Source organism: Neoarius graeffei, chromosome 24, assembly GCF_027579695.1.
Source record: "Neoarius graeffei isolate fNeoGra1 chromosome 24, fNeoGra1.pri, whole genome shotgun sequence".
Classification (NCBI taxonomy): Eukaryota; Metazoa; Chordata; class Actinopteri; order Siluriformes; family Ariidae; genus Neoarius; species Neoarius graeffei.
In genome coordinates this window covers 4,221,006-4,356,005 of record NC_083592.1, presented here as the reverse complement: position 1 = coordinate 4,356,005, position 135,000 = coordinate 4,221,006, and the positions used below count along the sequence as shown (strand labels likewise).

The 135,000-nt window shown below is 43.8% G+C and overlaps 5 protein-coding genes across 10 annotated transcripts in view; 2 read left to right on the top strand and 3 right to left on the bottom strand.

Moving 5' to 3' along the window:
- Positions 1-4,295: 4,295 nt before the first annotated feature.
- Positions 4,296-8,639, top strand: LOC132872874 (BOLA class I histocompatibility antigen, alpha chain BL3-7-like; the record flags this gene model as incomplete). Its single annotated transcript, XM_060907986.1, has 6 exons — positions 4,296-4,674; positions 6,949-7,233; positions 7,317-7,415; positions 7,625-7,651; positions 7,751-7,820; positions 7,956-8,639. Coding segments are annotated over 5 exons (825 nt in total), but the record flags the coding sequence as incomplete, so codon positions are not given.
- A 20,690-nt stretch (positions 8,640-29,329) lies between these two features.
- On the bottom strand, positions 29,330-69,080 carry trpv4 (transient receptor potential cation channel, subfamily V, member 4). Of its 4 annotated transcripts, none has more exons than XM_060907856.1 (17): positions 69,033-69,080; positions 57,663-57,761; positions 56,081-56,463; positions 55,301-55,479; positions 52,037-52,189; positions 48,679-48,819; positions 46,953-47,251; positions 41,729-41,908; positions 40,864-41,022; positions 40,688-40,780; positions 39,640-39,713; positions 37,135-37,300; positions 36,701-36,767; positions 36,284-36,591; positions 36,009-36,136; positions 32,721-32,836; positions 29,330-30,774 (listed from the first exon to the last, which is right to left on the bottom strand). In XM_060907856.1, exons 2-17 carry the CDS (start codon positions 57,669-57,671, stop codon positions 30,656-30,658), a joined length of 2,574 nt encoding a protein of 857 aa, XP_060763839.1. In that variant the 5' UTR covers positions 57,672-57,761; positions 69,033-69,080; the 3' UTR covers positions 29,330-30,655. The 4 variants fall into 4 exon arrangements, with proteins under 4 accessions (XP_060763839.1, XP_060763837.1, XP_060763838.1 ...); XM_060907854.1 differs by lacking the exon at positions 69,033-69,080 and adding an exon at positions 67,819-68,315; XM_060907855.1 differs by lacking the exon at positions 69,033-69,080 and adding an exon at positions 68,099-68,315.
- A 6,694-nt stretch (positions 69,081-75,774) lies between these two features.
- gltpa (glycolipid transfer protein a) lies at positions 75,775-103,094 on the bottom strand. The gene is made up of 5 exons (XM_060907859.1): positions 102,800-103,094; positions 81,878-81,936; positions 81,636-81,769; positions 78,379-78,529; positions 75,775-77,937 (listed from the first exon to the last, which is right to left on the bottom strand). The coding sequence occupies exons 1-5, from the start codon at positions 102,900-102,902 to the stop codon at positions 77,755-77,757; spliced, it is 630 nt and encodes a 209-aa protein (XP_060763842.1). The 5' UTR covers positions 102,903-103,094; the 3' UTR covers positions 75,775-77,754.
- A 7,547-nt stretch (positions 103,095-110,641) lies between these two features.
- On the top strand, positions 110,642-115,321 carry tchp (trichoplein, keratin filament binding). Of its 2 annotated transcripts, none has more exons than XM_060907394.1 (13): positions 110,642-110,781; positions 111,755-111,978; positions 112,165-112,372; positions 112,453-112,509; positions 112,615-112,683; positions 112,775-112,948; positions 113,070-113,182; positions 113,268-113,334; positions 113,452-113,624; positions 113,741-113,822; positions 113,972-114,157; positions 114,387-114,530; positions 114,678-115,321. In XM_060907394.1, exons 1-13 carry the CDS (start codon positions 110,710-110,712, stop codon positions 114,708-114,710), a joined length of 1,602 nt encoding a protein of 533 aa, XP_060763377.1. In that variant the 5' UTR covers positions 110,642-110,709; the 3' UTR covers positions 114,711-115,321. The 2 variants fall into 2 exon arrangements, with proteins under 2 accessions (XP_060763377.1, XP_060763378.1); XM_060907395.1 differs by having other exon boundaries at positions 110,693-110,781; positions 111,755-111,950.
- Positions 115,322-128,949: 13,628 nt separating this feature from the next.
- Positions 128,950-135,000, bottom strand: part of fam222aa (family with sequence similarity 222 member Aa) — a 20,385-nt gene continuing 14,334 nt past the window's right edge. For both annotated transcript variants that reach the window (XM_060907393.1, XM_060907392.1), the window contains one exon: positions 128,950-132,484. In XM_060907393.1, coding sequence (XP_060763376.1) covers positions 131,067-132,484 — 1,418 coding nt within the window. In that variant the 3' untranslated portion in view covers positions 128,950-131,066. The remainder of the gene's footprint in view (positions 132,485-135,000) is intronic.

Here is a 135,000-nt window from a genome sequence, read left to right as displayed (position 1 = left end):
GCGCGCGAGAGAGAGAGAGAGCGCGCGCGAGAGAGAGAGAGAGCGCGCGCGCGAGAGAGAGAGAGCGCGCGAGAGAGAGAGAGCGCGCGCGCGAGAGAGAGAGAGCGCGCGCGAGAGAGAGAGAGCGCGCGAGAGAGAGAGAGAGCGCGCGAGAGAGAGAGAGAGCGCGCGCGAGAGAGAGAGCGCGCGCGAGAGAGAGCGCGAGCGTGCGAGAGAGAGCGTGTGAGAGAGAGAGAGCGTGTGAGAGCGAGAGAGAGCGTGTGTGAGAGAGCGCGAGCGTGTGAGAGAGAGCGCGAGCGTGTGAGAGAGAGAGCGTGTGAGAGAGAGAGAGAGCGTGTGAGAGCGAGAGAGAGCGTGTGTGAGAGAGCGCGAGCGTGTGTGTGAGAGAGAGCGAGCGTGTGTGTGAGAGAGAGCGAGCGTGTGTGAGAGAGAGAGAGCGTGTGCGAGAGAGAGCGCGAGCGTGCGAGAGAGAGCGCGCGCGAGAGAGAGAGCGCGCGAGAGAGAGAGAGAGCGCGCGCGAGAGAGAGAGCGCGCGAGAGAGAGAGCGCGAGCGTGCGAGAGAGAGCGCGAGCGTGCGAGAGAGAGCGTGTGAGAGAGAGAGAGAGCATGTGAGAGTGAGAGAGAGCGTGTGTGAGAGAGCGCGAGCGTGTGAGAGAGAGCGTGTGAGAGAGAGAGAGAGCGTGTGAGAGCGAGAGAGAGCGTGTGTGAGAGAGCGCGAGTGTGTGAGAGCGAGTGTGTGTGTGAGAGAGAGCGAGCGTGTGTGAGAGAGAGCGAGCGTGTGTGAGAGAGAGAGAGCGTGTGTGAGAGAGAGCGCGAGCGTGCGAGAGAGAGCGCGAGCGTGCGAGAGAGAGCGCGAGCGTGCGAGAGAGAGCGCGTGAGAGAGAGAGAGCGAGAGAGAGCGTGTGTGAGAGAGCGCGAGCGTGTGAGAGAGAGAGCGTGTGAGAGAGAGAGAGCGTGTGAGAGAGAGAGCGCGCGTGAGAGAGAGAGCGTGTGAGAGAGAGAGAGCGCGAGCGTGCGAGAGAGCGCGTGTGAGAGAGCGCGTGCGAGAGAGAGAGCGCGTGCGAGAGAGAGAGCGCGTGCGAGAGAGAGAGCGCGTGCGAGAGAGAGCGCGAGCGTGCGAGAGAGAGCGCGAGCGTGCGAGAGAGAGCGCGAGCGTGCGAGAGAGAGCGTGTGAGAGAGAGAGAGCATGTGAGAGCGAGAGAGAGCGTGTGTGAGAGAGCGCGAGCGTGTGAGAGAGAGAGCGTGTGAGAGAGAGAGAGAGCGTGTGAGAGCGAGAGAGAGCGTGTGAGAGCGAGAGAGAGCGTGTGTGAGAGAGCGCGAGTGTGTGAGAGCGAGTGTGTGTGTGAGAGAGAGCGAGCGTGTGTGAGAGAGAGCGAGCGTGTGTGAGAGAGAGCGAGCGTGTGTGAGAGAGAGCGCGAGCATGTGAGAGAGAGCGCGAGCGTGCGAGAGAGAGCGCGAGCGTGCGAGAGAGAGCGTGTGAGAGAGAGAGCGTGTGAGAGAGAGCGCGAGTGTGTGAGAGCGAGCGTGTGTGAGAGAGAGAGCGCGCGTGTGTGAGAGAGAGAGCGCGCGTGTGAGAGAGAGAGAGCGCGCGTGTGAGAGAGAGAGAGCGCGCGTGTGAGAGAGAGAGCGCGCGTGTGAGAGAGAGCGCGCGTGAGAGAGAGAGCGCGCGTGAGAGAGAGAGCGAGCGTGTGTGAGAGAGAGAGCGTGTGTGAGAGAGAGCGCGTGTGTGAGAGAGAGAGCGTGTGAGAGAGCGAGCGAGCGTGAGAGAGCGAGCGAGCGTGAGAGAGCGAGCGAGCGTGAGAGAGCGAGCGTGAGAGAGAGAGCGCGCGTGAGAGAGAGAGCGTGTGTATGTGTGAGAGAGAGCGCGTGTGAGAGAGAGAGAGAGCGCGTGTGAGAGAGAGAGCGCGTGTGAGAGAGAGAGCGCGTGTGAGAGAGCGCGCGAGAGAGAGAGAGAGAGAGCGCGTGAGAGAGAGCGCGCGTGAGAGAGAGAGAGCGCGTGTGAGAGAGAGAGCGCGTGAGAGAGAGAGCGCGCGTGAGAGAGAGAGCGCGCGTGTGTGAGAGAGAGCGCGCGTGTGTGAGAGAGAGCGCGCGTGTGTGAGAGAGAGCGCGTGTGTGAGAGAACGAGCGAGCGTGAGAGAGCGAGCGAGCGTGAGAGAGCGAGCGTGAGAGAGCGAGCGTGTGAGAGAGAGCGCGTGTGAGAGAGAGCGCGTGTGAGAGAGAGCGCGTGTGAGAGAGCGTGTGTGTGTGAGAGAGCGAGAGAGCGTGTGTGTGAGAGAGAGAGAGAGCGAGCGTGCGTGCGAGAGCGAGCGTGCGTGAGAGAGTGAGCGTGCGTGCGTGAGAGAGAGAGCGTGCCTGAGAGAGAGAGCGTGCGTGCGTGTGTGAGAGCGCGCGAGAGAGAGAACGCACGCGAGAGAGAACGCGCGAGAGAGAGAGCAGAGCGCGAGAGAGAGCGCGCGCGAGAGAGCGCGCGCGAGAGAGAGAGCGCGCGAGAGAGCGAGCGAGCGAGAGAGAGCGCGCGCGAGAGAGAGAGCGAGAGAGTGTGTGTGAGAGAGCGAGAGAGCGTGTGTGAGAGAGAGAGAGAGCGTGTGTGAGAGAGAGAGAGAGCGAGCGTGAGAGAGAGAGAGAGCGAGCGCGCGTGAGAGAGAGCGCGCGTGAGAGAGAGAGCGCGCGTGAGAGAGAGAGCGCGCGTGAGAGAGAGAGCGCGCGTGAGAGAGAGAGCGCGCGAGAGAGAGAGAGCGCGTGCGAGAGAGAGAGCGCGAGCGTGCGAGAGAGAGCGCGAGCGTGTGAGAGAGCACGTGTGAGAGAGAGAGCGCGTGTGAGAGAGAGAGCGCGTGCGAGAGAGAGAGCGCGTGCGAGAGAGAGAGCGCGTGCGAGAGAGAGAGCGCGTGCGAGTGAGGGAGAGAGCGTGTGAGAGAGAGAGCGTGTGAGAGAGAGAGCGTGTGAGAGAGAGAGCGTGTGAGAGCGAGAGAGAGCGTGTGTGAGAGAGCGCGAGCGTGTGAGAGAGAGCGTGTGAGAGAGAGAGAGCGTGTGAGAGCGAGAGAGAGCGTGTGAGAGAGCGCGAGTGTGTGAGAGCGAGTGTGTGTGTGAGAGAGAGCGAGCGTGTGTGTGAGAGAGAGCGAGCGTGTGTGAGAGAGAGAGAGAGCGTGTGTGAGAGAGAGCGCGAGCGTGAGAGAGAGCGCGCGTGTGAGAGAGAGCGCGCGTGTGAGAGAGCACGCGTGAGAGAGAGAGCGAGTGTGTGTGTGAGAGAGAGCGCGTGTGTGAGAGAGAGAGCGTGTGTGAGAGAGAGAACAAGCGAGTGTGAGAGAGCGAGCGAGCGTGAGAGAGAGAGCGCGCGAGAGAGAGAGCGCGCGTGTGTGAGAGCGCGCGTGTGAGAGAGAGCGCGCGTGTGTGAGAGAGCACGCGTGAGAGAGAGAGCGAGCGCGTGTGAGAGAGCGAGCGCGTGTGAGAGAGCGAGCGAGCGTGAGAGAGCGAGCGAGCGTGAGAGAGAGAGCGCGCGTGAGAGAGAGAGCGCGCGTGAGAGAGAGAGCGCGCGTGAGAGAGAGAGAGCGCGCGTGAGAGAGAGAGAGCGCGCGTGAGAGAGAGAGCGCGCGTGAGAGAGAGAGCGCGCGTGAGAGAGAGAGCGCGCGTGAGAGAGAGAGCGCGCGTGAGAGAGAGAGCGCGTGTGTGTGAGAGAGAGAGAGCGTGAGAGAGAGCGCGTGTGTGAGAGAGAGAGCGTGTGTGAGAGAGAGAACAAGCGAGTGTGAGAGAGCGAGCGAGCGTGAGAGAGAGAGCGCGCGAGAGAGAGAGCGCGCGTGTGTGAGAGCGCGCGTGTGAGAGAGAGCGCGCGTGTGTGAGAGAGCACGCGTGAGAGAGAGAGCGAGTGTGTGTGAGAGAGCGAGCGCGTGTGAGAGAGCGAGCGCGTGTGAGAGAGCGAGCGCGTGTGAGAGAGCGAGCGAGCGTGAGAGAGCGAGCGAGCGTGAGAGAGAGAGCGCGCGTGAGAGAGAGAGCGCGCGTGAGAGAGAGAGCGCGCGTGAGAGAGAGAGCGCGCGTGAGAGAGAGAGCGCGCGTGAGAGAGAGAGAGCGCGCGTGAGAGAGAGAGAGCGCGCGTGAGAGAGAGCGCGCGTGAGAGAGAGAGCGCGCGTGAGAGAGAGAGCGCGCGTGAGAGAGAGAGCGCGTGTGTGTGAGAGAGAGAGAGCGTGAGAGAGAGCGCGCGCGCGTGCGTGTGAGAGCGCACGTGTGTGTGTGTGAGAGAGAGAGAGAGCGCGTGTGTGAGGGATGAAGAACTAAATGAAGAGTAAAGTGGAGTGTGATGTTGGAATGGAGAGTGTAGAAGGAGGTGGAGCTCAGATCAACCTCATCACTCACCTGTGTGTGTGTGTGTGTGTGTGTGTGTGTGTGTGTGTGTGTGTGTGTGTGCAGGAGTTCACACAGTACAGTGGATGTACGGCTGTGAGCTGGATGATGACGGCACCACTAGAGGATACGATCAGCACGGTTATGATGGAGAAGATTTCATCAGTTTTGATCTGAAAGCTCTCACCTGGACTGCAGCTAAACCTCAAGCTGTGATCACCAAACACAAGTGGGAGTCGACAGGAGCTAAGGCTAATAATGACAAAAACTACCTGGAGAACGAGTGTATCGAGTGGATAAAGAAGTACGTGTCTTACGGCAGAGAGACTCTGGAGAGGAAAGGTAAAGTGTGTGATCTGTTACTGTAACACACACACACACACACCTGTGTTTTTCTTGTTTAAATCTCCATGAAAAATGACTTTATTCTTTATAAACTCCACATTTACAGATTGTGTGTTTAAATATAAATATATTTTTCTGTCCAACACTAAACCGTCTTTCACATCTTTGTCGACAATAACGTTGATCACATGCAGGGCTTTGAACCGGTTCAAGGAACGAAAACCGGGAACTTTTTCTATTTCACATGGAACAGAAACGAAACCAGAAACTTTATTATTTTTTATGTTCCGGAACAGAAACGCTTATTAAAAATAATGGTAACCGGTTAATACCGGTTTTTATTTAGTTCCTCAAAGTTTCTGTAGCCTACAAATAGTCATTCTTCTCCTGCGCAAGTTTCTATGACCCGCTGGGGTTCACTTCCTGTGTGACGTTCGCTGATTGAATGGAGAGAGCGGGAAGGTGGACTACTAGTGAGTAATTGCATTACTGAGTGTCTGAGCAAAGGAGAGCCTGAACGTTGCAGCCTCCCTATTGGCTGTTTATTGGCTGTTTGTAAAAATGTATCAGTTGTTGCCCTTCCCACGGGAATCATCACGGGCTCGAGAGACGAGACCTGACGAGTTAGTTCGTTGGTAGCAGAACAAAATGTCTGGACACAAATCGGGTTTTCAGAAAAGGAAAGAAAATAAACGGAGGGTCGAAAATACAAAAAAGGAGGCAGAAAATGCAAAACGAGTTTTAAGGTAGGACAAATGGTTACTTTTTAAGGCAGCCCGCCGTGGCTGCAGGCTTTCAGTTGTGTCATTGAATGGTTACTTTTCTGAGGCAGCCCGCCGTGGCTGCCTGCAGGCTTATTTATTATAGCCCATTTAGTTAAAATAGTTGATCTAAAATGTTTATAGTTATAGTTATGTGATGGTTGTCCTGATTTTAGACTGGTGGGTTTTTTTTGGGGGAGGGGGGTGTTGCGCGATGTTGCACCCGGGTCCAGATTAGGGCAGAACCGGCCCTGGCTACATTTCAGGTGTAGTTTGTTTTATGTATGTATGTACTTGCATAGATGTGTATTTGGTCTTCCAATATGGCGCCTAACAATCTCACGGCGCGGTGACGTCATGCGGTAGCCCTCTATAGGGCCTGACTAGCCTTTGGTAACACACTAAACGAATTCTCTTTTATTTTTGGCACTTTTTCTGTTTGTGTAGATGGGAAGACATACTGAGAATCCAAATCACCAACATTTGAAATAATAATTGTTTTGATTTATTTCTTGTCTTATTTAATGAAGGTTGTAATAGAATTAGCCTACATTTGGCTTAAGCTGGATGAGACAGAGACATAATTTTATAGCCATTTGTTAAACAGCTGACAGGGAACGTAATTAACCGTTCCGGGAACAAAATTTTTTTGTTCTAACCGGTTCGGGAACGTCTATTTAATGGTGGAACCCAAAACCGGAAACGTTAAAATTCCGTTTCTGTTTGGAACGAACCAATAGGAAAAAAATTCTGGTTCAAAGCCCTGATCACATGACGAGTAACGTTTAATTTGACTGTGAGGGAAAATCCTGTTCCACTTCTGTCTCAATAGTTTTGTGTAAAACGAGTTTTTCTCGTGTTCTTTACAGACTTTTACACATTTTCTGTCCTCGCTCCCCACTGTAAGATCAGAGTACGCTGCTGTGAGTTTTCTCTCTCTCACACACAAAACCCCTTTTCCCCTTCAACACAAATGAAACCTGAGAGAATCCAGATACGAATCGGGAATGATTGACAGGTGTGAGGCTCTGGAAGCTCCGCCCCCTTCCCTCCATGTCCCATGAGTGTGTGTGTTGATTTTTCTGACTGAACGATGCGGCACTTCGACGTCTCTCTCAGTAAATGAGGAACGTTTTGAGTTCATTAAAGTGAAATAAACTCTATCGGTGTGTGTTTGACTCACAGAGACGCCACACAACTTTACTAACGATTAGAGCTCGTTATATTTATTAAGGAAGATGCGAAAAACATTAAAGCAAAAAAAAGGGGACGTTTTTCCTCAAATATGAAGAAAGAAAGTAAACATTTGTGCTGAAAACTTTCCTCCTTTCCTGCAGAAACCGTTCTATTGTTTCCATCTTCACTAAAACACACAGACTGGTGTTAAGGACGACACTGAAAACGTCCTCACCGGGGATACAAACTTTTCCTCATCAGGGTCGCATGAGGCGTTTATAAATGAAGGGAAAAAGAAGAATGCTGTAATATTTGTGTCTGTGTGTCTCTGCAGTTCGTCCCAAGGTGTCAGTGTTCCACAAACGCTCTCCTCCTCCAGAGGTGGTGTGTCACGCTACAGGTTTCTTCCCCAAAGCAGTGATGATCACCTGGCAGAAGGACGGAGCGGACCTGATTGAGGACGTGGAGCTCACAGAGACGTTACCCAACCAGGATGGAAGCTTCCAGAAGAGGAGCATTCTGAAAGTCCCAGCTGAGGAGCTGCAGAAACACAAATACACCTGCGTGGTTCAGCACAGCAGCTTGGGGGAGGAGAAGATAGTCCTAGAAGTACCGAAAGGTCCGAATAAAACTCCAGATTTACAGAGTGAAAGCTGATTTACTGCTGCAGCAGAGAATAAAGACTCTGTGTTCATTTAACAGGTGGAGGATGGACTGCTATCGTCATTGGTGTCCTTGTGGCTCTCGTCGCTCTCGTCGCTGTTGTCGCTGCTGTTGTCTTCTGGAAGAAGAGGAACTCTGGTGAGAGGAGGAAGGAGGCAGATGTGAAGTTTTCAGAGAACAGATTTACACTTTCTCATTCTGAGAGGATTTGATGAATATTTTGCATATTTTTAATCTTCATTAATAAATTAGACGAGACAATAAACTGATATGAACTCATTATCTCATGAAGCCAAACACAGCACTGAGATTTTATAATAACTGTCTGTCCATCATCTGTGTTTCAGGATTCAAACCTGTTCCCCCCAAACCCTGTAAGTGAACCTTTATGATCCATAAATGATGTTTAAAACCACTACATTATTTATTAGCAGTGTTTAGTTCACTTTGTGACGGATTTGAATGTTTTACAGCCTCTGAAGGAGATTCTTCCTCCAACAACTCTTAAACTGTGGCTGTGTGTCTTCCTGCTGGAGTGAGAGAGTAAGACATGATGATGTTTACAGTGTAATATGGAATAAAAATGTGTGTGTGGAGTGAAAATCCAGCAGAAAAGCCTGAGCTCACATTAAATCTCAGATCAGAGCTGATCCTGTTTCTGTCTGTGTTTTTTTCTAGGAGAGAGGAGGAGATGGAGATGAGGAACACACACACACACACACACACACACACGTGACTCCAGTGGGTAATCTGCTCTCAGTGTGGGATTTTTATTTTATGGCTTTTTATTGTGAATCTGTTATTGCTGTAAAATGGGATTATTAGATTGTTCGGGTTTTTTCGGTGTAAATTCTCATAATTTGTGTTTGGGTTAGATGTGAGTGTGTACGAGCTTCTTTCCTCTGTTCATTTATCCCCTGATTTACTGCAGAATTTAATCCCGTCATAACGTCAGGACACGACAGGTTTGATTTCCGTCTTTGACCTTTTAATCCAGAGCGATTTTCCTCAGCAGCTGTTTGTGGAGCTGATTTGTGCGTCTCAGACAGGAAGTGTGTGAAGCTCCAGATGTGATGCGTGTTGAACAGATTTGACTAAAGTGTAAAAGATGAGGAGTGACGCAGCAGAAGCAGGAGTTCATGCTGGATGATCAGCGCTCAAAGCTTTTATTTTCTCCACAAGTGGAAAACACAAAGCAGCTAAATGACATGGCACTGATTCCATTATTGATTATTTAACTCCATTTAAAGCAAAAAACAATCCGTTCAACACGCTGACGCATCTGTACGACCTGAATCTCTCCCACAATCCCTCTGTTCTGTCTGTGGAACTCTGAGTGAATAATAAAGTGTATTTTCTTCACTCTGAGCGCTGAGTTTTATTTATAACTCTCTTCTTTTAAAGCCCGTGATCTCAGTGTCCGTTCTGTATTTACTCTCGTCATCTCCACACATCAGACTGCAGAGTTCTGTGTCAATAATTCAGCTTGAAAATGTTCTGAAGTGAAGCTGGTGAATTCTGTTTAGAAGTTGCAGCTGAAGCGTAATAAAGAAGAGAGAAATGAGAATATTGTGTGTGTTTGTTAAAATCTACACCGAGCCGTTACAGTCACACTGCTGGATATTAAAAGGTTGATGAATTATTGTGCTGTGTTTCCTGCACATGTCCTTTTTCACTCAACTCTGGTGTTGATCTGTAAATTCAGTGTGTGTTCAGGATCTTCATGACCAGCTGCATCGACACTCTGCCACAAAACCCCTCTGAAACAGAAAAGTCGCCTGCTGTCTGTTCCCAAGCCGGAGGATTTCCCCTGAACACTCCAGAAATCTCACTCTTCCATGACGTCATCCAGATGTGTTTATTTTACTTTCGTTTCACTCTCAGAGGCTCAGTGACAGAGTCACGTGATTAACAGTCAGCCCCAGAGCACGCTGTGACTAATCACTAAACAGCCTTCTGGTCACGTGACTTCACTCCTGACTCTGTGTGAAAGGCATTTCTCAGCCCCTGACTCTGTAAACCTGGTGGTTATTAGATGTTTCTGCTGCTCCACATCCACAAAGTTTCACTCAACACTCATCTGTCTGTGGAAAGCTGGGTTTCAGATACATTTGTTAAAGCGCCACCTGGTGTTAGTGTTAATTCATTACACTTTATCACCTGATTTCTATTTCTGATTTTATGGAAGTTCTGAGCTAGAATTATAGTTGAGCTATAATCATCTCAGTTTACTGTAAATAACATCTAATAGGCTTTAGATCATGAATCAGTGTGTGAACTTCTCCGTTTCACCTGGTGAGATATATCCAGGCCTCACGCTGCAGACAGGAAGTGACCTATAAATCAGTAATGACATCATCATGCTTTTCCTCAGCACCATGAGAACTAAGTGGAAAGCTGTGTGTAAGATTTCTGTGCCCTGTAAAGTTATTAAAGCTCTTCAGTCATGGTGTAAATCCTGGGACTCGGCTGATCTGATCTCAGCCGGTGAGAGAGAATCACAGGTTCAGGAAAAACTCACAGTTGTCCCTCAGGGACTCAGATTCCTGTTTTCACTCCTCTCAAGAAACTTCTCTGGAGAAATGTTCCACTGAAATCCTGAGATATTCCTCTTACACTCTTGTGCAGTGGTTCTTTTCAGCAGTGAACTTGACGTGAAAGAACAAAACCTCATCAGTGGCATTATCTAACATCTGGCTGTTTATCCACATCTCATCAGCAGAATCTGCTCTGGACTTTTTCCAGCCTCCTCAGAGCCATGGGAGCAAATAGTTATGAGCGCAGGGAAAAGAATTGTAAAAAGAATTTTAAAAAGAAAGGAAGAAAGCAGCTGAACCCTGAAACTGTGGAACAGTTCCTAAACAGAAACTTTCACTAAAGAGCCACAAAACCTCCTCCATTACACACTAAATAAAACACAATTATTAGTTCATATCACACATTTGCCAATGAATTAAAAAGTGGATTAGAGTTAAACTGATGGTGAATAAATAAGTTATTTTATGCAAAGTATTCTAAATATCAAGTGACTATTCACTGGGTTATACATAAACATAAAGGTTTTATTATTATTTTAATAAATACAGCATTAATTAGTGTCACAAGGTGCATTTCTTTTTATTCTGAGGGAATAAATGACTGCAATGAAGATTTTATACAGCAGGATCCTGTCTGGCAGGGCGGCACGGTGGTGTAGTGGTTATTGTCTGGGGTTTTTTTCGTGGTATATCAGATATATTCCATTCAGCTGTTCGTCTTCGACTCATTCAGTGTCATGTTAGCTGAATGGAATATATCTGATAGACCACGATAAAAACCCAGACAATATTATTTCATTAATTAACCCTTTGGTGACTGACCCCTTGAACATGGTTCCTCCAGGAACGATGACGTTTCAGTCGTCAAGACAACGGAAAAACTAAAATACAAGAGCATTTTGTTTTGTGCACAAGAGCATTGTGACGTATCTTTCTGTTTTTGTATTTTAGTTCTTCTGTTGTCTTGACAACTGAAAAGTCATAGTTCCTGGAGGAACCATTTTCAAGGGGTCAGTCACCAAAGTTAATGATATACTGTATAACGGTGAGAGTTTCTCAGTGGAAGCTTTTCATCCCAATGCACAGCTCTCTCTGGTGGTCAAACTCAGGAAGTGCAACTAATAATGTACTGCCTCAGACAGGATCCCATCTCATCTCATTATCTCTAGCCGCTTTATCCTGTTCTACAGGGTCGCAGGCAAGCTGGAGCCTATCCCAGCTGACTACGGGCGAAAGGCGGGGTACACCCTGGACAAGTCGCCAGGTCATCACAGGGCTGACACATAGACACAGACAACTATTCACACTCACATTCACACCTACGGTCAATTTAGAGTCACCAGTTAACCTAACCTGCATGTCTTTGGACTGTGGGGGAAACCGGAGCACCCGGAGGAAACCCACGCCGACACGGGGAGAACATGCAAACTCCGCACAGAAAGGCCCTCGCCGGCCATGGGGCTCGAACCCGGACCTTCTTGCTGTGAGGCGACAGTGCTAACCACTACACCACCGTGCCGCCCAAGCTGATTATTATTATTATTTTCACAAAACGGAGCGACCTGGCAGCCATGTTTGTTTACAAACTGTTACAGTCGCTCACTAATGTGGAAGTTTTATGTCTCTGACACGTGATGTCGTGTTGTCTAGACAATGTTCAATATTGTAACTATATTGCACGCTCATTCCCCATTGGGTAGAGTGACATAATACACAGAGGATAAGCGATATGATAACAATATTGCATGCTATCAATAAACACACTAGAAGGGAATAGAACACGTTTTTATTCCATGGAAAAAGTGGCCGTATGTATAATAATGTCATATTGAATCTTTTTTTTTCATGGAAAACAGTTTATCCAGAAAGGCAAATGGTAAAAAAAAAAAAAAATTAATAGATAATAATAATAATAAAACTCATTAAGAAGAAAGAAAGAAAGAAATGGCTTTTTAAAACACAGAGAAACAAGAAATCTACAAACAGGATATATTTATACCATGACTTGAAAATATCTCTTTAAATGATATTATTTCATTTTTCTTGTATTATTTTATTTTACTTCTATTATATGTCCTTATTTGTCCTCTTATCTGTAATGCTGTAACATTTTTAAATCATATTTAACAATATATTAACACTGTAGTGAATAGAACAGTGTCAGAAACAGTAGGTTTTTTCCCCCCAACACATTTAATAAACATCGCTGTTTGTGACATTTTTGGTTGCTTTAACTTCCCGTAGCTGAGTGGGCGGGGCCTCTAGTGGACCACAAAGATAAGTGAGACACGGTAACAGCGCCGCCATGTTGGAGAGGTCAACTTTATAAAGAAACTCCTATTGTTTCGAGCTGAATTTAGATTTACGGCAAAAGCATCGAGCCCTGAGTCTCTAAAGCACAGTTTACACATTAAACTCTGACTATATCTGTGTTTACAGTTTTACAGGGAATTTATGTGGAGTTGAGGAGAATAAGTGAAGCTGGTTAGGTTTGGAGTTTATTAGTGTTTATTAATGTTTATTACAGTTTCAGGGTGACTACAATGTGCTCTGTGTGAAATTCAGTAAAATTAGTTTGTGTATTTGTAACTGATTGTCTTTGACTTAAATTATCTGGATGTAAGTTTATGATCGCTAAAGTTAGCTTGAGGCTAATGTCTGTCATATTAGCTTTAGCTATTGTTATTTGTTTGTTTGTTTGTTTGTAGTAGATGTAAATGAAGAGCAGTAAAAGACTTGCTGAAGGTTTTATCTTGGCAAATGAATATTTCTGTCCAAATGAACCGTCCACATGCTAATTTAGCTGCAGTTTATAGTCAGTGAGTGCACATGTTCACATCCCCCTCAGCAGTGAAATGTTTCCTGCACAGAGAGAACACAGTCCCACACAGCAGGGGAAAGAGTCCACACTTCCTTCAGGCATTATAAAATGAGAAATGATGATAAATCGAGGTTTGTTTCCTGTTAACGAACATGTTGTTGCCCCTAGGGGAAGTCATGGCCTAATGGTTAGAGAAACAGCTTTGGGACCAAAAGGTTGCTGGTTTGATTCCCCAGACTAGCAGGATTGACTTAAGTGCCCTTGAGCAAGGCACCTAACCCCCAACTGCTCTGGCAAGAGTGGTGGCGTACCTTGTGTCTGATTAGCCAAAGAAAAACTGATGATGTGATCATCAGTTTGGGCATTGAACCTGACCAACTGAACTGTTGTCCCTAAACAGGATGCTGTGGATGCATCACTTCATAACATGTGGCTGTAAAATAACACCAGAGCATTTTCCTTTTGACAGATTTGTAATGGTGTTAGTTTTCCTCTCATCTATCAAAACCAGGTCTGTTCACATTGAGGGTTTGGTTTTTGTTTTCACCAAAAATCTCTGCAAATCTTTAAATGTAGGGTTAGGTTAGGGTGACCAGACGTCCCGGGACAGTCCCAATTTGGGGTTGTGTGTCCCGAGTCCCGACAAAAGTCTGTCGGGACACGGATATGTCCCGGTTTTCGCCACTCGCGACGTTTGCGACTGAGCAGCGTGGGAATCATTAGCGGAGAAATGTCTGCATTTACTATTTTGATGAATTGACAGGAATCGCAAACTTCCCTGGTTACTGCCCCCTGGCCCTGTGGCATGGGTGTTTATTTAGCCACATTATTCCAGACAACAGAACGTGTTGCCATGCAACAATAAAATAAACATTAACTGGCGCGAATGTTCTTTGTCTAGCAGCTAGCAGCAGTAATGCCGCAGCAATTATGCCGAAAAGAAAATGTACCTTTTCCAAAGATTTACAGGGCACCTACCCCTTCCTCCGAGAGGTGCAGAACAATGCGCACGAAGCCGACTGCACACACTGTAAGTGCTTTGTTCCTGTACTGAGTTGGGCAGCCTGTGCTGCAAATGCTGTGCGCTCCTGTGAGGGCTTTCCTCGGGCTGTCACCCCTCTCCTCCTTTACTGCTGTTTTGTTTGAGTGTGTATTTACGGAAGCCGCAAGAGGCCCTTCATATAATCTTTTTTTATTCACCTTGTTATCCCAAGATAACGACATAATTAATTCAGGATCTCGAGAAAACAACACAACTAATTTGAGATCTTGAGAAAACAAAACCGTTATTCCATGATCTCGAGAAAACAAAATTATTTCATGATCTCAGCTGGATCACTGTATCTCCGTCGGTAGAGACGAAGCCGGGCCAGTCTTCTGCGGAGGTGCCGCGGACTAATTTTGAAATTATCCCTTATTAAAAGACTTAATGCAATCTCTCCCTGTGTCAACCCCTGATCAAAATATTGCCTTATTAGGTGATCGATTATTCCAGACATTCTAATGACCAAAGTTGCGTCTATACAGAATGAGAAATAGCCCCAAAGTCAGCATATCACAAGTCTCTTGGCGCACCTGAATGAACCATTTCTCAGCTGTTTACTCGAGATCATGAAATAACAGTTTTGTTTTCTCGAGATCTCGAAATAACGGTTTTGTTTTCTCGAGATCTCGAATTAGTTGTGTTGTTTTCTCGAGATCCTGAATTAATTATGTCGTTATCTCGGGATAATAAGGTGAATAAAAAAAAGGATTATATGAAGGGCCTCTCTCGGCTTCCGTAGTGTATATTCTCAAATCACTTGTCTCTTTTTTGTTTCTGTTTAACACACCATTCTGACAGTTTGGCCATATTGCTGTGTTGAACAGCTTGTTGCACCTTCCATTAAAGTGTTCACTTTTGTCCACATCTTCTTGCTTTATTCATTCAGTTGTAGGGAATGGTTAGTAAGGGTGATTCTGACCTAGGCTATGTTGAGGTCACATATCTACTTTTTAAGTTCATGCTATAGTGCATACAATTTTAGAGATATAGCCTACATGTGCATATGCATTCTACTTGGTGTTCTCACAAACAGGTGGAATAAATCAGTGTAAATGTGGCCTATGGACATAGCCTGGCCTATTCTCAGCCATTACAAAATCTGCTGTCTGACCATAATTTAACTGATCTGTATCCCACTATGCTACTAGATAACAAAATGCATGTTTGTTTTATTTCATGTGAGGTGTTGATAAATGTGAGCTTCAACAAAATGATAAGAGCACCTCTCTGAGTGTCACGTTTACGTAAAAAAAACTGTGCATGCACGAGCATGGTCGCGCGCAAAAGTGTCCCGGTTTCAGACTCGGGAAATCTGGTCACCCTAGGTTAGGTGTATTGATATGCACTGTTGTATTCAGTTAATACCAATAGGGGGCAGTCTAATGTAAGATGCTGGACCTGGTAACGGTATGTGTGTATCTTGATGCAACTGGTTAGTAACAGCATTCTGACTGGAGTACTCAGTGTGTAAGCGTCGTCAAAACATGGTACCAGGAGAAAACACGATTAAATGAAAGGACAATGAACTCCGTCCATCAACCAGACGAGCTAAAGTTGACGGGTAACGTCGATGAAAACTGGAGGGTTTTCAAACAGTGTTCTGAACTTCATGCACTCGCCATGAACAACGAAAGATAGCATTGCTGCTAACAGTAGCTGGTTGTAGCGCCCTGGACGTGTACAACACGTTTGTCTTCACAAAAGATGAAAAGGACAAGTACGACGCAGTAATTGCAAAGTTTGAACAATACTGCACACCGAAGAAAAATGAGATATACGAGAGGTACGTCTTCAGAAACCGAATGCAGAAAGAGTCAGAATCGATTGAACAGTATGTCACAGACTTAAGATTGAAAAGTCAGTCATGCAACTTCGGGATGCTCGGTGACTCCATGATAAGGGACCAAATTGTGATTGGAGTACAAGATAAAAGAGTGAGAATGCATTTATTGAAGGAGACTGACCTTACTCTGGAAAAGGCAATTAAAATTTGCCAAGCGTCGGAAAGCACAAAGGCGCAAATAAAGACTTTTTGTAACGAGAATGAGACCGCGGAGGTGGACACCATGCAGCGAGCCAACAAGAGGCTGACATCGAAAAGGAAGGAGCAAAAGCTGAAAAAGGAGAGCAGCGGCTGTGAGAGGTGTGGCAACAAGCACGCACCAAAACAATGCCCAGCTTTTGGGAAAGACTGCAGAAAATGCGGGGGAAAGAATCACTTCGCAAAATGCTGCTTCTCCAAGAAGAAAGTACAGTTCATGGAAAAGCAGACTGACAGCGAGGACGAGGAGACACCGGTCTATGTGGGTACAGTGGCCTCGGTGCATGCATCACGTCCTTGTTTGGTGTAAGGATGGTACGATATTTCCACTCGGTATGTAGAAGTGCCGGTGTTATGGCTGAGTCCATGAAGTTCACAAGGTGCCTCTTGGAGTTACCGAAGTTTACTGTTAACGATGTGCGTCGTATCGTCAGAGCATCAAGTACAACACCGCAGAGTAAACTTGAAAAGGGTTTCAAGTTCTATGTTTCGTCCAACCTCTGCAATTTTGAAGGCAAGTCGCTGACCCTAACGTTAATTCTAGCTAGCCTGAGATGGCAGCCTAGAGATGTGACTGTTGTCTTTTAGTCACTAACCAAACCGTCCTGGTTCAGTTTAACCATGTTACTAGAAATGCCTATTTTTTAACATGTTTGTATTTCTGATGGACATATCAGGCAAAAATAAGGCTAACGAGATAACAGTGAGGGCCTGCATCTCTGTTGGGTCAGTGTTGGGTGGATGCTCTGTTCTTTCCCATACTCCAGGTCATGGGGTTGGGATATTATAGTTATTCCAATGAAAAAGCACAGGAACAGCTCTAGGTCGCAGTCGTCGTCGTCCAGCAGGAGTGGGAGGCTCGATCAGATCATCAGTGGCAAAGTGTCGCGAAGACACCCGGGAAGTACTTGTGACGATAAAATGATCTCTCCTGATCTTAACAACCCACTGTTTCTGCAATTCTGAGTCCTTTGGAAAGGTGTGGAAGCTCAGGTGAGAATTGGACCTAGTTGATGCTGTGCAGAACGGCACACAGCAGTGGTGGTTAGACCTGCTGTCCGCACGTTGTTGAAAGGATAATTTTGTCCGTTTACATGTCATGTTTAGTACATGTAGAGATGGGTCTGAAATACGGGAGAAACCCGAAAAAACGGGAGTGTTGGCAGTTTTGGACAGCACAGTGTCCGCTTTCAATGGCTATCGGATGTTTACAACTGTCCTGACATTTTAGCGGAAATTTTGTCACGTTCCGGCGTGCACATAGGGTATTGAGGACGCACACAGTGCTTCAGAGGATGAATGGATAGCACACCTGGATGTGAATGGCACGGATGTTCCACTAAAACTGGACACAGGGGCACAGGTAAACATCCTGCCCATGAAAGACTTTTACAGACTGAGAAAAAAGCCCAAGGTACGTGACACAAGGATAAATCTAAGGACATATGATAACAAGCCTATACCCCATAAGGGAGTGTGTAGAGTTAACCTATTAGGCAATGGGAAAAAAGTGAATGCTCTGTTTGTACTTGTGGAGGGAAACAGACAAGCCATATTAGGGTTAAAAGCCTGTTTACGGCTAGGTCTAATCAAAAGAGTCCATGGCATAGACAAGGAGAAAGTGACATGTAATGGACAAAAAGAGGCCACTCCAAAGAAGGTTACAGACAGTGACTGGGTTAAAGAATACTCATACCCCTTTTCCACCAAATCAGTTCCAGGGCTGGTTCGGGGCCAGTGCTGGTTCACAACTCGTTCAACTTGCAAGCCAGCTGAGAACCAGTTTGCTTTTCCATAGCTCGGGGTGCTAAGGGGAGCAACGTCATTACGTCGCTGTATATGTCAGTTACGTCGCTGTATACGTCAGTTACATCACTGCGTTTGCATAAACCTTGGCGCGAACATCGTAGCAGCAACAACACGGAGAAGAAGCAGCAGCAACAACAACAACAATAATGGATGACTTCGCGTTTGTACAGCTGCTGCTTCTCGTTGCTTAAAAATGGCGACCTTTCACAGTCTTGCTATTGTTGTTGATCTTAACAACTCCCCCCCCCCGCTGACGTAAGCGGTTCTTTCCTCTGGCCCAGCAGAGAGTTGGTGCTAGCCTGGAACCGGTTTTTGTGGCCCCAGAGCCAGTTCTTTGTCAGTGGAAACAGAAAACCCGGTTCCAAACTAAGCACTGGCCCCGAACCAGCCCTGGAACTGCTTTGGTGGAAAAGGGGCATGTGTTCAAAGGAATAGGCCACTTACCAGGTGAACGTAAAATCAAGCTGAAAGAAAATGCAATACCAGTCGTACACCCAGCCAGAAAAGTGCCAGTTGCTCTGAAAAAGAAACAGAGAGAAATTGGATTCTCTGATTGAGGAAGGAGTTATCAGGAAAATTGAGGAACCCACAGAATGGATGAACTCCTTAGTTATACTGGAGAAACCAAACAAACATTTGAGACTCTGTATAGATCCAAAGGACCTAAATAGAGGGATCCAGCAGGAGCACTACAGACTACCAACTAAATCTACTATAACCAGCGCAATGAGTGGAGCATATTATTTCTCCAAATTAGATGCCTCATCGGGTTTCTACCAAATTGTGCTGGACAAAGAAAGCGCTAAGCTATGCACATTTTTTTTTTTTTAAGATTTTTTTTGGACTTTTTTCACCTTTATTGGATAGGACAGTGTAGAGACAGGACAGGAAATGAGTGGGAGAGAGATCGGGGAGGGATCGGGAAATGACCTCGGGTCGGAACCGAACCCGGGTCCCCGGATTCACGGCATGGCACCCCAGCCACCCAAGCCACGACGCCCCCAGCTATGCACATTTAACACGCCATTTGGGAGGCACTGTTTCCTACGGTTGCCATTTGGTATCAGTTCAGCACCCGAAGTCTTCCACAGAATAGTGCAGCAGCTGTTTGATGGAATAGAGGGAGTGGGTGTTTTCATTGATGATGTGGTGGTCTGGGGCAGCACAAAAGAGGAACACGATGAAAGATTGCGCAGGGTTCTCAATCGAGCACAAAATCAGGTCTGAAACTGAATAAAAACAAGTGCCAATTCGGGGTGAGAGACATTACCTACCTGGGAGAGAGACTATCTGAGGAAGGACTGCAGCCAGATCCAGAGAAAATCCGGGCAATTGAAGAAATGCCGGTGCCAGAGGATAAAAAAGACCTACAAAGAGCCTTAGGGTTAGTTAACTACCTAGGGAAATTTGTTCCAAATCTTTCAGCAAACACAAGAGCATTAAGGAGCCTCTTAGAAACAGACACAATGTGACAGTGGCAGTCAGAGCATGCAAGAGAATGGCAGTGGCTAAAGAACAGCTTAATTAAAGAGCCAGTTCTAAAGTTCTATGACCAAGACAAACCACTGAAAGTTTCTACTGATGCATCTAAAACTGGCCTAGGAGCAGTGCTGCTTCAAAAGCATGACACAGAGTGGTATCCAGTAGCGTATGCATCACGCACTATGACAACTGCAGAAAGAAACTACAACCCTGATTCCAAAAAAGTTGGGACAAAGAACAAATTGTAAATAAAAACGGAATGCAATGATGTGGAAGTTTCAAAATTCCATATTTTATTCAAAATAGAACATAGATGACATATCAAATGTTTAAACTGAGAAAATGTATCATTTAAAGAGAAAAATTAGGTGATTTTAAATTTCATGACAACAACACATCTCAAAAAAGTTGGGACAAGGCCATGTTTACCACTGTGAGACATCCCCTTTTCTCTTTACAACAGTCTGTAAACGTCTGGGGACTGAGGAGACAAGTTGCTCAAGTTTAGGGATAGGAATGTTAACCCATTCTTGTCTAATGTAGGATTCTAGTTGCTCAACTGTCTTAGGTCTTTTTTGTCGTATCTTCCGTTTTATGATGCACCAAATATTTTCTATGGGTGAAAGATCTGGACTGCAGGCTGGCCAGTTCAGTACCCGGACCCTTCTTCTACGCAGCCATGATGCTGTAATTGATGCAGTATGTGGTTTGGCATTGTCATGTTGGAAAATGCAAGGTCTTCCCTGAAAGAGACGTCGTCTGGATGGGAGCATATGTTGCTCTAGAACCTGGATATACCTTTCAGCATTGATGGTGTCTTTCCAGATGTGTAAGCTGCCCATGCCACATGCACTAATGTAACCCCATACCATCAGAGATGCAGGCTTCTGAACTGAGCGCAGATAACAACTTGGGTCGTCCTTCTCCTCTTTAGTCCGAATGACACGGCGTCCCTGATTTCCATAAAGAACTTCAAATTTTGATTCGTCTGACCACAGAACAGTTTTCCACTTTTGCCACAGTCCATTTTAAATGAGCCTTGGCCCAGAGAAGACGTCTGCACTTCTGGATCGTGTTTAGATACGGCTTCTTCTTTGAACTATAGAGTTTTAGCTGGCAACGGTGGATGGCACGGTGAATTGTGTTCACAGATAACGTTCTCTGGAAATATTCCTGAGCCCATTTTGTGATTTCCAATACAGAAGCATGCCTGTATGTGATGCAGTGCCGTCTAAGGGCCCGAAAATCACGGGCACCCGGTATGGTTTTCCGGCCTTGACCCTTACGCACAGAGATTCTTCCAGATTCTCTGAATCTTTTGATGATATTATGCACTGTAGATGATGATATGTTCAAACTCTTTGCAATTTTACACTGTCGAACTCCTTTCTGATATTGCTCTACTATTTGTCGGCGCAGAATTAGGGGGATTTACTTCTGAGAGCCACTGCCACTCCAAGATGCTCTTTTTATACCCAGTCATGTTAATGACCTATTGCCAATTGACCTAATGAGTTGCAATTTGGTCCTCCAGCTGTTCCTTTTTTGTACCTTTAACTTTTCCAGCCTCTTATTGCCTCTGTCCCAACTTTTTTGAGATGTGTTGCTGTCATGAAATTTCAAATGAGCCAATATTTGGCATGAAATTTCAAAATGTCTCACTTTCGACATTTGATATGTTGTCCATGTTCTATTGTGAATACAATATCAGTTTTTGAGATTTGTAAATTATTGCATTCCGTCTTTATTTACAATTTGTATTTTGTCCCAACTTTTTTGGAATCGGGGTTGTACGCACAAATAGAAAAGGGGACACTAGGAGCAGTGTTTGGCTGTGAAAAGTTTCACGAGTATGTCTACGGAAGGTCAGTAATACTGGAGACGGATCACAAGCCACTGATAGCAATCTCACAGACACCACTGGGGGATGCACCACCATGCATACAACGGTTAATGCTGCAACTCCAAAAGTATGATCTGACATTTGAATTCGAGCCAGGCAAACACCTAGTAGTAGCTGACACACTGAGTAGGGCTAGCCTGTGTAACACAAAGAGCACCACAGAGGAAGAGGTGCAGATCCATGTGGACTCTATCAGAGCACAGATGCCAGTGTCCAACACAAAATGGGCTGAAATAGCCAGAGAAACACAGCAAGACGAAAGACTGAGGAGAGTGATGGAACAGATAAACTTACCTGGAGAGGTGAAGCTGGATAAGCCATACCAGCACTTCAAGGGTGAACTGTCAGTGTTAGACGGAGTCCTGTTAAAAGGCACAAAAATAGTCATCCCTAACTCCATGAGAACACAGATGTTGAGACTAGTGCATGAAGGACATTTAGGTATAGAAAAATGTAAAAGAAGAGCACGGGAGGTTCTATAGTGGCCGTGCATGCACAGAGACATAGAAACAATGGTGCAGTGCTGTGAGACTTGCCAGCGCCACCGATATCAGCAACCCAAGGAGCCAATGAAGCCACACGATGAACCGCAGGGACCGTGGAGAAAGGTGGGAATGGACCTGTTTCAACTGAAAGGCAAGGACTACTTGCTACTCATAGACTATCATTCCAATTACCCAGAATTCAGGCACAACAGCAGAACAGGTAGTTGCACACACGAAAGCCATATTTGCACACCATGGGATTCCAATGACTGTGATAAGCAACAATGGACCGCAATTCAGCAGCCAAAGCTTTAAAGATTTTGCAGAGAAATATGGTTTTGAACATATCACATTAAGCCCTCTCTACCCACAATCTAATGGACTAGAAAGGACTACAAATTGTGAAACGCATCCTGACCAAAGCCACAGAAGCTGGAGAAGACCCTTACCTGGCTATTCTCAACTACAGAGCATCACCACTAGAAAATGGACTTTCACCGGCGGAAATGCTCATGAAAAGAAAGCTAAGGACAAGGCTCCCATCAGCGAAACATCAGATGGAATAGAGGGTGCCAAGCTCTCCAAAAGTGAAACAGACAGAAGTCTACAACAGAACAGCTAAGCCACTGAGCCCACTCACACAGGAAGAAATAGTGCGGGTAAGATGTGATGGACAGTGGGGACCACTGGCTAAAGTGGTTAAGGAGACAACACCCAGGTCATATGAAGTGATCACAGAACACGGAAACACACTGAGGCGAAACAGAAGACACCTGCTGAAAGTGCCTCCAAACAAAACCTTCACGGTCATGGACAGCAACACAAATGACATGATGATATCAAGCCAAGCTGAACAACCAGAGAAGACTGATACACATATCTTACCAGAGACAGACAAAAACAAGGATGGTAATGTAAAGAGACAAATAGTGAGACCAAAGAGGCTGATTGAAGAAATGTAATGTAAAGGGGTTGAGTATGTATGGAAAAAAAAAGATGTTGAAATGTATCATTGAAATACAGACAAAAGATGTAAAATGGTTTTGTTAAAACAAGTCAGATGGGGGGGGCGGCACGGTGGTGTAGTGGTTAGCGCTATCGCTTCACAGCAAGAAGGTCCGGGTTCGAGCCCCATGGCCGGCGAGGGCCTTTCTGTGTGGAGTTTGCATGTTGTCCGCGTGGGTTTCCTACAGGTGCTCCGGTTTCCCCCACAGTCCAAAGACATCCAGGTTAGGTTAACTGGTGACTCTAAATTGACCGTAGGTGTGAATGTGAGTGTGAATGGTTGTCTGTGTCTATGTGTCAGCCCTGTGATGACCTGGCGACTTGTCCAGGGTGTACCCCGCCTTTCGCCCGTAGTCAGCTGGGATAGGATCCAGCTTGCCTGCGACCCTGTAGAACAGGATAAAGCGGCTACAGATAATGAGATGAGATGAGAAGTCAGATGGAAAAGATGTTTGTTAAAGAGGAAATTTTTCAAATGATACACAGACTTTATGTTGTATTACCTGGTAGAAAAGTGCAGTATTTTAAGTTGTGGTAACAACAGCTTTAAGTTCAGAGTTGACACAAATTCTACTTTATTTAAAAAAAAAAAAAGTGGATGAATTGATATGCACTGTTGTATTCAGTTAATACCAATAGGGGGCAGTCTAATGTAAGATGCTGGACCTGGTAACGGTATGTGTGTACGGTATCTTGATGCAACTGGTTAGTAACAGCATTCTGACTGGAGTACTCAGTGTGTAAGCGTCAATACATCAGGGTTAGGGCTAGTCATTTCTAACCCTTAGATTTACAGTTTAATATCTGGAGACAATAAACAAAGCAGGGACAGAACTGCATGTGTGTGTTTTTCAGAACGTTGTTAGATGATGTTTATTACAGTATTTACTGACAGTGAATGAACCGCTAACCGTGTACACTGTCCTCCATTCAGTGTTGGGCCTGAACGCGTTCATGTTTTGGGCGAACGTGAACTGAACGCACTGTATTTCCGTTTGGTGAACGTTATTGTGAACGCGTTCATGATTCTGGCGTTTGTGAACGGCGCTCTGTCACAGTTTAACTTGCTTCAAGAGAGTGCCAGGTTTCTATATCAAAATGCGCAGCATGGGGGCAAAAACAACTGATGGCAGCAGCAGCCGTGCTACCTCAGACTCTGCCTCCGCCATTAAGGGGTTTCCAGGCTGGACAGAAAGCAACACTGTCCCTGCACACTTTTGGACTTTTTTTTAAATTTAATTTTCATTAATTATTATTATTATTATTATTTTAGTTATTTATGTGGACTGTAACCAGTGACAGGTTTTCATTTAGTTAAGGTATTTTCACTCACACTGGACAGGAAGTAGTAGCACTGTGCATGGCCTTGGACTCTGACTGACTCTTTTTAACTTATTGATTTTTTTTACTTATTCATTGCACTTTTATGACCCAAGTTCTAGAACTTGGGTGGCACGGTGGTGTAGTGGTTAGCGCTGTCGCCTCACAGCAAGAAGGTCCGGGTTTGAGCCCCGTGGCCGGCGAGGGCCTTTCTGTGCGGAGTTTGCATGTTCTCCCCGTGTCCGCGTGGGTTTCCTCCGGGTGCTCCGGTTTCCCCCACAGTCCAAAGACATGCAGGTTAGGTTAACTGGTGACTCTAAATTGAGCGTAGGTGTGAATGTGAGTGTGAATGGTTGTCTGTGTCTATGTGTCAGCCCTGTGATGACCTGGCGACTTGTCCAGGGTGAACCCCGCCTTTCGCCCGTAGTCAGCTGGGATAGGATCCAGCTTGCCTGCGACCCTGTAGAACAGGATAAAGCGGCTACAGATAATGAGATGAGATGAAGTTCTAGAACTTTTCTTTGAGGAAACAAGTCAGGAAAAAATACAGTCACAAAAATTGAAAAGTGACTTAATGAAAAGATAATGTTTAAATGTTTTGCACTTTAAGGTACAACCTTTGTTTCCTACCTCAGATTGTGTTTGTGTTAGTACAGAATTATGTCGACACATCTTCTGGACGTTGTTGTTAACAGTATACTGCAGTTAGAATGGTCTCCTTGAGGGTTTTACTATTTTAAGTTGTAATTTGTTTGTAGAACTTGCCTGGTATATTTCTCCAGTATTGCTTTCTTTAGGTTCCTTTTTAGTCTGGACTGAAATGGAATTTGATGTGAATTGTTTCCAGGTTTGGAAAATTATTAAAATGGAAAAACATTTGCACCTTAAGGACTGCTGTCCTGTTTTTGTTTTAATAATTCCTCATTAAAAAAGGCCATTCGAGCAGCAAGTTTCCCCTCATGTTTTTGAGAATATGCTGTCGGGGTGAAAGCTGCAGCTGGCTACTAGTGTGGACTGAATGGGCGCCAACCAAGTGTTAAAGCACCGATGGGGAAATGGCAGTATTCTGAGGGCTGTCCCCTCAATGCTAATGTAAATCCTGGTTGGATAAGGATTTCAAAATTGGATACGAAGATGAAATCTGACGCGTAGTTTCAGTATTAAAACTGATAAAAATAATTGCTGTCTGTGGTTCTATATGGGCTGTGGCAATAATTTTGAAAAATAATAGCTCGCAGCAACGTATTAAAAAAAAGAACTATGAACTAGTTCATTTTTGGAACTGTGAACTTGGTTCAAGATTTTGAATTATAAACTGAACTAGTTCATTTTAAAATTTGTGAACTGCACTTTCTACATGAACTAGTGCAAAGTTAACTTTCCCAACACTGCCTCCGTTTGTAATAATGCTGTTTAATTTTATTAGGATAATCTGAATGTTGAAATGGCTGCATGTTTCTTCAGTTCAGAAACGGTACAAATAAATCTGTTGGGTTGTGGAGACACGTTTCAGTCTGATGGATGATGATGGAGGTTAGAGGCTGTTATCAACATAGCTATGATGGAGATGTCTGGATCTATAACATCTCCTCGACTACAGCTAACGCTAAAGCTCTCTTTTTACCAAACTCCAGAGGGAGATGATGCTTCTTCTCTTTTCAGAATAAATTTTGGAAGAACTCTTTGGAGAACAAGTGTATCAGGGGGATAAAGAAGTGTGTGTGTGTGTGTGTGTGTGTGTGTTATGGAGTGAAAAGGTAAGACATTCCACCTTGTCTTTCCTCTTGGAAATATATGTAAAATGTCTTCGATAGAGAGAAAATATTTCTCCTCCATAAAGTTATGATGAACATTTGCACAATCATTTCTCCTTCATGTTTCTTTTTACTCTCCTGTTCGGGTTTTGTGGCCCGGGCTTTTACCCATGTTTTACACCTACCCGCCGGAGGATTTAAAAAGCCTTAGTACGTGGCACTGCTTGGATTCCACAGTATTTAATCTGTGCCGCTCTATTGGAATCGCGCGCCACCCTCTGTACATTCCCCGCTCTCCGACTGCTCATTATGCTTCGGAGTCTTCCATACCCATCATATGGACTCTCAATCAGATTGCCAAGGTCAACAAGAACGCTCATGGAGTTAATCACAGTGTTCTTCGCTCACTTGGGAAACTGCAGTGTTCTGCTGTCTCTGGATTGTCACCTGTGTTTCCTGCGAAGTTTGGCCTTTTAAACTCCCGCTCCATCACCAACAAAGCATCACTCATTAATGACCTAATTATCCAAAAGACCCTGGACATACTTCTGCTGGTAGAAACATGGCAACAGGCTGAGGACTATCTACATTTAAATATGTCTTCACCGACTGGATACACATATATATTTCAAAGCCCCGTCTCACAGGGAAAGGTGAAGGTCTAGCTACAGTTTTCCGATGTGGTTTGAAACTTGGAGATTGTTTTGTTTGTTTTTCATGATGTTGCATCCTGTGAATATCTGGCTTTGAAAACCTCCAGGGGCGGCACGGTGGTGTAGTGGTTAGCGCTGTCGCCTCACAGCAAGAAGGTCCTGGGTTCGAGCCCCGGGGCGGGCGAGGGCCTTTCTGTGTGGAGTTTGCATGTTCTCCCCGTGTCCGCGTGGGTTTCCTCCGGGTGCTCCGGTTTCCCCCACAGTCCAAAGACATGCAGGTTAGGTTAACTGGTGACTCTAAATTGAGCGTAGGTGTGAGTGTGAATGGTTGTCTGTGTCTATGTGTCAGCCCTGTGATGACCTGGCGACTTGTCCAGGGTGTACCCCGCCTTTCGCCCGTAGTCAGCTGGGATAGGCTCCAGCTCGCCTGCGACCCTGTAGAAGGATAAAGAGGCTAGAGATAATGAGATGAGATGAAAACCTCCACTCCCTCACCAATGTTGCTGCTCTTAATCTATCGACCTCCCAAATCATCACCATCTCTTTTTCTGTCTGAACTGAATGAACTGCTAACTGTAGCCTCATCTGTCTGTCCTGCCGTCATTCTTCTGGGTGACTTTAACATTCATGCTGACACTAGTTGCTCTTGACGGTCTTTGAATGTTTTGGTTGAACTCAGCATGCTGACTTTCCCACACATAATCCTGGTCATATACTTGACTCGCTTTGCTCTACTGGTATAAAAATTGTATCTGTATCAGGTTCTGATGGAGGTTTTACTGACCACAAGTTGATTGAGTGTTGTCTCCGTGTGCCTTCTTCTAAACTTCCTCTGCGTTCTACTGTCTCTTTCCGTACTCTTTCTTCTATTGATGTGCATTCTTTCTCTGCCTCTCTCCTCTCTTCTTTTTGTAAATTTGCTGAGGTTTCCTCTCCTGATGATACAGTTTCTATTTCCAATAATACTATATCTAACACAGAACACTTTTGCTCCCCTTAAAATTAGACAGGTCTCCGCAATTTGCGCCTCTCCTTGGTTCACCTCTGAGCTTAGGGCCATGAAGGCCAAGGGAAGGCGGCTAGAGCGCCTTTATAAGAAAACTGGCCTTACTATTCATCTTCCACTCTTCTCTGAACACATCACAAAGTATAAGGATGCTCTTAATGCTGCCCGATCCTCCTACTACGCTAACATCGTTAAGAGTGGCAACTATAGACCCAAAACTCTGTTTAATACAATAAATAAACTTCTTCAGCCTCCTTCCTCAACCACTCCCAGCTCCTCTGCTCAGTGTCAGGCTTTTTTGGATTTTTTCACGGATAAAATTGACAGTATTTACCAACACTTTCATTCTGAAATTCATTCTTCTGTCTCGCAAGTAGCTCTTTCTCATAACACTGACTGCTGTCTCTCTGCTTTCTCTCCTGTTGATTCTTCTAAAGTATCGGAAATCATGACTAAGTCCTCCTCCTCCTCATGTCTGTTGGACCCTGCACCCACTGCACTTCTTAAATCCTGTGTATCTGCTATCTCCCCTTATATTGCTCATATGATTAATCAGTGTTTTGCTTTAGGCACTGTTCCCACCTCCCTCAAAATTGCTTCTGTTACACCAATACTAAAGAAACCTGGTCTAGATTCTCTTTCACTGTCCAATTACAGACCCATCTCAAATCATATTTCCAAAATCCTTCCTGGGTCACCGCTTTTCAACCAACAGGGAATGGGTTCTGTTCTGACTCGTGCACCAAATTCTAAACCCTTCTGAGCATTTAGACCAAAAATAAATTGGTTCAGAACCTGAAAAGTTGTTTCCCAGCCAGAAGCAAAATATAGCTGGTTTTTCCAGTGAGAGCCGTCGAAACAGTTTGGAGATGAAGCAGAATGCAGTGATGGAGAACGTGATGGAGGAAACATCTTCAGAAAAAAAAATGGACCGAGAACAAACATTTGTAATAACAGAACAAAAGTTCAGAGGTAATCAATGCGCACCGCCGTCTTACTCCTACTGTTTAATCCCATTGTGCCACGCCCTCTGTTCACCATGCATTCTTGAGTATAAGAGTTCCACTCAAAACTGGTGAAAATGTGGGCTGGCTCACTGGCTGGCACCAGGGTTCGAATAATCCTGAATGGACCTGGTTCTAGAACCCATCTGCTGTTGGTTGAACAGAGGTAGGTGTGGACTCAGGTATTCAGGCTGAGAATCTTCAGTCTAATACTGAGATTTAATCACCTTTTTTTTAAAAATTAATAAACAGTTAAATGGCAAATAAATCTGCTTTATGTTTTGCCCAGTGCTGTAGATCTTGCAAACTTGCATTATCCGATAGGGCGTGACTAACTTGATCACGTGATTTAGAAGCCGTTAATATCCACCCAATCACAGTGCTTTCTTTAATTTAATATTTGTGTAGGAGAAAAAAAAAAACACCAAAATGTGTTTTTATATAGTTCCGTAGTATTTTTAAAGCTTTGAATAAAAGGTGTTTGCATGTGGTTATTTAACACATTCTGCTGACCAATCAGAATCCAGACCTCAACAGCACTGTGGTAAAAAAATAATACTCTCATCTCATTATCTGTAGCTGCTTTATCCTTCTACAGGATCGCAGGCGAGCTGGAGCCTATCCCAGCTGACTACGGGCGAAAGGCGGGGTACACCCTGGACAAGTCGCCAGGTCATCACAGGGCTGACACATAGACACAGACAACCATTCACACTCACATTCACACCTACGCTCAATTTAGAGTCACCAGTTAACCTAACCTGCATGTCTTTGGACTGTGGGGGAAACCGGAGCACCCGGAGGAAACCCACGCGGACACGGGGAGAACATGCAAACTCCACACAGAAAGGCCCTCGCCGGCCACGGGGCTCGAACCCAGACCTTCTTGCTGTGAGGCGACAGCGCTAACCGCTACACCACCGTGCCACCAAAAATAATAAATAAATAAATAAATAAATCTTGTCTTTTTGGTGACTTTTCACTTCTCACATGTTCCAGAGTCTGAGTGAGGGAAAAAAAAATCTCAACAGAGCATTAAAATCCACTTCATCCGACTGCATCACTGCAGCTGTACTGTAAACTCTCTACTGCCACCTACTGGTGAGGTCTTGAATAGCAAATAAATCAGATTTTGAGCAAACATGATCATAAACACACACAGGAAAAAAAGATGTTTGAGACATGTGTGTACTTCATTTGTACATATTTATTGTGTTTGTATTTGTGTCTATTTACCGCAGTCCCATAAATTAAAACCCTGCCTTCGCTGATGATGATGATGTGTACAGTAGCGTCCAGCCGATAAACCTGCAAACGCTTGCAAATGTTACATTAGCTTTTATATCAATCATCTTCATTTCATACAATATAAAACTATATCATCCGCTTCTACATCACTTTTATATTTACTTAAAATGAAGTCACATGACTTTCTAAATATAAAAAAAGGTTCCTTTATGTTCCTTTATCACAGGAAAAAAACAACACAGTATAAAGATATAAACAATGATGTAAAAGCCAAAAATGAACAATATGCAAAAAAAACCCCTCATGTGATTGTGAGGCAGCTTATGACCCAGATGTTCAGGTTTAAGATTTAAAAACATGCTGTTCGGACCAAACTGATACGGCACGTTGCTCATTGGGCCACGCTGCTCCAGATGTTTAATGACATTTGATATTGCACAGGCCTTTTTTTTTTTTTACATCTTGGATGCTTGATTTCAAAAATCCCAGACAGACTGAACAGTGTCGTGTTAAGAGTTTCAGATTTATAAAAACTTTGGAGGATGATGAACTTTGGATTTTTTTTAAACCTGATTAATATTTCACCATAAATAAATCACTTTAACTCAGAACATCCTGAAAACATCATCTTTCCTCGAGTAAATGTGCTTTTCCTTCCTGCATATTTCTGATGTCTGTCCTTTTTTATGATCCCCAAATAACATCCAGATCGTCTCCAGACACATCCCTGAGAACGAATCCTGAAAAATAACGTTTAATCATAAAATATACAATAAAATAATTTTAAAAATCAGTCCTTTGTTTAAAATAGATTTGGCTGTATGAAGTGACTTCAGTTGATTTGGAGTTCCTCTGTTATCCAGTGACTGGAGTGGATTTGGACTCCTGGTTCTGTTCTGATAATGATCTGCTTCCAGTCATCTGTGTTCTGGTCTGATCGAGATCTTTTCTGGTCCTAGTTCATCAGTTACAGTGTTGTTTTTGTTTAAGCCCCTGATCTGTCTTTATTGATCACTGTGGATTTTGCCTTTCTTGTTGTGTTGCCATGATGGAGTTCTGTCCTGCTCTGGTCCGGTTTCAGTCCGGTTCTGTAGTTGTTCTGTGGCCATTACTTTTGACCGTTTTCCGTATTGTTGTGGCATCGTGACCAGATCTGATTTTGATTTTCTTTCCAGTCTATACGGAGACAGAAGTGGATGTAGATGTTCTACAGTGACTGAAATAACATTTCATATTTCACTGCAGCTCTGTGGTCCAGTCCAGGACTAGCTTGAGTTGAAACTGGTTCTGTGCTTCAAGGGCTCGATCATCTCCACCACATGGTCTCTGGGTCTGGAGCCTCTATTCAGCTCCATTACACGAGGAACCACTGTGGACCAGCGATCTGGAACACACACACACCATTAAGATATAATACCTTGTGAAAAAAAAATCTTTAAGACAATTGAAAGGTCACGGATTCGTTCATTTCTGCTGAAGGAACCCAGAAGCTCCAGTGGAAGGTGTTCGTGGCTCAGAGTGACACGGGGCATATTACTGAACTCAAAACCTGATGATATATGAACTGAACCCATGTGGGATTTATTCAGCTCCTTTATTTATAGAAAAAATGTTCATGAAGGTTTAAACATCTGTGATCATGATATGGGAACTGGAGTTGGTTCGGTTACGAGTTTTTCTCAGCAGCTGCGGGAGTGGATATGATCTCATGTGGCTGTGTGTTGTGGAGTGTGAGGACCCTGTGCTCGGACTGTTTCTGTGTCCAGATGAAAAGTTCTAACGAGACCAAAATATCAGCGTAGTGGCACCAGTTATAATGGCTGGGGGTTCAGGGGTTGTCTAAGGACGCCGAAAGCTCACAGGTTTGGAGATGCTTTCTAGTGCGTGTCCGGGCACTTGCAGGTCTCCCTGAAACAAGCTCTTTTTGGCCATATTATTCGGCATATCAGGTGAAAATTTAAACTGAATCAAAATGGCTTGAAACTGCTGTCATTGAATTCAGAACTGAATGCAGAACAACAGACTTTTTACAGAATTAAAATATGTTTATCCATTCTTCAGATATTACAAGTCAAAGATTGAAGAAACGGCGTATTGTTAGAAAACGGCCGTAATATTCTGTCTGAGGGTCACATGGTCCAAAATGGGCCTCATTAACCAATGAGATCAAATGTTTTTTCTTCATTACTTTTCTATTTTTCAAGATATTTACATGGAAATTGGCAGGAGGATAGACAGCTGTATACTGAATACAAAGTTTGAAAATTAGTGTTTAATTAGTATTAATTATGCTAATTAGGTAAAACGTTAAATTGGTAAACTCAGTAAAAAGTAAGATTATTTCTAATCCCTTCTTTGTGCTCTGTAGGCCTTTGTATTTCTCAGTAAGGCCTACTAGTGTTTATATGAAAGAATATAAATGATTATTTCAATTAATATTCACAGCTTTTAAGGCGAAACTCGAAAAAAACTGTCTGATCCACATCCAATAAACAATTCACATTAACTCAACTGAAATCGACGCTCGCGTTTCTGATTCCCGTTTTTTTAAATCTCATTCTGACCACTAAGATCTCAATATTTTTCATCAAAACAACTCGTTATATTCTCAAAAAGTTATTTATTGACATGAATCAGTTTGATTTGAAAAAATAAGTAGGTAAAGCTCTGAAAACTCACTTCAAAGTCTCCCCTGAATCAGAACATCAAAACTATCAGAGGGAAAATGTTGCTGAATCCTTCATCAGAAACAGTGAGAGCGAGAGAACGTCCCTATAAAAGTGATCTGATTGATATTGACGAGTAATCCAGTGGGAAACCGATCAGGAGAGAGAGAGAGAGAGAGAGAGCGCCTGACTGCTTTCCCGTGACTCAAAAAAAGCACCAGCAGTTTCCTGACGTCCCACGAGCAGAGTTTTTGCTCTGTTGTAGCGACTTCAACCTGCCGTTACTCCCAAAGTACTGAACAGATCTTAACCACATACATTTCTGTGGAAAGCAGAGATTATAAGCTTTTTAATGGTAGAAAATATTCAAGAGTTAAACAGTGACAGGTTTGGAAACTTTTATTCGTGTAGCAGCAATTTTTACAGGTGTGTCAGCAATATTGTGGGCGGAGCTGTAAGAAAACATTGTGTATCGGCCCGATATACTGAAAAGGCCCAGTTAGAACCAGTGAAGTTCGAACCCTGCTCTCCCAGCCTGCTCCACCTGAGCTCCTTATTACCCGGGATGTGAGAGGAGGAGTGGAACTGAACCTGTGGATAAACACCTTATACACTTATGCCTTTTTTTTTTTTGGCAAAGTGTGTGTGTGTGTGTGTGTCCCACCTCGTCGCAGGCGCTTCGTGTTGGCGTGCATGTGCTCATTTTGCTCTTTTTGTCCTGGATCCTCGTTAATGATTCCCAGGTTGTGGTTCCAGTCTGACCACTTCACCTCATCCACTCTGAAGCAAAAGATAAACACACACACACACACACACACACACACTGGATTTTCGACCTGTTTCTGGACCTTTTATTGACGCAATCATGGCTGGAGCTAATTCATGCTGTTTTTTTTTTGCTAGATGTTTAAATAAAAACTGAGGATTATGTAAAACCGGCACGGTGGTGTAGTGGTTAGTGCTGTTGCCTCACAGCAAGAAGGTCCAGGTTCGAGCCCCGGGGCCGGCGAGGGCCTTTCTGTGCGGAGTTTGCATGTTCTCCCCGTGTCCGCATGGGTTTCCTCCGGGTGCTCCGGTTTCCCCCACAGTCCAAAGACATGCAGGTTAGGTTAACTGGTGACTCTAAATTGAGCGTAGGTGTGAATGTGAGTGTGAATGGTTGTCTGTGTCTATGTGTCAGCCCTGTGATGACCTGGCGACTTGTCCAGGGTGTACCCCGCCTTTCGCCCGTAGTCAGCTGGGATAGGCTCCAGCTCGCCTGCGACCCTGTAGAACAGGATAAAGCGGCTACAGATAATGAGATGGATGGATTGTGTAAAACATGATGGATTTGTGAGGAGCAGGCGAAGATCACTGACACCAACCCGTATTTACGAGGACATTCAGCCCGTTTTGGGACACACAGAGCTAACAAGTAAATCATTATTGAATAAATCATTTCTGTTTCTGGTTGAGATACGCTGTGCGCGTTCTGGCTGCTGCTTCTCACCGGAGCTTTTTATTTTATTTTATTTTCCCTTTTGTTTTTCTTTTTTGTGGTTGTGTAGTTTGATGTTTGTTGTTGTTTGAATGTTTTGTCTGCCGGTTGTGGTGTAGCTCCAGGCCCAGTTTTGGGTGTCGGTTCCCTCCAGGCCTTGATTTGCTGTGGGTGATGCCTGTGCTCCTCGCTATGGACTGCAGTGAGCTTGCCGCTCTTTTAACATCGTGGTTGTCCAGCGCTGTGCGGCGATGCTGCTGTGCTTGATGTGGTGTTCTGAGCCATGTTGCCCGGCGGCGGCGCGGTGGCTGTGCAGACGGCGTGGGATTTATCTTCATGCACCTTTTGGTGGGACTGTGGGCAGCTACACCACTGGAATGACCTCCTGACCTCCTTTGGTGGACGTTTTTTTACCTCGGCCGTGACGGAGTCAGCGGGGTGAGGGATTGTAATCAGTGCAGTTTGTTTGTGTATCTGTCTGCTAACAATCTAGTATCTAGATGGTTGCAATGATTGACTTCAAATTTTCAGGGTAGGTGGCCAATGGTCTGTAGATTACCTGATATAATGTTGGGGGTAATCGGGTCAAGGTCACTGGAAAGGTCAACCTTTCAGTCAAAATAACATTTTCCATTATAACTCAAAAACGGTTGCCGATAGAAAGATGTTTACTATTATGAGCATCTAGGAACTCCCATGGTCTTTCGTTCGGCATCATGATCTTTGACCTTTAGTTATCTTGAAAGGTCAAACTGAAGGTCATGGGTTTTCAAAGGGCTATAAAATGGTTCATGACAGCCAGATGTTTACCAGTATCAACATATAAGAAGTCCTATATGGGCTTTCAGTTGCCACCATGACCTTTGACCTTGAATGACTTTGTATTGTCAAACTCAAGGTCACGGATTTTCATAAGACTATAACCTGACAGCTAATGATTGAGAAATATTACCGTTATCAACATATAGGTATAAAATAAGTGCTGCCGAGCGAGATTTGTTTTGCCTGACAACACTTGTTTTTTCCAATTGTAAAGCAACCTTGGGTGTGAGAAAGGCGCTATATAAATTCAACTTATTATTATTATTATTATTATTATTTATTTCACAATTCATTAATTACTTCAATCTTGTTCATGATATATAATCACACCAGTCAGTGCCGAGTTTTCCAAATGCATCGTAGCACAAAGCTCATCGTTAAATGGTCGAGCAAACATCACAATGACCGCTCTCTCTCCTAGTTAAGATGCTCCTAGCGTTAAGAGGCTCCTGAAGAGTCCCAGATGTTCCCAAGATGACCCATAGAGATGGTCTTTCCAAACTCCCATCATGCTCCAGCTTTCTCAGAAAGGCCTCTTTCTTGACCCTGTTGGATTCCTTCAGCACTGATGGCCACCAGCAAGTTCTTGGGTTACCACCATGACGGGCACTCACAGCCTTCTGGCTACAGCGTCTTGTAGCTTCATCTCCAATTAAAGACACGGTCCAGTCAGACTCGGTGTTCTCAACCTCACTCTGAGGCCCTGTCCACACGGCAACGGATTCAGGTAAATCTGATAAAATTGTTTATTGTTTTGGCCTGGCGTCCACACGGCACCGGCGTTTTGGGTGCCCCACAACAATATTTTTTGAGAACGGGTTCCAGAGTGGAAAAATCCGGCAACGGCGCCGTTGCGAAGTCGTCTGGATGAGTAGAATGGATTTGTTTACGATGACGTCACAACCACATGACTAGAACAAGCAGCACTCTCGCTGTTTTGTATGAACCACTGCATTGCATTCACTTTTGTATACAGCTTTTCTTTTAAATAAACAAGTAACTGAACCATTTCTTGAATTTTTTGTTTATTGGATAAGACTGCTTTTCAAAATGTTCACACACAATAAGAAAATTAAGTTATATAAAACTATGCACACTAATAAAACTAATTTGTACACACAGAAGGCACGATTTCCTTGCGTAGTCGCAGCCATCTTCTTGTTGTGTTTGTGTTCCTGACAGTGCTTCACGCCGGGTAGAAGAAGGGGTTTATGCGCATGCGTCCTACTTCTTCTATTGTTCTGGTGTCTCCGATGGGACCGTCTTACAGCGCACCTAGAGGTGTGGCATGTGTATTGCATCGTTTTCAGCAAGCGTTGCGTTGCCATATGCACCTGATATTTTACTGATCCGTTGCCCATGTGGACGCGATATTTTTTAAAATAAAATCTCGTTGCCGTTGTCGTGTGGATGTAGCCTTAGAGGCGGGAGTTAAATTTGTCTGTTAACAAATCTTTTATTAAGGTGTTAATTGGTCAGGGGTGGGTTTCCCAAAAGCCTCTTAATACTAAGAGCATCTTAACTAGGGGAGAGAGAGTTCATTGTGATGCTCGCTCTACTATTTAACGATGATCTTTGTGCTACGATGCTTTTGGGAAACCCACCCCAGGCTGCTACTGACTGTCTGTCACTCATTGTTTTTTTTTATTGTACCTGAAGCACCAGCGTTTGTCTGGGGTCTCGTCCCAGTTCCTGCCCACCGTCACCATTTCACCCACACGGAACTTTCTGCGCAGACACACAGGTAACGAGCGCTCAATGTCCAGGATTGTCGTAGCCCACTGAGGATCACAGAGACGGTTCATTTATCAATAAAAGTGTTAATCAGTAAAATAACTTGTTGGACCTGCTGATAAACGATCATGAACAGCTCTTATCCGTAATATTTCCAGAGTCTCCTGTTCCCGTTTGTGTAACTCGGAGTTTACCTGCAGCTTCCAGATCTTCTTGCTCTGCTTGGCCACCTTGGTGACGGTCTGACCCATCAGTGCGATCAGCATGTTGAGCAGGAGCACGAAGGACAGGACGATGTAGGTGACGGCGAGGATGAGGCACACGGCCGGGTACTGCATCCCCTGCAGCATTTCCTCCAGGTTTCCCAAGCCAATGGTCAGCTTGAACAGGTCCAGCAGGAAGGTGCTGAAGGCCACCCTGTCCCGGCAGTACGACTTGTTTGTGATGTCCCACGGGTCGTCTGTTCTGTTGGAGGGACACGGGTTGAGCAGAGACACCAGAGCTAACAGAGGAGAGAGAACAGAGCAAAACGTGATGGACATTCTGAGGAAATCACTGTAAATCTGTTAGTGAAATACGTGTGTGTGTGTGTGAGAGATTCTTATCCTCACCTGAGGCGTAGCCGATCATGAAGAGGACGTAGACCAGCAGGAAGCGGAACAGATCTTTAAACAGGATCTACACCACAACAAGAAAACACACCGTGAGTGGCTGCAACAACATTCATCAATAACATACTTTCACTCGTTTATTTAAATTAACCAAGTAAATAATTACACATTTTATTTATTTAAGAACTCGTTCTTTAATAAAATCATATTTAAATATGAATTAGTTGTTTAATTACCAGCGTATAGAATTTACTAAGCGTTTCTTTGATTCTTGGCGTCGATTAATTTTAGTGTTTATGATTATATATTTTTTGTCTTCTGCTTCGCCATGTAAACTAAGATATTTATATTATGCATATAATGACAGGTACAGCAATAATAATAACAAATAATTGTCTGTGTGTGTGTGTGTGTGTGTGTGTGTGCGTGCGTACCTTCTGGATCATGATGCTGTATGTGCCAGTGAGTTTGAAGCCTCTGGTGAAATACAGTGTGTTTATCCACCCTAACACCAGCGCACACACCATCACCGTTACGTAGGCCTGCAGCCCAGACAGGTAGAGAACCGCCGTCACCAACACCAGCACCGAGTACACGAAACTGGGAGGAAAGAAAGAAATTAATCATGATATATATATATGATTTCTATATTCACTGGATATGAACAATCATGCGCTCTGATTGGCTACTCTATGACTAGGATATGAGCTCGTATACAGTGAGTAGAGAAAAACAAAATGGCGGCACGTGTTGCTGAACCAACCGAGGATGAAATGAAAACTCGACTCGAAAACAACCCCCCCAAAAAAAATCATCATCAAGTATTTAAAAGAAGCAGAAATAGCTAAAAGAATATAGCCCCCCCATCCCACCCCACCCCACCCCACCCCACCCCACCCCACCCCAGTATCTCCTGTTCCACACTCCAGACCATTTGGTGGCGGTAACGCACCTTTAAGTTGGTTCACCAACCGCCAAAAAAAAAGTTGAAAAAGAAGAAAGCCCCAAAAATACAAAAAAAGGAACTAAATATGAAATTAAAGTATTTGATTGTAAGAACATATCTTTTTTTATTTTTCAAGAATTATTATTATTATTGCATTTTTCACAAATTGCTCCTGTCTTTTCACCGGTTTGTTTACATTCTAAGCAGAAATGATTTGGTCAGATGTTTTCTATAAAGTTTTTATTTATCGAATTTGCAAAAAATAACAATAAAAATGCTCCGTTTCTTAAAATCCAGTGAATGTGGATAGAATAAAACAGTGATTCCACTCAATCTCGTCATACATGGATTATAGACAACTCGGTGCTATGCACCTCGCAGCCTATCGGCTCATGTACAACTTGATTTTGGGGAATAACTGTTAAATATATATCTATATACAGTGGATATAAAAAGTGTACACACCCCGATAAAATGATCGGTTTTTCTGATGTAAAAAAATGAGACCACGATAAATAATTTCAAAATTTTTCCCACCTTTAATGTGACCTATAACCTGTACAATTCAAGTGAAAAACAAACAAATCCATACAGGGGAAAACATAAACGTACAATAAGCTGGTTGCATAAGTGTGCGCACCCTTAAACTAATACTTTGTTGAAGCTCCTTTTGATTTAATTACAGCATTCAGTCTTTTTGGGTCGGAGTCCATCAGCCTGCCACATCTAGACTTGGCAATATTTGCCCACTCTTCCTTGCGAAAGCGCTCCAGATCTGTCAGACTGCGAGGGCGTCTCTTGTGCACAGCCCTCTTCAGGTCACTCCACAGACTTTCAATTGGATTGAGGTCTGGGCTCTGGCTGGGCCGTTCCAAAACTTTTTTGGGGTCATTGTCGTGCTGAAAGATGAAATTCCTCTTCATCTTCAGCTTTCTAGCAGACACCTGAAGGTTTTGGGCCAAAATTGACTGGTATTTAGAACTGTTGATAATTCCCTCCACCTTGACTAAAGCCCCTGTTCCAGCTGAAGAAAACCAACCCCAAACCATGATGCTGCCACCACCATGCTTCACCGTGGGTATGGGGTTCTTTTGGTGATGCGCAGTGGTGTTTTTGCACCAAACATACCTTTTGGAATTGTGGCCAAAAAGTTCAACCTTGGTTTCATCAGACCATAACACATGTTCCTACATGCTTTTGGGAGAGTTGGTGTATATATTTTTTGCAAAATTTAGCCGGGCCTGGATGTTTTTCTTTGACCCTACCTCATAGTCCAGACATATGGAGAATACGGAAAGTTGTTGTCACATGTCGTACACAACCAGTACTTGGCAGAAATTCCTGCCGCTCCTTCAGTGTTGCTGTAGGCCTCTCGGCAGCCTCCCTGACCAGTTTTCATCTGGTCTTTTCATCAATTTTGGAGGGACGTCCAGTTCTCAGTAATGTCACTGTTGTCCCATATTTTCTCCACTTCTTGATGGCGGTCTTCACTGTGCTACATGGTATATCTAATGCTGTGGAAATGTTTTTGTCCCCTTCTCCTGACTGATCCCTTTCAACAATGAGATCCCTCTGATGCTTTGTAAGCTCTCTGTGAACCCTGGCTTTTGCTGGAGGAGGCAACTGAGGAAATGTCTGAACTTTATTTGGGGTTAATCAGAGTCATTTTAATTGATGGCAGGCGTGAACCCAAAAACACTGAATGCTGTAATTAAATCAAAAGGTGCTTCAACAAAGTATTAGTTTAAGGGTGTGCACACTTATGCAACCAGCTTATTGTATGTTTTTAATTTTTTATGCTTTCCCCCGAACAGATTTGTTTGTTTTTCAATTGAATTGTACAGGTTATAGGTCACATTAAAGGTGGGAAAAGTTTTGAAATTATTTATCGTGGTCTCATTTTTTTTACATCAGAAAAACCGATCATTTAAACGGGGTGTGTATACTTTTTATATCCACTGTACGTGTGTGTGTGTGTGTGTCTGTATCTTACTAAAGAAGCTGAAATGATCCATCGATAAATAAGGAGCTTGCTGCTGGACATTTCTTCATAAACAGATCCTTTATCTGAAAGAGAGAAAGAAATTTCAGTCGTATAAAAAAACCAAACAGTTCCATTAAAATGTTAAGGATCTGATTAACAAAAACTGACATCAGATCGCTGCCCCATTCCATTAACACCGGCTGAGGATATGTTCAGTGCCTGATGTTTGCTTAAGTTTTGTTCTGGAACTTCAAGCCTAATGCTGCTAACAATCTAATTTTAATAAAACATCTCTACACGTGGGTGGCACGGTGGTGTAGTGGTTAGCGCTGTCGCCTCACAGCAAGAAGGTCCTGGGTTCGAGCCCCGGGGCCGGCGAGGGCCTTTCTGTGTGGAGTTTGCATGTTCTCCCCGTGTCCACGTGGGTTTCCTCCGGGTGCTCCGGTTTCCCCCCACAGTCCAAAGACATGCAGGTTAGGTTAACTGGTGACTCTAAATTGAGTGTAGGTGTGAATGTGAGTGTGAATGGTTGTCTGTGTCTATGTGTCAGCCCTGTGATGACCTGGCGACTTGTCCAGGGTGTACCCTGCCTTTTGCCCGTAGTCAGCTGGGATAGGCTCCAGCTTGCCTGCGACCCTGTAGAACAGGATAAAGCGGCTACAGATAATGAGATGAGATCTCTACACGTGTTTACGTGGAGTTTGCAGTGGAACTTTATCATGGTGGAAGGACGGGTTCTTTCTGAGTCCGCTTCCTCTCAGGGTTTCTTCTTCATGCTCTCTCAGGGGAAATTTAAACGCATATCCAGATTTCTGTCCAGCTGCTTTGTGACACAGTGTTGTTAAAAGCGTGATTTGGATTTAACTGAATTTGTATCGTGTGCGTCTGTCTAAGGGCTCCATGCAAAAGTAAAGAAACAGTGAACATGTGGTGGGGTAAAACTAGTGCTTAATATTTGGTTTATTTATCACTTATCCAGTCCTGGAGTGGTTTGTGAAACCAACGGACACTGTGAGCCTTGTGAATGTGTGTGTGTGATAGAGAGAGAGAGACTCACATTACTGAGGAAGAAAAACAGTCCAGAGCTGAGGGTGATGAGTTCTCCTGCCAGACGCAGTCTGTCCCCCGTCGTTACATACGGATACGGAGGCTGAGGAGGGAGTTTAAGTGTTAACACACACAGATTTATGAACATGGGGGGAGAGAGAGTGAGTGTGTGTTGATGGTGCTCACCGGGCTTCCTGAAGGACGGTTGTAGGCGACGAGTGTGAAGATGATCATGGTGATGAGGTACGAAACCACGTTGATATAAAAAGTCACGGCAGCAAATTTCTGCCACTTTGCTCTCAGCAGCTCGTTAATCGGCTCCACAGCCAACATCTCATGACGGTTCTGCACAAGCAACACCATTTCATGTACATGAGCACGAACGCTATTTTACGTCCCAGAATTCCTTGATTTTTGCCTCTTTATGTTTCTGTCCCTGTGCCTCGAAGAGAGACAAAAAGACAATGTCAGACAGATTGAGTTCTAGCATTTGGGTCACCCATTGGGTATTGGGGTGCCAAAACTAAGACAAGCTTACAATTAAAAAAAAAAATCTGCATTTGAATGTTTGAGAACTGTATTCTAAAATTATTTCCTAAATGCTTTTTTTTTATTTTCAGTTTGTCTTTGTATCAGGTTTCACACTCAGAGGAGCGCGTCATTTCTAATGTCACAATTCTTAGATGATGAATTTATTATCATCACTGAATCCGTCTCGGCTTAATAATCCCTAGTTTTTCATCCCCCCCTTTTTTTTCCTTTTTCAGATCGTCCCCTCATTCGGCTGAGTCCAGATGTGTAGATGATGACCCGCCCTGTTTGTGCTGAGTGATGAATTATTACTATAAATACTGAAAGTGTCCTGATAGAGTTTTTACAGAAACCTCCAGCTGCCCCTCACGCTCACGTCTCAGCTCTCTGTTATTTTTACAAATGTGCTGTTAATGAGAACGAAACTAAAATAAACTTCAAACTGTATTTCTGTTTGTTTAACTTTTGAGTTTTAATTTTCTCCTCTCATCCCCGTGTATCTTTTTCCTTCATCAGTTACCTCGATCCTGCTGTTATAGACGAGGATCTCCAGCACAGAGACGTCCTCACCGCACGTGTCCAGGTAGGACAGGTCATACAGGGACGAGTAAACGGGTCCATAGGCCCAGTCTTTAAACTTCCTGCACAGGTGACGCACCTCATCATCGTTAATTTCTCTCCGAATGATGTGCTGGAAAACCTGCAGGAGAGAAAAATCAGTGTCTGACTGAACTATTATAAACTGTTTACTTCTAAAAAAAATCATCTACTGTATGAATATAAACCACACATTACTACGAATCATCTACTGTACCACTATACACACTATACACAATCTACTGTACCACTATACACAATCTACTGTACCACTATACACACTATACACAATCTAGTGAAACCACTATACCACTATACACACTATACACAATCTACTGTACCACTATACACAATCTACTGTACCACTATACACACTATACGCAATCTACTGTACCACTATACACACTATACACAATCTACTGTACCACTATACACTATACGCAATCTACTGTACCACTATACACACTATACGCAATCTACTGTATCACTATACACACTATACACAATCTACTGTACCACTATACACACTATACACAATCTACTGTACCACTATACCACTATACACACTATACACAATCTACTGTACCACTATACACACTATACACAATCTACTGTACCACTATACACACTATACGCAATCTACTGTACCACTATACACACTATACGCAATCTACTGTACCACTATACACAATCTACTGTACCACTATACACAATCTACTGTACCACTATACACACTATACGCAATCTACTGTACCACTATACACACTATACACAATCTACTGTACCACTATACACAGTCTACTGTACCACTATACACAATCTACTGTACCACTATACCACTATACACAATCTACTGTACCACTATACACACTATACACAATCTACTGTACCACTATACACACTATACACAATCTACTGTACCACTATACACACTATACACAATCTACTGTACCACTATACACAATCTACTGTACCACTATACACAATCTACTGTACCACTATACACAATCTACTGTACCACTATACCACTATACACAATCTACTGTACCACTATACACACTATACCCAATCTACTGTACCACTATACACACTATACACAATCTACTGTACCACTATACACACTGTACACAATCTACTGTACCACTATACACACTATACACAATCTACTGTACCACTATACACACACTATACCACTATACACAATCTACTGTACCACTATACACACTATACACAATCTACTGTATCACTATACACAATCTACTGTACCACTATACACACTATACACAATCTACTGTACCACTATACACACTATACCACTATACACAATCTACTGTACCACTATACACACTATACACAATCTACTGTACCACTATACACACTATACACAATATACTGTACCACTATACACAATCTACTGTACCACTATACACACTATACACAATCTACTGTATCACTATACACAATCTACTGTACCACTATACACACTATACACGATCTACTGTACCACTATACACACTATACACGATCTACTGTACCACTATACACACTATACCACTATACACAATCTACTGTACCACTATACACAATCTGCTGTACCACTATACCACTATACACAATCTACTGTACCACTATACACACTATACACACTATACACAATCTACTGTACCACTATACACACTATACACAATATACTGTACCACTATACACAATCTACTGTACCACTATACACACTATACACAATCTACTGTACCACTATACACACTATACACAATATACTGTACCACTATACACAATCTACTGTACCACTATACACACTATACCACTATACACAATCTACCGTAGCACTATACACAATCTACTGTACCACTATACACACTATATCACTATACACACACTATACCACTATACACAATCTACTGTACCACTATACACACTATACCACTATACAAATCTACTGTACCACTATAAATCGTGTTATAGTGCTGGAAGTCGGCATATTGGGTGAAAATTCAAATTCAGCCCAAATTGCTTGAAACTGCTCTCACTGAATTCAGAACAACAGACTTTTTACAGAATTAAACTATGTTTATCAGTTCTTGATGTTACATATCAAAGATTAAAGAAATGGTGTAATTTTTAGAAAACGGCCATAATATTCTGTCTGAGGGTCACATGGTCCAAAATGGGCCTCATTAACCAATGAGATCAAATGTTTTTTTCTTCATAACTTTTCTATTTTTCAAGATATTTACATGGAAATTGGCAGAAACATAGATGGTTGTATACTGAATACAAAGTTTGAAAAATTAGTAATAACAGTTATGCAAATTAGCATTTAATTAGCACTAATTATGCTAATTAGGGTAAAACGTTAACTTGGCACACTTCTTCAAAGTTTCACCAAATGACTTTATTTGCGCTATTTAAAGCTGATCTTAACTCTCATTTATACAACCCCGATTCCAAAAAAGTTGGGACAAAGTACAAATTGTAAATAAAAACGGAATGCAATAATTTACAAATCTCAAAAACTGATATTGTATTCACAATAGAACATAGACAACATATCAAATGTCGAAAGTGAGACATTTTGAAATTTCATGCCAAATATTGGCTCATTTGAAATTTCATGACAGCAACTCATCTCAAAAAAGTTGGGACAGGGGCAATAAGAGGCTGGAAAAGTTAAAGGTACAAAAAAGGAACAGCTTGAGGACCAAATTGCAACACATTAGGTCAATTGGCAATAGGTCATTAACATGACTGGGTATAAAAAGAGCATCTTGGAGTGGCAGTGGCTCTCAGAAGTAAAGATGTGAAGACCAATCCCCCTAATTCTGCGCCGACAAATAGTGGGGCGATATCAGAAAGGAGTTCGACAGTGTAAAATTGCAAAGAGTTTGAACATATCATCATCTACAGTGCATAATATCATCAAAAGATTCAGAGAATCTGGAAGAATCTCTGTGCGTAAGGGTCAAGGCTGGAAAACCATACTGGGTGCCCGTGATCTTCGGGCCCTTAGACGGCACTGCATCACATACAGGCATGCTTCTGTATTGGAAATCACAAAATGGGCTCAGGAATATTTCCAGAGAACATTATCTGTGAACACAATTCACCGTGCCATCCGCTGTTGCCAGCTAAAACTCTATAGTTCAAAGAAGAAGCCGTATCTAAACATGATCCAGAAGCGCAGACGTCTTCTCTGGGCCACGGGTCATTTAAAATGGACTGTGGCAAAGTGGAAAACTGTTCTGTGGTCAGACGAATCAAAATTTGAAGTTCTTTATGGAAATCAGGGACGCCGTGTCATTCGGATTAAAGAGGAGAAGGACGACCCAAGTTGTTATCAGCGCTCAGTTCAGAAGCCTGCATCTTTGATGGTATGGAGTTGCATTAGTGCGTGTGGCATGGGCAGCTTACACATCTGGAAAGACACCATCAACGCTGAAAGGTATATCCAGGTTCTAGAGCAACATATGCTCCCATCCAGACGACGTCTCTTTCAGGGAAGACCTTGCATTTTCCAACATGACAATGCCAAACCACATACTGCATCAATTACAGCATCATGGCTGCGTAGAAGAAGGGTCCGAGTACTGAACTGGCCAGCCTGCAGTCCAGATCTTTCACCCATAGAAAACATTTGGCACATCATAAAACGGAAGATACGACAAAAAAGACCTAAGACAGTTGAGCAACTAGAATCCTACATTAGACAAGAATGGGTTAACATTCCTATCCCTAAACTTGAGCAACTTGTCTCCTCAGTCCCCAGACGTTTACAGACTGTTGTAAAGAGAAAAGGGGATGTCTCACAGTGGTAAACATGGCCTTGTCCCAACTTTTTTGAGATGTGTTGTTGTCATGAAATTTAAAATCACCTAATTTTTCTCTTTAAATGATACATTTTCTCAGTTTAAACATTTGATATGTCATCTATGTTCTATTCTGAATAAAATATGGAATTCTGAAACTTCTACATCATTGCATTGCGTTTTTATTTACAATTTGTACTTTGTCCCAACTTTTTTGGAATCGGGGTTGTACATCACAAAGAAGGAGAAATCAGTGTTAATTATAAAACCTGCATAAATAAGCACTGAATGTCTCACATCTACCATTCTCTATCAAAATAAAGTAATAAAAGATTATTTCTAATCCCCTCTTTGTGCTCTGTAGGACTTTGTATTTCTCAGTAGATCCTACTGGTGTTTATATGAAAGAATATAAATGATTATTTCAATTAATATTCACAGCTTTCAAAGTGAACCTTGAAAAAACTGTCTGATCCACATCCAATAAACAATTCACATTAACTCAACTGAAATCGACGCTCGCATTTCTGACTTTCGACTTTTTAAAATCTCATTCTGACCACTAAGATCTCAACATTTTTCATCAAAACAACTCCAGTTATATTCTAAAATAGTTGTTTATTGACAGGAATCAGTTCGATTTGAAAAAAATAAGAAGGTAAAGGTACGAAAACTCACTTCAAAGTGTCCTGTGAATCAGAACATCAAAACTAGCAGAGGGAAAACGTTGCTGAATCCTTCATCAGAAACAGTGAGAGCGAGAGAACATCGCTATAAAAGTGATCTGATTGATATTGACAAGTAATCCAGTGGGAAACCGATCAGGAGAGAGAGAGAGAGAGAGAGAGAGAGCCTGACTGCTTTCCCGTGACTCAAAAAGAAAATCACCGGCAGTTTCCCGACATCCCGCGAGCAGAGTTTTTACTCTGTTGTACCGACTTCAACCTGCCGTTACTCCCAAAGTACTGAACAGATCTTAACCAGATCCATTTCTGTGGAAAGCAGAGATTATAAGCTTTTTAATGAGAGTATTCACAATATTCAAGAGTTAAGCAATGACAGGTTTGGAAACTTAGATGAGCGTCTGCATGGACAGTTTTCACTGCGCGGCCACAGAGCATCTGATATGACTAACTAAAAAACATCTTCCACAGATCATTCACTATTCTTTAAACAAAATCTAACAGTAATATGACACTGCTAAACCTTGACCCTATGAGTGAATCAGCAATTCTTTTTTTTTTTTCCTTTTTCAGTAATATGTTTGGCAGAATCTGTCACATTATGGGTGACGTAACTACAAGTTGTTGTTTTTTGTTCACTCACCCCGATCTTGCCCAGTTTGGCGGCCATCATGAGTGGTGACATGCCATCGTTGTTGAGAACTTGCTCCAGGTTGCATTCTGGGTGAAGTTTGGCACTCTTGATGAGCAGCAGGTCGTACATCTTAGTGACAAAGCGTGTGTTTTCGCGCGTGTTGTCGGCCACGTGCACGAGTGCGTGCAGGGCCGTGTTACCCCGTGAGTCCTGACGCCGCAGGTCTGCTTTCTTGTGGCTGTTCTCGGTCAGGTAGTGCACCAGGGCAGGCTGGTTAGTGCAGCTGGCCAACGAGAGCGGGAGCTCACCTGGATAATCACACACACACACACACACACACACACACACACACACACACACACACACACACACACACACACTTGTGCAGTGATGTAACTGGCTCATGACTTAACAGTAAAACAGTGTTCTCTCAGACACAGGCCAAGTTTTATTTTCAGCCTCCATATACACTACCGTTCAAAAGTTTGGGGTCACTTTGAAATGTCCTTATTTTTGAAAGAAAAGCACTGTTCTTTTCAATGAAGATCACTTTAAACTAATCAGAAATGCACTCTATACATTGCTAATGTGGTAAATGACTATTCTAGCTGCAAATGTCTGGTTTTTGGTGCAATATCTCCATAGGTGTATAGAGGCCCATTTCCAGCAACTCTCACTCCAGTGTTCTAATGGTACAATGTGTTTGCTCATTGCCTCAGAAGGCTAATGGATGATTAGAAAACCCTTGTACAATCATGTTAGCACAGCTGAAAACAGTTGAGCTCTTTAGAGAAGCTATAAAACTGACCTTCCTTTGAGCAGATTGAGTTTCTGGAGCATCACATTTGTGGGGTCGATTAAATGCTCAAAATGGCCAGAAAAATGTCTCGACTATATTTTCTATTCATTTTACAACTTATGGTGGTAAATAAAAGTGTGACTTTTCATGGAAAACACAAAATTGTCTGGGTGAGCCCAAACTTTTGAACGGTAGTGTACAGCTGGACAAAACACACCAGCCAGAACCTCAGTGATGAAGATCTGAAGTTACGGCTTTTTCAAACCCTTCAGGGAACCAGTTAAAAAAGAAACACACTCAAGTGGATGACTGAATAAAAATCAAAACTTTTTCCAGACCTGATTTTCACACACAATTATTTCCTTGTTAACCACCTGCAGTAACACACTCCCACCAGCGGGGGGCAGTAAACATCATCGAACCTTTTCACCTGAGCACAGAAGCACCTTTCACAGTCTGAGCTGGGACGTGAAGTCACACTGTTCCTGAAAGACTGAACTGTGTTTCTGCCATTAGGGTGGAGTTTTAAAAGAACCCAATATTCATGTGCCAATAACTGACCTAATAATATGCTGTAACAATTCTTTCTCAGTTCTTAAAGGCAATTTTACCACTCGAACACACCTCACCGCTCCCTCACACACTCCTGGTGAACTGCTTTACCTCATGTTCCCTGGATTCCTCAACTGAAGCACTGTTTCTGCTGAAATATCAAACCTGAAAATACTAACGAGTCACATTTTCCACCTTTGTTCTGAAAAGACAGTGTTCATGCATCTCATTTCCTCATAATCACAGGAAGGTTCTGAGTTCTATCCCTTTCATCTTTAACTCTACACGAATGAAAAGTTAAAGTCAGGTTTTCCTGTTTTTTATTCTTCCTCATAAATGGAGAAGTGACGAGGACAGTGGAGTTTTATGAAGTGTGTCGCTCACCAAAGTAAAAGTACCCCCCCTCATCTCGGGGCTCGAAGAAGCGTCCTCGAGCCTGAGCATGGACATCGGCTTCTTTCTCCACCAGCTTCTCAGCGTAGTGTTTACAGCGCCGCTCGATGGCAATGTGCAGCGCCGTCTGACCTGCAGCACACACAACAAACACCAGTAAACAACACGCATGACTTTACAACAGGGCGAGAGCAACAGATAATAAATTACGGGATACTTTCACTGGTATCTGATCCAAGACCCTGCTCATTTACTGGTACTGTGTTTGTTTTAAAAAAAAAAAGCTTCAGTAGGAATATTCAGTACCATGTGACACTACGATGTAAACCTGGTGTATGACGTCATGTTAATGAACAGATGACAGAAACGGTAACGTATTAGACCGAGTGCAGTAACACTACTGTCAGAGCTGCTGTTACAGAGAATTAATCAACACCTTCTGACCAATCAGAACCAAACAGCACCGTGGTGTCAGTAGGACTGACTGCTGCTCATGGACACGCTCTCAAACTGAATGAATGGACCAGAATCTAAAAGAAGGGAAATGACATCATCAGACTGGGTGTGTCACTTGGAAACTCTGGGGTTTGGGCCTGACAGGCACACTGTGAAACACAGACGTGTGTGTGTGTGTGTGTGTGTGTGCTGTTTAGATTAGTGCAGGGTGGAGACTAAAGACAACACTGCAGCTCTTTCATAAACCCACAAACATACGACACACACACACACACACACACACACACACACACACACATTTGAGCAATTAAATGCCAGGGTGGCGTTTATACATGAGCGCATTTAAACTATAACACAACAGCCAGGATTCTCCCTAACCACGCCCACACTGCTGATTTCTGGTTCTGGACTCTGATTGGTCAGAAGGAGAAGGTGTTGATTAATTTTCTCTAACAGCAGCTCTGACAGTACTGCAGCTCCACATCACAGGTGTATATGAATGCACTCCATGTGTAATTGTTGATACGGTGAGATGTTTATGTGAACACTTCGTAACAGTCACTGATTATTTAGCGGCACCGCGCACAGCGTTTGATTCCTCACTGAACTGTCAGAAATTTGTGGCCCTTACAGCTGTCAGTCTCGGTGAAGGAGGTGTGGCCTCAAAACACACTGATTTACTGATACACACGGATAAGCGACTGAATTCGAATCACAGACTTCCAATTTTATTAGTTTTTTTAAAAGTAGAACAATTAATGAATTTATCTCCATGTGGCCCTAAATTCTCTGCTATTTTTTCCTGCTTCACCATGACCCAATACAAGATACTACGTCATGCATCACATCACGTGGTGGGCTTTCCCCGTTTACGCAAGGCATTGTGGGATACAGATTTGAAACAGGAGAGAAAAATGGAGGATGTGAGTGTGCGAATGAAACATGAAAGAGCGACTACAGTAATGGAAAGCAAGAGGAAGAAAAGACATTATGTTCTATACGAAGGAAAGGAAACGCAGAACCAAACTAATAAATATGGGTGCTCAGAGAGCACCTCGGTGTGATCAGCTGTTCGTTTAGTGACAGAATGATGGAACTGTCAGTGCATGCTCAAAGGGAAACCTGTAGATGGCAGTAATGCAACACTGTGGATGCCAGCTGCTGTAAAACCCAAAAGAAGAAGAAGAAGAAGGTAAACCTGCGCATGAGCACACCAGGGGCGATTTCTCAGAGACAACAAGGGAAGCCGAGCTTCCCCTAAAATTCTCTCCCCAAACTGCGGCATCTATGACGTTGAATTCTCATTAAAACAATAACTTGCATAACATAATATATGCCTAAGATTGTATTTACGTTCATAACTATCCTGTAACTTATTTGAGTGATGTCTGACGAACTTGCAGTTCGCTACGAGAATCACCTTTGCTGCCAGGCTGTAACCAGCGTTGCCAGATACTGCTTACGTTTTCCAGCCAAAATATGTTCAAAACCCACCAAAATGCACTTAAAACCGCCCAATCTGGCAACACTGGCTGTAACCTTTCTTATTTCAATGGGCTCTATGCGCTGGCAGCCGGGTATCCGTTGCAGTCTATGAGACGGCTCTGAACAGCCAATTTTGGCTAGTTGTTATTGGTTAAAATCGACAAAATCGTCACTTCCAGGGAAGCTGGGCTTCTCTGGGACTAAACGAGACAGTGGGAGGGGCAAGAAGCCGGGCTGATGAAGGATTATTGGAGGTAGTGTTTGAAAGACATGAGGAGGGCTGGCTCTGTACTTCGGCGTCGGCGAGGAACACGGTAAGCGCATGATCAGAAAGTGTAGTCGTGTGCCAAAGTGCTGTCCGAATTTCTTTTCATATAAACGTTTCTTCTCATTGATGTCTCTGTACATTACTCTGTAAATAAATGTAAATATTACTCGTTGTGCTCCGTTAACTTTCATCCATTCTATCAGTTTGATCATTCGTGAATTCAGTCATTTATTTCATTTGTAGTTCAATCTGGTTGTAGGCTAGCTTGAGCCTTATTGGGATCTGCAGTGCTAGCTGCTAACAGAAATTGGTAAAGTCTCTGGAAAGCACAACCAGCTGGTATGACAGGGTCACAGACCATTTTCTGGAAAAGGAGCGGAGGGCAGAATTTGTGTATAAATAATGTGCATCATATAATGTTCATGAATCTGAAGTGTGTATATTGTTCAGTAATGTTAAGAGAATGGTGGGCTCTGTGTTATAGGTTATACCTGGGTATAATATTCAAGGTTCTGTGTGTTGCATAGCCTACCTGGTTATGAATTTCCAGACTGTGTTGCAGAAGATGTTCAAGGATGTGTTGCACAGCTGGGTGTTGTGTTAAAGACTCTGTGTTGCATATCAGGGTATGATGTTCAAGGCTCTTCGTTGAATAGCCAGTGATTTTTGGATGTTTGATATTTTTGATTAAGGATATGAGGCACTAGCCTGGCAAGCCAGACTATAACATGAAATGTACAAGCAAAAATACTTTCTGCCACTAGGTAGGGTTGTCTAGTTCACTATGCTAATGGGGCACACCTTTCTATGCTTTGATATCCGGCCTACAGGTTTTACGATGAATGCGTAAAATGGGCTTCCCCTGTTTTAAAAACCAGCAGCTGCCACTGGTGCACACGGACTTCCTCTGTCTGCTTGACTGCACCAAGCGAGCGATTTCATGCACATTATTTGCTTTAATCCCCTCAAATTAAATCACTTCCCAGCCATAGAATGGCCTGATATTTTGTGAGGTATTACAGAAATAAACAGATATCACAATCACCACATTTCATACGGAACTAAATTTCACCGATTTGATGAAATCAAAAGGCCGTCTAGCTTTAAACTGACGTTAGCAGAAGTTGGCTCGGTCCGTACCGCGGTAGTAGAGGTCCCTGAAGGGCGTGTTAACAAATTCGTGTAGGTTTCCCGTCTGCTCAGCGACGTCCAGCAGCAGCGGGATGGTGTCGTTCCTCCCGCCGTATAAATTCAGCAGAGCTTTGAGAAGACACGTTTTCCCTGTGGATGGCTCTACACACACACACACACACACACACACACACACACACACACACACACATGGAACAGGCAGACAAGTTGTGTACACACAAATAGTATGATTTTTCTTTTAAGTGTTCTGTAATGTCGAGGCAGATCCCACTGCTGTATTAACAGCTGTAAGTTTCTGCAAACAGTGAGTTCATTTGTTGTTCCACAGTGAACGTGAACATTAATCATTATAGTCACAGGAACACACGACACATTTCCATATTCTTCTAAATCAGCTCATACAGTGTGTACACAGTTATTCCACAAAATTGAGTCGTACATGAGCCGATAGCCGACGAGGCGCGTAGCACCGAGGTGTCTATAATCCGTGTACGACGAGATTGAGTGGAATAACTGTTTTATTCTCTCCACATTCACTGGATTTTATGAAACAGAGCATTTTTATTTTTTGCAAATTTGATAAATAAAAACTTTTATACAAAATGTCCGACAAAATAATTTCCGCTTAGAATGTAAACAAACCAGCAAAATGACAGGAGCAATTTGGGAAAAATGCGCTAATAATAATAATAATAATAATAATAATAATTCTTGAAAAATTAATTTAAAAAGATGCATACTTACCATCAAATACTTTCATTCCATATTTTGTTGCTTTTTTTAAATTTTTGTAGTTTTGTTTTTGAGTCGAGTTTTTATTCCGTCCTCGGTTGGTTCAGCAACACACTCCATCATTTTGTTTTTCTCTACTCACTGTACAGTATATGAGCTGATATCCTAGTAGTAGAGTAGCCATTCAGAGCGCACGATTGATCATATCCAGTGAATGTGGATAGAATAAGTATTGATATTTGTCAAAGTGAGTTTGATGTAATAAGAAGACTTTTCTATCCATGAGCGTGTTGTCTTTACTTTTCGCTCTCACCGCGTGTGTATCTGTCGCTGTCCCGTGAGTCCACCTGCCCCCTATTGGTGGATTTTAAATGAGCGTTGGCTCAGCGCTCACACAGAATCTTTTCAGAAATGTCTCTCACTGACAGATCACAGATCAGCGTCATTGTCTGACTTTGGTCGCAGTGGCACTGAAACCGGGGTCAGGGATCACATGATGTTATGTCATTATAGAGACTAAACTTGTTCCAACACTCAGACTTACCCGAATTTTCAACCCTATATGGTGGTATCGGTACGTCAATGACACTCACACCAAACTCAAGAAGGTGCATGCTCAAGAATTCACGGAACATCTGAGCTCTATTGACCCTGACATCAAATTCACTTACGAGGAACAACAAGACAATTCTCTCGCATTTTAGACACAAATACGGTCATACAGGCAGACGGATCATTGCAGGTGAAAATCTACAGGAAACCAGCACACACGGACCGGTACTCGAACTTCAATTCTAACCATCCCCTGGAACACAAACTAGGAGTAATCTGGACTCTCTTCCACAGGGCTAATACCATCATTACAGACCCAGAGGACATACAGGAAGAAAAAGAACACATCACTCAGGCGCTCAAGAAGTGCGGGTATCCCCAGTAGGTGATTAGCAAGGCTACTCAACCCAAACCCCATCAACCGAGGGAACAACATGGACAAAAAGACCCTGGACAGAACACCAGAGGTCTTATCATCCTTCTCTACATCAGAGGACAATCTGACCCACGGGATAAAAACGCGCATAAAACCCACCTCCACCCGGAGAAGTCTTCTTGTTGCCCCCAAGGATAGAACTCCCAAGGAGTTCATTGAAAACCAGGTTCTCAGAACACAAACGACCCAGCTCGACAACGTCAGCGGTATCACAACACATCCGTTTAGAATCACCGGGACATACAGTCACGCTCGACACAGTGGAAATACTAGACAGTGAACTGGATTTCTTTGCTAGAGGAGTAAAAGAAGCCATCTACATCAGGGCCCTTCAACCAACTCTATACAAAGACAGGGGGAGGTTCCGGTTATCGACGACCTTTGACCCTCTGCTCCAATCATGTGTTGGAAAAGTCATGTGCCGGAAGCAGAGGGCCATTCCTTGACAAGGACCAGAGTAAGCCAGTTGAAAATTCGGGTAAGTTCGAGTCATTATGTGTTGGAACAAAAGTTTAGTCTCTATAATGTCGTTTACCAACACACATGCGAATGACGTTATGTGTTCTAAGACAGCTGATCTCCGAGGAATTCTTTTACCATACGATGTGTGATTTTCTGTCTGTGACGGTGAGATCAGGCTGAAACTCATACAGTCGGACTGAGTGTAAAGGAGCGTGCGGGAAATAACTGGAAATGAATAACAACAGTAATTAATAACAGCGTCTGGCTTACTTTTAGATTTTATATGAAATTGTGAGTGTGAGCTCTGCACAAGGCTGGATCAGGAAGATCATCCAGTACTTTAAACACATTAAAAATGTTTCAGAATGTTCAGGCATTCTGAAACTAATTTAGTCCATTATGAGCGTTTAGAGGAGCGTGGAAGAGCAGCACTGTTTATTCTGCTTTAATGCATTCGAGGGAAGACGTACGGTAACCTCTGGGCTAAAGGGTTGGACTGGAGCTCCCACTGTTTACTCTCCCAGGTCAGGGTGGACGCCGGAATGTTTGTGTGGGTGAATTCAGAGCAGAGAGACGGTTTGGTGTGATTTCTCACTGCATGATGAAATGTTCCCACAATCCTCTGGGGCAGGAAGCAGTGCTTTAACGCAACATACTCTGGGAGATCAGATCTCCTCAACCTGATATAAGTTACAGAATGAAACAGGTGAAAAGGGCAGAGATCAGACCGGGTGGTGCTTCCTGCTGGATGTTAAACAGGCAAAAAAGTTCATAAAGCCTAATGTGCTGATAATAAAGATAATTACATTTATAATTAATTAATCAATTGGCGTTCCCATGTGAGCTTTGGGAACAGATACACACTGTCTACTGTTTGAGTCCTATAGTCATATCTTGGACACTTCCTGCTTTCTGACTTCTTTCTGCTTTCTTCACACTTCCTGTTCCAGCTCCAGCCCTGACCACACCCCCAGACTATCCTGCCTTGTAAACTGGTTTATTTTATACTCCATGTCCATACAGGGCACTCTGTAGCTGTATTAACTTTGATGATGAAGTTTGTGCTTCACCTCTGAACTCCTCGTCCGTCAGTCTTTTGTTGTGGCTCTGCAGGAACTCCAGCAGACCATCCAGAGCATCCGAGTCAGCTCGAGATACCGCGTCGAACAGCAGCGTACGATTAAACACCTTCAGAACCCTCGGAGGGTCTGAGTTGGTCTCATCACATGACACAGTGTTCTCTGTGGTCCTGGAAAAGGTCAGAACTTGGTGAACACCGATTTCAGAAACAGACACAAAGAACAAACGCTTCCCAAATTCACTGCCCTGTAATGAACAGTTGCATGAATAAAAAAAAAAACACATACTCTGAGTCACTTCAGGTGGTGAGGGCTCGAACGAAGAGCTTCCTCGTTTATAAATTAGATTTATATTTTCTAACAAGACGCTGGCAGACGATGTAAAAGTCACAAACAGTCGACCTGTGTGTGAGTCGGAAAAACCAAACAGCCAAACTGTATAAACATTACCTCAAGAGTAAGGAAACAAAACCACACGGGCCGCACCTATAGCATAAACATGGCAGTGTAGCTTCAGCCCCCCAGAACAGTCGCACATTCACTCTTTAATCTGTAAAGTCTGACTCCAACCCTGCTCCTGAAGATTTGCGCTTTCAAAATATCCACGTTACCACGCTGCATTCCCTGATCCTGTTACTGTGTTCACAGAGGGCATGAGGTGCTTTTGGAAAGTCCAGACTGCTGAAGTTCTACCACACAATCTGAAATATCTGGATGAACCTTCTATCTTGACCCATCCACAACTATAACCCTTTTTTCCTCCTTACTTACCCTCGACCGAGTTTCTTCCTGCGCCACTTCTGGTTATTGGCAGCACGACACGTGCCGTAGTCGAAAAGGGAGTCCATGGGAGCTTTTTTGGGCCCTGTGGGCACCGGAGACTCGTAGATGGTGGACTCGAGCAGGTCCATGGGGTTGGAGATGCCCTTCTTGAAGGCTCCCTGGAATTTGTTGCGAAGATTTGGCTTGGTTTCTGCTCTGGTGGCAGGAGGAACACCATTATCCTCTACATCCAGGAGCCCGGCCACTGCTGAGAGAGGGAAGCCTGGTTCCTTGTCCCCTGAAGCATCCTGACCAGGAGGGGTATGAGTGTTGGTACCAGGGTCAGTCTCAGCCCTGACCGGGCGACAGCGCTTTAATAATGAGGAGGAAGCCTAGGGGAGAATCGAACAGAAGAAAAACCAAATAATAATAATAATAATAGTAATACTGCCTAACTGTACAACTCTACCGGTTTACTTACAATTCCAAATTTATTTTGATTATGAGGCAAACCAAATACAAACACGTCTTAAATATAACACAGGGTCCTTTGTAATAAATAACAAAGATACAAAGTTTATACAATAAGACAGAATGGAGATAAGAGCAGTGGGACGCAGATCTGGTGCGATATCAGAAAACAGTGATGGTGTGCAGAAGGAGAGGAAATTACTGGTGACTGATAAAATCATAATAACACTGAGAATAGAGAAAGCAGGAAGTGACGGTTCTTCTTTGTTCCTGGGTTTGTAAAAACATCCCCACAGTGGAAACATGCTCCAAATTCGACTAGTTCCACCAAGTTTGCAGATTTGTCAGCTCATCCAGTTTTTAGCTCATCCAGAAGTTGGTCAAGACTGATGAGCTCGTGTAATCACGTGTCGTCCGTCGTTCATCCACAATTTACAAAAATCGCTACTCCTTCTTCAGGATTGATCGGATTTCGATCAAACTCACATACAGCGTTCCCCAGGTGGGCGTGCATAAAACTTGTCGAGATGGTGGCGGCACCTGTCATATTTATGATCGTCTTGGCCGGTGTGAGCTCCAGTCTCATCGAGGCCATTTTTCAATTCCTCTAGTCCCTAACTTCCTGTTCAGCTCAGGTTCTGGGTTACTGGTTATCTTAGTGTCCCTGTTTCCCAGTTTTCCTTGTGCTCCAGTCTTCCAGCTTACTCATTCCCCCACATTCCATATGAATCAAATATTCATTGATTCTTGCTTTAAAATCTTCCACAGAGCGGAGGGAGGACTGGCTCTGAACCCGAAGTCATGCTTTACAGTTGAAAGTAGAAATGGCAAAGTGTAAATGAGAGATATTTGCCTCTCACTGTCCTTGTGAGCTCAAAAATCCTGCATATTGAACGAAATCCTCTCAGGTTCTCGAATAAGGGACTCAAGATTGTGTTCAAAACTTCAGCAGGACTCCTACATGTAGCCAATACCTCCAGGTGTGTGAGTGTTTAATTCTCAGGAGACGTGTGGGTAAAGATGCAGGACCACAGAGACAGGATTCTGAAGTAGTTTTAAAAGAGATCCCTGTTTCTGCTGGAAAGCACACACACACACACACACACACACTATTCCTTACCTCATTCATCCCTGAGGTCGTCTGCTGCTGCCAAATTCCTCTTCAAGTGGGTCGAGTGAAGGGAGGAGGTTTCAGTCTCGCGCCAAGTCCAGGACTAAACTGGAAAAACAGCAAGCAAACGTTAATCATCTCATCTCATCTCATTATCTCTAGCCGCTTTATCCTGTCCTACAGGGTCGCAGGCAAGCTGGAGCCTATCCCAGCTGACTATGGGCGAAAGGCGGGGTACACCCTGGACAAGTCGCCAGGTCATCACAGGGCTGACACAGACACAGACAACCATTCACACTCACATTCACACCTACGGTCAATTTAGAGTCACCAGTTAACCTAACCTGCATGTCTTTGGACTGTGGGGGAAACCGGAGCACCCGGAGGAAACCCACGCGGACACGGGGAGAACATGCAAACTCCGCACAGAAAGGCCCTCGCCGGCCACGGGGCTCGAACCCGGACCTTCTTGCTGTGAGGCGACAGTGCTAACCACTACACCACCAACCCTTTAATTAAAAAAATAAAAAACACCAGTACACTGCAGTTTTTAAGGAAAGCTGGTGTGTTTTATTGAGCATCTTGGGGAATCTGGTTGCGTCGCAAGTTTCATTGGGAAATTAGTGTTCGGAAATCTAAAACGTTTCTGTACTGACTCAGTAATGCAGGAGTCATGAAATAAACATCTTTAACTAAAAGTGTACTAACCCTTTGATACAAAACATATGCACACCCCTTCTAATGCACAACATGGGTCAGAAATGACCCGCATTCATTTTCCAGGTTATTTCATGCTGACTGAGTTTTTCTTTGCTCTATCTTTTGAAATCAATTTATTTTATGATTGAATATTCCAAGTATTCTTTAAATATCTTGTTTTTAATTACCACAAATCATTCATTAAATTTTTTCTTTCCTACTTTATGAACAAAAATACTTTATATTACTACACATGGGTCATCCAAGTGTGATTTAAAATTAAATGTCTTAATACTATAATAGCCCTGTGATGACCTGGCGACTTGTCCAGGGTGAAGCCCGCCTTTCGCCCGTAGTCAGCTGGGATAGGCTCCAGCTCGCCTGCGACCCTGTAGAAGGATAAAGCGGCTAGAGATAATGAGATGAGATGAGATGAGAATACTATAATAATAATTTGTTTCAAGTAATTACTTTAGCAGTGAATGGGGCCAGTTATTTATTTATTAACTATGTCGTTAGCTAAGCCAACTACAATAAAATTAGCTAACTAAAGTAGAATATGTCAACAGCTCGGTAGCTAATAGTAATTACTTGTAACTTTCTGACAAGTAATCTACTCACTCTCAAGGTAACCTAAACAACATCAATTTTTTTCTAAGGTAATGTTAGAACAATTGAAAAACATTTCTTGCATGTATTAGATGGGCAAAGGGCGCTGTGCTGAGCTGTGAAATGTCTGACACAAGCACAATTCACAGTTCCCACCAAACGCTGGAGTAAATGCATGCGGGTCGGTTCTGACCCATGTGTGTAAACTTGATGTAGAATTACAAAAGCTGTGCTTGTTCATAACTTAAGAAAGGAAAAATAAAAATGATGATTTGTGCTAAACAAAAACAAGATATTTACTGCATATTTGGAAAAGTAAATGACAAAATGAATTTATTTCAAAAGTATATCATGGAAACACTCAGCCATACATGAAATAACCTGGAAAATGAATGCAGGTCGTTTTTGACCCATGTTGTGCATTAGAAGGGTAGTGATACAAAAAGGGTTTTTATTCAAAAAGTAAGAAAGGAAAAAATTAAATAAGGATGTATGATGATCAAAAACAAGTTAATTGAGGAATACCTTGAATACTGAATGATGGAATTAATTTATTGCAAAGATATAGAAGATAAAAACTCAGCCGGGTCACTTTTGACCCATGTTTTGCATCAAAGGGTTAAAAACACATGGTGTCTCAGGGTCTTACACACTCTACTGTATATCGTCCTGGGAACCAAGAAAAAAATGTGTCTCTCAATTTCTCTTTTGTTGTGATTTCCTTACTAGGAATTTCCCTCCTAGTCACATGATGTATCATTGGAAAGCCCAGGATGTACTCTTTACAATACACCAGGATTCAGGTGAATAGCTTGAAAGAGTAAGAGGGTGTGCACGTAAAACAAATGTCAACTGCAGAGGACACAAGTCTCTGGGTCGGTTCTCAGGAGGATACAGCAGAATTTTTTAAACCATCTTTTGAGAACATTGTGAATAAATGAATCTTACTAAAACTCAAGGTAATCATCAAGACATGATAATTATATTGGTTCGTATCTACTGGTGTCTAATGAAAATCAAACCCATGACAGTATGGATCCCCCACTGCGTTGTGTTGAACACAGTAGTGCTGCTAGTCGGTGCGTCTTTTCCAGCTGGGGCTGTGAACCCCCTTTACTTTCCCTCGTCAGTTAAACTCCACTGTTGCTGACGTTCTTCATGTTGCTTCAGCTCCTTTCTCTAAGGCTCCAATTTCCTGCAGTTCCTGACTCACGCTAGTGTTCCTGTTCTCTTCCCAGTTTCCCACCAATCACAAAGAGCTCAGAACCAACACGATATCCGTCTCATCGAGCAAACTCTATCGCCACTGATCCTCTGGTTTTACACAAGCTGGGGTTGGGATTACGAATGATACGATTCACAAAAAAAAAATCACCTGCTCATAGAACGATATGTTTTTCATGCATGAACTGGAACAGGCTGCTCTTGTTCTGGTTCGTTAAATCCTTGCGGTTTATCTCCACTCGCACGTTCTGCTCTCTGCTTCATGAAGGTGATGTTGATCAGTAATTTCCTTCTTCTTTTCAGAAGACTATGATCCTGATGGATGATGTAATGGTACATAATGTCTCTCTTCTTTCGTACAGTAGTGTCGTCTAAACCAGTGATGTAATGCTTCATCACCCGTTTACATTATACATAGATAACTTAGCTTCATCAAGCACATCATCATCATCATCATCATCATCATCCAATCACAGAGCTACAACACACTCTTGAATATATACACACTCATGTTTGTTCTGCAATAAACTGAGAAACATCTCTGAGTGTCTGTGACCGTGACCGTGTCTGTGTTTGTGTCTGTGACCGTGTCTGTGTTTGTGTCTGTGACTGTTTGCTCTCAGATCGATCCATGAGGCAGAATCTCTCAGGCGGGCAGAGGGTCTACAGTCCTCAATCAGACTTTGTCAATTTGATCTCCTTCAGTACAGACGGGTCAAAACCTAACACCTGCTTTAAACCATATTTGTCTGTAAACACACAGCTAACGTGTTGCTATTGATGAAAGCCTGTTGAACACGTACTCTTAAACAATATCAAAGTCAGAGTCCCTCCCGTAACCGGACCTGATCTTCCCAGGCAGTCTCCTGTCCCAGTACTAACCAGGCACTGAGCGCATCTCCGTTTCCATAGCACTCAGCTAGGGTTACAGTGGGGGGCTAGTTCTCTGGTAACCACGAGAGTTTGTCTCTGTACTCTCATCTGTATCACGGCGCCTCACCAATGGCAGTAGCCACCATTTTGATAATGGTCTTTGGTATGAGCCAGCCGCGAGTAGAACTCACGCTCTCCTGGTCAAGAGGTGGACACACTAACCACTCGGCTAGCTCATACATGTCAACCTATACGGACTGTCCAGAAATTATACGGATTTTAGCTCATTTCAAGGGCGTACGGGCGTATAAACAAAGTCTTACAGATTTTCAGTATTTTCTGACCTAAATTTATTTTGTGTATCTTACTTGAACATCGTCAGCTAATCGTCGCAAAAACATACAAAAGCTCGATTTATAGACAAAGAACAGCGTGTATGCAGGGGCAGATAACCCAGACTATGTGAAACCGGATGTTTATTCCTCAAGCCTCGTGCAGTATCGCGACTGCGAGACTTCGCTCGTTCCGCTCATGTGCACGATCTGCATTTAAACGCGCCAAACGGTCATTGTTCGAACGATTTTCTCATTGTGCAGAGCGACATTGTTTACACCTGAGAGATTTTGAATAGCGTCTGCTGAGTGAAAGAATGAGAACACCGAGAAAGAAAATGAGATATGGCGGGCAGTATCTTCCTGAATGGAAGGAGACATTTAATGGTGTCATTGTTCAGGCGAAAAATGAGGAGTACGCGCACTGCACAGTTTGTGTGCGAGATATAAAAGTTGCGGCGTCTGGAGTTTACGACGTGAGGAAACACATGAGGTCCAAACTACATCAGCGAAATTTGCACCAGAAACAGAATCAGCCGCAAATGACGATGTTTGCAAAGCCTAAGACCGATGATCAACCAACAAGTGTAATAAGAGCAGAAGTTACGATCTGTAATTTTATTGCTCAACACAATTTGCCGCTAGCCGTTGCGGACCACCTGACAGAACTGTTGCCGCGAATTTGCACGGACAGTACGATTGCGAAATCTATCAGCTGTAGGCGCACCAAAACAACGCAAATAATCAAAAAGAGCTTGGCCCCCGAAGCTACACTACCAATCATCCAGCACTGCCGGACGTCGTCATTTTCCTTGATGATCGACGAATCCAATGACAAAAAGACGGACAAGCGACTGGCCGTTTTGGTGCAGATCTTCGAGAGGGGCGAAGTCAAGAATCATAGACATGCCCGTGTGCAATATCGGCACGGGCGAGGCGATTTTCGACATGCTGGACGAAGTTCTCAGGCAAGTTATATTTACTTATTTATTTATTACGTTTGGTGCGATTCGAAGGCTATAAGGATTTTATGGATTTCTTCCTCTGATACTACAGGTGGATGCCCAAAGGGGTTGACATGTATGCTAGCTTGCAGTGATAAACAGTCTGGGGGATAATTAAATCTGTTCAAATCTTGTTAGATGATAGTCACTGTATATTTAAATAATATTTGGCTTTTTTTTTAGGTCTATCATATATATTCCATTCAGCTAGGATGATACTGAACGAGCTGAAGACGAGTAGCTGAATGGAATATATCTGATAGACCATGAAAAAAGCCAGCCAATATTATTATTATTATTATTACACATTCCTTTCGGGTGTTCAACGCATCTTTCTATTTCAAAATTCTCTCAAAATCTTCCGTATTTAACGAAGCAAACCTGGCTGCCATGTTTGTTTGTTTACAAATTGGCACAGTCACTCACTTGCTGGCGCGGAAGTTTTGCATCTCCGATGCGTGACGTCATGTTGCCTTGACAACCGTGCAATATCGTAAACCATATTCAACGCTCATTCTCCATTAGGCAGAGTGACGTAATACACGTAGGATAAACGATATGCTAACAATACTGCATGCTATCAAACCAAATGAATGAAACCTGCTAGAAGGGAATAGAACATGTGTTTTTATTCCAGAGAAAAAGTGTCCTGTATGTATTATAATAATAATGAATATAACATTTGATCGCATTAGACTTGGTCATAATAAAATTGCCTCACTGCTATATTGAACATATCCGTATACAAACTCGCCTGCGACTATATCTCGCGAAATAAAACCTGTTTCTTTCAAGCTCACAGTCAGGAGAGATGAACTCGTTGCCCTTTAATCTTTAGGCTTGAGCGTGTTCTAGATTTTATACATTCAGGATTTAAGCCTCATTGTACTCCAGACACAGCAACGTTAAAACAATCTGCACACTGTTCCGACCAGCGCTGTGTTTCTGCTCTTGGCAAAGATGATAAGATCGAGCTTGACCGGTTGGAATATCTGACTGAAATCCGATCAGAATACAAAAGGATTCAGTAAAATTTCCGTTCAAACAAAAGTGACGTATGGCGTCCCACAAGGTTCTGTACTCGGGCCGTTCTTATTTTCACTCGTTCTAATCCCTAGTTTCTATAGTAACAGTTTAAACAGCAGTCTGGTGGACACTCCGGAATGATATGAGGCTCATAAACAGATTAACAAATGTGTTTTTAATAAAGGAAAGCATGTAGTTGTCGATATGGTGAAGTCTTCAGCATCAGCGGAGAAAAATCTGTGAATCGCTGTGGTACAGAAGAGCAAACACTGTGTGATATCCAACAGGCGCGTTAAATACTCCTGCTGCTGTTCTAAAGTGCGACATGGTGTTGCTCCTGTGGATCTGAGAAATCCCATCACTTAGATCTCGAACAGTACGCAGGACGTGTTGCATCTCAGCCATCGGCCAGTAAAGCCAGCAACTCCAGAACTGAACATTACATTCATGTCACTCAGACTAGTTCTCAGACTTTCACATGGTGATCATGTTCAGGTCACATGACCTGGGGTGAAAAACACTCGTGTAAAGCAACAAACAACTGTTTACTAGTATTTATTTATGGAGTAAGCGCTCGTGTGTGAAGCAAATCAAAATAGCGACCTAAGTTGGATGATTAATACCAGATGTGCTTCCAGCTGCAGCACCTGACTGTAACGATGCTCAGGGCCACGCCCCTCCTCACACACAGCCAGTGAAGTGCGGTTTAAAAGAATTTAAATCACAGGACTGTAATTTCTCCTGATTACTGCTCGGAATGATTTGGGGTTAACGTTATTACTGTTGTTCGCTCAAAGGGGTAAACAATCCCGAGGTGTCATGGTGTCGAAGCCCTCTGAAGAAGCGTAGAGACTGTTGAAGGGGTCAAGGTTTTTACAGGAAGCTTATAGACAGTAAGAGAGTGTTATTCTTCCTGTGTGAGCGATGAACAGGAACAGGCAGATCAGACTTCCTCTCACTTTCAGCTCTCAGTATGGCTATGACACTGAACTGAACGGGATCCATGCCCTCCTCGTCACGAATCCAAATACAGGCGCCAGATACTGTGGGGTGCAAACGGAATCACTTCCCAAAGCATTTCATTCATAAAAATAACATTTTAAAAAATTATTTGATGTTTAAACATCAGAAGCAGAGGGAATGAAGAAAAACAAAAAGGGTTGGAACACAAACCACTCTGGACTAAACAAGCAAATAAACAACTGAAGAACTCAGTGAGGGCGGCACGGTGGTGTAGTGGTTAGCGCTGTCGCCTCACAGCAAGAAGGTCCGGGTTCGAGCCCCGTGGCCGGCGAGGGCCTTTCTGTGCGGAGTTTGCATGTTCTCCCCGTGTCCGCGTGGGTTTCCTCCGGGTGCTCCGGTTTCCCCCACAGTCCAAAGACATGCAGGTTAGGTTAACTGGTGGTTCTAAATTGACTGTAGGTGTGAATGTGAGTGTGAATGGTTGTCTGTGTCTATGTGTCAGCCCTGTGATGACCTGGCGACTTGTCCAGGGTGTACCCCGCCTTTCGCCCGTAGTCAGCTGGGATAGGCTCCAGCTTGCCTGCGACCCTGTAGAACAGGATAAAGCGGCTACAGATAATGAGATGAGATGAGTTTATTCTCTCCACATTCACTGGATATGAGCAATCGTGCACTCTGATTGGCTACTCTACTACTAGGATATCAGCTCATATACCGTGAGTAGAGAAAAACAAAATGGCGGCGCATGTTGCTGAACCAACTGAGAACGGAATAAAAGTTACTCGAAACCAAAACCCTAAAAGTATTTGATGGTAAGAATGGAATCTTTTTTTTATTTTTCAAGAATTATTATTATTATTGTATTTTTCACAAATCGCTCCTGTCATTTCGCCAATTTGTTTGCATTCTAAGCAGAAATGATTTTCTCGGACATTTTGTGTAAAGTTTTTATTTATTGAATTTTCAAAAATTAAAAATAAAAACGCTCTGTTTCTTAAAATCCAGTGAATGTGGAGAGAATAAAACCGTTATTCCACTCAATCTCGTCGTACACAGATTATAGAAAACTATCAGCTCATGTACGACTCGATTTCATGGAATAACTGTTAATCGTATCATATAATCTGTAATATTGTATAACTTTGAAGAGTCACTCTAAAAGTATGTGCACCCTGACGGTCAGAGGTGGACAGTAATGAAGTACATTTACTTGAGTTCTGTATTTAAGTACACTTTTTGAGAATCTGTACTTTACTTGAGTATTATTTTTTTTTGGAAACTTATGACTTTAGCTTCACTACATTTGAAAGACAAATATCGTACTTTTCACTCCACTACATTTCTATCAAGCTCCTCGTTACTCGTTACTATGAAGCAGCTTTGAAAGTGGATGTTTTTTCTTTTCTAAAATGTGATTGTTTTTCCCCCCTCAGGTGACACTGAGAGCCGATCAGTAATCACTGGGTCACGTCACGTCCATAGACTGTATAAAATCAAGTTCAGTGATTTCTCAGCAGCGTTATTGAACACGATCAGTTGATGGCAGAATGGAAGGAGGCGGCTCTTCTGGGGAACGGACGCACTCATGGCCCATGAACCCATGTTTCAGTTTTCTGAAAGGAATAAAGATTCATTTCATTTTAAATGTTTGCCAAAAACAAACCACATCAGGGCCTACAAAAACTCTCTTTCCAACCTGCGGAAGCATATTGAGGGATGTAAACGTTTTATTCCAAGAGAAAGCTTGCAACGAAGTTGTCTGTGCTTTTAGAGCTAGCGATAACGTTGCAATAGCTATGCAGTCTGGTTAGTCAAATGACTTTCTATGGATTTACCCGCCAAGTTGCCATCACCTTGTCCACGGCTAACATTTACACATAGCTAGTTAACTTGGACGCTGTTAGTTAGCATGTAAAAACGGAGTTATGCTAACATGAATAACGTTAACTTATCTGAAGTCCTTTCAGAAATATGTTTTAGCATGATCTTGCCAAATAAACAGAATGTAGAAATCTTTATTTTCTAGTAATGTTAGCTACACAATATGATTTCGAGTTTAAAAGAGTTTGCTAGCATCAGGTGGAGCTTCACTGACTAGCTAGCTTAATGTTAAACCACCATGACGGCACAGCATGCGTTCATTTTGTGAATTCACATTTCTGTCTTTGGTAACGGCATTAGGTTTTGTGGCAATAATACAACAGTGCATTGACAGAAAATGTACTTTTAATACTTAAGTATTTTTAAAAGCAAGTACTTTGGTACTTTAACTTAAGTAAAAATTTGACTGGACAACTTTCACTTGTATCGGAGTCACATTTGACCAGCGGGATCTGTACTTTTGACTTTGAGTAATGAAGTTGGGTTCTTTGTCCACCTCTGCTGACGGTGATATTTATATGTGCTTGTTCCAGATTTATTCATGCTAGGCCTTTCTTTTGTTCGCTTGCCATCTTAGCTTTGTAGTTCAGCCCTTTATGTAACCTACAATGGTTTTTTTTTAGGCATTTATTTCTCGTACAGTTTATTTTCAGTGTGTATTGTTGTATTTTAACGTACTGTATTGTTATTGAGTGAGTTCTGGCACAAGAACAATCCTTCAGGATTAATAAAGTTTGATCATGGCTTGGCTTGCTCTCCTTCCCTGAGCTCCACTCTGCCGGAAGGCTTTCCACGAGGTTTTGGGGTGTGGCTGTTGGGATCTGTGTTCGTTCAGCTACAAACTCCGACCAGGTGAGAAATCATACCTACAGATGATGCTTGATGAGTGAAGATCGTAGCTCTTACCCACCCGGTACGATGATGATGATGATCAGCGTCTGTCGGTCAGTGGCAGTGAGAGATACAATGACAACAACAAGGTCTTTTACTCACTACTGTACAGAAACACTAACTGAAGTGAAACACAAAACCCTTCTCGGCTCTGCTCCACTCGAACCCAACTCCATCTCAGGGAGCGGACGGCGGTGTGTAACCGTTAGTGGTGTGATTTCTGTAACAGTGTGCGGTGAATCAGTGATGTGGTCTGAAGAATGTTCTCGTCCCGGCGGTGGTTAGAGTGAGTGGTTGAGTTCTGTTGTGAAGCTGTGACGTACACTGAGGTACGTTTAGAAACTGTGTCCTTGTGTTACAGCTACAGTGTGGGACCCGGACTGAACTAAACGTCCCCACAAGCGCAGGGATATCTGACCGTTCTGACCATTCAGCTGATTACAAGTGCTCGAGAGAGAAAATAAATCCCCAGATGTGACGCTCAGGAGTCCACAGGGAAGTGAAGGTCAGTTTGGTTTGAACCTCATTCTGTTTTGTCTTGATGTAAAGTTTATATAAAGACACAGACTGACGTAAAAGTTTCTGAATACTGCTTTTTCTTTTCTTGGTAAGTTCAGGAACTGAAACCTAAATAAACCTGAATAGAACAGAACTCTGACTCACCTGGTGTTTTTTTTTTTTAAACACAGTTTGTATTGCTGCCAAAACTCCTCGAGAAGGTTCGAATCCTGTTAAATCCGCTGTAATGGTGAGTCTCTGTGCTGTAGATAAGAGCTGCTGTATTTCACAGCTCTGGAAGATTTTCACCGCCCCTCAGATGGACTCTGCCTCCCTCCCTCTCTCTCTCTCTCTCTCTCTCTCTCTCTCTCTCTTTCAGCCGGCTAAACTGCAAGTGTTCACTCACAGAGCGGTGCTAAAGTGCATTAAAATAAAGAACACGCACCATAATAGATTTTCAGGGAGTTAAGTCCTGGGCTCCACAAGACCTCTGAAGGTGAGCTGTGGAATCTGGCAGCAGATCCTTTAAGTCCTGTAAGGTGTGAGGTGGAGCCTCTGTGGATCAGACTTGTTTGTCCAGAACGTCCTACAGCTTCTCAGTCAGACTGAGATCCGGGGAATCTGGAGTTAATCAGACCAATCCGGAAGAGTTTCTGCAGTGTGTCAGGAAGAATTATCCTGCTGAAGAAGTTCTCTTGAATGTGTTTTATTCCTAGTTTTCACGCACCCTTGTGGACTTCCCCTTGGTTGAACCACGTCTTAAAATGGCTTGAGCAAAAATGCTAACACAGGTGACAATAAATAAAAATTTGCAGCTACCAGTTAGCATGGCGTAATAATGATTTGCTTACCGTTATCAGTATTAGCATTGAACTTTTCCGCTGGATCTACAGGAATTTGATCTTAACAAATCAAGCCACTAGCATCTGTGAAAAGCTGAATTGAAACACAGCTTCTCTTTCGGTTTCTATGACAGTTAATCTGGACAGAAAGCATAAAAACACACTCGAGACATTCCACAGGAAACTTACAGAAGGTATTTTTCGCTAGCAACGATGCTAATGAATGGCACAGATTAGCATTTTTGATTTCAGAAACAGAATTTGGACGTTTGATCGTCCACCTCACAAGTTCTGGAGATGCTCTGATCCACATGAGACCTCTGAAGGTGAGCTGTGGAATCTGGCACCAAGACGTTAGCAGCAGATCCTTTAAAGCTAGACGGCCTTTCGATTTTGTAAAACCGGTGAAATTTAGTTCCATCTGAAATGTGGTCATTGTGATATATGTTTATCTCACAAAATATCAGGCCATTCTGTGGCTGGGAAGTGATTTAATTTGAGGGGATTAAAGCAAATAATGTGCATGAAATCACTCACTTGGCGCAGTCAAGCAGACAGAGGAAGTCCGTGTGCGCATGCGCAGGTTTACCTTCTTCTTCTTCTTTTGGGCTTTACGGCAGCTGGCATCCACAGTGTTGCATTACTGCCATCTACAGGTTTCCCTTTGAGCGTGCACTGACAGTTCCATCATTCTGTCGCTAAACGAACAGCTGATCACACCGAGGTGCTCGCTGAGCGCCCATATTTATTAGTTTGGTCCTGCGTTTCCTTTCCTTCATATATAACATAACGTCTTTTCTTCTTCTCGCTTTCTTTCCGTTACTGTAGTCGGTCTTTCACGTTTCATTCGCACATTCGTGTCCTCCATTTTTCTCTCCTGTTTCAAATTTGTATCCCACAATGCCTTGCGTGAACGGGGAAAGCCCACCACGTGATGTGATGCATGATGGAGTATCTTGTATTGGGTCATGGTGAAGCAGGAAAAAATAGCGGAGAATTTAGGGCCACGTGGAGATAAATTCATTAATTGTTCTATTTTAAAAAAACTAATAAAATTGGAAGTCTGTGATTCAAATTCAGTAGCTGTCGGTCACTAAACAAAAATAATTGGGTGTCGGGGAAAATTCTTCTTATGACCTACACTTTAAAAATCTGAAAGGCAGTCCAGCTTTAAGTCCTGTAAGGTGTGAGGTGGAGCCTCTGTGGATCGGACTTGTTTGTCCAGAACGTCCTACAGCTTCTCAAACAGACTGAGATCCGGGGAATCTGGAGTTAATCAAACCAGTCCTGAAGAGTTTCTGTAGTGTGTCCGGGAGAATTATCCTGCTGAAGGAGGCCGTTGCCCTGAAGGGGTGTATGTACCCGCTGTAGGTGTGTTTGTCAGTGGACAGGCGTCGGTATGGCGACTCTGACCAGTCTGTAGCAACGCAGCTCCATACACAGTTAACTGCACTGTGTGTCCTTACTTGGGCACCAACCTCTGCATCCTGGAAACACCTCGCAAGTTCTGGAGATGCTCTGATCCAGTCATCGAGCCAACACAGTTTGGTCCATACAACATTTCCTGCTAGCTGGTTCTGTTTAAACCACCGTTTACGCTCTCCATGTAAATCACCGTCACACAAACTTCAGGAAAGTAAAACACACACACACACTCATTCCCACAACTTTTTATTGACTCGTGTGAGATCTTACTCCTCTGGATTGAGGTTTATGGCTGTGGGCTGTGATCTGTAGAGTTCACAAAAGGTACAACCCCAGATCAGAGAACATCGGGACGGTGTGGAAAATTCAAATTAAAAAAGAAAGAACGCAGTGATTTCTAAATGTAATTTGATTGCAGACAGAATGAGCCTGAGATATTTCCTGTTTTGTTGGCCAACTTCATTTCACTTGTTAATCCACAGCCATTCCTGAGTTTCAGACCTGCAACACATTCCAAAAAAAGTACGGACGGGGAAATTTTGGGCTGGAAATGAGGTATAACTATTAACTAATAGTGTGATTTAAAACAGGCGACTGTAATCATGACTTGGTACAAAATCAGTCTCTAGGAAAGGCCTCCACTGTGTTCGAAATCACTCACTACTCAGTCTGGAGGTTCGCCATTTTGTAGTGCTGTCCAAATGTATAGTGAGAATTATTACACCCTGTATAGTGGACTCGGAATATCCCACAATGCACCGTAAAAAGTAGTGTACCACTGATGGGCACTAGCCAAGCAGTATATCCCATCATGCATTACAGTCGCACTGACAGGGAAAAAAAGTGTGTTGGTGAATGGACAGAGGAAGAAACACATTATAAACAGACATTCAAGTAAAATAAAAAACAGTAAGAGAATAGAAAAAAGCTAAAATAGAATAAAAGATAAAATACAAGAATAAAAGTTACAGTGCAGAGCAAGGAATTAATCAAAAGCCTCAAATCTGATTTAATAAAAGGCAGCGGCAATGGTGAATTCACATCAAGTTTAATCATATTCTGCAAGCAGCTCTGCGTCCGTCTCCACACCCGTTCTTATCTTCCTCCTGAGTTTACACCACAAACCACACATCAGAATAAACTGCAGTCCCGACCTTTTCAAATGGCAGAAAGTATCCTTGATGTCAAAGCAAAACAGAAACCCAGATGTTGGTGGAGATACAAATGTGGAGTCAAGCAGCATTTCATACAGAACATGTTCACACATGCACAACTCTCTTTGTTTTTCCACTGCTTTAAGCGTTCTTTTAGCTCTGCCATATCTCTATGCTGTATATGGTTGTCGTCACAACAGTACTCGTGACCGTGGCACGTTCCCATTTTTTAGGTTTCCGTCCCTGATTCAGAAGGAGGGCGAGGAAACTCTGAGGCTCAGTACGGAGAGGAGATGAGCACAGCTGAACAACATCGGCAGGGCTGATCTAACAGAGATTCAAAAGCTTTCTCGAAAATATCATGGAAGAATTTTATTTGGCGTTGCTAGAATTTTGCTATAAAATGAGCGTTCTCTTGTCGTGGTTCACTCGATCGTTGTTATAATTTTAACATCTGTATTACCATTTCGGGGTGCTCTGGTTTCCCCCACAGTCCAAAGACATGCAGGTTAGGTTAACTGGTGACTCTAAATTGAGCGTAGGTGTGAATGTGAGTGTGAATGGTTGTCTGTGTCTATGTGTCAGCCCTGTGATGACCTGGCGACTTGTCCAGGGTGAACCCCGCCTTTCGCCCGTAGTCAGCTGGGATAGGATCCAGCTCGCCTGCGACCCTGTAGAACAGGATAAAGCGGCTAGAGATAATGAGATGAGAAACAATCCAAACTGGGCACCCGCTCAGAACATGTTTCATCCGAGGTCAGACTTGATTCTTTGGCAGCTGAACCAGATAGAACGCGATATCTGGGTACTCAGTGGTCGGTAGAAGCATCTTATCTTCAGAAAAGTGTCTGTTTAAAATAATATGGGTCAAACCCACACATATCTATCTTCTCTATCTTCGCTCAATCGTTCAAATCATGATAACAGTGAGAAAATTCAGCACTGTTTACAGACACGCTTTCAGCGGCTGCCGTCCGAGTTGCTTTGCGTTTATATCCACCATCGTGGTGGACGCTCATGACGTAGCACGTTTTGATCACGTGGTTGCAAGTCATCTATTCATCTGGGCCTTTTGCCTTTCTCAAGTGATCCGGTTTTGAAATTACAGCAACAATTTGTCTCCCACTCTGGACTGATATTCTAATGTTGCTTACATTATGTACACTACCGTTCAAAAGTTTGGGATCACTTTGAAATGTCCTTATTTTTGAAAGAAAAGCACTGTTCTTTTCGATGAAGATCACTTTAAACTAATCAGAAATCCACTCTATACATTGCTAATGTGGTAAATGACTATTCTAGCTGCAGATGTCTGGTTTTTGGTGCAATATCTCCATAGGTGTATAGAGGCCCATTTCCAGCAACTCTCACTCCAGTGTTCTAATGGTACAATGTGTTTGCTCATTGCCTCAGAAGGCTAATGGATGATTAGAAAACCCTTGTACAATCATGTTAGCACAGCTGAAAACAGTTGAGCTCTTTAGAGAAGCTATAAAACTGACCTTCCTTTGAGCAGATTGAGTTTCTGGAGCATCACATTTGTGGGGTCGATTAAATGCTCAAAATGGCCAGAAAAATGTCTCGACTATATTTTCTATTCATTTTACAACTTATGGTGGTAAATAAAAGTGTGACTTTTCATGGAAAACACAAAATTGTCTGGGTGACCCCAAACTTTTGAACGGTAGTGTAGTTATTTCAGTACATGATATATTTTTGCAAAAGATTGCTAAGACATACAGTTGGCTATCCCACGATCATGATATTCATGTTGCCAGATTCCAGACAATCCACAGTGCCCCAGTAGAGCTGTATGTCTCGCAACGTCCCTGGTACTATGACATCACTGTTGAATTATAAAAAGGAAGTGTGTGACAGCTGACTGATGAAGTCCCAGTGTTCTAATAATGAATAAATGCCCTGCATGTGAGATCAGTAGCAGATTTATTCCACAATTTCAGGCAAATCCAGTGGCTCTTTCTCATGAAATTATTATTTTTTTCCATTGTATTTTATCCTGTAGCACCTTCGTGTGTTCAGCTGAGGAGGTGCAGTTGGAGCGGTCGAAGGTGAAGATTAAATAATCAGTATTCAGTCGTATCCTGAGTAAATACACAGCTCGGAGCTGAGCTTCTGTTTCACCGTCCTGTATACACTGGGTCTGATCAGAGAAAAATCATGCAAAAGGTGATACAAGCACCAAATTTGGCACATTTATTCTTTAGGGCATATTTATCAAATTAGCCCGATTGAAAATTCAAGATGGCCGCCATTTTGACCATCAGGTTATGAGTTTTTCTCATAGAAATGCAGGGGTGGACAGTAACGAAGTACATTTACTTGAGTTCTGTATTTAAGTACACTTTTTGAGTATCTGTACTTTACTTGAGTATTATTTTTTTTTGGAAACTTATGACTTTAACTTCACTACATTTGAAAGACAAATATCATACTTTTTACTCCACTACATTTCTATCAAGCTCCTCGTTACTCGTTACCATGAAGCGGCTTTGAAAGTGGATGTTTTTCCTTTTCTTTTCTAAAACGTGATTGGTTTTTCTGCAGGTGACACTGAGACAACTGATCAGTAATCACTAGGGTCACGTCACGTCCATAGACTGGATAAAATCAAAGTTCAGTGATTTCTCAGTAGCATTATTTGAACACGATCAGTTGATGGCAGAATGGAAGGAGGCGGTTCTTCTGGAGAACGCATGCACTCATGGCCCATGAACCCATGTTTCAGTTCTCTGAAAGGATTAAAGGTTCATTTCATTTTAAATGTTTGCTTTGTTTGCCGAAAACGAACCACATCACGGCCTACAAAAACTCGCCGTCCAACCTGCGGAAGTATATTGAGGGATATAAACGTTTTATTCCAAGAGAAAGCTTGCAACAAAGTTGTCTGTGCTTTTAGAGCTAGCGATAACGTTGCAAATGTAGCTGTGCAGTCTGGTTAGTCAAATGACTTCCTATGGATTTGCCCACCAAGTTGCCGTCACCTTGTCCATGGCTAACGCTAACACATAGCTAGTTAACTTGGACACTGTTAGTTAGCATGTAAAAACGGAGTTATGCTAAAATAAATAACGTTAGAAGTCCTTTCAGAAAGATGTTTTAGCATGATCTTGCCAAATAAACAGAATGTAGTAATCTTTCTTTTCTAGTAGCGTTAGCTACACAATATGATTTTGAGTTTGAAAAGAGTTTGCTAGCATCAGGTGGAGTGTCACTGACTAGCTAGCTTAATGTTAAACCACCATGACGGCATAGCGTGCGTTCATTTTGTGAATTCACGTTTCTGTCTTTGGTAACGGCATTAGGTTTTGTGGCAATAATACAACAGTGCATTGACAGAAAATGTACTTTTAATACTTAAGTATTTTTAAAAGCAAGTACTTCAGTACTTTAACTTAAGTAAAAATTTGACTGGAGAACTTTCACTTGTATCGGAGTCACATTTGACCAGCGGGATCTGAACTTTGACTTCAGTAATGAAGTTGGGTTCTTTGTCCACCTCTGTAGAAATGCAAGCACTTGGTCAATTTGAATGATCTTGGTGTCGATTTGTATATTTTCGGCCATGCTGATTTCGTTTTGATACATTCCAAAGCCTTATTATACCCTGTGTCATGTAAAATTCATTATAGGTTTAAAAAAACCTCAACAAAAATAGCACATTCATATAAACAATTAACACCTTTAATTCAACTTAAATTTCAGTACTTGGACGGAGATAAGAGGGCACTGGATGTTATAGCAGTATTGAATGATACTGTCCGTGGCATTGTAGAATGGATTATGTACCAGTATGTGATACAAGACGTCACGTTTAAGTAGGCAAGACCACATTCCTGGGAAGGTCAGTGTTTAATGATGCTATTGCTCACGTACGCAGCTGCACGACAGGCCTGAGCGAAAACTTTTGCATCTCAGCTTGCAGCCCTTCTTACAAGAACACTTGGTTAATTCCTGGCAGCTTGCTGCGATCAGTGGAAGGGTCGTCCAAAATATCTGCCACGTTATTATAATATTATTATATGTTAATATAATATTATTGCGGGCGGCACGGTGGTGTAGTGGTTAGCGCTGTCGCCTCACAGCAAGAAGGTCCGGGTTCGAGCCCCGTGGCCGGCGAGGGCCTTTCTGTGCGGAGTTTGCATGTTCTCCCTGTGTCCGCGTGGGTTTCCTCCGGGTGCTCCGGTTTCCCCCACAGTCCAAAGACATGCAGGTTAGGTTAACTGGTGACTCTAAATTGAGCGTAGGTGTGAATGTGAGTGTGAATGGTTGTCTGTGTCTATGTGTCAGCCCTGTGATGACCTGGCGACTTGTCCAGGGTGTACCCCGCCTTTCGCCCGTAGTCAGCTGGGATAGGATCCAGCTTGCCTGCGACCCTGTAGAACAGGATAAAGCGGCTAGAGATAATGAGATGAGATGAGATAATATTATTGCCCGGTCGATGTGACGGCCATCTTGGATTTTCAAATGGGCTGATTTGTGAAGTATACCAGTGGGAATTATTGTGCAAAATTTGGTGCTTGGATCATCATTTGCACAATTCCACAGCAAATTTGACAGCCGCTATTAGTGAGTGAGTACACAACACTCGTCAGTCCAGGGTGTGTAGACAGGGGGCGCTGTGGTGTTCAGATCTCATTCATACTTTAAAGAAACATCACCCAGTGAACAAAGAGAATGAGTTACAAACACAAGGGCAGTTTATTATGCATCATTAACTCACTCATATAAACATCATCTCTCTCTCTCTCTCTCTCTCACACTCACACACACACACACCAAATAGTTTTAAAATCCTCTTAACACTTAATAACACATGACTTAGAAACTGAAATGAAATCACATTACACAAACTCCAGAATCAGAAAAATGTCACATCGCGCCCAAGTTCACCAAAATTCTGCCGTGTGTCAGCATTTTCATCATTTTTCTTTAAACGCTGTACAAAATCAGCCACATGACCTCGGTCCCCCTCACCGGAACCACCAGCAGTCTGTGCTCCTTCCTTCAGGCTTTTATTTATCTGTAACAGGGTCAGATGGAACCATGGTTCTCAGCTTTTCTTCCATTTCTGTGCGTCAGACAGCGCACGGGGACGAACTGCAGCTGTGAGTGAGGGACTGAAGGAATATCGAGCCGCGGGATTTACCCAGGGAGTCTCTGGAGTCAGTCTGGGGTGTTTCACAGCGTCGTGCTGCATCTGTGGCTGAAATCGTGACTGTTTTTAACGCAGGTACTGTACATGGATAAAGATCCTGCACGTTCATCCCTTACTAATGTGAACGTAGGGTCATGTGATCACGAGCAGGAGGTCAGATATGAAGCTCGCTCAGTTACATAACGATTCTTTAATTTTCAGTAACTCCTGGCTCGGGACACAACGGTGTAAAGTTATGTATTTTTTTCATATTTTCATAAATAGAGCCAGCTAAGTTTAATTTAAATAAAAAATGCAAAAGGCAGGTGTAACTAAAAATAATAACTGTAAGAGTAGGGGTGATTATTCAGAATTCCTTCAGGAGTGCGATTAAAAAAAAAAAACAGCCCACACACACACTTCAGGGTCGAGTTACTGACCGCAGTCCGTCTGTTACTCTGCACAGTGCACTGATCCTCCACCATCCTGTATGAGTCTATCCACATTCACTGGATATGAGCAATCACGCGCTCTGATTGGCTACTCTACTACTAGGATATCCGCTCATATACCGTGAGTAGAGAAAAACTAAATGGCGGAGCGCATCAAATCAGATATATCACTATTGTTATCAAGTACTTAAAAGAAACAGAAATAGATAAATGAAAGAATATAGTTTTTTTTCCCCCCAATATCGCCTGTTCCACACTCCAGCCCAGCAGGTGGCGGTAATGCACCTTTAAGTTCATTTGCCAAATCACCAAAAATACCCTAAAGAAAAGAAGATAAAGAAAAAATGGCGGCGCGAGGACGGAAAAAAACTCTACTTGAAAACAAAACCCCCAAAAATACAAAAAAAAAGCAAGAAAATATGGAATGAAAGTATTTGATGGTAAGAACGTATTTTTTATTTTTCAAGAATTATTATTATTATCGCATTTTTCACAAACTGCTCTTGTCATTTCGCCGGTTTGTTTACATTCTAAGCGAAAATGATTTTGTCGGACATTTTGTATAAAGTTTTCTATTTATAGAATTTGCAAAAAATAACAATAAAAATGCTCTGTTTCTCAAAATCCAGTGAATGTGGATAGAATAAAACAGTTATTCCACTCAATCTTGTCGTACATGGATTATAGACGACTCGGTGCTACGCGCCTCGTCGCCTATCAGCTCATGTACGACTCGATTTTGTAGAATAACTGTTAAATATTTGAAGTAGCGTAACCGTAAATGACCTGCACTTTATTATAAATGTTACTTTATTTCTCATAATGTTATAAATAATGTTCTAAGGAGATTGTACCTCATGTCCACTCGCCCTGCAAGACACTGAACACATCAAACTGACAGCGTTTTCACACAGCAGTGTCCTGAATAAGAGTCGGCGCTCTCCTGCGGGACGGACCACGTTTCCAGAACAGAACAGAAAAACAAACAACAAACGAGAGGCTCAGAGGAACCCTGAGAGAGACGTGGTCCGGTCAGAACGCAGATCAGTCCAATCAGAAGGCGGGGCCACAGCTCAGGCTTTGTAGTCGAGTTCAGCGTTCATCTTGGTGTACATCTCGTAGATGACGTCGATGGTGGCGGTGTAGTTGACGAGAAACTGACGCACTTTTTCCAGGCAGTCCTCCTCTTTCACATCACGCCCTTTAGACAGCGCCTTCAGGAAGTCCGACTTATACGGAGCAGCGTACAGCGCCGCCTAGAGAAAGACACAGGAAATGATCCGAACAGGTTTGTCCATTTTACCCAAACAGGTCGGACAGTTTTTAGCCTTCACACCCCTTTAAAAAAATCCCATCAAACCACACAGCAGTGTTATCTGGTGATCCTTTAAACTATTGTTCCTGTGTTTTATTCTCTGCCGTTACAGGAACACTACTGAACCGTTTAAACCTGATCTCGATCCTCTGCCTGTAACCAAATCTCATGCTTCAGAACAGCTGCACTACAGAGGGCATGAAAAAAAATCCAAACACTGCCCTGAGAGATGTGCAGTTTGAAGAGTATAACACATGCAGGCAACATCATACTACACCATAAACTAGCACACTGAACAATAAAACACAATCAGTACGAACAGTGTGGACACTATACTGTAGGTCACCATGGCGATAAGAGTGAGCGTGCAACATGCTCTTACTTTGAAAAGTTTTTGCACGAGCCAGCTGTGGTATTTTCTCAGCGAGATCTCATAGGCTTTAGTGACGTTCACTCTGATCAGGTTGGGGTTGTTCTCATCCTTCTCACCATCCACTAAACTCTGCAGGAAGACCTGAACGAAGCGCAGCGCCCTGAAACCACAAAGAACACACACACACACACACACACACACACACATCCATGAGAACTTATTCTAATACTAATACATCATCGTATATAATGTATTAGTATTATATAATTATCTTAAATAATGTCACTTAAAGCTGTACAGCCTTTCAGATTTTTCAAGCGCAGGTCATGAAAAGAATTTTCCCGACACCTGACTATTTTTGTTTAGTGACTGAAAGCTACTGAATTCAAATCACAGACTTCCGATTTTATTCATTTTTTAATAGAACAATTAATGAATTTATCTCCACATGGCCTGAAATTCTCCGCTATTTTTTCCTGCTTCACCATGACCCATACTTTCTGCCATTTGAAAAGGTCGGGACTGCAGTTTATTCTGATGTGTGGTTTGTGGTGTAAACTCAGGAGGAAGATAAGAACGGGTGTGGAGACGGACGCAGAGCTGCTTGCAGAATATGATTAAACTTGATGTGAATTCACCATTGCCGCTGCCTTTTATTAAATCAGATTTGAGGCTTTTGATTAATTCCTTGCTCTGCACTGTAACTTTTATTCTTGTATTTTATCTTTTATTCTATTTTAGCTTTTTTCTATTCTCTTACTGTTTTTTATTTTACTTGAATGTCTGTTTATAATGTGTTTCTTCCTCTGTCCGTTCACCAACACACTTTTTTTCCCTGTCAGTGCGACTGTAATGCATGATGGGATATACTGCTTGGTTAGTGCCCATCGGTGGTACACTACTTTTTACGGTGCATTGTGGGATACTCCGAGTCCACTGTACAGGGTGTAATAATTCTCACTATACATTTGGACAACACTACAAAATGGCGAACCTCCAGACTGAGTAGTGAGTGATTTCGGACACAGCGGAGGCCTTTCCTGGAGACTGATTTTGTACCAAGTCATGATTACAGTCGCCTGTTTTAAATCACACCATTAGTTAATAGTAATACCTCATTTCCAGCCCAAAATTTCCCCGTCCGTACTTTTTTTGGAATGTGTTGCAGGTCTGAAACTCAGGAATGGCTGTGGATTAACAAGTGAAATGAAGTTGGCCAACAAAACAGGAAATATCTCGGGGTCATTCTGTCTGCAATCAAATTACATTTAGAAATCACTGCGTTCTTTCTTTTTTAATTTGAATTTTCCACACCGTCCCGATGTTCTCTGATCTGGGGTTGTACCTTTAGTGAACTCTACAGATCACAGCCCACAGCCATAAACCTCAATCCAGAGGAGTAAGATCTCACACGAGTCAATAAAAAGTTGTGGGAATGAGTGTGTGTGTGTGTGTTTTACTTTCCTGAAGTTTGTGTGACGGTGATTTACATGGAGAGCGTAAACAGTGGTTTAAACAGAACCAGCTAGCAGGAAATGTTGTATGGACCAAACTGTGTTGGCTCGATGACTGGATCAGAACATCTCCAGAACTTGTGAGGTGTTTCCAGGATGCAGAGGTTGGTGCCCAAGTCAGGACACACAGTGCAGTTAACTGTGTATGGAGCTGCGTTGCTACAGACTGGTCAGAGTCGCCATACCGACGCCTGTCCACTGACAAACACACCTACAGCAGGTACATACACCCCTTCAGGGCAATGGCCTCCTTCAGCAGGATAATTCTCCCGGACACACTACAGAAACTCTTCAGGACTGGTTTGATTCACTCCAGATTCCCCGGATCTCAGTCTGTTTGAGAAGCTGTAGGATGTTCTGGACAAACAAGTCCGATCCACAGAGGCTCCACCTCACACCTTACAGGACTTAAAGCTGTACTGCCTTTCAGATTTTTCAAGTGTAGGTCATAAAAAGAATTTTCCCCGACACCCAATTATTTTTGTTTAGTGACCGACAGCTACTGAATTTGAATCACAGACTTCCAATTTTATTAGTTTTTTTAAAATAGAACAATTAATGAATTTATCTCCACATGGCCCTAAATTCTCTGCTATTTTTTCCTGCTTCACCATGACCCAATACAAGATACTCCATCATGCATCACATCACGTGGTGGGCTTTCCCCGTTCACGCAAGGCATTGTGGGATACAAATTTGAAACAGGAGAGAAAAATGGAGGACACGAGTGTGCGAATGAAACGTGAAAGAGCGACTACAGTAACGGAAAGAAAGCGAGAAGAAGAAAAGACGTTGTTATATACGAAGGAAAGGAAACGCAGGACCAAACTAATAAATATGGGTGCTGAGCGAGCACCTCGGTGTGATCAGCTGTTCGTTTAGCGACAGAATGATGGAACTGTCAGTGCACGCTCAAAGGGAAACCTGTAGATGGCAGTAATGCAACACTGTGGATGCCAGCTGCCGTAAAACCCAAAAGAAGAAGAAGGTAAACCTGCGCATGCGCACACGGACTTCCTCTGTCTGCTTGACTGCGCAAAGCGAGTGATTTCATGCACATTATTTGCTTTAATCCCCTCAAATTAAATCACTTCCCAGCCACAGAAATAAACAGATCACAATGACCACATTTCAGACGGAACTAAATTTCACTTATTTTATAAAATCAAAAGGCCGTCTAGCTTTAAATCTTGAATATGTGTCCTATTAAACCCATCTAATTAAGTTATTCCATAAAATTGAGTCGTTCATGAGCTGATAGCGCTATAATCCGCGTACGATGAGATTGAGTGGAATAACTGTTTTATTCTCTCCACGTTCACTGGATTTTGAGAAACTGAGCATTCTTATTTTTTTGCAAATTCGATAAATAAAAACTTTGTACAAAACGTCCGACAAAATCATTTCTGCTTAGAATGTAAACAAACCAGCGAAATGACAGGAGCGATTTGTGAAAAATGCGATAATAATAATAATTTTTGAAAAATAAAAAAAAGATACGTTCTTACTATCAAATATTTTTATTCCATATTTTGTTGCTTTTTGTTTTGTAATTTTTGGAGTTTTGTTTTCGAGTCGAGTTTTTATTTTGTCCTCGGTTGCTTCAGCAACATGCTCCACCATTTTGTTTTTCTCTAGTCAGTGTATATGAGCTGATATCCTAGTAGTAGAGTAGCCAATCAGAGCGTGCGATTGCTCATATCCAGTGAATGTGGAGAGAATAAACACATATTATTGTATAATACTACTCACCTTTTGAGCCACATGAGTGAGAGTGTAGCTCCGACTCTGGGCCACTCGGCCGTGTACATCTCCTTCTCCGCCTCCAGGATCTGCTGCAGCGTCCTGAATCGACTCGGGTTGCTGTCGTACACTGCCTTGATTTTCTTAGAGGGAACAAAAAACACCACAATTGGACCTTTAAACTCAAGTGATTCTGATAATCTGTATTCTGCCGTCCTGTGCTAGTCGTCTCCCAACTGATCTGTACTCACAGTTATGTTACCAGTGATGTCGGCCTTAATGGGGGCAAAAACAGTGGAGCCGAGACAATCTGAAAGGAGACAAAGTAAAGTGAGAGCACGCAGGCGGAGCTGCTTAAACTGATTAACGTGTATATCCGCATTTCACTGCTCATCATGCACTGATGAACGCAAAAGTTCCATTAATCATGAAGAATAGCAAACCATCAAAACAAGCCCTGAAGAAAGTTCTGGAAAAGTATAAACAAAAAAATCCTAAATTTTGTTCATCCTGCAGAGTCACAATAAATCCGTTATTAAAGAAAATAAAGAACACACAACCCAAGCTGTTCACTCCATATCAGGGAGCAGGTAAAGAGGAAATTACAGCAGCAACCAAGAGGCCAAAGGCGACCCTCAATATGATGCTCCCACCACCATGCTTCATATATCCTAGCCTCGTTATTATATTGTGTCATGAAATTCAGTATTTCATGATAGGACGAGATCATCTGTAGCTTGCTATCATTAGCATAGTGTTGTGTTTTGAAACTACTGGAACGTTTAACATGTACATTTTATATTCCACCAAACTCCCAGCTTTAAAATAAACAACGATCAGCCAAGTGAACCTCTCAGAGACCGATCTTTGAGATTTGTACTGAACTTGGACTGACCTTCAGCATTTAGCGTATGAAATAAAGGGCTGAAGAACGTCTCTGAATAATTAAGCACCTTCAGAGAGCATGACAGATTTGTGAACGCAGCAACGCCGAGGCATGAATTTTTCAGTGCCCCCACAAAGGAGACGAGACGGTTATCGCGGCACAAATCAGGACCTGGGGTTAATGAGCTTAACGTACACATGAACAAAAGCAAAAGACGTGTCGTAACCTGATTCTGTCAGGCAGAACGTGCTGCTCACATTCACCACCAGTGAATAAGTTCGCACGAGAGGAAGTGAAAGGAACTTCACTGAAGGGGGCAAAAAACTGCCCTTCCTGTGAGTGAGGGATGATTTTGATCAGACATTCTTTTACTGTAATTCAGTAAGTTTAATCCACTGTGCTCTATTTTCTGCAAAAACAAGGTTTATTTTTCTGGTTAACATTATTGGGGGCTATTTACTTTGGACACGAGATCATTTTATCCTGCTGCTTTCAGTTCTGGGTTCTGAGGGTGATTTTGGTGGTTTGATTGGACACTCACTTCTTAAATAGAAGGAGAGGATCTGCATTGACTGGATGCTCACTTCTTGAAAGGAAAGAGGGTAGCTGATTGGACTGTGTACGTCTTAAAGGGAAGGAGAGGTGCTGATTGGATTGGATGCTGTTCTTAAAGGGAAGGAGAGGAGCTGATTGGATTGGACGCTGTTCTTAAAGGGACGGAGAGGAGCTGATTGGATTGGATGCTGTTCTTAAAGGGAAGGAGAGGAGCTGATTGGATTGGACGCTGTTCTTAAAGGGACGGAGAGGAGCTGATTGGATTGGATGCTGTTCTTAAAGGGAAGGAGAGGAGCTGATTGGATTGGACGCTGTTCTTAAAGGGAAGGAGAGGAGCTGATTGGATTGGACGCTGTTCTTAAAGGGAAGGAGAGGAGCTGATTGGATTGGACGCTGTTCTTAAGGGGACGGAGAGGAGCTGATTGGATTGGACGCTGTTCTTAAAGAGAAGGAGAGGAGCTGATTGGATTGTGTACGTCTTAAAGGGAAGGAGAGGAGCTGATTGGATTGGACGCTGTTCTTAAAGGGAAGGAGAGGAGCGGATTGGATTGGATGCTGTTCTTAAAGGGAAGGAGAGGAGCTGATTGGATTGCGTACGTCTTAAAGGGAAGGAGAGGAGCTGATTGGATTGGATGCTGTTCTTAAAGGGAAGGAGAGGAGCTGATTGGATTGGACGCTGTTCTTAAAGGGAAGGAGAGGAGCTGATTGGATTGGACGCTGTTCTTAAAGAGAAGGAGAGGAGCTGATTGGATTGGACACCGTTCTTAAAGGGAAGGAGAGGTGCTGATTGGATTGGACACCGTTCTTAAAGGGAAGGAGAGGAGCTGATTGGATTGGACGCTGTTCTTAAAGGGAAGGAGAGGAGCTGATTGGATTGGACGCCGTTCTTAAAGGGAAGGAGAGGTGCTGATTGGATTGGACACCGTTCTTAAAGGGAAGGAGAGGAGCTGATTGGATTGGACGCTGTTATTAAGGGGATGGAGAGGAGCTGATTGGATTGGACGCTGTTCTTAAAGGGGTGGAGAGAAGCTGATTGGATTGCGTACGTCTTAAAGGGAAGTAGAGGAGCTAATTGGATTGGACATTGTTCTTAAAGGGACGGAGAGGAGCTGATTGGATTGGACGCTGTTATTAAGGGGATGGAGAGGAGCTGATTGGATTGGACGCTGTTCTTAAAGGGGTGGAGAGAAGCTGATTGGATTGCGTACATCTTAAAGGGAAGGAGAGGAGCTGATTGGATTGCGTACGTCTTAAAGGGAAGGAGAGGAGCTGATTGGATTGGACGCTGTTCTTAAAGGGGTGGAGAGAAGCTGATTGGATTGCGTACATCTTAAAGGGAAGGAGAGGAGCTGATTGGATTGCGTACGTCTTAAAGGGAAGGAGAGGAGCTGATTGGATTGGATGCTGTTCTTAAAGGGAAGGAGAGGAGCTGATTGGATGTCATACGTCTTAAAGTGAAGGAGAGGAGCTGATTGGATTGGATGCGGTTCTTAAAGGGAAGGAGAGGAGCTGATTGGATTGGACGCTGTTCTTAAGGGGATGGAGAGGAGCTGATTGGATTGGACGCTGTTCTTAAAGAGAAGCAGAGGAGCTGATTGGATTGGACGCTGTTCTTAAAGGGAAGGAGAGGAGCTGATTGGATTGGACGCTGTTCTTAAAGGGAAGGAGAGGAGCTGATTGGATTGGACGCTGTTGTTAAAGGGACGGAGAGGATCTGATTGGATTGGACGCTGTTCTTAAAGGGAAGGAGAGGAACTGATTGGATTGGACGATGTTCTTAAAGGGAAGGAGAGGAGCTGATTGGATTGCACACTGTTCTTAAAGGGAAGGAGAGGAGCTGATTGGACTGGAGACTGTTCTTAAGGGGACGGAGAGGAGCTGATTGGATTGGACGCTGTTCTTAAAGAGAAGGAAAGGAGCTGATTGGATTGCGTATGTCTTAAAGGGAAGGAGAGGAGCTGATTGGATTGGACGCTGTTCTTAAAGGGAAGGAGAGGAGCTGATTGGATTGGATGCTGTTCTTAAAGGGAAGGAGAGGAGCTGATTGGATTGCGTACGTCTTAAAGGGAAGGAGAGGAGCTGATTGGATTGGACGCTGTTCTTAAAGGGAAGGATAGGAGCTGATTGGATTGGACGCTGTTCTTAAAGGGAAGGAGAGGAGCTGATTGGATTGCGTACATCTTAAAGGGAAGGAGAGGAGCTGATTGGATTGGACGCTGTTCTTAAAGGGAAGGAAAGGAGCTGATTGGATTGGACGCTGCTCTTAAAGGGAAGGAGAGGAGCTGATTGGATTGGACACCGTTCTTAAAGGGAAGGAGAGGAGCTGATTGGATTGGATGCTGTTCTTAAGGGGATGGAGAGGAGCTGATTGGATTGGACGCTGTTCTTAAAGAGAAGGAGAGGAGCTGATTGGATTGGACGCTGTTCTTAAAGGGGTGGAGAGAAGCTGATTGGATTGCGTACATCTTAAAGGGAAGGAGAGGAGCTGATTGGATTGCGTATGTCTTAAAGGGAAGGAGAGGAGCTGATTGGATTGGATGCTGTTCTTAAAGGGAAGGAGAGGAGCTGATTGGATGTCATACGTCTTAAAGTGAAGGAGAGGAGCTGATTGGATTGGATGCGGTTCTTAAAGGGAAGGAGAGGAGCTGATTGGATTGGACGCTGTTCTTAAGGGGATGGAGAGGAGCTGATTGGATTGGACGCTGTTCTTAAAGAGAAGCAGAGGAGCTGATTGGATTGGACGCTGTTCTTAAAGGGAAGGAGAGGAGCTGATTGGATTGGACGCTGTTCTTAAAGGGAAGGAGAGGAGCTGATTGGATTGGACGCTGTTGTTAAAGGGATGGAGAGGATCTGATTGGATTGGACGCTGTTCTTAAAGGGAAGGAGAGGAACTGATTGGATTGGACGCTGTTCTTAAAGGGAAGGAGAGGAGCTGATTGGATTGCACACTGTTCTTAAAGGGAAGGAGAGGAGCTGATTGGACTGGAGACTGTTCTTAAGGGGACGGAGAGGAGCTGATTGGATTGGACGCTGTTCTTAAAGAGAAGGAAAGGAGCTGATTGGATTGCGTATGTCTTAAAGGGAAGGAGAGGAGCTGATTGGATTGGACGCTGTTCTTAAAGGGAAGGAGAGGAGCTGATTGGATTGGATGCTGTTCTTAAAGGGAAGGAGAGGAGCTGATTGGATTGCGTACGTCTTAAAGGGAAGGAGAGGAGCTGATTGGATTGGACGCTGTTCTTAAAGGGAAGGATAGGAGCTGATTGGATTGGACGCTGTTCTTAAAGGGAAGGAGAGGAGCTGATTGGATTGGACGCTGTTCTTAAAGGGAAGGAGAGGAACTGATTGGATTGGACGCTGTTCTTAAAGGGATGGAGAGGAGCTGATTGGATTGCACACTGTTCTTAAAGGGAAGGAGAGGAGCTGATTGGACTGGAGACTGTTCTTAAGGGGACGGAGAGGAGCTGATTGGATTGGACGCTGTTCTTAAGGGGATGGAGAGGAGCTGATTGGATTGGACGCTGTTCTTAAAGAGAAGCAGAGGAGCTGATTGGATTGGACGCTGTTCTTAAAGGGAAGGAGAGGAGCTGATTGGATTGGACGCTGTTCTTAAAGGGAAGGAGAGGAGCTGATTGGATTGGACGCTGTTGTTAAAGGGACGGAGAGGATCTGATTGGATTGGACGCTGTTCTTAAAGGGAAGGAGAGGAACTGATTGGATTGGACGCTGTTCTTAAAGGGAAGGAGAGGAGCTGATTGGATTGCACACTGTTCTTAAAGGGAAGGAGAGGAGCTGATTGGACTGGAGACTGTTCTTAAGGGGACGGAGAGGAGCTGATTGGATTGGACGCTGTTCTTAAAGAGAAGGAAAGGAGCTGATTGGATTGCGTATGTCTTAAAGGGAAGGAGAGGAGCTGATTGGATTGGACGCTGTTCTTAAAGGGAAGGAGAGGAGCTGATTGGATTGGATGCTGTTCTTAAAGGGAAGGAGAGGAGCTGATTGGATTGCGTACGTCTTAAAGGGAAGGAGAGGAGCTGATTGGATTGGACGCTGTTCTTAAAGGGAAGGATAGGAGCTGATTGGATTGGACGCTGTTCTTAAAGGGAAGGAGAGGAGCTGATTGGATTGCGTACATCTTAAAGGGAAGGAGAGGAGCTGATTGGATTGGACGCTGTTCTTAAAGGGAAGGAAAGGAGCTGATTGGATTGGACGCTGTTCTTAAAGGGAAGGAGAGGAGCTGATTGGATTGGACACCGTTCTTAAAGGGAAGGAGAGGAGCTGATTGGATTGGATGCTGTTCTTAAGGGGATGGAGAGGAGCTGATTGGATTGGACGCTGTTCTTAAAGAGAAGGAGAGGAGCTGATTGGATTGGACGCTGTTCTTAAAGGGGTGGAGAGAAGCTGATTGGATTGCGTACATCTTAAAGGGAAGGAGAGGAGCTGATTGGATTGCGTATGTCTTAAAGGGAAGGAGAGGAGCTGATTGGATTGGATGCTGTTCTTAAAGGGAAGGAGAGGAGCTGATTGGATGTCATACGTCTTAAAGTGAAGGAGAGGAGCTGATTGGATTGGATGCGGTTCTTAAAGGGAAGGAGAGGAGCTGATTGGATTGGACGCTGTTCTTAAGGGGATGGAGAGGAGCTGATTGGATTGGACGCTGTTCTTAAAGAGAAGCAGAGGAGCTGATTGGATTGGACGCTGTTCTTAAAGGGAAGGAGAGGAGCTGATTGGATTGGACGCTGTTGTGAAAGGGATGGAGAGGATCTGATTGGATTGGACGCTGTTCTTAAAGGGAAGGAGAGGAACTGATTGGATTGGACGCTGTTCTTAAAGGGAAGGAGAGGAGCTGATTGGATTGCACACTGTTCTTAAAGGGAAGGAGAGGAGCTGATTGGACTGGAGACTGTTCTTAAGGGGACGGAGAGGAGCTGATTGGATTGGACGCTGTTCTTAAAGAGAAGGAAAGGAGCTGATTGGATTGCGTATGTCTTAAAGGGAAGGAGAGGAGCTGATTGGATTGGACGCTGTTCTTAAAGGGAAGGAGAGGAGCTGATTGGATTGGATGCTGTTCTTAAAGGGAAGGAGAGGAGCTGATTGGATTGCGTACGTCTTAAAGGGAAGGAGAGGAGCTGATTGGATTGGACGCTGTTCTTAAAGGGAAGGATAGGAGCTGATTGGATTGGACGCTGTTCTTAAAGGGAAGGAGAGGAGCTGATTGGATTGCGTACGTCTTAAAGGGAAGGAGAGGAGCTGATTGGATTGGACGCTGTTCTTAAAGGGAAGGAAAGGAGCTGATTGGATTGGACGCTGTTCTTAAAGGGAAGGAGAGGAGCTGATTGGATTGGACACCGTTCTTAAAGGGAAGGAGAGGAGCTGATTGGATTGGATGCTGTTCTTAAGGGGATGGAGAGGAGCTGATTGGATTGGACGCTGTTCTTAAAGAGAAGGAGAGGAGCTGATTGGATTGGACGCTGTTCTTAAAGGGGTGGAGAGAAGCTGATTGGATTGCGTACATCTTAAAGGGAAGGAGAGGAGCTGATTGGATTGCGTATGTCTTAAAGGGAAGGAGAGGAGCTGATTGGATTGGATGCTGTTCTTAAAGGGAAGGAGAGGAGCTGATTGGATGTCATACGTCTTAAAGTGAAGGAGAGGAGCTGATTGGATTGGATGCGGTTCTTAAAGGGAAGGAGAGGAGCTGATTGGATTGGACGCTGTTCTTAAGGGGATGGAGAGGAGCTGATTGGATTGGACGCTGTTCTTAAAGAGAAGCAGAGGAGCTGATTGGATTGGACGCTGTTCTTAAAGGGAAGGAGAGGAGCTGATTGGATTGGACGCTGTTCTTAAAGGGAAGGAGAGGAGCTGATTGGATTGGACGCTGTTGTTAAAGGGACGGAGAGGATCTGATTGGATTGGACGCTGTTCTTAAAGGGAAGGAGAGGAACTGATTGGATTGGACGCTGTTCTTAAAGGGAAGGAGAGGAGCTGATTGGATTGCACACTGTTCTTAAAGGGAAGGAGAGGAGCTGATTGGACTGGAGACTGTTCTTAAGGGGACGGAGAGGAGCTGATTGGATTGGACGCTGTTCTTAAAGAGAAGGAAAGGAGCTGATTGGATTGCGTATGTCTTAAAGGGAAGGAGAGGAGCTGATTGGATTGGACGCTGTTCTTAAAGGGAAGGAGAGGAGCTGATTGGATTGGATGCTGTTCTTAAAGGGAAGGAGAGGAGCTGATTGGATTGCGTACGTCTTAAAGGGAAGGAGAGGAGCTGATTGGATTGGACGCTGTTCTTAAAGGGAAGGATAGGAGCTGATTGGATTGGACGCTGTTCTTAAAGGGAAGGAGAGGAGCTGATTGGATTGCGTACATCTTAAAGGGAAGGAGAGGAGCTGATTGGATTGGACGCTGTTCTTAAAGGGAAGGAAAGGAGCTGATTGGATTGGACGCTGTTCTTAAAGGGAAGGAGAGGAGCTGATTGGATTGGACACCGTTCTTAAAGGGAAGGAGAGGAGCTGATTGGATTGGATGCTGTTCTTAAGGGGATGGAGAGGAGCTGATTGGATTGGACGCTGTTCTTAAAGAGAAGGAGAGGAGCTGATTGGATTGGACGCTGTTCTTAAAGGGGTGGAGAGAAGCTGATTGGATTGCGTACATCTTAAAGGGAAGGAGAGGAGCTGATTGGATTGCGTATGTCTTAAAGGGAAGGAGAGGAGCTGATTGGATTGGATGCTGTTCTTAAAGGGAAGGAGAGGAGCTGATTGGATGTCATACGTCTTAAAGTGAAGGAGAGGAGCTGATTGGATTGGATGCGGTTCTTAAAGGGAAGGAGAGGAGCTGATTGGATTGGACGCTGTTCTTAAGGGGATGGAGAGGAGCTGATTGGATTGGACGCTGTTCTTAAAGAGAAGCAGAGGAGCTGATTGGATTGGACGCTGTTCTTAAAGGGAAGGAGAGGAGCTGATTGGATTGGACGCTGTTGTGAAAGGGATGGAGAGGATCTGATTGGATTGGACGCTGTTCTTAAAGGGAAGGAGAGGAACTGATTGGATTGGACGCTGTTCTTAAAGGGAAGGAGAGGAGCTGATTGGATTGCACACTGTTCTTAAAGGGAAGGAGAGGAGCTGATTGGACTGGAGACTGTTCTTAAGGGGACGGAGAGGAGCTGATTGGATTGGACGCTGTTCTTAAAGAGAAGGAAAGGAGCTGATTGGATTGCGTATGTCTTAAAGGGAAGGAGAGGAGCTGATTGGATTGGACGCTGTTCTTAAAGGGAAGGAGAGGAGCTGATTGGATTGGATGCTGTTCTTAAAGGGAAGGAGAGGAGCTGATTGGATTGCGTACGTCTTAAAGGGAAGGAGAGGAGCTGATTGGATTGGACGCTGTTCTTAAAGGGAAGGATAGGAGCTGATTGGATTGGACGCTGTTCTTAAAGGGAAGGAGAGGAGCTGATTGGATTGCGTACGTCTTAAAGGGAAGGAGAGGAGCTGATTGGATTGGACGCTGTTCTTAAAGGGAAGGAAAGGAGCTGATTGGATTGGACGCTGTTCTTAAAGGGAAGGAGAGGAGCTGATTGGATTGGACACCGTTCTTAAAGGGAAGGAGAGGAGCTGATTGGATTGGATGCTGTTCTTAAGGGGATGGAGAGGAGCTGATTGGATTGGACGCTGTTCTTAAAGAGAAGGAGAGGAGCTGATTGGATTGGACGCTGTTCTTAAAGGGGTGGAGAGAAGCTGATTGGATTGCGTACATCTTAAAGGGAAGGAGAGGAGCTGATTGGATTGCGTATGTCTTAAAGGGAAGGAGAGGAGCTGATTGGATTGGATGCTGTTCTTAAAGGGAAGGAGAGGAGCTGATTGGATGTCATACGTCTTAAAGTGAAGGAGAGGAGCTGATTGGATTGGATGCGGTTCTTAAAGGGAAGGAGAGGAGCTGATTGGATTGGACGCTGTTCTTAAGGGGATGGAGAGGAGCTGATTGGATTGGACGCTGTTCTTAAAGAGAAGCAGAGGAGCTGATTGGATTGGACGCTGTTCTTAAAGGGAAGGAGAGGAGCTGATTGGATTGGACGCTGTTCTTAAAGGGAAGGAGAGGAGCTGATTGGATTGGACGCTGTTGTTAAAGGGACGGAGAGGATCTGATTGGATTGGACGCTGTTCTTAAAGGGAAGGAGAGGAACTGATTGGATTGGACGCTGTTCTTAAAGGGAAGGAGAGGAGCTGATTGGATTGCACACTGTTCTTAAAGGGAAGGAGAGGAGCTGATTGGACTGGAGACTGTTCTTAAGGGGACGGAGAGGAGCTGATTGGATTGGACGCTGTTCTTAAAGAGAAGGAAAGGAGCTGATTGGATTGCGTATGTCTTAAAGGGAAGGAGAGGAGCTGATTGGATTGGACGCTGTTCTTAAAGGGAAGGAGAGGAGCTGATTGGATTGGATGCTGTTCTTAAAGGGAAGGAGAGGAGCTGATTGGATTGCGTACGTCTTAAAGGGAAGGAGAGGAGCTGATTGGATTGGACGCTGTTCTTAAAGGGAAGGAGAGGAGCTGATTGGATTGGACGCTGTTCTTAAAGGGAAGGAGAGGAGCTGATTGGATTGCGTACGTCTTAAAGGGAAGCAGAGGAGCTGATTGGATTGGACGCTGTTCTTAAAGGGAAGGAAAGGAGCTGATTGGATTGGACGCTGTTCTTAAAGGGAAGGAGAGGAGCTGATTGGATTGGACACCGTTCTTAAAGGGAAGGAGAGGAGCTGATTGGATTGGATGCTGTTCTTAAGGGGATGGAGAGGAGCTGATTGGATTGGACGCTGTTCTTAAAGAGAAGGAGAGGAGCTGATTGGATTGGACGCTGTTCTTAAAGGGGTGGAGAGAAGCTGATTGGATTGCGTACATCTTAAAGGGAAGGAGAGGAGCTGAATGGATTGCGTATGTCTTAAAGGGAAGGAGAGGAGCTGATTGGATTGGATGCTGTTCTTAAAGGGAAGGAGAGGAGCTGATTGGATGTCATACGTCTTAAAGTGAAGGAGAGGAGCTGATTGGATTGGATGCGGTTCTTAAAGGGAAGGAGAGGAGCTGATTGGATTGGACGCTGTTCTTAAGGGGATGGAGAGGAGCTGATTGGATTGGACGCTGTTCTTAAAGAGAAGCAGAGGAGCTGATTGGATTGGACGCTGTTCTTAAAGGGAAGGAGAGGAGCTGATTGGATTGGACGCTGTTCTTAAAGGGAAGGAGAGGAGCTGATTGGATTGGACGCTGTTGTAAAAGGGACGGAGAGGATCTTATTGGATTGGACGCTGTTCTTAAAGGGAAGGAGAGGAACTGATTGGATTGGACGCTGTTCTTAAAGGGAAGGAGAGGAGCTGATTGGATTGCACACTGTTCTTAAAGGGAAGGAGAGGAGCTGATTGGACTGGAGACTGTTCTTAAGGGGACGGAGAGGAGCTGATTGGATTGGACGCTGTTCTTAAAGAGAAGGAAAGGAGCTGATTGGATTGCGTATGTCTTAAAGGGAAGGAGAGGAGCTGATTGGATTGGACGCTGTTCTTAAAGGGAAGGAGAGGAGCTGATTGGATTGGATGCTGTTCTTAAAGGGAAGGAGAGGAGCTGATTGGATTGCGTAAGTCTTAAAGGGAAGGAGAGGAGCTGATTGGATTGGACGCTGTTCTTAAAGGGAAGGAGAGGAGCTGATTGGATTGGACGCTGTTCTTAAAGGGAAGGAGAGGAGCTGATTGGATTGCGTACGTCTTAAAGGGAAGGAGAGGAGCTGATTGGATTGGACGCTGTTCTTAAAGGGAAGGAGAGGAGCTGATTGGATTGGACGCTGTTCTTAAAGGGAAGGAGAGGAGCTGATTGGATTGGACACCGTTCTTAAAGGGAAGGAGAGGAGCTGATTGGATTGGATGCTGTTCTTAAGGGGATGGAGAGGAGCTGATTGGATTGGACGCTGTTCTTAAAGAGAAGGAGAGGAGCTGATTGGATTGGACGCTGTTCTTAAAGGGGTGGAGAGAAGCTGATTTGATTGCGTATGTCTTAAAGGGAAGGAGAGGAGCTGATTGGATTGGACGCTGTTCTTAAAGGGAAGGAGAGGAGCTGATTGGATTGGATGTTGTTCTTAAAGGGAAGGAGAGGAGCTGATTGGATTGGACGCTGTTCTTAAAGGGGTGGAGAGAAGCTGATTGGATTGCGTACATCTTAAAGGGAAGGAGAGGAGCTGATTGGATTGGACGATGTTCTTAAAGGGGTGGAGAGGAGCTGATTGGATTGGACGCTGTTCTTAAAGGGGTGGAGAGAAGCTGATTGGATTGCATACATCTCAAAGGGAAGGAGAGGAGGTGATGGGATTGCGTACGTCTTAAAGGGAAGGAGAGGAGCTGATTGGATTGGATGCTGTTCTTAAAGGGAAGGAGAGGAGCTGATTGGATGTCATACGTCTTAAAGGGAAGGAGAGGAGCTGATTGGATTGGATGCGGTTCTTAAAGGGAAGGAGAGGAGCTGATTGGATTGAACGCTGTTCTTAAGGGGACGGAGAGGAGCTGATTGGATTGGACGCTGTACTTAAAGAGAAGCAGAGGAGCTGATTGGATTGGATGCTGTTCTTAAAGGGAAGGAGAGGAGCTGATTGGATTGGACGCTGTTCTTAAAGGGAAGGAGAGGAGCTGATTGGATTGGACGCTGTTCTTAAAGGGAAGGAGAGGAGCTGATTGGATTGGATGCTGTTCTTAAAGGGGTGGAGAGGAGCTGATTGGATTGGACGCTGTTCTTAAAGGGGTGGAGAGAAGCTGATTGGATTGCATACATCTTAAAGGGAAGGAGAGGAGGTGATGGGATTGCGTACGTCTTAAAGGGAAGGAGAGGAGCTGATTGGATTGGACGCTGTTCTTAAAGGGAAGTAGAGGAGCTGATTGGATTGGACGCTGTTCTTAAAGAGAAGCAGAGGAGCTGATTGGATTGGACGCTGTTCTTAAAGGGAAGGAGAGGAGCTGATTGGACTGGAGACTGTTCTTAAGGGGACGGAGAGGAGCTGATTGGATTGGACGCTGTTCTTAAAGAGAAGGAAAGGAGCTGATTGGATTGCGTATGTCTTAAAGGGAAGGAGAGGAGCTGATTGGATTGGACGCTGTTCTTAAAGGGAAGGAGAGGAGCTGATTGGATTGGATGCTGTTCTTAAAGGGAAGGAGAGGAGCTGATTGGATTGGACGCTTTTCTTAAAGGGAAGGAGAGGAGCTGATTGGATTGCGTACGTCTTAAAGGAAGGAGAGGAGCTGATTGGATTGGACGCTGTTCTTAAAGGGAAGGAGAGGAGCTGATTGGATTGGACGCTTTTCTTAAAGGGAAGGAGAGGAGCTGATTGGATTGCGTACGTCTTAAAGGGAAGGAGAGGAGCTGATTGGATTGGACGCTGTTCTTAAAGGGAAGGAGAGGAGCTGATTGGATTGGACGCTGTTCTTAAAGGGAAGGAGAGGAGCTGATTGGATTGGACACCGTTCTTAAAGGGAAGGAGAGGAGCTGATTGGATTGGACGCTGTTCTTAAGGGGATGGAGAGGAGCTGATTGGATTGGACGCTGTTCTTAAAGAGAAGGAGAGGAGCTGATTGGATTGGACGCTGTTCTTAAAGGGGTGGAGAGAAGCTGATTGGATTGCGTATGTCTTAAAGGGAAGGAGAGGAGCTGATTGGATTGGACGCTGTTCTTAAAGGGAAGGAGAGGAGCTAATTGGATTGGATGTTGTTCTTAAAGGGAAGGAGAGGAGCTGATTGGATTGGACGCTGTTCTTAAAGGGGTGGAGAGAAGCTGATTGGATTGCGTACATCTTAAAGGGAAGGAGAGGAGCTGATTGGATTGGACGCTGTTCTTAAAGGGGTGGAGAGGAGCTGATTGGATTGGACGCTGTTCTTAAAGGGATGGAGAGAAGCTGATTGGATTGCATACATCTTAAAGGGAAGGAGAGGAGGTGATGGGATTGCGTACGTCTTAAAGGGAAGGAGAGGAGCTGATTGGATTGGACGCTGTTCTTAAAGGGAAGGAGAGGAGCTGATTGGATGTCATACGTCTTAAAGGGAAGGAGAGGAGCTGATTGGATTGGATGCGGTTCTTAAAGGGAAGGAGAGGAGCTGATTGGATTGAACGCTGTTCTTAAGGGGACGGAGAGGAGCTGATTGGATTGGACGCTGTTCTTAAAGAGAAGCAGAGGAGCTGATTGGATTGGATGCTGTTCTTAAAGGGAAGGAGAGGAGCTGATTGGATTGGACGCTGTTCTTAAAGGGAAGGAGAGGAGCTGATTGGATTGGATGTTGTTCTTAAAGGGAAGGAGAGGAGCTGATTGGATTGGACGCTGTTCTTAAAGGGGTGGAGAGAAGCTGATTGGATTGCGTACATCTTAAAGGGAAGGAGAGGAGCTGATTGGATTGGACGCTGTTCTTAAAGGGGTGGAGAGGAGCTGATTGGATTGGACGCTGTTCTTAAAGGGGTGGAGAGAAGCTGATTGGATTGCATACATCTTAAAGGGAAGGAGAGGAGGTGATGGGATTGCGTACGTCTTAAAGGGAAGGAGAGGAGCTGATTGGATTGGACGCTGTTCTTAAAGGGAAGGAGAGGAGCTTATTGGATGTCATACGTCTTAAAGGGAAGGAGAGGAGCTGATTGGATTGGATGCGGTTCTTAAAGGGAAGGAGAGGAGCTGATTGGATTGGACGCTGTTCTTAAGGGGACGGAGAGGAGCTGATTGGATTGGATGCTGTTCTTAAAGAGAAGCAGAGGAGCTGATTGGATTGGATGCTGTTCTTAAAGGGAAGGAGAGGAGCTGATTGGATTGGACGCTGTTCTTAAAGGGAAGGAGAGGAGCTGATTGGATTGGATGTTGTTCTTAAAGGGAAGGAGAGGAGCTGATTGGATTGGATGCTGTTCTTAAAGGGAACGAGAGGAGCTGATTGGATTGCGTACATCTTAAAGGGAAGGAGAGGAGCTGATTGGATTGGACGCTGTTCTTAAGGGGACGGAGAGGAGCTGATTGGATTGGACGCTGTTCTTAAAGGGAAGAAGAGGAGCTGATTGGATTGGATGCGGTTCTTAAAGGGAAGGAGAGGAGCTGATTGGATTGGACGCTGTTCTTAAAGGGAAGGAGAGGAGCTGATTGGATTGCATACGTCTTAAAGGGAAGGAGAGGAGCTGATTGGATTGGACGCTGTTCTTAAGGGGACAGAGAGGAGCTGATTGGATTGGACGTTGTTCTTAAAGGGAAGGAGAGGAGCTGATTGGATTGGATGCTGTTCTTAAAGGGAAGGAGAGGAGCTGATTGGATTGGATGCTGTTCTTAAAGGGAAGGAGAGGAGCTGATTGGATTGCGTACGTCTTAAAGGGAAGGAGAGGAGCTGATTGGATTGGATGCTGTTCTTAAGGGGACGGAGAGGAGCTGATTGGATTGGACGCTGTTCTTAAAGAGAAGGAGAGGAGCTATTTGGATTGCGTACATCTTAAAGGGAAGGAGAGGAGCTGATTGGATTGGACGCTGTTCTTAAGGGGAAGGAGAGGAGCTGATTGGATTGGACGCTGTTCTTAAAGGGGTGAAGAGGAGCTGATTGGATTGCATATGTCTTAAAGGGAAGGAGAGGAGCTGATAGGATTGCGTATGTCTTAAAGGGAAGGAGAGGAGCTGATGGGATTGCGTACGTCTTAAAGGGAAGGAGAGGAGCTGATTGGATTGGATGCTGTTCTTAAGGGGACGGAGAGGAGCTGATTGGATTGGACGCTGTTCTTAAAGAGAAGGAGAGGAGCTATTTGGATTGCGTACATCTTAAAGGGAAGGAGAGGAGCTGATTGGATTGGACGCTGTTCTTAAGGGGAAGGAGAGGAGCTGATTGGATTGGACGCTGTTCTTAAAGGGGTGAAGAGGAGCTGATTGGATTGCATATGTCTTAAAGGGAAGGAGAGGAGCTGATAGGATTGCGTATGTCTTAAAGGGAAGGAGAGGAGCTGATGGGATTGCGTACGTCTTAAAGGGAAAGAGAGGAGCTGATTGGATTGGACGCTGTTCTTAAAGGGAAGGAGAGGAGCTGATTGGATTGGATGCTGTTCTTAAAGGGAAGGAGAGGAGCTGATTGGATTGGACGCTGTTCTTAAAGGGAAGAAGAGGAGCTGATTGGATTGGATGCGGTTCTTAAAGGGAAGGAGAGGAGCTGATTGGATTGGACGCTGTTCTTAAAGGGAAGGAGAGGAGCTGATTGGATTGCGTACGTCTTAAAGGGAAGGAGAGGAGCTGATTGGATTGGACGCTGTTCTTAAGGGGACAGAGAGGAGCTGATTGGATTGGACGTTGTTCTTAAAGGGAAGGAGAGGAGCTGATTGGATTGGATGCTGTTCTTAAAGGGAAGGAGAGGAGCTGATTGGATTGGATGCTGTTCTTAAAGGGAAGGAGAGGAGCTGATTGGATTGCGTACGTCTTAAAGGGAAGGAGAGGAGCTGATTGGATTGGATGTTGTTCTTAAGGGGACGGAGAGGAGCTGATTGGATTGGACGCTGTTATTAAAGAGAAGGAGAGGAGCTATTTGGATTGCGTACATCTTAAAGGGAAGGAGAGGAGCTGATTGGATTGGACGCTGTTCTTAAGGGGAAGGAGAGGAGCTGATTGGATTGGACGCTGTTCTTAAAGGGGTGAAGAGGAGCTGATTGGATTGCATATGTCTTAAAGGGAAGGAGAGGAGCTGATAGGATTGCGTATGTCTTAAAGGGAAGGAGAGGAGCTGATGGGATTGCGTACGTCTTAAAGGGAAAGAGAGGAGCTGATTGGATTGGACGCTGTTCTTAAAGGGAAGGAGAGGAGCTGATTGGATTGGATGCTGTTCTTAAAGGGAAGGAGAGGAGCTGATTGGATTGGATGCTGTTCTTAAAGGGTAGGAGAGGAGCTGATTGGATTGGACGCTGTTCTTAAAGAGAAGGAGAGGAGCTGATTGGATGTCGTACGTCTTAAAGGGAAGAAGAGGAGCTGATTGGATTGGACGCTGTTCTTAAAGGGAAGGAGAGGAGCTGATTGGATTGGATGCTGTTCTTAAAGGGACGAAGAGGAGCTGATTGGATCGCGGAGCTGATTTTCACATTGCTCTGTACATCAGGTCACAAAGAGGCGAAACGATGAACACTGTGTCTTTGTTTATTTGAGTTTATTATCAGAATATTTAATTGTTCATGGGAACAAAATAGCATCAGAATATTTTGTGTAATTGATCATCACTGTCTGATTGTCTGAATGTAATAATACTGTAATAGCCACCTTACTGCAGCTACAGATGTGCAACATTTTAGTAGTAAAGTGTGCAGGAAACAAGCGTATATTCAAAAGTACGTAGGTGACCAGATATTTAGAAACGAGCCCCATGCGGTTGGAGTGGGATGAGCTCTGAAACCTGATCAGCGGGGTTGGTCTGGCAGCGCGGTGGGGGATCTGAGGGAGCGTGTCCTGCAGGGACAGTGAGCCTGGGTGAGACTCGCCATCCGCTGACAGCCTTCAGCACACACACTGTGTCCGGCCTGGGCTCGGGTCGTGTCCTGTTACGCATGAGTTCTACACCTTCTCCCTTTGTGGTTTCTCTTTCCTCAGTGTGAATGTGTTCGTTATGAGTCAACCGTTTTCACTGCATCCACTCAGTAAACAATGGGCGGTTTGTTGTTCTTTCTCTCGTTTGTTCTGCACTGTTCATGCTTGATAAAAATCACCGCACCACCCCCACCAACACACACACACACAAACACGCACCTTTCATTGTGCTTACATGTATTACACACTAATTATGTTGCTTTAACCCCGGGTTGTCAGAGAGTTGCGGTCCCAGAGGGCCGCTGTCCTCTTTACTCTTCTCTCAGGTGCTAATTAGCAGCTACAGCGACCCAGGTGTGTAAACGAAGGTGTGTATCTCAGGGGTGTACCCACAGCATGAGGCGTCCCTGACTCAGTTTTGGCCTTTAACAAGTGCCAGACTTGAGCTACAACTAACAATCAGTTTGTCATTTTGATTACTTTTTCACTTAATTAGCATAATAACTCATTTTAAAAGCCCTGTGATGACCTGGCGACTTGTCCAGGGTGTACCCCGCCTTTCACCCGTAGTCAGCTGGGATAGGCTCCAGCTCGCCTGCGACCCTATAGAACAGGATAAAGCGGCTACAGATAATGAGATGAGATGAGATGAGAAGAACTCATTTTAAATGTACAACAAATCTGACGCTTTAATGTTACAAGAAAACCGACAGTGCTCCAGGGATCATCGATATTTTTAACGATTACAAACTCCAACAGGAAGGAGCTCTTTAGAGCTTTAAAACTGGAAAATGTTAACAGTTTGTACGGATTTTAAACATTTTCAATGTCAAATGAAATAATAATGAACTCAGTTTCTCAACGCATCTCAGTCTGTCATTTTGCAAACCTACACTCACTTTATTAGGAACACCCCTACATTCACCCACCTGCTGTTTTGTTTTCTGCAGTTCTCTCTAAGCAGACGATCGCTTGATGCGTCAAATCACGCAGACACAAATCAAGAGCTTCAGTTCGCAACGTTCACAAGGTTCAAACATCAGAACGGGAAAAATTGTGATCTCACAGTGAAGCGTGACTTTACTTCACTGTGGTATGGGTGTCGAGTGAGTGAGAGACAGTTCTGCGGGTGGAAAAAACAAACAAATGGACAGATTCAAGGTGGTTCGAGATTTTTTTTTTTGTTAGGAAGGATATAGTAACTGGGGCGGCATGGTGGTGTAGTGGTTAGCGCTGTTGCCTCACAGCAAGAAGGTCCGGGTTCGAGCCCCGTGGCCGGCGAGGGCCTTTCTGTGTGGAGTTTGCATGTTCTCCCTGTGTCTGCTTGGGTTTCCTCCGGGTGCTCCGGTTTCCCCCACAGTCCAAAGACATGCAGGTTAGGTTAACTGGTGACTCTAAATTGAGCGTAGGTGTGAATGTGAGTGTGAATGGTTGTCTGTGTCTATGTGTCAGCCCTGTGATGACCTGGCGACTTGTCCAGGGTGTACCCCGCCTTTCGCCCGTAGTCAGCTGGGATAGGCTCCAGCTCGCCTGCGACCCTGTAGAACAGGATAAAGCGGCTAGAGATAATGAGATGAGATGGGATATAATCACTCTTTACAACCGTGGTGAGCAGGAAAGCATCTCAGCATGCAACAGGAGAAAGAAGAACACGTTGGGTTCCACTCCTGGAGCCAAGAACATGGCTCTGAGAAGCAAGAATGAGTTCCTATTAAAGTGGCCAGTGAGTGTGTACACATCATGTCATAGACACGTCTTCAAGTAGCTTTAAGATATGCACTTTTTTTTTTTAATATAACTGCAAAAAGGCGTGTCCAGCTCCAGGAATGATTCTGACCCGATCACGCCGTCACATCAGGTGCCGTTCTGAACGTCTTGTTGTTCACAAAATGAAGTCTCTCGTCCATATTAGACTTTACTCCAGAGCCAACAGTATTCTTCATGCCATTCTGTGAGCTTCAGACTCGGTCTTTGGGTCGAGAACACCGGCACAATGAGGCCTGGCATCTAATCCGGATGTCTGGTTCAGGTGGTGAATCCATTTGAAAGCGTTTTTCATATGCATGAATAGCACAACGCCGCAAACAAAGCCTGCTTGGACGGAGCCCAAAGCAATCCGACGCCGCGTCAATCAATTTTCGCAACTTAAAATTGAGACCTGATGATTAAGTTACCCAAGCAAACGGGCCTCTTTACTGTCAAGCGATCCGGGGAAATCTGATCCGAAAACAAAGCCAATAATGCCTGTTTTGAACCTACTGCTTTTCAGCAAGTGTCACAATCAGGAATGGAAAATCCCACAAGGCTGCAAATCAAGCTGGACACTCAGATAACGAGGGCAGGGTGGTGCTTAGGGACGAACAAAAGTCAGTAAATTAATTGGAGACAAAGCAGCTCGATAGTGCGGATGCTCCAGTAGACACGGGTCAGAACTGTCGCTCCATACCACCAGAACATTTTCTCATGGCTTTAATATTATTATATTACACACTGACAGGACACACAGAGTTTTCAGTGCTTCGAGTTCCTTTTCAAACTTTAACCAACTCATTTCACAGAACATTAAACAGTGTGTCGGATCGGATCAGAGGAGTTTACACCGGGTCGGGGTTTAACCATCACCAAAGTTGTTTATCCAGCAGAAGAAAAGAGAAAATACAACAATCGGTAAATTTACATTCCTGACTCGTGTTACAAAAGTTCATAATTATTACATCATTCATATTATACCGAAGAAGAATATAATAAGCAGGGAATAAACAGGAAGTTGATGATTTTCCTATAACAGCATGTCCCGAGTGTTTTATTCCTCTGATACTGTAACAATCCACGAACGCTAATGATTTCTTATTTATTTATTTAAGAACACAGTGTATTTTTGTCCTTTTGTAGCTACATGTAATGTTGTGGAAAGTCTGAGAAATGAGTTAGTTCCTGTTATCTATCATTCCCTCACCAGCTTCTCTCCAAGACTCTTTACTTTCATATTAAATAAACGTCTTCTTGCAGAAAACATCACCAGATCAAGGGTTTACAGGAGCAGCGCTATAGTATAGTAATAATAATAATAGAAGAAACCTTTATTTGTCACATGCACACTTCAAGCACAGTGAAATTCATCCTCTGCATTAAACCCATCTGAAGCAGTGAACACACACATGCACACGCACCCAGAGCAGTGGGCAGCCACACCAGAGCACCTGGGGAGCAGTCAGGGGTTCGGTACCTTGCTCAAGGGCACCTCAGCCCAAGGCCACCTCACGTCAACCTAACTGCATGTCTTTGGACTGTAGGGGAAACCGGAGGAAACCCAGGTAGACACGAGGAGAACATGCAAACTCCACACAGAAAGGCCCTCACCGGCTCCTGGGTTCGAACACAAAACCTTCTTGCTGTGAGGCGACCATGCTAACCACTATACCACTATATTGGGACTGAAACAGATAAAGGACGCATAAGACACATGAAGCGCATTCACTGATGAGGTCGAGATACCGCATTCTGATACAGTGAAGAAAAATAAAATCTAAAAGTCGATGGTTCGGAGATGAACCAGGTTTATTTATATTACTTTATGTGAAAGGACACTGACTGGGACTAAAACTGAGCAAAAATATTTACTGTAGGTGTTTTTTTTTTTCCTGAGTGAGTTCATGATTTGATAATAACACCCTAATAACACTATAATAATAATAATAATAATAATAATAATAATAATAATAATAATAATAATAAAGACAGGAGTAAACAGTCCTGGTTGTGTTTCTTCATCCCACCTTTCCGTTTTCATTCAGCTGGTTTTCATCTTTAATTATTTATGGCTGATGAATGTGAGGAAGATTAGCAGTAATTACTGAGCTCAGTATCTCATACAAAACATTCTACAACAACAACAGCATTACAAAATAAGCATGTTGACTTTTGACTTAAGCCTAAATGTTGAAACTTGTTCCTGGGTAAAGTTTGGGCCGTTTCGGTTTCCAAGCAGAGTATATGTTCGAATCCCAAACCTCCCCCATCCGGACCCAGGCGCACTGAGTACAGCAGGGTGGAGTTCATGACCAGGTCCAGGTGATCCTGGGTGGTGCTTTAACATATTACACTGCATTCCTCCAGGGCTTCGTCACTCCCTCCTACACCCTGCTGAGTGCACGCACTGTGAGTTGGGGATTGAACCACCGCGGGAATAAAACCGACCGACTCGGTGAAAGAAACTTACCGAAGAAAGGCGGAAGGTGGGAAACTGCGTCGAGGAAGGGTCGAGTCTCCACCTGTTTGTCGGCAGGGAGCTGCCTGAACTGGTGCTCCATCAGCAGAGCCATGACGAGAGAGAGAGAGAGAGAATATGAATGTAAAAGGTGTGAAACCCGCACTGAGCTCGCGCCACTTCCCCGCACCGATTATTCGACTTCCTTCTGTGTTTAAACCGAACCGAATCGAACCGGACCCAGCAGCCACTGGCAGCTCCCCGATTATTTCAGGCAGCAGCAGATTTTATTAAACAGGTGAACAACTGGAGAGCCAATCAGGGTAAAGGGGGCGGGGCGATGAGTGCAGTTTTACCTGTTCCACAGTATCCTCATACTCTCAACTGTTTTAACCCTTTGAGGCAAAACTATGCACACCCCTTCTAATGCACAACATGGGTCAGAAATGACCCGCATTCATTTTCCAGGTTATTTCATGCTGACTGAGTTTTTCTTTGCTCTACCTTTTGAAATCAATTTATTTTATGATTGAATATTCCAAGTATTCTTTAAATATCTTGTTTTTAATTACCACAAATCATTAATTTAATTTTTTCTTTCCTACTTTATGAACAAAAATACTTTTTATATTACTACACATAAGTGTGATTTAAAATTAAATGTCTTAATACTATAATAATAATTTGTTTCAAGTAATTACTTTAGCAGTGAATGGGGCCAGTTATTTATTTATTAACTATGTAGTTAGGTAAGCCAACTACAATAAAATTAGCTAACTAAAGTAGAATATGTCAACAGCTCGGTAGCTAATAGTAATTACTGTAACTTTCTGACAAGTAATCTACTCACTCTCAAGGGAACCTAAACATCATCAATTTTTTTCTAAGGTAATGTTAGAACAATTGAAAAACATTACTTGCATGTATTAGATGGGCAAAGGGCGCCGTGCTGAGCTGTGAAATGTCTGACACAAGCACAATTCACAGTTCCCACCAAACGCTGTAGTAAATGCATGCGGGTCGGTTCTGACCCATGTGTGTAAACTTGATGTAGAATTACAAAAGCTGTGCTTGTTCATAACTTAAGAAAGGAAAAATAAAAATGATGATTTGTGCTAAACAAAAACAAGATATTGACTGCATATTTGGAAAAGTAAATGACAAAATGAATTTATTTCAAAAGTAGATCACAGAAACACTCAGCCATACATGAAATAACCTGGAAAATGAATGCAGGTCGTTTTTGACCCATGTTGTGCATTAGAAGGGTAGTGATACAAAAAGGGTTTTTATTCAAAAAGTAAGAAAGGAAAAAATAAAATAAGGATGTATGATGATCAAAAACAAGTTAATTGAGGAATACCTTGAATACTGAATGATTGAATTAATTTATTGCAAAGATATAGAAGGTAAAAACTCAGCTGGGCCACTTTTGACCCATGTTTTGCATCAAAGGGTTAAAGGGGTTTAAAGCTACACCGCCTTTAGAGTTCTCAAATTTACGCCATAAAAAGAATTTTCCCCGACACCCGGTTCTTTTTGTTTCATGACCGAAAGCGACTGAATTCGAATCACAGACTTCCAATTTTATTCTTTTTTTAAAAATAGAACAATTAATGAATTTATAGCCACATGGCCCTAAATTCTCCGCTGTTATTTCTTGCTTCACCGTGACGCAATACAAGAGACTCCGTCATGCATCATGTAGTGGGCTGTCCCCATTTGCGCAAGGCATTGTGGGATACAAATTTGAACCAGGAGAGAAAAATGGAGGACGTGAGTGTGCGAATGAAATGTGAAAGACCGATGGAAAGCGAAAAGAAAAGATGTTACATTATATACGTAGGATAATATATATCGGCGCTCAGCGAGCACTTCGGTGTGATCAGCTGTTCATTTAGCGACAGAATGATGGAACTGTCAGTGCACGCTCAAAGGGAAACCTGTAGATGGCAGTAATGCGACACTGTAGATGCCAGCTGCCGTAAAACCCAAATGAAGAAGAAGGTAAACCTGTGCATGCGCACACGGACTTCCTCTGTCTGCTTGACTGCGCCAAACGAGCGATTTCATGCACATTATTTGCTTTAATTTAATTGCTTTAATGTTTTTTAAATAAACATAAATCACAACGACCACATTTCAGACGGAACTAAATTCCACCGGTTCACCACTTTTCATTTACTTTCAAAAGCTTCACCACTTTTCATTCACTTTCCCAGGTAAAGACTGGACCTTGATGGTTCTACTCCAGTGACTTTCCTTTTCAGGCACTGTAAGATCCATGGGTCTTGTCAGTTATATTACTGCATCAACATTGTTTTATTACCAATTTTAAATTATAAATGATGATGTCAACCACCTTCTTATATTTCCACTTCTTATGTAGAGCACTGTCTCACTCCAAAACCCTTCCATAAAGCCCACATGTTCATATCTCATTGTCCCATATTTACAAAGTCATTCATTTCCTGTGTGAGATAGATAGCGTCTCTTGATGGCGGTCTGTCTTGAGCAGTGGGGCATCAGAATAAAGTTGAAATCTGGGCAATTTTATGATAACGAGCTAAGACATGGTTTGGTGGCAACGACAGACTGTAAAAATAGATGGACAAAGCCTCTGTGATGTCACTCACAGGATTTCTGAAGAGCAGGTTTGAAGCCCAAATAAGGAGGGTATGGGCGTCGCCATCTTGGCAGCACCTGACTCCGCCCAACTCCTGGTTAGACCATAAATGGAGAAAGGGGCGGGAATAGTGAAGCTTGGCCGCTGGAATTGTACGGCTTTAACATGCCTACTAACCTCCAAGCTAACAAGCTAGCTATGCAAGCTACTGGCTAAACTAAAAGAAGCTGCTCCACAAGCTACAGACCGTAACCACAGCGGCCGGTTTACAAAAAAAAAAAATCACCAGCTCCATACATTATTTACATAAATCCATGACCTGCAGTGAATTTGGCTGGCCTTCTGAGGTAAGTTCTGAGCTAAGTTCTGAGGTACTGCAAGCTAGTGGCTAACAAAATGACAAACCCAGTTGTCACTCAAATCGGCCCCACCCCTAATTATGCATAAATGTATGGCTCGATATAATTTAAACTGTTGAATTATATAAAATTCACCCCCCAGTACAGTTGTCATGAAGAGGGAAACTAGCTATAGAGACCAAAACTGTTTTTTTTTGTACCGGACTGTGAACATGTTTGTTTTCGCTGTAAAGTTGGGCATTTTAACATGGGGGTCGATGGGAATTGACTCGCTTTTGGAGGCAGCCTCAAGTGGCCATTCGAGCAACTGCAGATTTTAGCACTTCACATTGGCTTCACTTTTCAGGAGCCGAAGTTGCAGTTTGGTGGCAATCAGTCGGAATTTAGAAATGCTCTGCTCTAAAGAATCCCAGAGAACACAGTGGTGTAAATTTTGGTTCCATTCAAACCGGTCCCTGTTTGTCCCTGTACAGGACATTAAAAAATACATGGAGCAAGATGTTGGAAGCTGTCAGTGTTTCAAGTGAGTTGGTGAAGTTCTTCATATATTTTGTGAAAAACAGGAATGAATTGAATGCTAACTAGTGCCACAGCATGCAAAAGCGTGTTGGCTATTTATTTAAATGTAACTTGAATGATGCTGTTGAACGGGAGGTATTACGAGATGAGAAGTGGATGTTGGATATGTTAAAATGGAAGCAGCTTCATCACGTCACAAAGTGTCCACAAACTCACCTGCGTCGTTGGCTGGGCAGCGGGAGTGAATTTTGATTGTGAATGTAGGGTCACAGCTTCAGTGTCCAGCTTTGCTCCTGAGCTCCGGTGACTGTCTGTGTGGAGTTTTCCACGGTCTCCTCATGTCTGTGCAGGTTTCCTCCAGGTTCTCCGGTTTCCTCCTGAAAATAATGTGGTAAATGGATTGGTGGGCTAAATTGCCCCTTGGTGTGAATGAGTGTGTGGTGTATTCCCTCTGATTATTGTGTTCTTTGCAACGTTATATACTAATCTACTACATATTTATGTCAGGTACAAGGTGTAGGCGGATGTAAGTGCAGAAGTACTAATCAGTTTAATAATAACAGTGCAAGGTATATATACAGTGATCAAATACACATAGGCAAACAATCCAAAACGGCAGGCAAAATCCAAAACGTGAAACAACCAAAGGTTCAGGTGAGGTGCAAACAGGATATCAGAGACGAATCGAGAACAGGAACGAGAAACAGGCACAGGAATCAGGAAATCAGGAATACGGATAGAAAGGCTCAGTAATGCGTACTAACATATCATAATTCTTCACACTGATTGTGCATCAGCACAGTCCTTAAATAGCTGCACACATACAGTAGTTCCTTACTTGAGTTCAGGTGCACATCGTTAATGGCACGCATGCTGGAGTCCACTCGGCGAGCGCGCAGCCCAAGGCGCGCCTTCAGGTGCACGTGCCACAGTGCGCAGGACTGACAATTTACACTTTTCACATCAGCCTAAAGTTTTAGTCCTCTGCCATCTGTTAGCCATAATACATAAATTACCAGTGACTGATTTATGATATCATTTTAAATCAAATAAACTCACTCAAAGAATAATATAACACAGTAATCCCATCTGACAGCCATTTAATGATCACCAGCACTATACCCACCACCACAGCCTCAACTCTCTCCATTCTGGAGAGGGACATCAATAAAATTTTTAAAAAGCTGAATCCCCGTAAAGCAGCAGGTCCCGATTCAGTCTCACCATCCACCCTGAAGCACTGTACTGATCAGCTGTCTCCGGTGTTCATAGACATCTTCAACACCTCACTGGAGACATGCCATGTGCCAGCCTGCTTCAAGGCCTCCACCATTATCCCCATCCCCAAAAAGCCAAGGATCACAGGATTAAATGACTATAGACCCATCGCCCTGACTTCTGTGATTATGAAATCCTTCGAGCGCCTTGTGCTCCACCTTAAAGCCATCACTGACCTGCTCTGGGACCAATTGCAGTTTGCCTACAGACCCAACAGATCTGCAGATGATGCTGTCAACATGGCTCTCTGTTTCATCCTCCAGCATCTGGACTCCCCAGGAACCTACACTAGGACCCTGTTTGTGGATTTCAGGTCCGCCTTCGACACCATCATCCTGGCTCTTCTGCAGGACAAGCTCTCGCAGTTGAGCGTGCCTGACTCCACCTGCAGGTGGATCACTGACTTCCTGTCTGACAGGAAGCAGCACATGAAGCTGGGGAAACATGTCTCTGACTCCCAAACCATTAGCACCGGATCCCCCCCGAAGGCTGCGTCCTCGCTCCTCTGCACCAGCAGCTGCACCTCCAGTCATCAGTCTGTCGAGCTCCTGAAGTTTTCAGATGACACCACCCTCACTGGATTCATCTCTGATGAGGAGGAGTCTGCCTACAGGTGGGAGATTGACTATCTGGCGTCCTGGTGCAGGCAGAACAACTTGGAGCTCAATGCTGTAAAGACAGTGGAGATGATTGTAGACTTCAGGAGGAGCTCTGCCACATCCTCCCTCCCCCATGACCCTGTTTGACTCCCCAGTATCCTCTGTGGAGTATTTCTGCTTCCTGGGCACTATAATCACACAGGACCTTATGTGGGAGACGAACACCTGCTCTCTCACCAAGAAAGCCCAGCAGAGGATGTTCTTCCTGCAACAGTTGAAGAAGTTTGATCTGCCAAAGACAATGATGGTGCACTTTTACACCACCATCATCGAGTCCATCCTCACCTCCTCCATCACCGTCTGGTATGCTGCTGCCACTGCCAAGGACAAGGGCAGACTGCAGCGCATCATTCACTCTGCTGAGAGGACAATCGGCTGCGATCTTCCATCTCTTCAGGACCCGTAGGAGTCCAGGACCCTAAGGAGAGCAGAAAGGATCGTGGCCGACCCCTCTCACCCCTGGGACACACTTTTTGTATCACTCCCTCTGGGAGGAGGCTGCGGTCCATTAGAACCAAAACCTCACACCTTAAGGCCAGCTTTTTCCCCACTGCAGCTGCCTCATCAATAAGGCTCGAGACCCCACTGACTCTAAACTCTAAACTCACACTTCCAGTCTGTGACATTAACGCACTTCCATTTTGCACATTTCATGGATGATTATTAAAACCCGTGACACAGGACGTGACGTGACATATTATCACTCATGGTCACCTCCCCATCCCGTCACAGATCAGAATAATTGTCATGGACATATTATCGCTCACGGACATTGAACTCTTGTCACGTCCCATCCTGGGGGATCTTACCTTATCTGTCCTGTCCTATCCTGGGGGATCTTACCTTAGCTGTCCTGTCCTGTCCTGGGGGATCTTACCTTAGCTGTCCTGTCCTGTCCTGGGGGATCTTACCTTAGCTGTCCTGTCACATGTCATGGTATAGTTTGGATAACATACTCTAGTTAGTTAAGAATAATCAAAAGAAAGAAAAGAAATAAACAAATTAGTGTGTATGTGTTAATATTTATTTCTTATGACATGAGAAGAAGAAATGACAAGTCAACACAATCATTTTTAAATGAATTCTTTATTAATTAATAAATTACATCCCATCACGGACAATAAGGTAGGTGTCTCGTCCCGTCCCGTCCCGTATTGCGGGGAGGTCATTGCCCGGGCGATAATATGTCACGTCCCATTCCGTGTCACGGGTTTTAGCAACAACCCATTTCATGGTCATCTTCACTCTGTGAACTTTTATCGCCCATTCTGGCTCATGCTGTACAGCTCAGCTATTTATCTATTTATTTAACCCATTGCACAGATTCTCTTCTTCATCTCACACATTCATATCATGATTCTTCATCTTTATCATGTGACTTATTTTTGCACATTTTGGACACACTGTATACAGCTTGGACTTCAACTACTCATACACATACTCCTTAAATTATGTCCACTTTTCAACTGTGTTTATTTCAGATTCTTTTTCTTTTTTTATCCTGTGTATACAGCTACTTTTGTCTTTGCTAAATTCTTCTATCTTAACTGTTCAAGCCACCAAAGCAAATTCCCTGTAGGTGAGAATGGATTTGCGATCAACTCAATTCTGATTCTGGTTCTGTTATATACAACATACACAGCACTGTACAAAAGTCTGTCACATGGAAAGAAATGCTGTAGATAAAAAACGGCTTGAAAATAATGAAATGAAATGTTTCAACGTTAAAATATATATACTATAAACATATAGTTCATTATGTTTTCTTTTTTTAATCTGAAAAGTGTGGCACAGTGGTGTAGTGGTTAGCACTGTCGCCTCACAGCAAGAAGTTCCCGGGTTTGAGCCCCGTGGCCGGCGAGGGCCTTTCTGTGCGGAGTTTGCATGTTCTCCCCGTGTCCGCGTGGGTTTCCTCCGGGTGCTCCGGTTTCCCCCACAGTCCAAAGACATGCAGGTTAGGTTAACTGGTGACTCTAAATTGAGCGTAGGTGTGAATGTGAGTGTGAATGGTTGTCTGTGTCTATGTGTCAGCCCTGTGATGACCTGGCGACTTGTCCAGGGTGAACCCCGCCTTTCGCCCGTAGTCAGCTGGGATAGGCTGCAGCTTGCCTGCGACCCTGTAGAACAGGATAAAGCGGCTACAGATAATGAGATGAGTTAATGAGATGAGAATCTGAAAAGTGCTCTCTATTGGAATGTTCTGCTCAGATGCAAACATTTGATGTCGTGCTGGAAAAAAAAGAACGTTTGGAACTCTAAAATGTTTTTTACTCGATAATGTAGAAATATATAACAAAGTTTGACTGAAAAAAGAATAGGGTGCTAAAACTTTCCCACAGTGCTGTGTGTATGTATTAAGATGAGAGCAGGTCGGGGCGGTTTGAGCCTCACTGCGCGCGCCGTAGCGTAACCAGGAAGTTCACTCGGTAACCAGGAGAAACAGGAAGTGGGTGCTGAGTTTGGATTTGGCCGTTAGTCTGGATGATTCGGAATCATTTTAACGGAACAAATCTGACGAAGGTTCCAGAACCTGCGGCTGAACACTGTGGCGCGGTAAGAAAATAAAAACCTGAGGAACTTCCTCCTGGAGTTTGTTTAGTTAGAGAGAAATAAGTGAAGTTTAACCCGCTGGTGTGCGGTAGAGTTTGTTGAGCTAACAGCCAAGAGCTAACAGCTAACAGCCAAGAGCTAATAGCTAACAGCCAAGAGCTAACAGCCAAGAGCTAACAGCACAGTCAAGAGCTAATAGTTAACAGCTAAGAACTAACAGCACAGTCAAAAGCTAATAGCTAACAGCCAAGAGCTAAGCTAGGTGAGGAGGATGAGAAGATCAGCTCTGGTTGTTTTTTTCCTCATCTCTCACTGACTGTGGTTGGTGTAAACTGTTCATCCGTCCACTCATCCTTCTCCTCATCCATCCACTCATCCATCCACTCATCCTTCTCCTCATCCATCCACTCATCCTTCTCCTCATCCATCCACTCATCCTTCTCCTCATCCATCCACTCATCCTTCTCCTCATCCATCCACTCATCCATCCACTCATCCTTCTCCTCATCCATCCACTCATCCATCTCCTCATCCATCCACTCATCCTTCTCCTCCTGCTGTGCATTTCTTATTCTTGTCTTTCTGTAATCTCAGTCCCATTGACAGCACAGTGAAACGCTCAGTGTCCTGTTTAACTCGCATGTAAACTCTTATCTCAGACATGTTTAGTGATTAAAGTTTACTTCTGTAGTTTTACACTGAAGCTAACAGGCTAATGTAGCTAACAGGTCATGGACCCTAATAGCCACCACTGATAAACAAAATCTCTCCAGATTTAATAATAAGGGCATTTTAGTGTACCCAAGGATACTGTCACGATACATCACTATACAGTGATAACAACATTACAGTAAAGGAATAAAAATAATAATAATAAAAACTCTGAGATGAAACTGAATGGAATGAAAACAGACAGATGAAGGATAAAACTCTAGATCCCCCTCGAGATCAGATTTCTTTGTGACTTTATCTCCAGGTTGAACGATGGCCTTGCCGACCCTTTCCTCTCGCTGGCCGAGGCGGTTCCGTCCTCTGGAGCATCAGCTGCGTCAGAGAGAACAGGAAACGCGGCGTCTCCAGCAGTGGCAGATGCACTCGCAGTATTTTAAACAGCAGCAGATTCGCTGCAGTAAAGAGGCGCACTGGAGCTCGCACGAGTCCTATCAGCAGAGGTAATCACCACGTCAGGAGACGGATCAGGTCTTTAAACCTCCCATTATTTCCACTCTTCATCCTGGCTTTAATGTCACAGATTTTTTTTTTTTAATTGTACACTTTCAACAGAAATCTTTCACAATCACATGATTTAGACATGAAATCAGGGCTGAGTGGAGAACAATGAGACGTTTTTGTTGAAAATGTCCTTCTCGTGTCTCTGTGTGTCAGCATGCAGGCGTTCCAGCAGGAGGAGAGGAGGAGGAACCTGGAGGAGCGCAGGAAGCGTCTGAGGAGACTGCTGCAGGAGGAGGACGCAGAGCTGGAGGCCGAGCTCCGAGCCGCCGCCCGGGACAGGAGCGCCACCTTCAGGCAGCAGCAGCAACAACAGCAGAGAGCTGAGGCTCTGCGATCAGCCCGCGAGGAGCGCAGGAAGACGGTGATTCCGCCAACATGTTCCAGTTCCCCGTACAGTATTTGTGTTTAAATCTTAATTATTGTGGGTTTTTTTCTCTGCAGCTTGCAGAGGAGCTTCTGAAGGAACACTGGAGGAAGAACAGTCCAGACCTGCGCAAGGTGAGTGAAGAAAAGAGTGGATAATATAACACGGGAGTAACTGTCAACACGATGACTTCATCACCTACAGAGGTGTAGACGTGTAAGTGTGTGTTCGTGATGCAGGTGGAGTCGGAGCTACATAAGGAGCATGTGGTGAGCCAGTGGCAGGTGCAGCAGCAGCACAAAAAACAGGTACAGAAATGTTTATTTTCTATCAGAGCGGCTTTTTCAGACACAGGAAAGCGGGTGAGTGTGAACGATATGTTGGTGGTTTAACCCCGAGGCGGAGGAGGAGGCTGTGCAGGAGAGAGAACGTTTTGAGAACGAGTACGAGAGGAGCAGACAGGAGGCGCTGGAGAGGATGAAGGAGGAGAAGGAGAGGAGGAAAGAGAAGGAGAGGGAGAGAGCCGAGTACCTGCAGCAACAGATGGAGGAGCTCAAACTCCGAGACCAGGAGGCGAGTTTACAAAAAAAAAAAATTTTCCAAAGCGTTTCAGATCTTAGGAACATAGATTCAGATTATAGTCCTGAAGATGAAGGAGTGAAAAAGCTGAATTTGTAGCGTGTGTTTGTTCCAGAGTCGGCGTCTGCAGCAGGAGGAGGACGCTCTGCTGTTCCAGCGTTTGGAGGTGGAGCAGATGGAGGAGGACAGGAGGAGAGCCAAGGAGAAGCAGAAGAACTCTGAGTTCAGGTGAAAGTGAGACAGAGGTGTGTGTGTGTGTGTGTGTGTGTGATGTCGCTGATGATCAGTGTTTTGACTGCTGGTGTTCCCGCAGACGCCTCCTGAGGCGTCAGTACCGAGCGCAGCTGAAGAGACGAGCGCAGCAGGTCCAGGAGGAACTCGTGAGTGAGACAGATTTTGGAAGAACATCATCTTCTGTACCAAAAAATGACCAACACTGAGTCGTCTTAGCTGAAATATGGCACTGTGCTCCTCCTCTGTTTGCGTTTCTCACTCAGGAGGCGGATCGGAGGATCCTGGCGGCGCTGCTGGAGGCTGAGAAGGAGGAGCGGCGGGTGCAGAGTACGAGGAGGAAGAGGGCGGCGGCTGATATGGCGTGGATGAAGGTGGTTCTGGAAGAGCAGCTGCAGCTGGAGAGAGAGAGAGAGGCCGAGTTCGACCTGCTTTACAGGTGAGGGGGCGGAGCAAGGGGTGGGGTTTCAGTACCCGCTCACAGCTTCGACATAACACCATATAACACTGTATAGATATTTATAACGTGTGTGTGTGTGTGGTCGGTTCAATCAGAGAGGAGGCACAGAGGGTGTGGGATCAGCGTGAGGCTCAGTGGGAGAGGGAGAGGAGAGCCAGAGAGAGACTCATGGATGAGGTAAAGTGTACCTCATAGTGTGTATGCATGTGCGTGTGTGTCTGTGTTGGAGTTGTGCCAATAATTGATTATCCGATATACTTTGATATTCAGGATATAAGTATTTATCAGACTATAACACTCAGTAAATGGTGTGTGTGTGTGCAAAGGTGCTGACTGTGCGTCAGGAGCAGCTAGAGGAGCAGATGGAGGAGAAGCGCAAGGCTCGAGAGGAGTGTGAGAGGAGGAGGGCGGAGCTTCTCCAGCAGCTGGAGGAGGAAGAGGTGGAGATACAGCAGCAGAGGGAGGAGCAGGAGCGGCAGCGCACAGCACACATGCACGACATCAGCGCTCAGGTGTGTGTGTGTGTGTGTGTGTGTGTGTTTCAAATATTACAGCTACGGTTTACAAAATCCAAGCATGACGGCAGAACGAATCCTCCAGTGACGACGTGGTTGAGGTTAACTCTCTTTCTGACCCAAATGTCAGATTAGTGTTTGTTTATATCCCGTCTGAAAAGCGCGAGGGTGTTTATGACACTGTTCCACCCCGAGCCGACCCTCACACACCGTGTCCCCACTTCAGGTGGAACAGAAGCGCAGGGAGCAGTGGGAGGAGCAGCAGAGACTCAAGCAGGAGGAGGCGGAGCTGAGGGAGAGGCTGAGGCTGCAGGAGGAGGAGCTTCAGCTGGAGACAGAGAGGATGACTCTGCGTGGCTACGAGGAGAGGGTGAGGGGCTCTGAAACACTGACCTTCTCGCTGTACATGACGTGATGATCGTACAGATGTTGTGCTCAGTTCATGAATCCTGGATTCTGATTGGTCAGGGAGCCTCGACAGTCCGAAGTGAACTTTTCTGGTTTGTTCTCGTTGCAGAGTTACAACAGACCTCGCTCAGCCTGGATATGAGGACACGCCCACTCTCTCACCGTGGTTGGTTGTGGTTTTGCGGCTGTAGATCAGGTGGAGTGTGAGAACGGGATCAGGTGTGCGTCAGGACGGAACCCTCGACGCTGAAGTGTGGATTCGGTGTGTGAAAAAAACTTCACCTCATTATAGGAATGTTTGTTTTAATGAACAATGGACTGTTTTTTTTTTTTTCCTCTTAAAATTATGTTCTGACAAGCATCCATCAGGCCAAGTGGGCGGAGCTTATGTTAACACTAACAGTGACATCACTTCTCGAGCACTCCAGCCAAGTTAATGTTATGTAAAGTATTGTGATGTCACATGATTGAGTTTACTTTCTGCTGACCAAATTTAACTTAAGCTCCGACCCTTTTTTTTTTTTTTTAACACGATGAATAATGTCACTCTTTTTTGTGTATCAGTACGTGCCAAATTAATCTAATCTACACCAGGGTGAGTTGTGCTGAGGTTAGTGTTAGATTAGCTCACGAGTGTTAGCTAGCTTTATAGCCTAGCTTAATATTTTATAGAAATGAATTTATAGTGACTTGTATCACTGAAATGCTCTGTACATATTTGTAAATTTTATAATTAAATATGATTTTTCTGACCGAGCAGTCTCATGAGGAATGTGAAATGTCCAAAGGCTGCTGTTTTTATTTTTCTTATTAGTATTAACAGAAAAATGAAGGACGGTAGAACCGACTCCATCCAGAATCGCACCTTCCGTGGTGCTTAATCCTACCTGCGTGATGGACAGAGCTGCTGCCTGTTTTCCAATGTTTCCCAGGAGGTTCTCCCTGCGTCCCTGTTTAAACACTTCCATCTCTTTTTCCACCACTGAGAACATTCACACTTTCAGTTGTTGCACTTTTTCCTTGTTCTTCCAGTTGCTACATATTTCTACGAAGATGGTGTTTGTTTTAAGACAACGTTCTGGCAGAAATCCTCCAGCAGGAAGCTGCAATAAACATGAGTTTAATGTCTGTAATGTAATGTGTTGAGTGCAGGATGGTTCAATGTTCTGTCATTATATTGATTTTATTTACTTCTACAGTTCTGTTCAGACATCTTGGGCATGTTGTCCAGAAAAATATCAGTAGTGCCTTTAAAAATGTTAGAGCAGTAGCACAGCTTCTCAGTGCTGATGGATAAAAGTGTAGGTTGAATATTACTGATTCATCAACATCTAGATTAAAAAGAAAGAGAAAATTCTCGATTGATGTTTGTGATCCAGCAGGGGGCGGTATAGGGTTTTAACTCACTAGACTAGAGCCATCATCTTTCACTAGAAATCAGAAAACATGTTCAGACTGAAAATAAAAGAAAGTTCACAGGTCGTGTACAGGTTTCACAGCTGCCAAGAACCCATGAAGAACCATTTAGAATCTTGTCTTACAAACCCCACGTTATTTTCTGCTTTAACACTTAGAACCTGTCACGTGTTTATAGTTTCTCGATTGCTAAGACACATTTCTTGAAAGCTGCTCTCCTTTTCTCTAAACTGAACACAAAACCCAATTTTCAAGCTACAGTCACAAAACCTCAGACTCTTCTTGCAAAACCAAACTTTCACCTCAAAACAGTTCAATCTGTGCTCAAAACTGAACTGTTGTCAAATCGTGCCCCGCGTCAATCAAAATGAAAAACACTGAGCAGTCACTAAACACAACATAGAAAAATAGAAAAACACAATGCTCAGGACATGAAGCTGGAGAAATAAGTGTTTATTGTTCACTGTAGGCTAAACGCATGTTGCAAAACAAAAAAACCCCTGTGCATTTAGCACTTGTACAAAAAGACAGAAATCTTGTTTTTACAAGTGCTACATGTAAATGCACAAGCAGAAATCTTGTGCATTTGCCACTTGTGTACAGTAAGCCCATGTAAAAATAAAGTACAAAAATATACAAATAAGTGCATTACTCAGCCACAGCATCATGTCTCCGTACTGGGTCAGGCCACAGGACTTCATCCACATCACAGGCCACATTTTGTCTGGCCAGGCAACAGGGGAAAAAACCCTGGCATGCCATATCCAGGCTTGGCATGCCTCCACAGGCAAGTTCCATGGCTTGCAGGAGATTTACCCTGGTGTAAGGTTGGCGTTCATATACCTTCCACCGCCATGAGAAGAATTCCTCAATGGGGTTTAGGAAAGGGGAGTATGTTGTCCCAAACAACATAGATGGGATGCTCATCCTGCTGCCCCAACAGAGCATCTCGCATGTGATCAAGGAAAATGAGGAGCTGGGGAGTGTTGTAGGGCCCCAGGTTGGCATGATGGTGGACAACCCCATGATTGCTGATGGCAGCATATAATGTGACATTGCCACCATGCTGCCCAGGGACACCAACAATGGCCCGATGGCCAATCACATTACAGCCTCTCCTTCTCCTTTTGGTGAGATTAAACCCAGCTTCATCCATGTAGATGTATTCATGGGGTCTTTCCATTGCATCCAGTTGAAAAACCCTCTGTAGAAATAGATATAGTTTTTTAAGTGATACAGAAAAAGTGACTTGGGCCACTACAGTAAATCACTACTTAGAGTAATCAACATTGAATGTGTCTGGATATATACCAACCTGTACATACTGGAATCTTTGCTCTTTGACTCTGTCCGAGTTGCGATCAAAGGGCACTCTGTACAGCTGTTTCATGCGCAGTCTGTTGTGCTTGAGGACACGATCAACAGTAGAGAGGCTGACACTGTTGATACCCTCAATTTACATGGTCCTCAATGATCTTCTGCTCAATTTCACTCAGTTTAACAGCGTTGTTCTTACGGACCATAACAATTAGGGTCTCTTGGTGTGGGGAGAACATACCTGTCCTCCCACCCCCATGTGGCAGTCTTTCAATTCTACAAAAAGAGAACATGCAGTTACAAAAAATATACATGGAATACTAGGCCTACAAACAGGTAGACCAGCCCTCCATTACAATACTACAGTACATTGGTACAGTGATGCACTGAAACATTTACTTAAAGTATACTGTGGTACAGTATATAGTATGTCATACAGTAATTGCTGTCAGTATTTACATATTGTACTATAATGCCAAAAAAGGTAATTACCTGTTCTCTAAATCTTCAGATTATGGTGGACACAGTGAATCTACTGATGTTTGGTTGTACCCTTTCTCCAGCCTCCCTCATGCTCATACCATGGACAAGAACATGGTCAATCACAGTAGCTCTGATTTCATCAGATATTACTGTTCTTTGTCTTCACTGACCACCTCAGCCTCCTCTCACACCACCTCAGCCTCCTCTCACACCACCTCTTCCTCTCAGATTTCTATCCATTGTAGGGCCTCACAAACCAGTGCTCTCTGAACTGGCTTATATGTTCCCTCACATCATTAGCCAAATGTGCGATCAATTTTGAGTTGTTGTGTTCAAGTGGTGACACCTGTGCTTTAATTGTGTGGTTTTGCCAAAAGAGTGATTGATTCAATCAGTGGGTTCAGGCAATAGGGTTTAGTGTTTTAGCAATTGAGAAAAACTTTAACATTTAGCTCCTGCACCACTCTCAAAGGGTTCTTCACAGGTTCTTTAAGGGACCAATCTAGAGTCTTCTCCTGTCTCCTGGGCCCAGATTATTTCCTCCTCAGGTCTGCTTCTTTTACTCTTCGTCCACAGCTATGAGGCTGAGGAACCGGAGAACCTTTTCATCATGGAGATGTGATTTATTACCACCAAGCCAAAGGAACGCCCATAACTCATCAGTACACCACCAGAGGGCAGCAGGAGAACACATTGTGAAGTTTGGATGTTCAGTGACCGACCTCGAGGGTTTATTTGCGAGGGCAAACCACGACCTCGACGTGGAGGCCAAAGTTTCTGCTCAAGATCCCAAGCATGAAGATGCAGGTGTCCTGTTCGCAGTTCTACCATCATGTAATAGATCGAGTCTCAGATGATAAATCTGTCTCTTACCTCAATGCTCATGACAGCTGAAACATTTTCAGACCATCAGTGAAGAACTTTCAAGGTTCCTACGTAATAAAAATGCTTCGCCTGTTTTCTTTATGAATCATGTTGACAACAACTGCCAAGTTCTGGAAAAACAGCTGGTCCAGGACGCCAGCTGTTCCTGCGTTTCTTGTCATATCAGCTTTAGTTAATGTAAAGATTTGTGTTTTGAGATCAGTTGTGGATAAGTGCTTCCAGGGTCAAACTTCAGAAGAATGAGGGTCCAATTCGAGTTTACCTCCACATTGTGCACAGAGTTTATTTACTGATTTACTTCTAAATTCTGTTTTGTTTTTTTAATAATTCTGGAGTCACATCTTTCAGTCATCCTGTAAAGTAACTTTTACCCCAAAATAATAATTTAATAGAATAATTTATTGATGTTTGTGTGATTAATGGTGTGTGTGTGTGTGTGGACATGTTGATGCCATCCTGGAAAATATACGGGTTGTTCTAGAATTCAGGGTCCATTTCGCATCTCTGAGATAAACCTTTTCCACAAAAATCTTTACTGAATCAGTTTTGAATAATAATGCAAATTATGACAAGCTTTGACCAATAGTGATGCTTGATGCACATTTTAGACCCAATTTATCCATAAAAGATTAACTAAACGACCCCCCCCCCCCCCCCCCATTATCAGCCGTCTTCAACTCCTGATTCATCCATTCAACTCCAATAAACAGGAAGTGATTCAGTCTAACAGTCTGGTTTTTTAGGCTTATTCTATTAACTGTTATAAAATCAATTGCATCAAGTCTATTTTCTGTATGATGTGAAATTTCAGTCATAAAAAATATATCTGTCCCAATGTTCTTATCAACTCTGTTGACTCTGTTATAAAACCATATAAAATCCACAAAAGACTTTTAATAATACACATGACACCTGCACCGAGTGATGTCACTTCCTCTGGCGGGAAACTTCCGAAAGTGAGGTGTGTTCCGTTTCTTCTCTCATTAATTCGAACAAAATGTTGAGCACAGTAGATTAATTATTCCTCAACTCTGTTATCGTGATGTCGGAGTGAAGCTTTCACTCATTTTTTCAAACAATAATATGATTAAAATCCATAAAATTCTGTTTTCATACAGGTAGCTAGTTTGAGGTTAGCGTGTGGAGTTAAGACACAAAATGGTGTCGGCTCTGTTATCGTCCATCGTTTAATTGCTCTGTTTATCGATAACAGAGTTGACGATGACTAACAGAGTCGACACTTGAAATGTACCCGTGGTTACAGAACGAGCCGTGTACATCTTTAGTGAAATTTGTCGCTGGTCTTGTGACCGCAGTAACAATTACTGACCATATTTCCAGTGACCTAAAGTAATGGCACTGAATTAGAGATCATATTGTTTATTCACTCCAAAAAACAAAAAAATTCTTCACAATTTCTAACTAAAATGTAAAAGCATAAATTAACATTTGGACGTTTTGCTGATTTTGATTATTTTAATAATAATAATACAGAAAATCACAGGCTGGGAGAAGTTGCTTCGCTGTAGCCGGAGGTTATTAGCAAAGAATAATTTTGCTCAGTCCACACAATCTGATGAAGGATGTGAAGGAATAAAGGTCGGGTTTAATTTCTTTATCTGGCCGGTGAGGGCTTAATTACATTGAGAGAAATGGCAGCCATTTTATATCCAGATGATTCAGAAATGCAGGAACATCAAGGTTTTGCAGTTCAGAAGATTTCTTCAGAACTGACGCACCAAACAAACCTTGGCATGATGATGATGATGTCATCTTTTCTCTTCTTCATAGTAATGTATATGAACAGGAATAACAGCAGTCTGAGCATCGAACCCTGGGGTTTCTTCATGATTGACATTTTGGTGAGTCCCAAATCGCAAAGCCGCTCACGAGTGATCAAAGCAGCAGCAGGATCTCCGGCCTTGGTGTGTTTTTCTCTCTCTCTCTGAGTGAGTGTGTGTGTAGCCAGTGCCAAGGCTCCACAGAGAGAGCAGCTGCCCTTGTTTTTATTGCTCCTTGCCTCCCTCTGAGAGGAAGAGCGAGAGCGGGGGATGAAGAGATAAAGAAAGATGTTTAGTAGCTCTTGTCCATTTCTTTTGCCCCCCCCACACACCTCTCTCTCTCGCTTTCACACACACACACACACACACACACACACACACATGAAATTTAACACCTATAATAACATCAAAGAACAAGCCATTAATTGGTATTTTTCCCCTAAAGCAGTTAAAAGTTTGAAGAAAAATGGAATCATTTTCCTCTTCCTCAGCTGAGACGTGTTCAGCATGTGAGCTTTTATCTTTACTTTCATACTAAAGCTATAATATAAACACACATTAAGCTGATTTCTTCAACAGAACCCCTCTCTCTCTCTCTGACACACGTTCACACGGCCAATGACCTGGAAGGTCACATCATTTAATTAAGGAACTCGAACACACAAACCCTCACAGAGGAGTTCTCTCCTGCTCTTTACACTTCCTGTCTCTCTCTCTGTGGAACAGACAGCTGAGCAGAAGCAGACCCGAGCTAATTAACGACTCCGACACAGAAGCGGTGGAGTAGAACGAGGAGGAGAGAGGGAGAGAGAGGGAGGAAGAGGAAGACAAGTGTAGTGACCCTGTCACTGTGGGTTTTAAACATCAAGGCAACAGTTACACCCTGTAACGCTCTTGAACGCCTTTTCTGACGAGGTAAAGAATAAAACGTTGCGTTTCGCTGTTACAGTAATTTTGCTTTTCAGTCAGCTGTGTCTGGGACACGGTTTACACGAAAAGATCAACAGATGAACAGAAGAGTAAGAGTGAATACACTGAGGAAAAAAGATGGCGTGTAAAAAAAAGTAGGCTTGTAGTGTGTGTGTGTGTGTGTGTGTGTGTGTGTACTACTGAAACTCTGACACATCCAACACACACCCATGGAAGTGTTCACATATCAGTCCTGCCGGAGGAAGAACACGACAGATGAGTGGCCCTCAAATCTGCTCCGTGTGTAAAGTAAATAAAGCAGAATAAAGTCTTCTGTGAAGCAGGAACGTTACAGCCGGTGTGTGTGTGTCGTTCTCTCGCCCTCGTTCAGGAGGAGGAGGTGACGTCCTGTCAGTTAGTCATGCTGCAATTATCCTGATTAGCAATTAGAGCTGCTTCAGCCTGCAGAGCCTCTGTGACCCTGTGTTCTCTCTCTCACACTCCGTCTGCTGGTGTTCTATTAGCAGCGTTTCTGTGGACTTGTGCATTACTGTGGCTCCATCCATCCACTTTTTCTTCCATCCATCCATCCACTTATTCATTCATCCATCCATTTGATTATTCATTCATCCAACTACACATCCATCTGATTATCCATCTATTCATTCAGCCATCCATTCATTCAATTATTGATCTCTTGATCCTGTCCATCCATCCATCCATCCATCCATCCATCCATCCATCCATCCATCCATCCGACTATCCATCTATCCATATGACTATCCATATCATTTGACTATCTATCCATACATCCATTCAACTATCTGTCTATCCATTTGGCCACCTATCCCATCCATGATATTCTGTCCATCCATTCAACCAGCTCCATCCATTTTTATATCCTTTTATATATTTGAACATCCATCCATCTGAGCATCCATTCATTCATCCAATCATCTCTTTGACTATTTATCTGTTGAGCCATTAAACAATTCATCCATCCATTCATTTGACTATTTATCTGTTCTTTTGGCTATCCATCCATCCATCCATCCATCCATCCATCCATCCATCCAGTTATTCTTCCATTCAACTATCCATCCATCATCCAATCGACTATTCATTCATCCATTCAACTATGCATCCATTTGTCCATCCATCTGACTATCCATCCATTCATTCAATTATTGATCTATTAGATCCTGTTTATCCATCCATTTGAGCATCCAACCAATCATATGATTATCCATACCTTCAACTATCCATCCACTCCTTTGATTATCTATCTATGCATCCATTCAACTGTCTGTCTAGCCATTTGGCCCACCTATCTATCCATGATAATCTGTCCATCCATTCTAACATTCCTTTATGTATTTGAACATCCATCCATCTGAGCATCCATTCATCTCTTTGACTATATATCCATCCAGCCATTAAACTATCCATCCATCCATCCATCCATCCATCCATCCATCCATCCATCCATTTGACTATTTATCTGTTCTTATGGCCATCCATCCATTCAGCCATCCATCTATTTGATTATCCATCCATCCATTTAACCATCCATTCAATCAGTTATTGATCCATTGGACTCTGTTCATCCATCCATCCATCCATCAGACCAACCATCCATCTATCTATCTATTCAACATTCATTCCATCCAGATACCCATGCTTCCATGCATTCAAACATCCATCCATCTGGCCATTCATTCATCCATCCATTTGACTATTTATCTGTTCTTTTGGCCATCCATCCAGTCAGTTATTGATCCATTGACTGTCCATCCATCCATCCGTCCATCCATCCATCCATCCATCCATCCATCCATCCATCCATCCATCCATCCATCTGTCTATCCATTCAACATTCACTCCATCCAGTTGCCCATGCTTTTATGCATTCAAACATCCATCCATTTGACCATTCATTCATCCATTCATTCCTCTATCCATTCATCCCTCCATCCACTCACAGCAGCAACAGCTGAAAGGAATTCTGTCTCTGAGGCTTCATTTAATGTTCTGCTGCTGTTATTGTGTAATTCCCCATCAACGCCCCTCTGTCCGTCCCTGTGTTCAGAGCTATAGAGAGCAAAAGTTCAGGCCGTGACCCCGAATCCTCAGCACCGTTCACACACACCAGCACCGCTGTGAAGAAACAAGGAAGAGTCTGCGACGAAACTGAAATACCTTTAAATGTTTTTCTCGAATTAAACTTACACACTCTTCTCTCTTCACACGTCTCTGTGATCATCAAGAGATTGAGATGTGACAAGAAGTTTGGCACAGACCTCAGAGGAGTTCACAGCTCTGTCAAACACTCGCTCTCTCGCCTCGTTTCCACCTGCTGAGAGCTTCTCTCTAATCAGGTGAGGATCATTTGAAAAGAAGAACCCAGATTGATGAAGATAAAGGCATGAAGGAATGAATTTTAAAAAAGATCAGGAAACGAGGTCAGAAAAAAACCTGTAAGGAAATCGATCTGTCCTGCTGAATTGTAAGAACTCGTTCAGCTTGACGATTTAATCCGCCTGTTTTAGGAGAATGTGGAAGAATTAAATCACACACTGATAGAATTCCTGTAATGCAACCGACTAGAATTTGTTGGATTCAGAGCTTCGTATCTCAGCTTTGGAGTGCGATAGAGAGAAATGAAGTGCACTTTGGTGTATGTCATGACTCCATTTACCAACAGTGTGAGTTTGAAGCCAATCTGGAAACGTCAAAATTTTCACCTGAAAAAAAACAACAACAAATTTACCTTTACCAAATTTACCCTTACCGCTTTTTGGATAAAAATTTTGACTTTCTCTGATCATCTTCATATTCACACTGTTGATTTGTGAGACTGAGATGTAGACGGAAGTGTAAGAGTCGTCTGAATATTACACTCCAAAGCTGAGATATGAGGTGTCCATTTTCCGCTAACTACAGTCATCAAAATATACAGGTTTTGGACAGAATAACGTCCAGCTTCACTATAATCACACACTGATTATCATCATACTCAGGTGGGGTTTACATTAGACCGTATCAGCGGATCATCAGATTAACGTTTTTAAAACGATTAGTGTGCACACAGCAACGCCAATACACGATTCGCGTGCACACAGCAACGCCAATACACGGATACGCTCGGCTCCGCAGGCATCCTGCGCTCCAAATCACTCCGCCCTGAACAGCGAGTGCCCTCTGGAGGGTGCGCACTCCGGCCCTGCGCAGCTCACAGAGCGCATGAGTGGAGTGCACGAGCAGTGATTTGGGACTGAGCCGCTGTGCGTGTGATCCCAGTGCATGTCGGTCATGCGCGTCACTTACCACTTGCAAGTGGAAGGATGGCAAGCCTAAAGACAATCATAACTACACAATGGGCAGTATTTGCATCAGTATTTGCAGTATTTTCATACTTTTATACTCTTTAATGAAAGGTGATACAAGGCGGAAGTCCGCGCCGTTTTTCAGCAGTCGCGTCACATGACTAACGCCAGCAAATCAGGAAGGTGGATGTCACAGTGACGTTGTCCAATGACGACGCCAGCTAGAGCTCAGCACAGCGTATCCGCGTATTCTCAATGTTTACACAGCACCAGACCAGACACGATATGGATTGAATACGTGGACCCTGGCGGATTCCCGTTTCCCGGCGTTTTAATGTAAATGGACAGTGCATCCGCAAAGAAAACGAAACAGATACGGTCTAATGTAAACTTGGCCTCACTGTAATGGGATACCTGCTGTGGTGATTGTAATCTTACACTCATTATCATCACACACTGCTAGAATTCCTGTAACACAATAATGTGGACTTTGTATAAAACAGAGCCTCAGATCACAGTTTGGTGTGATGGGATGAAACGAGGCTGCACTCCTTTATGTCTAAACCCCAATAACCCATGGTGTCAATCACTGTTGTAATCGAGTCCAGTCTCGAGTCCCCAGTGTTCAAGTCCGAGTCATTAAAGAAAATTTCAAGTCGAGTCCGAGTCCAAGAAGAAGCCTCCAATCGCACCATGTGACGGTGGCTGTTGCTGCCTTTATGTGAAAGCGTCTCTGCTACTGTGTTGGACCAACGTTCCTGCTCGACTGCCCCATTTTAGTTAACAGGCTATAGATAAAAAGTTTGTTCATCGCTCAGCAAGCCCCGCCCACTATCAACAGGGCAAATAACATGAGAGACGGTTAACACTAACTAGTTCATCACCCAGCAAGCCACAGGGCAATGAACATAGCGTGTCACTTCCTTCTCTGGGTGGAGTCTTACCAAATGACGATTGAAGTTCGAGGTTGTCCCCGTCGTCTCCTCGATAATTCTTCTACATATGGAACACATAGCTGTGCATTTTTTCCCATGGCACGAGAAGTCTGTATAAGCAAAGCGGACAATCCTGGGGCGTCTCTCCAGGTGTTTTAGTGCCGTTAACGTTAATTTGTTCCTGAACATGACGTATGAACAGGTGAATGTGCATTCTTTTGCACAAAATTAGTATAAAAATTAATGTAGATATAAATATCTTAGGGTGGTACGGTGGTGTAGTGGTTAGCGCTGTTGTCTCACAGCAAGAAGGTCCAGGTTCGAGCCCCGTGGCCGGCGAGGGCCTTTCTGTGCGGAGTTTGCATGTTCTCCCCGTGTCCGCGTGGGTTTCCTCCGGGTGCTCCGGTTTCCCCCACAGTCCAAAGACATGCAGGTTAGGTTAACTGGTGACTCTAAATTGAGCGTAGGTGTGAATGTGAGTGTGAATGGTTGTCTGTGTCTATGTGTCAGCCCTGTGATGACCTGGCGACTTGTCCAGGGTGTACCCCGCCTTTCGCCCGTAGTCAGCTGGGATAGGCTCCAGCTTGCCTGCGACCCTGTAGAATAGGATAAAGCGGCTAGAGATAATGAGATGAGATGAGATAAATATCTTATGCATGTTACAAAAAAAAAAAACTGAGTCCTCGTGTCCAATTTACAAATTTGAATGCAGTTAATGCACGAGTTCAAGTCAGAGTCAAATCACGAGTCGGACTCAAGTACTACAAGCCTTTTGGGAAGATCTGAGAAAATTTTTTTTCTTGGTTAATGAGGCTGAGATGTTGACGGAACAGGTTTGGTATGAATATCGCACTTATTTTTGGATTTTTGTCCTTCTCTATCTGAGTTTAGGATTTCCTGGAACAGAACCGGATTCAGCCCAGGGATCAGCAGCTCGAGTATGACGTCTACAAGAATGAGATCTCTGAGAAGCTTATAAAGGGAGCAGGCTGGTGATTACGGTGCCCTCGCTTGAGCCCAGCGCTTCTTTCCAGTTCACGGCCGACTCCTCCTTCACGTTCTCTCCGTGTGGGTCTAGATTTGGACTTTTATCAATTTCTAATTCTGCACACAGCCGTGAGTGAACCGTTTACCCCAGCATTTGGAATGGTGATGTGCAACAACTGTGGATATCATTATGTGTGTAAATATTTCACATCAGCTTCTTTGTATATCCAGTCCGATCACTGAGATCAGACCTTCCAATTTCTGTACTGTGTAAATACTGGGTTACTGTGACTGTAGGGGTGAGTGCCTATACTTTTGGGAAACGCCAGCCTTTCTCTTGTTTCTGTAGAGTCCTTGAAAGTGCAGATGGAAATCATGTTTGTTTATTGTTTTACTGATACTCGTCCTGACGCTTGCTCTCCGGCTGTAATATGGTTTTATGTTTCAGTCCACTTGCAATAAAAAGACTGATCTGGTGTTTGGTGTTGCTTGTTTATTCTCTGACCCTCACTACCTGCTGACAACAAGCATGATGTTGATGGGCTTTTACATTTTAACAAAAAGAGACAATATTACAGGTTTTGTAGACATTCATGTGCACACTCAGTGAAACACACTCACTCCAGTCACACACTGGTAGAACTCCTGTCATCCAATTTAAAGCGAGACGGCCTTTCGATTTCATAAAACCGGTGAAATTTAGTTCCGTCTGAAACGTGGTCATTGTGATCTGTTTATTTCTGTGGCTGGGAAGTGATTTAATTTGAGAGGATTAAAGAAAATAATGTGCATGAAATCGTTCGCTTGGCGCAGTCAAGCAGACAGAGGAAGTCCGTGTGCGCATGCGCAGGTTTACCTTCTTCTTCTTTTAGGTTTTACAGCAGCTGGCATCCACAGTGTCGCATTACTGCCATCTACAGGTTTCCCTTTGAGCGTGCACTGACAGTTCCATCATTCTGTCGCTAAACGAACAGCTGATCACACCGAGGTGCTCGCTGAGCGCCCATATTTATTAGTTTGGTCCTGCGTTTCCTTTCCTTCATATATAACATAACGTCTTTTCTTCTTCTCGCTTTCCATTTCCGGTATTTCACGTTTCATTCGCACACTCACGCCCGCAATTTTTATCTCCTGGTTCAAATTTGTATCCCACAATGCTTTGCGTGAATGGGGAAAGCCCACCACGTGATGTGATGCATGATGTAGTGTCTTGAATTGGGTCATGGTGAAGCAGGAAAAAATGGTGGAGAATTTAGGGCCACGTGGAGATAAATTCATTAATTGTTCTATTTAAAAAAATAAAATAAAATTGGAAGTCTGTGATTCGAATTCAGTAGCTTTCAGTCACTAAACAAAAATAACCGGGTGTCGGGAAAATTCTTTTTATAACCTACACTTGAAAAATCTGAAAGGCAGTTGAGGTTTAAATGGAATTTGTTGGATTCAGAGCTTCAGCTTTGGAGTGTGATCGAGAGAAACAAAGTACACTTTGGCGTATATCATGACCCTGTTTACCAACAGTGAGAGTTTGAGGACAATCTGGAAAAGTCTAAATTTTCACCTGAAAAAACCCTTATCATTTTTTTGGGTGAAAATTTTGACTTTCTCTGATCGTCTTCATATTCACGCTGTTGGTTTGTGAGATTGAGATGTAAACAGAAGTGTAAGATTTGTCTGAATATCGCGTTCCAAATCTGAGATATGAGGCATCCATTTTCCGCTAATTAGTCGTTAAAATATACAGGTTTTGGACAGAATAACATCCAGCTTCACTATAATCACACACTCGCTCTAAACGACCCAGTCACTGTAACACTGAACTAATTACACTCATTATAATCACACACTCACAATAATTACACACTGATTATAATCAGACACACGTCATGTTTTTTTAATGAGAATCCGAGACTCGATGAACAGGAAGGAGAGAATCTCCGTGCAGTTGTTTGCTGTGTCCCTGCTGAAGTTTCCACCAGTAGAGCAGTTTCACTTCCAGCGCTCAGGAACACAACTAGCACAGCAGGTGCGTCATACACACCTTACTACTCAAACGTAACGGAACACACCTGTCGCCGCGCCGTGTGACTGATGAGACGCAAAAACTCATCTCCCTCCATCTGTCCAAAGACATGAAGTGTTAAACCCAACGTGGATTATTTCCTCCATCATCTCCTCCACGGTGTCTCCGACACTCCGAGTGCTTCATCTGCGGAAGCAGGTCAGTTTAGTCAACATCACGTGCAAGACTTAAAAAAAATAAAGACAAAGACAATCACACGAGTCAAAGCGTGGGGTTTTAAATAAATTCTCAAAATCCGTTTATTTATTTTTTTGCACTGCAAAACAAATAGGGAATGAGTATAGAGTATAGAACAGCAGGAATGTACCGGAATCACAAAGGAAAAAATTTTTTTTTTTTAGATTTTTTTTTCTTTTGGTTTGAGCTCAGAAAAAGCAAATAAAATTAGCCTTCATACAGTCATAATAATTGCACTTCATAAATCTAGACTGCTTTTTGCCTCTGGCAGAAACCCAAACACACACACACACACACACACACACACACACACACACACACACACACACACACACACACACTCTCTCTCTCTCTCTCGTTTAAAAATTCAATTTTCCAATAAAACTTGACTGAAAAAAGAAATGTTAATTCAGCGCTGGGTTCCATGGCATCAATCCAATTTCTCTTCTTTTTCTCTCTCTCTTTTTTTGCTTTTCATATTGGTCCACTCAGTTGGATTAAGTGCAGCACATTCACAGGGATTTCACAGCTGGAATGAATGTTTCAGTGTTACAGAGAGAGAGAGAGAGAGAGGGAGAGGGAACACAAACACACTCCACACCTTCTGTCTCCATCAGAGAAAGAAATCAAGAACTGGAGAAAAATGATTGTTTCATCTTTTCCAAAAACAAAAAAGATAAAGGCTCGAATGTTGGCTTCACCTTTTCTCTCCTCCTGCTTCCTGGGTCATGTGACCAAACGATTTCCTTTTCCACGACTCATTAGCATTAGGTAGTGACGGGAAATTAGCAGAACCACAAACCTGCTTCTCAGACAGAACCTACAAATCGAATTTCCTAAAACCTGAACGCTAAAGAAAAAAAAAATCACAACGTCTGGTCCGATTCTGTCAGGGCGACATGTGTTTACCACGTGTAAGCAGATGGTTCTGTGTCGACTACCACGAACTGTTTTATTTGACCACTTAAGAAAAACACGAATGAAACAAACTAATCTTCTCACTGGATGAAAGCTGTAGAGATGATCGGGCGTGTACTAACACTGTGCTAGGAGCGTAAATATTAAAAAAAAGACAGAAAATAGTGAGTCGACTGGATAGTTAGAAAGATTTTGATTACACAAATATGAATTAATGGATTCTTTCTGAATAATGTGTATGAACTGGTGAAGTATTGTGTTCTAAAAACAGTTCCTGGTTGTGGACTTCCATGAACAGCCATGAAGTACACCATCCAGAGGTTCAGAAAAAAAAAAAAAACCACCTCACATTTCAAACCCAAACCAGGACCTTCTTAATCACGTCCTTAATTCACAATTTTCAAACAAGGTTTATTTCTGGGCCGAGTGCATCGTGGCCACCAGTCAGTCCTCCAGTGATTCCAGTGTTGGTTCCTCACCAATCAAAAGCAGTGCTGAGACCTGATCAGAGTTACTCAATTTTAGCCAAAAGAAGAAAAAAAACAATCAAAACAGACAAAACTCATTAGTAACCATTAAAAAACTAAGACACGTCTTTCTCCTTAGCAGCCAATACATCTGATTTACTACAAATATATAAAACAACAAAAATAAATTCAAGTTTTCAAGTTTCATAAATACATTAAACTCAGACTAGTTGTTTCCAGCTTTTCAATCGTCTCGCAAGATTTTCAATTTCCGAAGCAGTGCAATTTTCAATTATAGCCATAATTATTCGTACAATTAAGTTATTATTATTTTTTAATTACTATCATGTAACATCCTTAAACAACACTCAAAAGCACTGATCCTACAGCATTTCTTTCGCAACATTTGATGTGATCACCTCCAGAAGTGCGCATGTTTACACGTTGAAGCTGTTTTCCTCCTCGTCACCGTGTGACTCCACACACACTCAGCTGAGCGAGCAAAGTCATTTCCTGCTCATATATAACGTGATTTTTATCACCTGCAGAATTTTGTCCAAACTGATAACATGGAAAAAAAAAACAGAATAAGAAAAAAAGTCCTTGTTGCCCAAACAAAAAAAGCAAGCAGGATCTCTGACTTTCAATTTCCTTCTAGTCTTCAAAACATAATCCTAGTTTTCAACCAATCACCGCCCAGATCTTCGCAATCTGCTTAAAACCAACGCAACCACGGAACCGACCCCAATCCACAAATTCATCTCCATTTTTGATTGAAAAGATCCCCAGTTTGCAAAACCTTAGATCGGCGCTTCTATCTGTAAACAGGAAGTCGAATGTGCGCATGCTGATGATCCAGAAGTCGTGGTACTGAGATGGTTTCATATCCTTTACCCAACATCTGCTCCTTAATACACGGAGGGTGGATGTCATTGATCAGGTACTCCAGCGACTGCAAACTGCTACTGAGAACAGAAGCATTGCACAAGTTTTTACTCGGCAAACCGCAGCAAACGCCTCCCGAGCCGTCTGTGGGTGCGTGCTGGTGGTGATGGTGGTAGTTATGATGAAGGTGGTGATGGTGATGAGGCAGAAAGCCCAGCTCCTTCTGCCCAACGGTTGTTGACCCTGGTGGCAACTCCTGAGGGTTGTAGCAGTCACTTTCTGGGGTGACCAGGACACTGTTCCACGGTGGGGCAAAATACTGCCCCAAAGCGAAGTTCCCCTGCATGGCTGCACAGTTCAATGGTGAGGAGCTCAGCTTGTCGAGGCCACCTCCTCCACTCACGCTTGTCATTACAGGGTACGTCCTGGAGGAACACGGTGCCTGGGATCCACCCACTAGGATGCTTGGGCCACAAGATTCTGGCGACTTGCTAACTGCACCGCTTCCGCCACTTCCACCGCTGTACATCCTCAATATGGCCTGATGCTGCTGTTGCTGCTTCTGCCAAAGGATGTAATCCAAACTCTCTGAATACGCAGCCACCTTTGCTGCATCCCCATTCTGTCCTGGTAGTACCGTGCCAGAGTATCCCACATTCCCTTGCGGTGCTAAATTTGCGATGTAACTCCCCCCTGAGATGGATGAAACCCCAAGTGCCGTGGTGCCTTGCTTGCAAGGACTGGGATTGGAATTTGGGTTCGGGGGAACCGTGGAGACCTGCTGGAGGGCCTGGGCTTGGCAGTGCTGGTTGATCTGGTAGATGATGCTCTGGATTGATGGGAGATTTGACTGAGAGGACAGATTGAGCCCTCTCGTCCCTGCTAGAGGGATCACAGAGCCAGCAACCGTCACGTTGGGTGGCACGGTAAGAACTGTAGTGTCAAGGGGTTTCGGAGGTGCAGCATTGAAACCCACTTGGTAGGGAGCCACTGCTATGTGGGCAGGAGAGACCTTAGTCCGCCGGCCTTCTGCGTTCTTCACCACAGCCTTTGTGGAAGCAACAAACGACGACGATGAAGAGGAAGAAGACGAAGAGGATGATGATGAAGAGACTTTGACTATGGCCAGAAGGCCCTGGTAGGCACCTGGTTGGAGGTACGGGGTGTAGCGTTGACCTGTTGTGTCGTAGCCATTCACTGTGCGGTTAAGATGCTTGTGCTGTGGGACCCTGATGTTGGTAGGAAATATTTTAATGGACAGCGGGTTGTTGGCCGTCTTCTGGGCGTAGGCATCCAGTTCCGCAGTGCTCGGGTAGCGTAGAGAGTGGACAGCCATGCTTGGTCCACCTGAAAATACGGGACAAAATCATCGTTATTGTTATGTTCATTGCCTACCAGTGTCAGTACTTTTCTTGAATGTGTTCAGCTCTAAACCTGTCTTCTTCTATGCTTTGGTAAGACTGACTGCTTTGTCGAATCAAACTGAGAGGGAAAAGATTGACAAGAAGGTAAAGAAAGAAGAAAAGAATGTTCATAAAGAGGTCCACAATAGCAAAAAAGCTGTCACAACGGATCATAGTAAATATTTCACCTGCATTTCGGTTTACTGGAAAAGCAGGTCAGTCTAATGAGTTACTCTAACAACTGGACTCGAGTTCTGGCAGCTGTGACCTACGGTGGACGAGAACAGATGGCCATCATGTGACCAGGCACAAAGAACAAAGTTTGCTTTCAATTTGCAGAGAAACGTACGTACATTGTAGCGTGACAGTGCTCCAGACAAAGTGATCGAGAACCCACTCAAGCTCCCGAGTGAAGAGAGTGCTGGAAGTCAGTCGGAACCGATTCTAGAATGTTCCACATAACTAACATTCCACTAGTACGTCTAGAATGTTCAGCCTTTGTGTCTGCTTGCACAAGCTAATCCGTAAGAAAGAGGTCAGATCACTGGGCATAACAAAGTGTGTGTGTGTGTGTGTGTTCAGTTTCCCATTCAGCCCAGGTGCAGGAGAGAAGATTCGATAGTATAATTATCCGTCAGACTGCAGGTGAGCGAACACACAAAGACTGCAGGTGCTGTTCACAGCCCAGAATGAAACTTTTAATGGAAGCTTTATAATTTCCCTCCATCTATCATCATCATCTCTGCTTTCTCTCTCTCTCTCTCTCTCTCTCTCTCTCTCTCCAAGTTCATCCTCAGCCAAATGGATCTTTTTTATTTATTTATTTATTTTTTGAAAAACTCAATCTGTGGAGATCCGGCAGCCCCTCAGGCACTATTAAATCAGAGCATGGTGAAATTAATTCCGACCCTGAACTGGGTTACACGCTGAAACCAGCACCGGTGTGTGACAAAAAAAAAAGAAAAAAAAAAAGAAAAACGTTTTTAATTATAGCAACACAGCTGAGAATTCTAAGTATGGCTGAGTTTAATCTTCTTTCTCTTCACTACTTAGCAGCGTCCCGTCTCATCGGCCGTCTCTTCACATTTCACAGCAACGCGGATGGGAGCGTTTATTTTTAAAAAGGGTCTCTCCATCTCTTTTTAGTTGTCGTTGTAATTCAGGGTGGACGATACGAAAAAAAAAAAGGTCCGATCAGTTTATATTTAGAGATAAAAATCTATCAGAAGCAACAACTGGGTAACAAATGATAAGGGCTGTACATCACAGACGCAAACTTAAACGTATCGTTAAGATTATTTAGTCAGTCGTTAATCATGCTGAAGGAGGCGTGGCCTCGCAGAGCATGTGACATTGAAGGACAGAGCATGTGGCATTCTCAGCACTAATTGAGCAGTCTACGTGTGGGATTAATGCATGTTCAGGATTTTACAGGTCAGCACAGCGGGGACACACTCCACCCCACCCCACCCCACCCCCGAGCGTCGGACAGAGGAAGGGCTACGGAGGTGAAAGGCTTCTGTAAGATTGGATTTAAACGCCTTGCCTTTATTCAGGCAATTTCACGGCTGCTTAAACTCAGAGCAGCGCGCACGTCGTTTAGAGCCGATAAATTGAGTGCCACAAACGACTCGCAGCTTCCTGCAAAAAAAAAATTGACATTTTTATGCAAAAGTCCTAAAATTGAAGCGGCACGAAGGATCCAGTCAGGAAATGTCAGCGTGCCCTTGAGCGGCGTGAGGAAAGTGCGAGGGAGTTGTAATATTTTGATGCGACTTTTAACAGGCACTTTGGTGCTCATTAAAGCTGCCCGAGAGAACCGGCGCCGATCACTCAGCCTGCTGATGAGCCGCGTCCGTGCGCGTCCTCCGTCTCCCGGAAAAGCAGAAAGGCTGCTGTACGGAACACGAAAGATGTTTTACTGGGCCAATAAAGTGTCTCGTGGACTGAGGAGACACAAAGAGTCGAGGGTTAATCGGCTGTACGAGCGTTATTAATAACGCAGGTTCTTTATTATCATTAACTGGGACGCATCTCATTTATTAAACTCGTCCATTATCACTAACGACGTGGCATCCAGCTCGATTCTAACAACACGCTCCAAATTTAACTCAGGTGCTTGAAGGGTCGCCATGGCAACAGGTCAAATTGTTTTGACCACCGTTAAAATGAGGCATGAAATGTGGAGAGAGATTTGAATATTATAGCTGGAAATGGGAGCTAAACTGCTAATGCTAACACATCTAGCAACAGTTGTGTTTGCTTCACACCCACAAGAGACCAACCTGGCGAGTGACGTGTCTGCGGTTAGAGGAGTCGGTTTAATAATGATGTAATAATGATGTAATAATGATGTAATGATTCGTCTCTTAAATGAGAGGAAATTCTGGTACTGACAAACTCTGGTGCTTGGGCCCCTGACATCGCTGCTTACATGCATACAGGTTCATTATTAATTAA

Bases quoted from the DNA above. Each gene is read 5' to 3' on its own strand.
- trpv4 (XM_060907856.1), bottom strand. The intron at 52,190-55,300 runs GTGAAGCACAAA...GTGTGTGTGTAG, and splicing joins GACGGACGAGGAGTTCAGAG to AGCCATCCACAGGGAAAACG. The intron at 47,252-48,678 runs GTGAGCGACACA...GTGATTATCCAG, and splicing joins GGGGGGGTACTTTTACTTTG to GTGAGCTCCCGCTCTCGTTG.
- gltpa (XM_060907859.1), bottom strand. From the start codon at position 102,902: ATGGCTCTGCTGATGGAGCACCAGTTCAGGCAGCTCCCTGCCGACAAA. The intron at 81,770-81,877 runs GTGAGTACAGAT...GTTCCCTCTAAG, and splicing joins ACATCACTGGTAACATAACT to AAAATCAAGGCAGTGTACGA. The intron at 77,938-78,378 runs GTAAGAGCATGT...GTCTTTCTCTAG, and splicing joins TCGTGCAAAAACTTTTCAAA to GCGGCGCTGTACGCTGCTCC.
- tchp (XM_060907394.1), top strand. From the start codon at position 110,710: ATGATTCGGAATCATTTTAACGGAACAAATCTGACGAAGGTTCCAGAA. The intron at 112,684-112,774 runs GTACAGAAATGT...TTTAACCCCGAG, and splicing joins AGCAGCAGCACAAAAAACAG to GCGGAGGAGGAGGCTGTGCA. The intron at 114,531-114,677 runs GTGAGGGGCTCT...TTCTCGTTGCAG, and splicing joins TGCGTGGCTACGAGGAGAGG to AGTTACAACAGACCTCGCTC.